The sequence below is a fragment of the Melanotaenia boesemani genome, chromosome 21, assembly GCF_017639745.1.
Source record: "Melanotaenia boesemani isolate fMelBoe1 chromosome 21, fMelBoe1.pri, whole genome shotgun sequence".
Taxonomy (NCBI): Eukaryota; Metazoa; Chordata; class Actinopteri; order Atheriniformes; family Melanotaeniidae; genus Melanotaenia; species Melanotaenia boesemani.
The window spans coordinates 11,099,479-11,242,029 of NC_055702.1; the positions used below are offsets into that span (position 1 = coordinate 11,099,479).

At 37.7% G+C, this 142,551-nt stretch overlaps 11 protein-coding genes across 13 annotated transcripts; 3 read left to right on the forward strand and 8 right to left on the reverse strand.

The window, feature by feature from the left end:
• Nucleotides 1–4,358: 4,358 nt before the first annotated feature.
• LOC121632592 (G-protein coupled receptor 26-like) lies at nt 4,359–14,219 on the reverse strand. Its single transcript, XM_041974212.1, has 3 exons — nt 13,437–14,219; nt 12,577–12,690; nt 4,359–5,779 (listed from the first exon to the last, which is right to left on the reverse strand). The coding sequence occupies exons 1-3, from the start codon at nt 14,102–14,104 to the stop codon at nt 5,551–5,553; spliced, it is 1,011 nt and encodes a 336-aa protein (XP_041830146.1). The 5' UTR covers nt 14,105–14,219; the 3' UTR covers nt 4,359–5,550.
• Nucleotides 14,220–30,796: 16,577 nt separating this feature from the next.
• si:zfos-911d5.4 lies at nt 30,797–47,418 on the forward strand. The gene is made up of 7 exons (XM_041974125.1): nt 30,797–31,077; nt 31,301–31,422; nt 32,558–32,658; nt 32,917–33,065; nt 33,907–34,135; nt 34,375–34,589; nt 46,059–47,418. Exons 2-7 carry the CDS (start codon nt 31,313–31,315, stop codon nt 46,224–46,226), a joined length of 972 nt encoding a protein of 323 aa, XP_041830059.1. The 5' UTR covers nt 30,797–31,077; nt 31,301–31,312; the 3' UTR covers nt 46,227–47,418.
• Nucleotides 47,419–59,301: 11,883 nt separating this feature from the next.
• Nucleotides 59,302–63,279, reverse strand: bub3 (BUB3 mitotic checkpoint protein). 2 transcript variants are annotated; one of them, XM_041974962.1, is made up of 8 exons: nt 63,100–63,278; nt 62,144–62,338; nt 61,984–62,053; nt 61,730–61,881; nt 61,153–61,311; nt 60,820–60,997; nt 60,474–60,690; nt 59,302–59,642 (listed from the first exon to the last, which is right to left on the reverse strand). In XM_041974962.1, exons 2-8 carry the CDS (start codon nt 62,336–62,338, stop codon nt 59,633–59,635), a joined length of 981 nt encoding a protein of 326 aa, XP_041830896.1. In that variant the 5' UTR covers nt 63,100–63,278; the 3' UTR covers nt 59,302–59,632. The 2 variants fall into 2 exon arrangements, with proteins under 2 accessions (XP_041830896.1, XP_041830897.1); XM_041974963.1 differs by lacking the exon at nt 59,302–59,642 and having other exon boundaries at nt 60,470–60,690; nt 63,100–63,279.
• Nucleotides 63,280–65,139: 1,860 nt separating this feature from the next.
• Nucleotides 65,140–66,400, reverse strand: LOC121632693 (homeobox protein HMX3-B). The gene is made up of 2 exons (XM_041974368.1): nt 66,070–66,400; nt 65,140–65,783 (listed from the first exon to the last, which is right to left on the reverse strand). The coding sequence occupies exons 1-2, from the start codon at nt 66,332–66,334 to the stop codon at nt 65,206–65,208; spliced, it is 843 nt and encodes a 280-aa protein (XP_041830302.1). The 5' UTR covers nt 66,335–66,400; the 3' UTR covers nt 65,140–65,205.
• A 2,379-nt stretch (nt 66,401–68,779) lies between these two features.
• On the reverse strand, nt 68,780–73,505 carry acadsb (acyl-CoA dehydrogenase short/branched chain). Its single transcript, XM_041973248.1, has 11 exons — nt 73,335–73,505; nt 72,864–73,026; nt 72,676–72,776; nt 72,383–72,589; nt 71,171–71,341; nt 70,865–70,990; nt 70,692–70,784; nt 70,505–70,594; nt 70,274–70,411; nt 69,893–69,992; nt 68,780–69,404 (listed from the first exon to the last, which is right to left on the reverse strand). Exons 1-11 carry the CDS (start codon nt 73,365–73,367, stop codon nt 69,328–69,330), a joined length of 1,299 nt encoding a protein of 432 aa, XP_041829182.1. The 5' UTR covers nt 73,368–73,505; the 3' UTR covers nt 68,780–69,327.
• Nucleotides 73,506–73,640: 135 nt separating this feature from the next.
• On the forward strand, nt 73,641–77,265 carry LOC121632077 (zinc finger protein Pegasus-like). Its single transcript, XM_041973249.1, has 3 exons — nt 73,641–74,115; nt 74,200–74,385; nt 74,595–77,265. Exons 1-3 carry the CDS (start codon nt 73,980–73,982, stop codon nt 75,518–75,520), a joined length of 1,248 nt encoding a protein of 415 aa, XP_041829183.1. The 5' UTR covers nt 73,641–73,979; the 3' UTR covers nt 75,521–77,265.
• LOC121632075 (poly(ADP-ribose) glycohydrolase) lies at nt 73,864–108,041 on the forward strand. 2 transcript variants are annotated; one of them, XM_041973246.1, is made up of 17 exons: nt 87,928–88,434; nt 88,546–88,628; nt 88,708–89,435; nt 89,885–90,007; nt 90,602–90,688; nt 91,042–91,116; nt 94,543–94,635; nt 95,378–95,532; nt 97,432–97,511; nt 97,621–97,681; nt 97,769–97,844; nt 98,979–99,126; nt 101,672–101,750; nt 102,092–102,200; nt 105,540–105,645; nt 106,768–106,896; nt 107,130–108,041. In XM_041973246.1, the coding sequence occupies exons 1-17, from the start codon at nt 88,325–88,327 to the stop codon at nt 107,288–107,290; spliced, it is 2,403 nt and encodes an 800-aa protein (XP_041829180.1). In that variant the 5' UTR covers nt 87,928–88,324; the 3' UTR covers nt 107,291–108,041. The 2 variants fall into 2 exon arrangements, with proteins under 2 accessions (XP_041829181.1, XP_041829180.1); XM_041973247.1 differs by lacking the exons at nt 87,928–88,434; nt 88,546–88,628 and adding an exon at nt 73,864–73,868 and having other exon boundaries at nt 88,756–89,435.
• On the reverse strand, nt 77,310–79,240 carry LOC121632078 (L-seryl-tRNA(Sec) kinase). Its single transcript, XM_041973250.1, has 6 exons — nt 78,935–79,240; nt 78,394–78,640; nt 78,116–78,317; nt 77,936–78,011; nt 77,740–77,833; nt 77,310–77,664 (listed from the first exon to the last, which is right to left on the reverse strand). The coding sequence occupies exons 1-6, from the start codon at nt 79,151–79,153 to the stop codon at nt 77,441–77,443; spliced, it is 1,062 nt and encodes a 353-aa protein (XP_041829184.1). The 5' UTR covers nt 79,154–79,240; the 3' UTR covers nt 77,310–77,440.
• Nucleotides 79,993–87,559, reverse strand: zgc:174164 (uncharacterized protein LOC570656 homolog). Its single transcript, XM_041973245.1, has 22 exons — nt 87,392–87,559; nt 87,088–87,194; nt 86,937–87,013; nt 86,760–86,838; nt 86,608–86,684; nt 86,152–86,344; nt 85,974–86,036; nt 85,208–85,279; nt 84,880–85,049; nt 84,698–84,785; nt 83,909–84,039; nt 83,530–83,701; nt 83,176–83,265; nt 82,870–83,065; nt 82,558–82,669; nt 81,855–82,035; nt 81,644–81,730; nt 81,444–81,549; nt 81,082–81,211; nt 80,881–80,965; nt 80,631–80,665; nt 79,993–80,482 (listed from the first exon to the last, which is right to left on the reverse strand). The coding sequence occupies exons 1-22, from the start codon at nt 87,459–87,461 to the stop codon at nt 80,359–80,361; spliced, it is 2,445 nt and encodes an 814-aa protein (XP_041829179.1). The 5' UTR covers nt 87,462–87,559; the 3' UTR covers nt 79,993–80,358.
• Nucleotides 108,042–126,398: 18,357 nt separating the features above from the next.
• LOC121633073 (choline O-acetyltransferase-like) lies at nt 126,399–138,496 on the reverse strand. Its single transcript, XM_041974949.1, has 15 exons — nt 138,409–138,496; nt 137,739–137,857; nt 135,458–135,649; nt 134,831–134,949; nt 133,386–133,439; nt 133,093–133,273; nt 131,818–131,995; nt 131,550–131,719; nt 131,376–131,476; nt 131,154–131,282; nt 130,905–131,027; nt 130,659–130,800; nt 130,354–130,416; nt 129,193–129,330; nt 126,399–128,478 (listed from the first exon to the last, which is right to left on the reverse strand). Exons 2-15 carry the CDS (start codon nt 137,781–137,783, stop codon nt 128,212–128,214), a joined length of 1,902 nt encoding a protein of 633 aa, XP_041830883.1. The 5' UTR covers nt 137,784–137,857; nt 138,409–138,496; the 3' UTR covers nt 126,399–128,211.
• Nucleotides 138,497–139,379: 883 nt separating this feature from the next.
• Nucleotides 139,380–142,091, reverse strand: LOC121632554 (probable vesicular acetylcholine transporter-B). The gene has a single exon (XM_041974151.1). It carries the CDS (start codon nt 141,527–141,529, stop codon nt 139,961–139,963), a length of 1,569 nt encoding a protein of 522 aa, XP_041830085.1. The 5' UTR covers nt 141,530–142,091; the 3' UTR covers nt 139,380–139,960.
• Nucleotides 142,092–142,551: the final 460 nt, after the last annotated feature.

Consider the following 142,551-nt stretch of genomic DNA (forward strand, 5'->3'; position numbering starts at 1 on the left):
TTGGGAGAGTGGGTGATGGAGGGGTGGTGTGTGTGTGTGTGGGAGGATGGGGTACGTGAAGGTGGATGTTTGGTGTAGGAGAGGGAGGACGGTGTATGTGTAGGAGAATGATGTATGTGTGGGAGGATGGGTAGTGGAAGGATGGTGTGTGTGTGTGTGTGTGGGAGGTGTGAAGGTGGAGGATGGTGTATGTGTGGGAGGATGAGTGGTGGAGGGATGATGTGTGTGTGGGAGGATGGGGTAGGTGTGGGAGAGTGTATGGTGGAAGGATGGTGAGTGTGTGGGAGGATGGATGGTGGAAGGATGGTGTGTGTGTGGAAGGATGGATGGTGGAAGGATGGTGTGTGTGTGTGGGAGGACGGAGTATGTGAGGGTTGGATGGTGTATGTGTGGGAGGATGAATGGAGGAGTGGAAGGAGAGTGTGTGTGTTTGTGTGTGTTGGTCTGGGGGGGGGGGCAGGACTGGTTCTCGGGGTGTGCGGCTGGGCGCTGGGGTGTGGGGCTGGCCTCTGGCGGTGGCCGTCTGGGCGGGCCGGGTCCCCACGGGTGGCGTGCTGGCCCTTGGCCTGTGGGGGTGGGGGGTGTCCCTGCGCTCCTGGACCCGGGCCCTCTGCCCCGTCTGTCCCGGGCGGCCGGTGCCCGGGGGGGTCGGGGACTGCTGGCCTCGGCCTGCCGGGGCCGGTGCCCCGTGTCCGCGGGGCGGCTCCTGCTGGGGTCTCCTGCTGCTGCCTTCCTGGGCGGGCGAGTGGTCGTCTCTGTGGACCGGTCGGGATCTGTAGCCTACGGGGGGGCTGGTGGCCTGGGTCTCGGGACCGCTGGCCTGACTCTGGCCTCTGTTCAAGTGAGGTGGCATCTGCATGATCACTCTGCATGGTCACTCCTCCCTGAACGTCTCCACACAGTCTTTGCGTCGCCGTGTGGCCGAGTTCTCCAGCATATCCACACAGGTTTCTCTGCGCGTGTTCTTGAATACAGCAGTTTCACTATCTATTATCATATTTTTTTTCTTTTTTTTTATTACTTCTGTTCTTATTATTATTATTATTACTCTTACTCTTATTATTATTACTACTACTATTATTATTATTACTATTATTGTGATTATTATTATTGTTACTATTATCAACTAGTTGTGTAATGACCTACTGGTCAGGATGATCTTAGCTATATATGTTGCAAGTAGTATGGATTACATGGTTTTCTGTATAATGTTTTAAGTCCCCACCCGCACTCCCCACACCCTTTCTGTCCCTCTCTCTCCCCTCCCTCTTCTCTCTACTTTCTTTTCTATCTCTCTCTCTCTCTGTCCCCTCCGGTCGAGTCCAGCATTAAGAGTCTGATTTAATAAAGTTTTTCATGTCATCAAGAGGGACTTTATACATGTAGTATAAATCCCTGCTTGATAGAGTAAAATTGCCCAGCACCAGACAGCAGCCAGACAATCATTCTGTTTGCAACGATGCTGGACAAGACAGGTTAAAAAAAAAAAAAAAAAAGAAAAAAAAAAAAGAATAACAACAACAACAATGCATAAGAATATTCAGGTAATTTGAATAAATAGGCAGAAAATAGATTTTATGTCTCTGATTGGATAAAACTTTGCTTTGTAATTCATATTTTTATGATGTTATAAAAAATATAAACACATTAACACTAGAGAGTTTTATAAATATGTAATGGTGACAGAAACTTTGTACAGAGGTGTTTACAATTCACTACAAAACTACATTGTTTTTTAGAATATAGGGAAGTCAGCGTGTGTGGCTGCTTCCTCCTGAAAGTTTATGCTTTTGAAAGCAAACATCAATAAGAATTGTGGACTCTTTCACAACCAGACTAGTTAAATACACCATTTAGTTTAATCATTCTGGTCAAAATTTAAACAGTCATCTTCATTTTCACCAACATAACAACAATAGTCACCACTGAAATCAAGATTGCTCTTAACATACACAAACATGACTTCCCTGTAATCACATTACCCTCACCAGTTTATCTTCACCATCTTTACCAGTAGCTTCAAGTCAAGTTTAATAAATTAGTAAGTACATAACAAAACTCTTGACACAGTCAAGGCAATTATTAACAAACATAATGAGGTATCTCACACTCACCTCACTTGTTACCTATGTGTAACACTTAAAACCTAATTCGTATTTGAAGCAGCACATAATGTAGAACTCAAACACATAGAATGTTGTCATAAATTACAAGTACATATATCAAAAGAGTCAAAAATACTTAGTCATGTCAATCTTTCATCATATATAACATCATATTTAGCTTGTTTCTCATCGGTGACAACAGTCATCATGTATGTGAAAAACGTCATGTGCATCATTGGGAACTTGCCATGGAACTCAATAGTACACAGAAATACAGCGGCAGATATAATGAACAGCAGTTAATAAGGCAATGAATGATTCTACCTACACAGTATTATTCCTATTACTGGTATGCAGTTATGAATGAATAATTTAAGGCATCAGTTGTTTTAGAGTGTCATAAATTATTTTTTTAATTACATTAACAGATTTCAACTTACTTATTTTATGTATTTAGAAATTTAATGAATCTAGAGGAATCACTTTGGCACTGTTCCTTCTATTGATTTAATATATTATATTTAGTCAATAAAAATGCCACAAATTCCAGTATGTCCACTGATAACCTCACATTAACTAATTAACTTCAGAAATATATTATTCTGTTTTCTCTACAAAGGTGTGAAACACCTCTATGCACAGCATGTCAATTCTAAAGCAAGTGCAGCCCAGTCAAACCCTCTTGTAAAGCTGCCTGTCTTCTGAAACAGAAAAAAAAAAAAAAAACAAACGAACAAAAAAAGAAAAAAAAAACTGAACGGGTTGATCAAGAGGGCTCTTGGACTTATTAAATTGCTAATAAGCTACAACAGGCTACTGCAGAAGCAAAGGGAAATAGATGGACAGAATTAACAGTGTATTTACCATGAAAGTAAAAAAAATTTAAAAAAGAAAAGAAAATTACCATACTCATATTATCAAAGACACACAAGGTGGCCTAAAATCCTGGTTAAAAACACTGTAAAGGCCTTTTTTTAATGTAATAGTTAAACTTCACAACAAACAGTGGGTAAAGATTTTAGTTATACATTTCTTGTAATGTAAACAGCTCTGAAAGCAAATAATTAATATTTAATAATTAATAATTTTGTCTTAAAATAGAGATGATTAGAAAGAAAGAAAGAAAGAAAGAAAGAAAGAAAGAAAGAAAGAAAGAAAGAAAGAAAGAAAGAAAGAAAGAAAGAAATTTGCCAGTTCTTGGTTGAAACACCTTGCAATGAAAGTAATTTTATCAAAATAAATAATAATAATAAAAATAATAATATTAATAAGAAAAAACAACCAAAAAGGATGCAAACAAATATAAAAATACCAAAATTAAAAACTCCAGCTTGTCAAACTTTTGTCTTTTGTAATCCCAAATCCAATAACTTTTTATTTTTCATGAAAGGTTATAGTTTAACTAAATAACTTAAAAATAGATAACAATCAAGAAATATTTTTAAATTATCGGATAATGCAAATAATCTGTTAAACTGTAATTATTGAATCACGACATGGCTTCAGTTTGTTTGAGGAATGTCACTGATGGTAATCTGTTAATCTGTCTATTTGTTTGCTAGCAAGCAAGATTATGCAAAACCTTTCCAGCAAATATCAGAAACCATTATAGAAAGATGACGAATTAGATTTGGTTGAAGTTAATAAATGATTGTAAAGCTCTAAACTTTTTTTTCTATTAAATTTACTAAATAAGATATTGGCCTTCATGGGGTAATCATAAAGTATCATTTTAGTTGTTGATTTCCTTAGAATGAAGCTGCTTCCACTACAATATAAATGATGTAAAATGAAAAAATTATCTTAAGGTTTTCTTCTCTGTGTTCCCTTTGTGATGATCCATCGTCGGGGAAGGTCTTAAAGTTACGCGTTTGTTCAGAGGTCATACAAAAACTTTTAAATATCTAGCATGTGTTTAGCTGTTTGTTAAGTACATTTTAGCATAAAAACTGTGAACATGCTATTTTGCTTAATTTGATGCAGGTAATTAAATGCATACAATGTGGCTAAAAACAGTCAATATTGATCAGTCACATGGCAAAGCATCAAATAAAACAAAAATAAATGTAATTTGCTTTTTGCTCTAAAGCACAGATAACAGAATTTAAATAAAACTTCAGACCTTTAATGTGGTTTTTAGAGTTTGAACAGAAATGAAAAGGGATTTGAACCTTTCACTGTGCTTTTTAGAGTCCTCAAGTCTAAATGTTGTGATTGGCTGGTGTTCACATACCCTTTGTTTCAAGGTTGCTTTTAAAGAACATGCTAAACACAGCAAAATAACACCACCACAATCTTCTAGTAGGTCTTCAGACATATTTAAGTGGGATTAACCAGGAAGTTTTATTTAGGAGTATGCTGCTTGCCTTAAATGAAAGAAAAAACAGGAAGAGGCAGAAACCCATGTATTCAAAGATCAAGTTGTTTTTATGTAACTCCCCTGCAAAACCAACTTCAATCAAGCAATAGTAAGGAAATATTTGTAATATAGCAGGGTGTCTATATAAATTGTTGCAGCCTGTAAATAACAGCTAGTTATTTTGCAAACCTGCTAACTTCTGAAGAATGTGATGATTAAGGGTTGTGTTTTGAGGGCACAAGAAACCCAACTGATCTAGTGCAGCTATAACTTCGGCTATAAGAATAATCTTACTCTTATATTAGCTTTTTAAAATTTATCAGCATTCTAACAATGACTGACACATAAAGCGAAAAATCTTGGTGTGGACTAAAAGAAATGCATAACTGTGCCATTTCCCTCTGGATAAAACAATACAATGTACAAAAAGAATAAAATTATAAGATGAAATTGCTTAATTCTGAGTGTTTTAACCTATTTATCTGGAAAAATCTGTGCCAGGTTCTATATGTTTTCTCTAAAAACAGAACTGAGGAAATTGGTCGTGTAACATGTCAAGTTTTGGTTTGGTTAGTTTTCAGTGCTACATAAAGAAATAATGTGTCCATTACTCACTTGCAAACACTTTGCACATATTCCCACTATATTAAAAGATTAGGCAATTATATATCAAAACAAAATACAGCAAAAATCAATATATATGAAACTATACAGACTGAAATCTACCATAGCTAAAATAATGAGGCTATGAGTCAGCCATTCTTCCTATGTGAGCACATCCGTCTCTTCAGGTAGATGTGAAATCTGCTGTTTATTGTCCTCACAGCAAGTTCACTGCACTGATCTGCTGCTCTGGGCACTCAGTATAGAGACATGGTGGTACTGCTGTGCAGAGATTTGCCCTTGTCTAAAGTGACTTATGTTTTTTTGCCCATTTTTGACATGTCAGACTAAATATAAGCAGACGTGAACAAGCACAACCAATATTTGTCCTCTTTTTCATCAACAATAAATCAGGTTCATGTTTCCCAGGCAGCTGCCAGGTCGAACCCCCAGGCTGTATCCCATCAGTCCGCTTCCCCTCTGTCACTCTGCTGTCGGTATGCTGTTGCCCTGATACTCAGGCCCACGCCCTGATGCATTCAAGGAGCTACGCTTCAGCAGCCTGTTGATGATGTCTGTGCATGTCTTCTTGTACTGGTGTCGCAGCAGGGAGTACACAAAGGGGTCGCAAGCTGCCTTGCTATAAGCTAAGCACTTGGAGACAATTCCCCAGTGAGGGTTAATAGGCACTGCTGGAAATAACTCCACGATCCTGTGGGCGAGCATAAAGAGAGGGTGGTGTGAGAGTGAGAGGTGAAAAGGCAAGTCAACATGCTGGAAGTAATATACAAGCCCTGAGCTTACCATGCAGTAACAGAAATACATTTCCAAGAGACTATTGCACATACAATCTCACAGAGTGATTCTTTACTCATGCAAATTTTTTAACTGTGTGAAGAATTTTCCCCTTAAATACATTTTTAAATGTTTTCAGTTCCTCACATGACTCCACTTTGGAAAAAAAATATCCTTTATTTGCCTGAAAGGAGACACAAATTATCTTAAGTCAATTTTCTCAAATTTCTCCATATTGCTAATCCTTACAGATGAGTAAATAATAATTATAATAATATTAATAATAATATTAACTTAGATAATTTACTGAACAGTAAAAAATTGAGCCTGAGTTATTGAGAGCTGTGAAAAGTTAAGCAATATTTAATATTTTCATGGACAGTAAGCATGTATTTATGCGGAAAAATTTTGTAAATCTTAATAACTTGGTTAATCTTGACCAAAAAAAGGGAGAAAGATTTATTCATTTATTTATTTTAACCAAAGAACATCTCTATTTAAATGATGTGTCTGAAATCTTATATTTTAAATATAAAATTGACATTTTCTTTTTGGTGTCATCTTTATGGGCCCAGTTTCTGACAGATTTGATTATTGAATTTGGACCCTTCCTCCTGTCGAATGATGCATAATTTATTTAAAAAATACTCGAATAGTTCTGATATTTGGAATTTACCCAATATTTTTGGACTAAGTTGATTAGTTAAAATAATTTTAATAACTTAAATTAAATTACAGGCTCACAAATGTCACTTCAGTTTATGTTTTTTTACACTGTTATTTACCAGGGATCATCAAAGGTGTGTAAAAATCACTGATCCTCTGTTGAACTCTGTATGGTTACTCTGTACACAACTTTGTCAGCACATTAGCACTGACCTTATGAACCAGTTGATTTTACTGACGTTTGCTCCCCTTACTTGAGTGAAACGGTGAACAGGAGGTTAACTCAGCTGCCACATCTCACAGCAGGGATTCTACTTTACACACCATGACCCTGACATCATGTGAGCATCAGGCAGTGGAGGAGCTTTCAGCACAATATATTCAGATTTTAATTATTACACTGCCATGTGCAGAATGAAAGCATGTGCAGCCTTGTTGTTGCCATTCATTTCTGGCAGTTTACTGATAGCACAGCAATTTGTCTTGTTGTCTGAGCAGATGAAAAGCTCAATGTCAAAGCCTCCCACAATTTAATATGTATGCCAACCTCGTTTCAAAACCTCAGAGTCTTTCCATTCTCATGTTAGTCAGCACACTCCACCACCATCAAAACATTTGGGGACTAAACTTTTGGAACACCAGTTTTTTTTCAACCCTTCGTTTGGAGTCCAAAGACTTATAAAGTTAATGTCAAAGTGCACTAAAGCTGTTCTGGATGCAAATTATGACTAAAGATTTTTTATACTGGGCTTCCCTTTCATTTATCGCTCATCAAGAACTTCTGACCTGCAAGGGTAAATTCTTTTAATGGTCAGAGACTAAATTATTGTCCATTTCATCCTTGAAATGGAAATTTGTCTTTGGCTCTGGAATATCTATTCAATACACACATAATGACTTAAACATGGATAAAAAGATCAATAAAAATCAGGGAAAACATTAAATAAATAAACAAAAACAGAGAAGCAACACATCCCACTGAGTTAAGAAACATACATAAAACCTACATAAAGTATAAGTGCCAAAAGACACATGCATGTCTGTGCATTGCGGCAGATCCTGTAAAAAAACCTAAAAAAGTTCATTATTCAGGACGGCCACTGCTGATGGAATAAAGGCCATTTTGTAGCCCTTTTTCTTGGCCAGTGGAACCACCAGTCTGCATCCTGATGGCAGCAGATGAAATGCAGAATGTGGAGGATGGGTGGGGTCTTGATAAATCTGGACAGCTTTTGTGGTTAGTGTTTGTTGATGTAGCTCTTGTTTATGTCCAGTGATCTTACTGGCCTGATTAATGATTCACATCAGTTTCTTCTTTTGTTTAACTGAAAGGTTTCCAAACCAGGAGATAAAATAACATGTTAAAACACTCTCAATTAATGATTTGTAAACCACGGTCAGAGTGCAATGGCTGCTGTTAAAGCTCCTCAGCTTCCTGAGAAGAGTAAGGTGCTGTCTCTATTTTTTGTGGAGATAGCTGACATTTTCCTGGAAGGACAACTGATCATCTATTATTGTTCTAAGATATTTGAAATAACTAACTTGCTCCACATTCTGGCCCTTCATGCTGACTGGCATCAAGGTGAGCATGGACCCTGTACCCCCCTTCTCTTCTACTGCCTCTCAAACACACCTTCTTGGTAAGCAACATTCAGGTCTAAGAAGCTGATGTCAAACCATGAGGCCAACATGCAAATGAACTGGCAATAGAAGATGCTGTTGGTACCCTGCAGACAGGCCACTAAATACATATACATATACATATATATATATATACATATATATACACATATATATATATATATATATATATATATATATATCACACATACAGACATGGACAAAATCATCGGTACCCTTCGGTTAAAGAAAGAAAAACTTACAATGGTCACAGAAATAACTTGAATCTGACAAAAGTAGTAAATAAAAATTATATGAAATTTAACCGACGCAAGTTAGACATTGCTTTTCAACCATGCTTCAACAGAATTATTTTAAAAACATAAACTCATGAATCAGGCCTGGACAAATGGTACCATTAACTTAATATTTTGTTGTACAACCTTTTGAGGCAATCACTGCAATCAAACGATTCCTGTACCTCTCAATGAGACTTCTGCACCTCTCAGCAGGTATTTTGGCCCACTCCTCATAAGCAAACTGCTCCAGTTGTCTGAGGTTTGAAAGGTGCTTTTTCCAGACCGCATGTTTCAGCTCCTTCCAAAGATGCTCAATAGGATTTTGGTCAGGGCTCATATAAAGCCACTTTAGAATAGTCCAATGTTTTCCTCTTAGCCATTCTTGGGTGTTTTTAGCTGTGTTTTGGGTCATTGTCCTGTTGCAAGACCCATGACCTGCACCTGAGACCAAGCACTGACACTGGCCAGCACATTTCTCTCTAGAATCCCTTGATAGTCTTGAGATTTCATTGTACCTGCACAGATTCAAGACACTCTGTGCCAGATGCAGCAAAGCAGCCCCACAACATAACTGAGCCTCCTCCATGTTTCACAGTAAGGACGGTGTTCTTTTCTTCATATGCTTCATTTTTCCGTCTGTAAACATAGAGCTGATGGGCCTTGGCAAAAAGTTCCATTTTTGTCTCATTTGTCCATCAGACATTCTCCTAGAAGCTTTGTGGCTTGTCAACATGTAGTTTGGCAAATTCCAATCTGGCTTTTTTATGATTTGTTTTCAACAATGGTGTCCTCCTTGGTCGTCTCCCATTAAGTCCACTTTGGCTCAAACAACGACGGATGGTGCGATCTGACACTGATGTTCCTAGAGCTTTAATCCCTTTAGAAGTTTTTCTGGGCTCTTTTGTTACCGTTTGTATTATCTGTCTCTTTGATTTGTCATCAATTTTCCTCCTGCGGCTAAGTCCAGGGAGGTTGGCTACAGTTCCATGGATGTGAATAATATGTGCAACTGTAGTCAGAGGAACATCAAGCTGCTAGGAGATGGTCTTATAGCCTTTACCTTTAACATACTTGTCTATAATGTTCTTTCTAATCTCCTGAGACAACTCATTCCTTTGCTTCCTCTGGTCCATATCACGAAACACCACAGTGACTACCTGTAGCCCTGTATATAGGCCCACAGACTGATTACAAGACTGTAGACACCTGTGATGCTAATTAGTGGACACACCTTGGATAAACATGTCCCTTTGGTCACATTATTTTCAGTCTTTTCTAGGGGTACCATCATTTTTGTCCACATTTGTATATATATATATATATATATATATATATATATATATATATATATAGATAGATAGATAGATAGATAGATAGATAGATAGATAGATAGATAGATAGATAGATAGATAGATAGATAGATACGTCAAACTCAAAAATCAAAAAATGAGAAATTTGCACAAAACATTTAATTTTATTTCAGTAATTCAACTAATAAAGGTAAACTCATACAGTATATTATATGAGCTCATTACATGCATAGTGAGATATTTCAAGCATTTATTTGTTATAACTTTGATGATTATGGCTTACTGCTTATGAAAACCCAAAAGTCTAAATCTTAGAAAATTAGAATCATGTGAAAAGGTTTAATGTTGTAGCCTCTAAGTGCCATACTCTAACCAGCTAATTAATCTAGAACACCAGCAAAGGACTCCTGGGCATTTAAATGGTCTCTCAGTCTGTTTCAGTAGAATTCACAATCATGGGGACGGTTGCTGACCTGACAGTTGTGCAGAAAACCATCATTGACACCCTCCACAAGGAGGAAAAGCCTCAAAAGGTAATTGCAGAAGAAGTTGGATGCTCTCAAAGTGCTGCATCAAAGCACATCAATAAAAAGTTGAGTGGAAGGGAAAAGTGTGGAAGAAAAAGGTGGAACAACCAGCAGGGATGATCACAGCCTGGAGAGGATCGTCAGGAAAAGGTCATTCAAAAATGTGGGGAAGCTTCACAAGGAGCGGACTGAGTCTGGAGTTAGTGTTTCCTGGACATGGACTTCAAATGTCGTATTCCTCTTGTCAAGATGCTTCTGAACAAAACATGTCAGAAGCGTCTTACCTGGACTAAAGAAAAAATGAGTTGGTCTGTTGAGCAGTGGTCCAAAGTGCTCTTTTCTGATGAGGGCAATTTTTGCATCTCATTTGGAAATCAAGGCCCCAGAGTCTGGAGGAAGAATGGAGAGGAAACAATCCTAGACACCTAAAGTGCAGCGTGAAGTTTCCACAGTCTGTGTTGATTTGGGAGCCATGTCATCTGCTGGTGTTGGTCCACTGGGCTTTATTAAGTCCAGAGTCAACGCAGCCGTCTACCAGGAGATTTTAGAGCATGTCACGCTTCCTTCAGCAGAAAAGCTTTTTGGTGATGCGGACTTTACTTTCCAGCAGGACTTGACACCTGCCCACACTGCCAAAAGAACCAAAACCTGGTTTTAATGACTAGTGTGTTTGATTGGCTAGCAAACTCTCCTGACCTGACCCCCATAGAAAATCTATGGGGCATTGGCAAGAGAAAGATGAGACACATGAGACTGAGCAATGCAGAAGAGTTGAAGGCTGCTATTGAAGCATCCTGGTCTTTCATTACACCCCAGCAGGGCCACAGGCTGATAACATCTGCGTTCATATGCATGACTATACTCTGCAGATGAACATTTCTGTATTCAAAGCCCCTTTTCATTGATTTCATGTAATATTCAAATTTTCTGAGATTTAGATTTTTGGGTTTTCATGAGCAGTAAGCCATAATCTTACTCTGATACTCTGAGTATCTGAGTATCAAAATAAGTAATATTATGAGTAACCTCTGATAAATTATTATCAGAGTATCAAACTCTGATAATAATTTATCAGAGTTTCTTCATCAATTTTGGCTATTTTACTTCATTCATCACATCAGGTCATTTTATGACAAAAATTTTCACCATGGAGACGGTTGGTGAGATGATGATATATGAATTCTGAATAATGATCTAGAACATGTTAGAAATTATTTAGAAAAACATATAAAAGTACATGCTGCATTTACTGACCATTGGACATCCGACGTTTACCCAGGGGAAGGCCAGTAAACACTAAATATGTGTATGCATTGGCTCTTTCTGTCAATACAATACAATAAAAATGAGCAAATTTCAGGCACAGTCTCGAATGGTGATTAATCATGATATCATGATATATATATACATATATATATATATATATATATATATATATATATATATATATATATATATATATCTTGTGTATAGGAATGTGTTTTTTCAGGTGATTCTCTTTACTTTTGCACTGTGGGCTGGAAAGAAATGTCTTTTCCAGTTCTTGTGTATGTACTCACATCCTACAGAATTTGACAATAAATAGCTTGAATATTTTGACGATACACTTTACTGATGTTATAATCTACACTCAATACCCGTGAGTATCTGACAGTTTAAAAGTAATTGATTTATTAGATTATTCTTTTCTGGCAAACACAATAAAAACAGCAACAACAGCAACATCTCATTAAAAATGGTATCCATTAAAGTCGATGATCTCCAGAACAGAAACTATTTAAAAAAATATTTTCTCATTGAAAGTGGAAGACAAGAAGTTGGATTTAAAATATTTCATTGCAATGAGTGTGGACTCATGCACTTTATTATTCTTCATTTTTATTTTTCTCATGTTCTTTATGTGACTTCTCACATGTTAACATAGACATCCATTATATCTCACTTACTGCAGACCTCTTTTGACATCCACTCTTTGAGCAGGGACTGATGCAGGTGAATTTTAGCAAACTGTGATGCACCCAGCGAACTTGAGGAGAAAAGTGCTAATGCAGCAGCAGCAACAGCAGAGCAGAGGCATATTACTTATCACAAGGTCAGCCAATCTCATTCCAACTCTGGCTAGTTGAGAGGAAGCAGACAAGAAGTGGAAGTGGAAGGGGGTGGAGGAGTGGGGGGTTTGGATCAGCGGGTGTGCCAGCTTGAACAGTCTGGGGGTCACCAAAGAGCTGGGCATGCCACAGTGTGTGTGCCATGTGATTTCCCTTCTCCTACCCTGTCTCTCCCAACACTCACCTTGTGATCACATAAGGAGCAAAGCAGAGCATGAAGGTGCCGATGAAGGTACTGATCTTCCTTGTTGCTCTCTGTCTTCGTCGCTTTTGCTCTTCCAGGCAACGCTGGCGAACACTGAAAGAAATAACAGTTTAATCCATTATAATAAGTGGGGCACATAATTAAAAAGTAGTGCGCATTTCTATTGTCAGGAGCTTAAATGTCATATATGAGGAGTCTGCTGGGGCAGAGTTAAAGGAAATCAAGTGTTTTTGTTTGTTTTGTTTTCTAATGACTGTTATATAATAGACTGTGATGGTCCCAGCTTTAAGAATTTAAAGAGCAATATCATTTACTGATGATGTCGTGGGAACCTGAATGCAACATAACTGTGATGCTATGATGGCATATTGTTTGATGTAATAATTTATTAAGTGGAGATCATCAGTGTGATGATTACAGACAGAATTAAGAATACCTGTAAAAGCCATGTAACAGGGCTTGTTCTTACTAATCTTAACAGACACAGACTAACACACACACACACACACATACAAAGACTATAAACTCAATTTTCCCATAGCCTACCACAAAAAGTAATTCAGAGACTCCTGACATTTATTTGGATTTAATTTTACCTACTTTCTGAATGCTGATTATAAAATTATAATGTCTCAGCATTACTTGATCAGTTTTTCCTGACACAAACAGAGGTCATTTCAGGTTTTAGAGCTGATTTGAGCAGTTTGTTCTTTTATCACGTTCTTCGCGCTAAATGATGTTCTCAAAATTGTTCAAAATGTAAATCTCCATAGCAAAGTCGAAAGACACACATGCACACAAACAGAAAAACACACACACATTAACTTTAATAAGCTCACCTGGGGTGTATATCCACTAGCAGCACCAACGTTTGCATTGTAATAACGTCGATCCTCTTACAATGAAACCTTGCCACTTTAAGAACTTTGAGGTATGTGAAACATAATACTATAAAAGACAAAAGAAAGGTGAAAGAGTGAAAAAAGACGGTAAAGATAACGAACTGGGTCCAACTGCTCGCCCTGGAGTTGGATAGAGTGCAGGACGCGTACAGCCGGTGGTATCCAACCCAAGAAAGGCAGGTGGCTACCGTGGAAAAGGACATGGAGTGCACCCACGTGTACCCAAGCACAAAGGCTGCGTCTTTGTGGCGCATTTTGGAGTGGTATCTCAGGGGGAACACTACCGCGATCCACCTGTCGATGCTCAGAGCGGCCATGCTCAGCATCGAGTTGGTGGACAGGAAGGTCTCGAGGAAACCCACGATCTGGCAGAATCCGTCTCCCCCCGGCTGAGCCTTACTGACAAGTCCCACTAAAGTCAGCGGCATGTTGGACACCGTCAGCAACAAGTTGCAAAAGGTGAGATTGAGGTTGAAGAGACCGGGGACCTGCTTGCGGATCTCCGGATTGTACAAAAAGCAGATCAGCACCAGGACGTTGGACAGCAACGACACTATAATGATCACAACCACCAACACAGAAAGAATTACATCCGCAGTGTCCATCCTGTGGGCTTACTTCTCCCCACTTTTTGTGCGCATATCCAGTCTTGTTTTGCAGCTACAAAACTGCATTGGTCAGCCACAACCGTGTCCGTGCATCCCTAATTCTCTCCACCGGTGGAGATTCTCTTTTCCCACCACTACATTTTCTCTGTGCAGCAACGATTATCAGGATTCATTCATTATGTGGATTCATAAGGACGAGGTTCCCCTTTCTCCTCTAAACTACAGCAAATGAGCTCTCTCGCCAAAAGCTGCTCTGTTCTGGCACTGCGTCTTGCAGAGGGGTTTTGTCGTCCTGTGATGCGCTCTCGAGGCATAACCCCTCCGCGCAGTGTGTGGGCTACTCTTGTCTGTGTTATATATTAAACACTATACAAATATCTCATTTTTCTTGATAATGAGATTTTATAAGACAAAAGAAACTTGTATTTATTATCATATCAATCTAAACTGCCCTTATACGCAGCAGGAAAGGACACATGTTTTGCATGTCATTTGTTTCATGTGGGATACGCAGAAGTTCGTGCACACAGAATGTTACCATCATTTTTTTTCCGTTTCTTATTCATGCATCCTTATAGTACAGTATCTTGTCAAAGCTGCATGGGACTAAAGAACACAGACAGGAAGAAGAAACTGTCACAAACAGCCTGTTAAAAGTGATGTATCCATGATGTTACAAATCATTATAATGCAGAAAAATTCCAAACAAAGAAAAACTTTTCAAGTTAATTTATTTGCTCATTTTAACAAACCAATAGGCAGAAGAAATTCAAGTTTTGGTAGTTGATTCTGGTCTAATGTAATTAAACCACCAGTCCAAATTTATATCCCCTCTTCATTCTTTGTCTGCCTCATCAGATTGATAGGGAGTAGCATCTTCCGCTCCCCTGTAAGCTGGATAACGCCCCCACACTCTGCTGCCCCTATGGACTTTAGTGTTGAGACTTTTCCCTCTGAACCATGGGACTCATCAGTGTGCATGAGCCACCGAAGGTACTGGAGCAGGGTGAGGTGGTGGTTGTGGCTGTGATGAGAGGACAGGGGCAGTATAGTATGTGGGAGGAAGGAGTTCTTGTTGCTGCAACACATACACATCAAATTTGCTGTTGACATATGAAACCATGCAGGCCACTATGTCCTTGCCCTTTTCTGCTGGGCAGCAAAATATGAACAGAAACAGGAAAAAAACAACAAGGTGAGATTTCCCTTGAAAATGAGGCCCATTAAAATATTTTATGTAATACTGTATGTGCAGTATGCAAGTTGGTGTTTGCTTTTGATGCAAAGCGAAGGCAGCTGCAGGGCAAGAACAAACAACCCTGCTAGCTTTATGTTCATGTTAAGCTGAAATGCTATTCCATCTTGACCCAGAGTGAGGCTTTAGCTTTAGATTCATCTCCAGTATTATATGTTTAACATGTATTGGGGAAATCAGCCTTTGGGAAAAAGCACACTCAAGCACTGCCATGCACACTCCTATCACTTCAGAGGCCTTATCAGCACAGAGCCACCAGTTGATCTCAGGCACCTGTACTGCTTCCCGTCTTTAATTATTCTTTTCATGATTAAATGCCAGCTCCACAGACAATAATATCTCTGAACAAAGTCTCTCCAGCCTGGAGGATATTGAATGGTGGATAATGCTATGTGCACAGGTGAAAGAATAGTACTTGTGATGGATAGATTGCTGTTCTTGACTTTAAAAAATGACAGATTTCTGCATGCATCAGTCAGAACAAAGCCACACAAACACTCCCATTATGCAGCTGGCAAGATTAAACAGATGTGCATGGAAACAAGTCTTTAATAAATATGGATGTTGTTTTTTTCCAAATACAAAATGTCATCTTTCATCCCACCTGAAAAAGCTTTATTGGAGGAGAGCATTATGTCTACGCAGACTCATGTAAATCAGGCCTGTGAGGCCTGATTTGAGGAGGATACATGGGCTTTGACCTCTCATGGTTTCAGGTTATAACACCTTGAATGAATGTTGCACAATTTTTGTTAATAGGGTAAAACAATACCAAGAAGACAGAATATGATATGTCAAGGAATATGTTTTTTTTTTTTTTTTGTTTTTTTCAAAACAAAACAAAGTAGTATTAGTATTAAAGTAGTTATTAGTAGTAATTTAAAACCACTGTTGATGTCTTTAAGGTTAAGTCATTTTTCTAAAGGTTAATTGTTTATTCTTTAAAGGTCAGAAAATACAGAAAAAATACCCATTGGAATTTTCTAAAACCCTTTTTTATGTATTCAAAATACATTTTTATCAGCAGGATTCAATTTAAGCAGTTTGATCTCCCTTCATCAAAGCCTCTAAGAAATATATACAAATTTTGTTATTGCAGTGCCCCACAAACTCGGGAAGATGTTTTCAATCAACACACTAAGTGTGGTGTCAATACACCAAACATTCACTGAGATATGAGCTCACCTCAAATGGTTTCACTAATGATTATAAAAGGCTGTAACCGGCTTTAATTTTTATCTGGAATCCATCTTACAGCTTTTGTAAAGCTTCATTTGAAGATCATCTATGGCAAATTATGAAGAAGACAGGAAAACTCATGCTGTTGTGAGGATTTTTTGCACCATTTCAAATGGTTGGGTTGATTTGTCGAGCTGGCATGTGTCACCTTTAGAGCCTCCCATAATATTGCAGTACAGAATACAGGAATTAAGCTTAAGATATGGACTTAATGCAATTTTAATTGTTTCAGTACCCCTGGTGGTCACATTTAATTTCTTCCCGGGGTCTGTGCTCTGACTAACAGTGAATTTCTTTCTGTCTCTATATGGTGGATTGTGTAAAGAGAGTTCAAAAGTTCAGCAGGTGTGTGTGAAAGGTTTCCTAATGCAGAGGAGCTGGTCTAAATCAGTTCCGTGGTCAGGACGTATTTCTCAACCCTCACGTCCCTCGGCTTTTTGGGCAGATGGAACAGTCCAGCTCTTTCTCTGCTTTCCTTGAACAGTTCGTCCTTGGATGCAGATGTTTTACTTTTTCAGTTTGGCATAATTCACAGTCTGCATGAATACACATTCTATCTCAGTCCCCTAATGAGCTTCTACAGATAAATAAGATATACTTGTACAATAAAATATACTTGTATAATAATAAAGTGATTATTCCATTAGCATACCATCATTAGTTAAAACGCAGAATAATTAAAATTTGCCTCCACATCTGTACAAGCTATAGTCTAGCTGAGCTGAAATAAAGCAGTTTCCTCATAATGTTTCTGTAGATTATGGGTCTCAAACTTGCAGCCCGTGGGCCAGTTGAGACCTGTGGTATGATATTTTGTGGTGCCCTACTTGATATTGAAGTTTAGTGTTGGTGCGGACCGTGCATTTTTCAAAGCTTTGTAGTCACACACCATGGTGACATAGAGCACAAACAAGCTCTTTACATCTGGTGGACAGGGAATGAAACATAAAAAAACAGAGTCTGTGATGCTAAAACCAAGGAGGATGAACACTTCTGGCCTTATATGAAGCATGTTTGGAGGACATAGTGGTTTTGGGTGGATTCTGTTTACCACTGTGACAAGGCACCCACATGACCAAAATCTCATTGAGATAGGTCCAGCTTCAGATTTTAAATTATTATTAATAAATTTGTTTCTGGACACCCAATGATAAAAATTCTAAATGTAAGGCTTGAACATTGTCAGAATCTCCATAAATAAGGGAGCTAAAGTGGTTTTGTGTAGTTTTAGGCCCCAATATATTAATGATGTGAGGGGAAAAGCTTGCAAAAAGACAATTGCCCCTCCACCTGAGCTTTCCAGGATGTTCATGTGTGTCTTTTTGGGAGCACATGTCTGTATGAAAAGCTCTTCCCCACCATGAACTTTAATAAGTCAAGATACAGGTCCAAATTTATTGATGAGCATTTTCAAACCATGCTGAGGGTCTTAACTGCTTCCTCCCCCAAGCCAAATGTGGCTCACTTGTGTAAGCTGTGTAAGAAGTAATTAAGTAAACCTGAAAGGTTTATATTACTTTGCTGTTCATTAATGGTCGGGAGGGGAAGAAGGGGCTTGCCTACCCATAACCCTGCCTCAGGCACCAAAGTGACTAGGTCCAGCTCTGACCGTGCTTCAGATAAGATATTGAGTCTGCAGATCTTTGAAGATAATTTCTCCTGTCAGGAAATTTAACAAGTGCAGGACTTGACTGTGAGAGATGGTAGGAAGACAAAAAGCCTGCAGCAATTCTCCTTTATGCTGTGACAGTGTGGATTTGAATTTGCTGCCAGTTCCAATTCCACACTTGACTTCTCTCTGATTGGCAGACTGACCTAAAATTTAAACCTATATGTATGTATGTTTTAGCTTCTATATTCTCCTGACTTTTGAATATGGTCTTGTCACTTATATTTTCAACTTAACTCACTGTGCAAGATTCATTTGTAATAAAAGAAAATATTAAATTTACTTCAGATACATTTGTTCCAAATATGAAAACTAGAAAACTCAAACTTGAGACTGTCATATGCCTCATAGGAGAGTATACAAACAGTACTGTACGTGCAGACTAGTCACACAGCAGTCTTACAGCTCATAAAGGTCTCACAAGCAAAGACAGAAGGGACACTTGCACAAGAAGCTTTATACAAACAGAGTGAAATGTCAACCTGCAAGTGCAGAGAAGGGAAGGTGTTGACACTGCTAGCAATAATGCTGAGAGGCCAGCTTCCTCTTACTTCCAACTTAGTCATCAATACTGCAATCATACTGAGCAAAGCTTATTCAGCTTCTATGAGCGTCAGTTAGCACCTATATTAAAGCTAATAGGACCAGTGTAGTTACCCAAAACAACAGTGGATCATTTTCTGAACACTTTTCTTCTTCATTGACATCATATTGTGGAAAAATTCATTTTTATATTTTGGTTTATAATGTCAAGACCAACAAATTATATAATTTTTAACAAGTATATAAACATATCCATTAATGACAACTAGTGTAAGCACTCAGAAGAGCTCTTAATAAACTTCTTTGTCACATCTCCTTCTACCTGTTCACCATCAGACAGGCCTGTAATTAGTGGATGTTTGAGTCAATGTGAGATCAGGGCAGCTTCTAGCTTAATGAGGCTGTTAGAAATCATTTGAAGATGAAAGGCTAGAAATACCTTGTTCAGCTGTCTCTTTGTCTGTGATTACATCCTGTGATCAACCCCATCTGCTTGTTTGAACAATGTGTGGTTGCTTTATGACAATAGCACTGTGCTTTGAAGATCAAAACTATTATCACTGCTATAATGCAGTTTCCTAGTCACTGACACAAATACTGCATGTTATCTCGTACACACAGCAATCTGTTCCCTCATGCTACCACAGTTTTATGTCCACACAGGAGAGCTGTGTTTCAATAATTGTTCCTCTTTTATCCTCATTTTTGATCAGCTTGTTTTAAATGTCCAATATTCTTCCTGCCATTTCCCAACATTTGAAGTTACTCCACAACATAGCATATTTATCAGCATGATTAAAAATCATGTAGGGTTAAAGTTAAGATGAGATCTAGCACATAAAAAGCTAAATAAGCCTAGGAATTACTTACCAAATTATTTGGCACCTTTTTTCACTGCGACGTCATGCTGCTGAAATAAATATCCCTTTTTTTTCCTTAGCCTTTAGCTCTATCAGATTTATTATGTTCTTTGTAAAGCTAGCCACACTACCATTCACTTGTTCTGAAACAGGCTAGTTGTTAAAAAAAATCCAAATCAGTATGAATGTAGGTTTTATTTATTTTCTAATAATTCCCCTCAGTTTTATTTACATTTGACACACAGTATGATATTAAAATCAACCTTTAATTTAACTCATTTAAATGTGTTTGATTTAAAGAGAGAAGATGTTAAAAATATGGACAGTTTCCATGAATGTCCCTTGACTGTTGATGGTGCTAGAAATGGTGACACAAGGGCTTTAACTGTAAGCTTCAACCTAAGGGCCCCTGTCTAAACAAAATGTCATTACAGTACATCTAGTTGATGCTTTTTCAGTCTGGGTGAAATTAATAGAACAACTTTGCTGCCATGGCTAATAACATTAGTTAAAAGAAATGTAACATTTTTATGCTGTATACATATAAATTATCCAGTGAAAGGATCATTTAAAAATCACTTAAATGTCTGTTCTTTCTTTTAAGTGCAGAATTTAAGAGGTGTGTTCAGTGGCAGGTTTGAAAAAATGATGGGGTGGCTATGCAGCACCAAAGACCAGGAAAAGGGAAACACATAAATAAAGGTCTAAATTCTGGGAAATAATAAACAGATTATTACAACTAAACTGTTAATATAATGTAAAAAAGTAAATCAAAATATATCTAACTGCAATTAATTGATCTGTTTCCTCCTCTACTTGCTTACTGGAACAAGCACAGTAGTCTGACCTAGTGAAGCTTTAACTAAATCGATCGATGTTGATTTCTATAGCTCAACATGTGCATGTGAACCTACTGACGCTGTCAATCAGTTACCTGACAATACCTGACAACACTTTTCTTCTAATACTTCTAATTTGTTGATTTATTGTATCCATTCTCCCATTTAAGCAAAGGCCCTGATAAAAGTAATAAAAGTAACTTTTACTACACCACTTATATACAATACATAGTCCTAAATTAAACTGAATATTCAGATCTTCCTGAGTCATATAATAAATACATGAAAATGTACTGTTGATACATCATGAGCCACAAGTACCTAAAATTAGCTCCAGCTCAAACATTTTGCTGCTTCTGCAAGTGCTTCAGATATCTAAATAAAAATGTAATCACATAAAACGTAAATGTTAAATAAAGCCATTCTGCTTAGAGGCTTTTGTCCTTGTCCTCCATCTGGATGCCGGGGTTGAGCAGTCCACCGTCCAAAAACAATCTGAGGCTCGTCTTTTCGCATTAGCTATGGCACTGTAAAAAAAAAAAAAAAAAAAAAAAACAGCTCCAGGCCTGAGCTTGCCAGCAGGAATTTATAATCATCACTGTATTGACTTCATGTTTATTTCAATTATGGATACAGGAGCATGTTGACTGTCTGTGTTCAAAGTTACTAATAAGCAACTGTTACAGGCTCAAAAGCAAAGGATTTTATCATAGCAAGGTGCTTTATTCTATGTGCTGATAAATAGCTTTTTACCACTTTACTAATATATAGACTATAAAACTTTGAGCTGTAATTATTACTATTTGCTGGACAATTTACAGCATTTACTGTCCAGATTTTAGAGAATTTTGTCAGATTTACAGCAACTGTAAAACTGTTGAAACTCACAGTAAAGGGCTGCTTTTCTTACTAATGTTGATAAAGGAAAAAGTGCATGTGAATTTAATTCCAGTGGGATTTTAGCCACATCACATAACAGAGGGCACATTCAGGCTTGTCAGTCCAGCTCATTTAATGACTGTTATGTTTCTGTCTTTCATCTCTTTATTTCACAGATGAGTTCACAGTGACACTCTTAGCTGTTCTTTAAAGCTCTCACTCCATCAAATAGCAAAAGCAAACTCAGTTTGCAATGTATTGATCTTGTTAGTAGTAATTTCCAAGGAAATATCAATGTTGTGAAGCTGTAGAGTAAAATTTAAAGGTAAAAATAACCCACTTTTTCTACAGGCCTGTCATGACAAAACCTGCTCAAGACAATCAGTGTCAAGCACCAAATACAGAACAAAAAATGACTTGAAAGCAGTTTTCCACCAAAAAATGAAAGATTGAGTTATTGAACATTCACCTTTCTTTGACCCTAATAATATCTGGATCTATATGTCATCCAATTTTACCTGATTTCAGTCTGATTCTCTCATTTTATGTAATTTTCTCAGAAAAGTTTGTATTTCCATTAGTTCAGACTTTGGCAACCTATGGGAGCTGTTAACAACCATCCATCCATCCATCCATCCATCCATTCATCCATCCATCCATCATCTATACTAGGGGTCTGCAACATGCAGCTCTTCAACCCTTCTCTACTTGCTCTAGAGGAAAATAGAGTGTAAATCTGCATGTACAGATTTCTTTATGTTCATTGCCAGTGATGCTGGCTTGCCTGTATGCTTTGTGCTGAGAAATTAGCCAACAACAACAAAAAAAATCTAACTATGAAAAAGATTTCAAGAACAGACACACAAGCTTTAAAGAAGTGCTGAAAAAGATTCAGCTCTAGCAGACTCAAGTGTTTGTGATGAACTGAGCAATGCTGACAATATTGAGCAAACTGGTAGTAAAAATTGTAATAACTCTTTTATTAAGGCACATTGTAGACCCCTGGTCTACACCCAATTATTCTAAAGCATGGTCGCAAAGGGGCTGGAGTTTGCCCCAGTGGCTACTAGGCGAGAGACAGGGTACACCCTGGCTGGACTGGTCACCAGTCCATCAGAGGGCAGCCCTCAACTTGTTCTGTCCAAATAAATATTTTAAAAATACACAACAAAAGATAAGACAAGAGTCAAGAAATTTGGCTTCCGTCAACTCTGAGTTCAGAGATTGTTCTTTTCAGCTTTCTTAAAAAGTAATCACAAATGAGTTCCTTGTTGTGGAACAAAAACATTTTCAGACAGAAATAAAAACAAGAAAAATAATCTCTCTAATTACTTGCAAGTACGGTTCAACAGTGAATTACAAGCAGTCTGCATAGTGTGATGTAAATGATGTAATTTATAATCACATTGTTCTACTTTGTCACTTATTTGAGAAGTTCATCATTCATAATAGATGTTGCTGATAATGTGACAGAAACAACTGTTCAAAGGTTGACTACATTCAACAAAGATTACAGAAAGGCAGTCAAGACAGATGGAACACGTCTACAGTAATACAGTGTACATATTAAAAACTTGTTCTGTGTTTTTTGTCTTTAAAATTCCCATGAATTTGACAGCAGATTGCTATTTGCGTCCATAAATTTACATGTTTCCTGTAAAAACAGAAGCTCCTGCTGTCCCCCCAGGCACAAACCTCCTACACTGCATCTGCTCTGCTGGTGTTTGTTTGAATTCACAGTCATAGGCAAGGGATGTCAGAATTTAGGAGAGTATTTCACTGGACACTGTATTAGCATACACCCCCGAATGCAAGATGAGTAATCTAGAATACTATTAACAGTTCCTACATAATTAATGCTACTTACTTTCTTTCTTCAGGAGACATACAAATGTACATGTAGGGGGATACATTAAAATACAAGAGCATTTAGTGGAATAAATAGACAAAAACGAGACCACCTGTCTTGCTTCTCTGAGATTTGAAAAGAAAAAGAAGGAGAATAAAAAGAAGAAGTCACCTGCATCCTTGGATAGCTTTGTGGATATCTTCATGCCACCTGCCAGGATAATAAAGCCCAGTTTTTTTGTTTTCTTTTAACAAGAGCTGATGATCTGAGCTTATAAATCTGCAGCATGTCTGGGTCTTATAACAATCCTACCTTTTCAGTCCCTGCTTTGTGTTAAAAAGTCCATTTTCTCATTCACTGATCTAATTTACTCAACAGATTAATTTGCCAACCTAATTTGATTTCACAGTAATTTAATAAATCCCCCCCAAAATTTCATCAGGGTTTCATTCACCTCTGAGAAAAACCTTTAATTAGAAATGCTAATGCATAATTATTCTTTTATTTCCAGCTTAACGTAGCTAGTCCAAACAAAATACAACAAGAGGTCGAGATGATGACAGCCGATTTCAGCTTCAGAAAATTAATTTCTTATCAGCATGATTACATGAATACAAGGGTGTAATTTGTTTTTTTCTTGTTTGCATCAAGGCACCCTTTCTAGCTTGCATGAGACTGAATTAACCTCTGGTGTTTTCTCTCAAGCATGCAGCTCTCAAATGCTGATGTAACTATTTGTGACAATGTGCAGATGGAAACCTGATCTGATCCCTGAAGGATAAGCTCTGTTAAGTCTCTGAAGGAATGCAAGGAAGCCTTTTAACATTACATAAACATATACTTTGGATGTGCTACCTATCAGTGTAAATCCATATTATTTATAGAAACCTCCTTTGCAATCAGTGATTTCTGTACACCAGACAGAAAAACAAAAGATGTTTGTCTGTTTAGGTAGGCGGCTTAGATCAGAGATTCTTATGGAAGTTCGTTGTCTTGATGATACAAGCTCAGTCCTAAAACGTGTACTCCTGCCATCTAGTGAAGCATTGCATCATTACACAAAAACTTAATCAGTGGTTCCTCCTTGTGGCAAAGCAAGGTCAGTGCTGTTTTTTAGCCATTGCTATTTTCCTGCTTTGCAGTATGATTGGCATATGTAAAATTAATGTCCTGCTTGTCATTCATGTATAAATTATTGGGCGTATTTTAAAAATAAGCAAGAGGTAACCTCAAGGTATTAGCCAAAGGCTGTTTAACAATCTGACAAAAACTTGCACACAAGCAAAAATACCAGTTTTGTTATAGTACTCATACTTTGTGCAAAAAGTGGTTCATAGTGGAGCAATGTTCCTTACTTTATGCATAAAAAAATGGAAATTAAATCCAAGCATGTTGGATCCTGTGAGGTCAGAGTTAAGAGCCCAAGACAAAACTCCATTTAATTTCTGCAGCACTTTCAAAGCGTCGTCCTGCTTTTGCAGCTGTGATAAAGCCACTTCTCTCCTTGTTGAGATTAATAGCGGGTACCCACAGAGGCCACTAATGTTGAAAAGCCACTGGCCCACCTCTTCCCCAGTGCTACCCTGGGAGCTACAACCTCCGTAATGGCTCCATTCTCTAAATTAATGGTGCTCACCAGGAACATGAAAAAAAAGTGATTTTAATTATAGGCCGCCCAAGAGAGGAGAAGTGAAAGAGAGCAGCAGGGAAGTCTTATGTCTTCAGGGGCAGCACAGTAGAGCTAATTCAGGTTTATGGATGCTACTTCAGATCAGTTGTTTTACTTGTGAATGGACAACTGAGATGTCAATTTGAGTTTTTTTTTTTTTTTTACCATTAATCAGCTTAGTTTTCTCTTTTGTTGTCATAATTTGGACTTTGGAGTTCTGTATCTCCCCCTCAGGGTCACCATATTTTATTCAGTTGACATGTTGGTTAAGGATTTGTCAGTTCAAGATTTGTTCTTTTGTTTGTTCATTCCATGACTTCACAGTGCGACTTTTGAATAAAAACTATTATTTTGTTTTTCTTTATAATAATCTTGCTCTTGTGACACTCAAAGCCTTGTAGCCATTTGTCAGGCTATACTGATTTTGCTGCTGTAGGCTCCACACCCAGCTCAGGCGTTTCATGGCCCGTTCTGAAACAGTATCCGAGCAGAGGCAGACAGTGAGAGTCAGCACCAACAATAGAAGTCCAAGATCAACTGTCAGTATCCAGCAGAGGATTTTCTAAACTTTGAAACTCTGGAAATGTAAGCTGAGGTCAACACTGAACAGACCATCATTCAGGTGATGTTTTAAAAAGCAAAGAGGTCTGACTGCAGAGATACTTTGACTTATTAAACTGTATGTTCTGTAAGTTCAGATCATTTGGTGATGGGACAACTTAAACAATGACTCTATATGTGGTGGTGACAAGATTTTTCCACTAAAGCAGATGTAATGATTTAAAAGTACACTTTCTACTGCATCATTTGGACAGTTTTGTGTCTTCATTGAGGGTGAGAGGAAACAGTCAGACCACTGAGGTCCCCTTACACCTGAAACCTGAGAAGCACCTCTTAAAAAGAATCACTTGCAATCAGAAAGCCTCCATTTAATTACAACACACAGGAAATTACTGAGTGAATAGGTCAGGTGCTGATAAGAGGCTGAGCCCCAGGGATGATGGTTCCTGAAACCTGAGGAGCCCCAATCTCAAAGCTGAATTATCACAAAAGGCCAAGTCTGGAAGCCTGACAATCTGATTGTACTGTCATCCAGATTCATAATTAATATATTTACCGAATTAATCACTGAAAAGAGCCCTGGACTCCTGAACAGTGGGCAGATTCATTTGCCCCTGGCTCGGCTTACCGTTAATAACAGTGCTGTCAGTGAAATGGGTCCTGAGAGAGCCGATGCTCCAGACTTCATGACAGATAAATTGCTCATCTGTGTAGAGATGATATGAGGAATTTAGGGAGTAAAAGAAAGAAAAATGTCATTGTTTGGTGACAACCACAATTGTTGCCTTGTTTCAGATTATGAGCACCAAGTTGGAGGAACATGAAAGAGGCATTTACTAGAGGGGAGAGAGATGAAAATACCTGTTGTTATAGATCTGATTTAACAAATCACTCATCAAAGGAGTTCTGTCTGTAGCTCCCACATGTTCAAGAAAAGAATAATGTCCACAAAATAAGAATAACTAAATAGAAATACAGCAGTTTAGTGCACAGTCGTTTTCAGCCCATAAAACTGAGGGGTAAGACGGAATAGCTTCAAAATCCATTAAATAAATTTTTTGATGATTAGAAAAATGCTTAGGAATGTCTTTACCTGAGTCTCTGTGTTCACACAGTCATATAACTTGATGTAAGTAAAAAAGTCTATTATGATTAAAATTTCTCAAATTCCAAATAACTGGACTACCTAAAAAATAAACAATAAACTTACTGATTATCCAGGAAACTTCTCTTCAGTCACACACTTAAATCTACACAGCATTTTGTGTTATTTAGAGGGTATGTTTACAAATTATTCAATTTTATGTTGGTCTCCCTAAAAAAATAGAAATAATTATCAAATCTGGCACAAAGTAAGAAGCACTAACAATCATTAACAAGAGCTGTATGGAGAAAATGCAATGCTTTCTAACAGGACAGGCAAAGTTTAAGATACTGCAGTTAAGAATTTTATCCCATGTTTGAGGCCTGGAGAAGCAAGTGTAAGCAGTTTCTCTTCAGTCCTCCTGTTTACTCTATAATAATGTTGTTTTAACATGTTGTCCTCAGTCGCACTTAGATAGTTGATATTTATATTGTCCATCTGCAGCTAGTTGAGGTGCTTTTCCACAGCGAGAGTCTGACTGGTACAGCCCTGCAGGTTTAATAATCCCTCTCCTCAGTGCAAAGGACTGCACCAGGCAGGCTGCACAGGCTTTTCAGCAGGGTCTGCCTGCATCAATCAAATTACATAGAGGGCTCTTTTTGTAATTGCCAGCTATTACAATATGTAGCATGAGGGGTTCACCGCTATTTTCAAGCTTGATGAAATGACAACGAGGTCTCTTCTCACATCCTGTGATAATTGAACAATTAAACTTTAGCATTGTAATGACCTCTTCATATGGGATGACTAATTAGAAATGCAGACTAGTCCCAAAAATGGCTCTCAGGATTGATTCAAAAACTGTTTTCCAGAATGTAATGCTTCATTTTTATGTATTTATTTAGCACAAAAGTTTATTGTTCCAGAAAAATTAAAAATTGTCTTTTTGTGAATGTGTTGGGATGTAGTAACTTAGCAAAAAACAAAACAACAACAAGAACATAAACACCTTTAGAGGGGTTATTGGACCTCATCCTTACACAGTTGTTCTACAGCGATCTTTTTTGTTCCTGTATTTTTTGGGTGAAAGTGTCCTAATTATACAGGTGATTAAAACCCACGAGTATTTTCAGACCATTTACCTCAGGTCATTCAGCTGAAACCCTCATTTAACATCATTATTAGACAGGTTTTAAATCATTGCGTTTGATTGGAGCAGTTTAGCTCTTTATACTCTTCACAGCAAAATGCTAATTCTCACGAAAATGGATTTACACGAATCGCCAGAGAGCATATGGAGAATCTCTCATATTAATAATTCAGAAGAAGCGAGCAAAAATTAGTGAGCAGATCATCAGCTATATCATGTAACCATTACTTCTCCTAATGAGGTATTTTATTTGAAAAATTAAAAATGGAAATTTTCATCAGCATAAAAAGCTCTTTTTTTAATAGTTCCATCTACTTATACACAACTTGTATAAGTGATTAGAACAAAATTCATTGTCCATATTGTCTTTTTTTTTCCTTTACAGGCTGTGAATCCCCCAAACAGTAAGCTTCCAACTATGAACTCTGATGTCTAATTACACTTAAGGGGGAACCCAACAACGCTCCTCACACACTCTGGAGCTCTTCAGGTGCATTAGGTGAAAATGACATTAACTCAGACAATGGACACAAGGCTTCAGGGGCTACTTGAAGGATGATGTGGATGTGAAGAGGGTCCATTTTTTAGCTCATTTAAAGCTGGAAGATAAAGCATGTGTTTCCTCAGCAACATGCATAGTATATACATTTAAATGTTTATTTCTCAGAAAAATACTTTGGTATTTTGGTAAGACAAATACAAAAAAAGAGACATTAAATGTAAAAAGGAAGAGCTTGTGCAAGACCAAGAGTCTTCTTGTGGCAATGTTTGACACCATAAGCTCATCCTTTGAACAGTCAGAGACGAAACAGATAAATCTGATATTAACTCCATCCGAAACAACCAAACTGAGCACAGAGCACATCTAATATATAAATATGGCTGCTCTCACACAAAAGTCATTTGCAAGTTCCAATACAAGATGATTATGTGTGTTGATACATCAAAGCAGGAGATGGAAATGATTGGAAACGTATCACGAGGTGGTGATTGTGGACAATATTAAACAGTACAAAGCAGCTTTTGTTCTTGAATTCCTGCAGCAGTTCAGCCAGTATTGCCTCTGCTTTAATTTAATATCTATTTATTTTACCCCATTGTATGGGTTTTATTGAGGTTGCGCCTGCTTTATCGCCTTAATCTAAACCAGAAGTGAAGGTCAGGACAGGCAGAGTGGCTCTGTTTATTGGCTTTCATTGCGCCCATATGAGCTGATTTGGCTATCTTCTTTTGATATTAAGCTCTTTCATTGCATTTTTGTGCTGTGTGGATATTGTTTATCACCACATTGAGATATTCAGTGTGTATTTACAGCTGAATTAAATATTCTTCATCATTTTTGTAATATCCTCTTTGTAGGCTCGTGCAGGATGTGAGAACCCTGTTAGATGTGCCAGCAGTCAATACTGACTATGAGTTCAGATAAAAAAAAATGCATTTCATCTCTTTCCTCCTACATGCTCAGGCAAGTACAACATGAACATTAAAACAAAGTGTGCATTCAGTGGCCAACTACAAGTTAAATATGAATAGGAGTTTTTATGCTAAATGTCCATGTTAAGCAGTCAAGAAACCTTGATCACATCTTGGAATCAAGTGATTATTAAACTGAGAGGTTATAAATACACTCCACAATCACAGATTTTTTAAATGGGTCCATCCTTGTGTCCAAAGGTTTTCATTGGGGTTAAGGTCAGGACTTGTTTATTTACAACACTCCACCTTTTCCTTTCCAACAATTTCCTTTTCAACCTTAAAGATCCAAGAGCTTTGACTGTGTACACCTATGCTACACCTTTAATACAACAATAATCTTTTCATTTTATCATTCGTTAGATATATTCAGTGTTAGAAGGAGCAATGTACACCCGTAACATAACAGAACCATCATGTGTTTCGATAAATCTCACAATCTTTTCCTAATTGATTTAACCTCGTTGTCTAGAAACATGCAAAAATACTCGTCTATAAACAATATCTATATACAAGCAAAATTAACTTGAAATCAGGGCCATATAGTGGTGTGGTGGTTAGTAGGTTAGTACAGCAGCCTTACAGCAAGAAGGTCACTGGTTCAAAGTTTAACTGCTGAGGTGGCCTTTCTGTGTGGAGTTTGCATGTTCTATCTGTATAATTGTGGGGTCTCTCTGGTCCTCTGCTCCTCCCACTGTCCAAAGACATGCATGTTAGAATAATTGGTCAATCTAAATTCTCCCCTGAGAGTGAGTGGTTGTTTGTCTCTATGTGTTGGCCCCATGATGGACTGGCTACCTGTCCAGGGTGTACCCTGCCCCTCTCTTGCTAATTGTTGGGATAAGGCTCCAGCTACCCTGAGACCCTGAATTGGAATAAGTGGCACAGAGAATGAATGATTTAAAATCAGATAAATAAGATAAAAAATAGCAGAGATGGGCAGGTCAACCTAGGGTGCACCTCACCCCAAATCACTCATTCCACACACACAGTACCACCTAAACTAAGAAGCACAGAAATTCAAAGCACACTTTTGGAATTAAAAAAACAAACAAACACAAAAACAAACAAACAAAACAGGATTTTAAAGGCTGATAGCTATTTGATGGACAAAAGTAGTATTTTATTACCTCTGTAAATCAACTATATAAACATTTTAAAAGTTTTAAAAGACACTTGTAACCTGAAGATTAGAATATACTTCATACTGACTCATACTTTGAATCTGTGTCAAAAGATTGACAAAGTTAGACTTTAAAGCTAATTTTAGCCTTCAAATTGGCTGTCTAGAGGTAGTCTGACAACTGATATTCATCCTCATTTTTCTGAACCTTTGCATACATTAAACAATGTTTACATCTTCATCGGGTTACGTTTTTTGTAGTCATTGTTTAACTGAAGAAGGCCACGCGTAAACAACAAAATCTCCACAAAACCTAAACGTCTGAGACTCATTTTCACGTGTCATAAAAGTGCAAACAGGCGGTGAAGAACCTGTGTGGGCTAAATCTCTATTACTACTCAGTGTGGCTGAATGTGGAACTCCGCCTCCACCAAACTGTCAGATAGCTTTGATTTTTTTTATTTTTTTTTTTATCCCAATTATTACGTAGAAATAAAATTAATTGCTCTCTAAATGCACCACTGCTGACGACTTTAGACATCACGGTTCCACGAGTGGAAATATGACGCTGCAGATGGTGCACGTGGTCTCTTGTTTACTTCTTCCAGGAAGGTTGGAAATGCAGCTGGAGAGGAGAAGGGGGACGCTGAAATTGTGAAACAGTTTTCCTAGATAGAGTTACTCAGCATTTGGAAGAAGACTCGTAGACCGACATGAACGCCGGGAAAATGTGGAACTGAAATTTTCCTTCTTCTAAAGCTCCGCGAGACCCGAACAGTATGTACCAGAATGTTTATTTACATTTTTTTTATATATATAAAGAGCTCGTGCAAGTCCAGCGCACCGTCCTGTTCTTGCTCTTTGTTCTCATGATACTTCAAGTTGAAATTTTAGTATCGTCAACAAGGCTGTTAACCTTTCATGTTGCAGTGAGCTTTTATAAGACAACAGCGTTGGCGTGGTCAAAATAGTCATTTACTTTTCATTTTTCTCTTTCCAGACAAACACTACAATGCTTCAACTTGGAAACCTGTTCACCCACTTTCATCTCATCTCTAAAACTTCAGAAGGAACACAAAGGCAGCAGCAGCCAACATTACCTGACTTTTTACAGCATGCCATGTAAGAGTAAAGCTCAGCCAAACAGCTATACGCTGCTTGTGACTGCAGGGATTTGACAGAAAAAAAAACAGTGTACATTTTCAGACATAAAATGTTATTTGTAATTTTTTTTTTTTTTTTAGAAAAATGGAGGAGGGAGGAGCAGATTGATCTTTGCATCTCTTGATGCTGTAGTATGAATGTAGCAATAATCTCTTGGCATATTAAAATGACTGCCTTCGAGTAGTATTAAATTGGCTCCTGTGACAGAATATTTATTATCCACTTTAATGTTTAAAAAACAAACAGTGACACATGGAACTTTTTACAGCATTTATCTTAAATCTGGTTCTGCCATCATAAAGCTGACTCTACTATTTCACTCCTTATTAGATTCATTTGAGCATGTGAAATGTTTTGATTTTAAAAAGCTAAAAGAAAACAAAAGAAAATGCTCTCATTGCAAAAGTATTACTTTTATTATATTAAAAGCACAGTAACTTCTTGACTAAAAGATAATAACAGCTTTCATCACAATCCTAGAAAAAGTTAGAAAGTAGCTCCAGCTGATGAAAAACTGCAGCTGATTCACTCCAACATAGTTTCATGTTATAGTTGGACATAATCGCTAGCTGTAACACATTACTCTAAACCAGGGGCTGCATCATGCGTATCAGAACTGCATTAAATTAAAAGAACCAAAAAATAGTTTCTAAATTTAAAGTGAAAAGACTTATTTGCTCGGATAAACTGGTTTAAGAATTAACACCTTACTCTTTACTCTCCTTGCTCACCAATTTAGCATCTTGGATCTCTTTGTTTGAACTTATTCTTGTTGACATTGCTTGACAATCTGCTGCACATAACATGTCCATCACTACACAGAATAAATAGATTAACATGGTGGAGCATTTAGCAGCCAAAGAAACGGATGTTTTCCTTGATTGGTGGAGGCTAAAACAGGCTAAAAATAGAGTGAATACTGCGTTTAGCTAAAAGACATTTGAGTTTAATAAACTGGCAACATATCATATACCATTAGGTTTACAGCTTGTGCTTCTGCAGTGTAAAAAAGTCATCTTAATGTTTACATTTTAAAAAACAAATGATATATTCTTTGGTTTATGTTTAACTCTTATTTGCACTTCTGCTGTAGGAGATTCACTGGGCTGAAGAAGGAGGATGTTTACTGCAGTCTTCGTGTTCCTGACCAGTTTCAGAAAGCCAGAGATGACATCAACATTGTTATCCTCACAGGTTTGAATACACGATCAAATTACATTTAATTATAATGTAGATTTTGGGATGTGAGGGGCTATCTTGTTTTTTTTAATTAGCCCTTTTCTATCATCTTGGCTAACTTTCTATCATGTTTAATTTTCTCCTTTTATTTTACTGGTAAAATCAATCTCATTTTGACTCTCCAAATGACCAATGCAAGTACCAATAATATAACTCTAGTTTTAGAAGTGTGTGTACACTTACACTTATGTTTATGCTTTAATTTTTCTTAAGGTCAAGGGATTTTCTGCGTAGATGTAAAACCCTGGAGGGGAACAGTATCTGCTCACAACCAAAACTGGCATGTGCAAGTAAAAGAAGAGGACCAAAACTTTACCAACACCTGCATTGAGCAAATTCAAGATCCCCTCAAAGCTATCATGGTAAAAAAAAATGACTCAATTAGTTGACAATGCAAAAAAAAAAAAAAAAAAAAAAATGTCAAACTGTCTGGCACACTTAAGCCCAAGGTCCAACCAATTGTCCAACTCACTGTTTTCATACAAACTGCAGCAGGGTTAAGAGACTCTGAGTCACCAAAATAATTTATATGTAAATTTCAAACACTACAGCAGGGCTTCCTAAACTTCACAAGTGGGCACTCTGATCATTTTATTTATGGACCGAGGGGATGGGGGTGAAAGCAGACAGGTGCCTAAACACAGCTGTCACCTTATGTGCCTCAGTCTGTTAGAGGAGTCATTCATTTCCATTTCTATGGGTGCTCATTTGGACTGAAGCGCAACAGAAGAGTGTGATGGTAAACACAAGCTGCACTATTGAAATAGTTCTGCTTAAAAAGAACCTATTAACTTCATTAACCTACACAAAGCAGCACAGCTCAAATCTTAATGCTAATTTGAGGTTATATAATTTTTTAATTGGTTTTGTATGCCTTTGAGAATTATGCAACAGGCATATTGAGACATTACACTCCAATGCTTGTTTTTATGAGTAGGAAACAGTAGGTAATTGGTTGGTTTATTAATAAACTTCTGCTGCACTGCTTTTAAAGTAAAGTATTTTTGTGTTTTTATTTTCATAAGTTAGCAGCATGAAAAAGTGTGACAATCTAAACAAAACCAATTGTAGTATAAAGCCATCACTACTTCTTATTTTTAAAGTTAAAGACACCAAAGATTTTTACAAATACACTATGTGAATGGAAAAATGAATAAACATGACCATTAACTGACTATGATGTGCTGTATCTTTCTCCTCCAGACCAAAACAGCCAACTTATGTAGCCATTTAAAGAGGAGTGGAGTGTCTGTGCGGCACAGTCTCTTCTTCCCCAGGATCATCTTCCTATCCCCAGACTGCAAGCTGGATGAAGAGCTGATGAAGAGGACGGAGCTGATCTCCCACAGCCAAATAGATGACTTCCTTAGATCTTTTAAGGAAGGCTATATGACCTGGATATCAGATGCTTTGACTCCCTCCTGGATCTCAGGTTGGTCCTTAAAATATTTACATTATTTAATTTTGATTAATGTTATACTACACAAATCTTGTTTTTGAATTGTTTGAGCTGAATTTTTTGTTATGACTTATGATGCCTTCTGCACATCAGGAAAAGGAAATTTAAATGTTTTTTGAGCAAGTAATTAATTATTGTGTTGGACAAAATGACATGAAACTGGTTTCTGATGGGGGAAACTACCAGTTTAGCCTGAATTTTCCATTCTACAGGTCATCTGTCGTACAGGCAGATGGAGTCAGTGCGGGAGGTCCTGAAGAGGGTGGGAACATGGGATCTGGTGCGGCTGCACTGTGGTGAGCAGCTGAAAGGAGACTATCAGGGCTGCCAGTATATTGCGCTCAACCGCCAGGAGACGGACAGGCTTGAGTTTTCCAAAGTAAAAACTACTGATTCACTGTGGGCTCTGCTGGGACACGCTCCTCAGGTCAGTCCACTTAACTGTCTCTGGTTCACCTGAATGGACTCAAAAACTGGGCGCTGAATGTAGCGTCAAAGGCTCTGAGTGAAAATGTGGGGTATAAACCAAGTATTAACCAGTAGGTGGCAGTAGTACCTTATAACTGTCTCACTCAATTTTCATGAACATGCCACCAATGCCATGGTTATTTAAAGTAATTTAGGATACATCTTTTATTTCTGAATTTTGTATAAATATCACATTATGTGGCTACAATATTTGGGCTGTTTAGAGTAATTCAAAGAAAGCAAATTTGTATTTTTAGCTCTCTGCAATGAGAAAAATAATAAACAAGCATTGCCCAATTAAATTCCTGGTTCAGTATTTATAGATACAGTTGTCATGATTAATTTTCTGAGAAATACCTATTTAATAATAAAGATAGAGCTGAATAAGGCATTTTTAAAATCCATTTGGCTGCCTTCACTCTTGTGTTCACTGTTAATTTCTATTAACGCTTCAAGTGTCACTTACTACCTCAATGCTTCTGTTTCTTTTATTGAGATAATTAATTCTGGCAGCCTGCAAGCCGTTCATTACGACAGCTCTCTTGTTTTAATTAAAAAACAATACAGTTACACACTCCAAATAAGGATCATTTCAGTATTGTCACATTCTCATATTATTTTGTTTAGCATTTTTAAATCTCATTGCAGGATAATACATTATGTACAACTGAATTAATTCATTTTTAGAGGAAAAAAAAGTTATTTTTTAAAATGTTTTCACTTTTTAAAATTTTTCACTTAACGTCATTCGAAAAATTATTAATATTATTTTATTTTTGCTTGCTATTGGTTCATCAGCCCTACTTGTCAGTTAATTTGCTGAATGAAGTAAATGTTACCACTTCAAGACTAAGGAGTATGACCTCGGCTCGGCATCCATTACCGATTCACACCCACCCTCAGTACCCAAACACTCAGCCTGGGCTTCCCGTACAAGCCCACTCAGGCTTCAGTTTGCACCCCCCACCCCCCAAACACCCAGACTGTATGCACTCTCCCCTCTCGCCTCCAGCTGCTGTGTATTTGATACATGACCCAGCAGTCATTAGACAGTCTCCAGCGAGCTTTTTTCTAGCCCAAGGGGACACACACACACAGCAACAGCAAAATATATTATTTTCAAAGAAATATTTGTAAATGGAGGTACTGTGAGTAGCGCTCTCTTAAAAAGAGAGGATGTGGTAAACAAGCTGCTAATGTGTTTGTTTTTACAAAACCAAGTGTTAGAGTCTAGTAATTCAATCTTAATGCTACAGAAAAAGTAGATTTAATTTCTCCATATATTTGGTCAATAAACTGAAACTTTTTGTCTCAGTGCCCATGTCACCTATTCTGTCTGTAAAAAAAAAAGGCACTTTGCTCATGTGCAGCAGCTGCAAGGGAAAGCTGGGGGGTGGCACAGAAACCTAATAGCTCCCCCAGGCATATTTTCAGGGCTTAGAAATAATGCATACTTTTGATTTGTTACTTGTAAACACACAGGCTAAAAGATGTGTGATACGACCTATGGTTCCACTATGGCATCTGTTTGCTTGTAAGAGGTGGCATCGGATGCATTTACGAAGCCACCGTTTATGAAGGCACTAGGTGTGTTTTTTTTGTGAGCTAAGGCAATTACTCTGTAGCGAATGGGATGTCTGCATGCCCCAAAGTGGAGAGTGATTGAGTAGAGTGGATGTAATTTATTAATTATGGTCTATATTCTTAGACCACGGTTCTGGCTTCATTCAATTTGTATGGATTGAGGGGTAATTACAGTCTGTGTGTGTGTGTGTGTGTGTGTGTGTGTGTGTGTGTGTGTGTGTTAAGGAGACAGAAAAAGAGCTGAAGGTCTATTTGTGTCATGATTTAAAGTGCAGGTTACTTATGTTGTTCATCTTGATGTCGTCTCCTACTTTGATATTTGATTGTGTCATGTAGCTTAGTGCCAGTTCAAATAATCTTGTTTTTTTAGGAGAAGTCCCTGAATATCAAAAAGCTCCTATTTACATAGCTGAGATTAATTAAGTTCCTTCAATTGTAACTTGACTATACAGCCTTCTCAGCTCATTGATGGAAGTAAATCCACCAGGTAAAAAGCTAGAAAGTCACAACAGCATCTAATCTAATCCAAGCTAACGGTGAAATGTACAAAATAGCCGATCTGGGTTGCCGTAGCTACACCTCGTCTCCCTGACAGACTACAGATTCCTTACAATTGTAGCTTGTTAATTTACTCCACCCTGACATTCCTCTCTGTTTGGCCATCTCCCAGGCTGCACGTGTCGTTGGGCTGTAATGGACAGCCTGGTGCGTGTTGAGCTTTGCACAGAAAAGGCAGAGAGGAGAGGGGAGACATCAACTGCTTTGTGGTGATAATGAATGGAGGCACACAAAAGGCCAGGGGCAGGCTATTTACAAAGCCTGCAAATTCTGCTGCCTTAATAGATCCTATCTGCAGGCACTGTGACTTTTTGGTCCCTTTTTATGTAAGGAAAAAAAGCAGAAGTAAGTAATTTAGAGTAATTTGTACTTATAGATCATTTCTTATAATCATTAGCAAATACTTCTTTTTCTGTGTATCTTGTTACAAAAAGTAAAAAAAAAACATCTGAATGAATATCTTCAAACCCAAGTGCCTTCCCAAAACAAAAGAGATACAAAGGAGACTAAAGATGTTGCACTGAATGTGCATTTTGATTGGAAATTTTAGTTTGTTGCTCGCACAAACTTCACTGATCCTAGGAATTACTGAGTGCAAATTAAATCTGAGAGGATCATTTCTACAGTAAAGTTTTACAGAAAAAGTTTTCCAATGGATTCCATTAAAAAAAGATAGTTGCATTTTACAACATAAATGAAAACTGTGAAGTAACTAAGTAACAGGATGTTCAAATTTCTGTAATTGCCGGATTGCTCTTGAAACACAACTGGAATTGGGAATAATTTGCAGCAGAGTGTGTGTAGGAAGCTGCAGAGGAGAACTAACCATGCAATTACACAAGAGAAGAGTGCTGCAGTCTCACAAGTGTCTGTAATGAACTAGTTAAGACATCAGCACTCATACAGTGGAAGGCAATGATGCATGTGATTAAACTTAGTAAAATAATTCTTTTCCTCTGGAGCACTGACGCTCAGTGAAGAGTCCCATGGAGAGATTCTGCATCTGTCAATCTGAAGATGATTCAATGTGTTTCCTCAAAATTCATATGCCACCATCACAACCAGTCATTTTCTAGGGTCCTTCAAGCACTCCTCTGTTAATTTAGTTAAACATCAGATTCTAGGGTTCATGTTTTACACATAGCTACTTAACACAGGTGGACTTTGAGTAAATTTGAATACATATTTAAAATAAAGCTTCAAGATATTAATATTCATTGGAAAGTCATTTCACTGAATGCAGAAAGAACACAGTTTTCAAGGAGATAAAACTATATATGAATAGTGTTTATTCAGAAAGCAAGAAAATGGAAAATGCATTAGTAGTGTTTGGGGATATTGTTCATATTGGTGTGATATCCCTTTAAAATATCTATTGAACGAGCAAGAGAATGAAAAGACATGTTTAAACAATAATAAAAGAAACTAAAAAGTTTTACAATGTGTTACTTTTCATTCCTCTTGCTTTGAATAGCCGATTTTGTCCATTAAAAAAAATATTATTATTATTTTACGTGAAACATACATTTTTCTTCTTTAATTAAAAATATATATTTTTTAGAATTATCAAATATAAAGTATTTAATTACTTTATTTTGGCCTTTGGGAAACGATTAAGTATGTACCATTTCTTTAACATTTACAGACAAAACAACCAAAAAGAGATAATAGTCCCTAGGCTTATCTATAATAAAAATAATAGCAGTCGCAGACCTGCTGATATGATCACATAACAGCCATAGAAAGCCATTGAAAAAAAACAAAAAAAAAACAAGTGCAATGGCATTGTTGCAGAGCTCAAGGCTGTATCATATTTATTAAGATCGATAGACTTCATTCAGGATTTTCTCATTGAATGATTGTCTATCATCATCACATTTGACATTAAACACTGGTTTTAGTTTTGGATTACAACTTTTGCTTAATCAGTGACTAATATGTTAATTTTATCTCTGTGAGTTTAGTTATTTGTTTTGTGGATGCAAGATATTGCAGAGACGCCCACAGAACAGGCTGTAAAATATGATCAATAGGGATTCATGAATAATGAAGAGGACAGAGTGGAGCAGAGGCACTTAATTACAGCTTCAAAAGCCATTCTTGTTAATTGAGGAGAATTAAGAGTGTGAAGTGGACTGTGCACCGAAATTAGATTTTTTTTTTTTTTTTTTTTTTTTAGTTTGCCTTACTTTTTGTGTTATAGCAGAATCCTGACAGCTGGGAAATGCCACCTGAGGTTATTGGAGCATTTCTGTATTTGAAGTGTATATGCACGGTTTATCTTATGTGCTGCCTTTTTCCTCTGACCACCTGTGAGCATCTTCTTTTAATGTCAAGGCCAATGTGCTATATATCCAGACGATGTGTAGCCGCTGTGTGCAGCAGATACAGTATATAATTGACAGCATTGCCATCTGTTACATTTATGTGAAATTAAGGATAAACTAGTTAACAGACACTTTGGCCCATTGTCTGTTGTTTTGATAATCACCCTTAATAACAGACGGCATCAATATGGTCTTTAAACCTGATTTGGGAGTTAATGGAGTCAGATGGGGGCAGTCAGTGTATGCTCTGGGGGTAATGTTGTTAGAGATGTTCGTAAAGAGAAAATTAAATCAGTCATAGATTGTGCCCTCTCAAGTCAGCCAGACAACCAGACCCATTCAGGAAAAAAAGAGGGGGATTCATATTTTAATCTCTCACAGAAAATGCACTTATGTGGATGGAAATAAAGTCAGAGCTGGCTGACTGGATGTAAATGGTTATTGCCGAGAGTCTAATGGCTTCCTGTTAGCTGAGGCTGGCTGTTTGGAAGCAGCTATTTATTTTTCAGTTCATGGCTTTAGACAAACACAGTTATTGACGTAGAAACTCAAAGTTTAGGCATCTTAATGGACAGCCCACATATGCAGGAAGCAAGTTATGATGTCTGAGTGTTTTATACAAGAAGTATTTGCATGGATACTTCTAATATGTTATTTACTGGACTTCTAAAGCCCTAAAATAATTAGTCAGTTTGTTGAATAGCTAAATGTTTTAGCCTTACCTGCTTATAAATCTCTTAGAGAAAATTACTAACAATCACTGGTTCCGGATTTTCTCTGACTCATTAGTTCACAGACATAAAGTTGTAACAACAAATTACATAAAATACATAGATATTGCATATTTGGGCACATAATGTTGCTGAACATATATACACTGCCTGGCCCAAAAACAAGTTGCCAACTGGATTTAACTAAGCAAATAGGGACAAGCCTCCTGTTGGATAATTACTGCATTGGTGACAAGTTATTTAACCTCAACTGGTGAGTAGCTTCTCATTTCTTAAACAACCATGTGGAAAGACACATCCTGTGATCGTGGAAAAGATGTAAGTCTGAGAAAGGTCAAAGCTTTGACATGCATCAAGCAGAGAAAACATCTAAGAAGACTGCAGGAAGTACTAAAACTGGGATAAGAACAGTCCCAACACATTATTAAAAACTGGAAGCATAATGGGTAACCATTGTCTTCCAGGAAGAAATATGGTCAGAAAAACCTCTTGAATGATGGTAACTGGTCATTTCTTAAATGTTTAGTGAAATCAGATGGTAAACACTGCTATGTTAAATGTTTCTATATGACATGAAACTCAAGGTATTGGGACTGAACAGTTGTGTGTCCTTAAGAAAACCACTAATCAATGAGGCTAACTAGAGAGAAGGGTTTCAACTTGTTAGGAAGCATAAAGATTTGATTCTGAAACAATCCAAGAAGGTTATTCTATTAATAGATTTATTATTCCTTGACGGCACGGCCATATTCCAAGATGACAATGTCAGGATTCATGGGGCTCATACTGTGGTTCAAGGAGCATGAGACATCATTTTCACTCGTGGATTGGCCACCACAGAGTCCAGACCTGAACCGCATTGAGAATCTTTGGGATGTCCTGGAGAAGGCTTTGTTGAGTAGTCGGACTCTCCCTTCATCTTGGTGAAAAATTAATGCAACACTGGATGGAAATAAATTTTGTGACATTGCAGAAGTATAGCAAAACAATGCCATTGTGAATGTGTTTCTTAATTATAGTATGTGACTTTTATTTTTATTTTGGCCAGTCAGTTACTTAGAAGTAGAGCAGCAACTCCAATCTTACACAATGGGCAATAAATCTCAAAGAATACTATAGCTTTATAAAATATACTTCATACTTTATACTTTACTTAATGCTTTCTTGTAAACTTGCAAATTTTACCCATTTCTTTTTTCTTTTCTTTATTGTCCCTATAACCTGACCAGTTAATGTAACACAGGTTCCCATTTTCTCAGCAAGCAGTTGTCCACATACCCCAGACTCAATCTGAGAAATTATGGGAATTTAAGTCATGAATCTGCTGAAAGTAATTATAGAACCATATCGCTCCACTTCCACCAGTAATCTAAAATAAATACTTAAAGTCCCAATGAAGTCAAATCAGCACAGCTTAATCTACAGCTGTGTCTTACTACTGCTACTACTTACTACTACACAACCAACACAGCTAACAATTTTCACTGTAGATATATTTTAATGTTTACTCATCGAGCTGAAAGCTAGATAAAAATAACTAAATTAGACAGAATTATCATATGTTAGTACAATTGGATTTAACCCAGTGCACATTTAAATAATGGACTGAAGATTTGAAAACTCAGATTCAATTCAGAAAATTAAACATTTTCAGGTGAATTAAATTATCGATACACACCTGTCTGTACAAAGTGATTTAGTATATTTATACAATCAGCCAAACCAAGCTGAGATTTTACAAACTGCTTCACAAATCCTTTTTCTATTTCCACGATATTTTGGCTCTACAATAAAGAGCTTTGGTGCAGCAGAGGTGTGTTGCTCGGTGTTCCTCCCCATCTGTGTCTGGTAAGACAGGGCGTACAACAAAGAGCCCGTCGTCTGAAGCTGGTGTGGCGTTACGCTCACTCAGAGTTCACCTGAAACACAGCACCGATGGCTCCAGGTAACAGGCAGTGCTCACTGATTCCCCACTGGGATTCTTTGACTTTATCAGAGGAAAAATCTGAACTTTGTGAATGGCAATACATGCAGGTGGTGACACATCCCTACCCAATTACACAGTTCCTCTCATTAATCACATTTGTCAGACTTGTCAGGCCCTTATTGCTAATAATTACTTTTAAACACACACAGGTAAGCCTACAATGTGTTAGTGATAAATTCATGATGTTTGCTAAGTACGAAATTTCTTAAACTGTCATTACACCAAACTGGCTCTGAATCTGTGCCATAAACATCCCAACAGGAGATCAGTATCAGCGATTTGAAAGGAGATGTTTCTTTTTGGATGAAAAAGGAGCCGTCGTCTTGTGTTTAGGAGGGTAAAAGGTGAAGAGTGAACCAGAGGCAGTTTTTTTTTTTTTTTTTTTTTTTTTTTTTTACCATTTGCAGACAGTAAATAAGAAGAGGGAGTTTGTCTTGTTGAAACGTGAGGAGTGATGTCATTCACATGACTCCAGCGACACTGAAAGTGAGAGGCAGATCATGGTAGACACTGTTAGGTAAACTCTCAGCCCTTTGTGCAACACCCAGCCTTAGCCCCAAGGGTCTTGTCCTCGACATGAAGTGTTACAAACGCACACAGTCGCACAGACACTTGGGCCTGTTTGTGCTTGATGTAGCAATGATTTTAATGCACTTGTTGAAAGTTCACAAGGCAAAGTGAGATATTGTCTTAGTAGCAATTGATCTGTTCATCCTGGTTTGTTGAAGATGGTGCAGCTGTGACAAATTGCATTTCCTCTTATGGGAAATAAATCTGTCTGGAAATCTTATGATTGATTGTTAACTCTGTTAACTCTGTTTTGTTTCTTTAGTTTATATATTTATACTGTTTGAGTATTTTATTCTTTACAGCTATATTTTGATTTTGTGTCAATCTTTGGCTGTTTGTTTCTATGACACTTCCAGAGTCAAGAGTCCTGGTTAAATCAAGATAAAAGAAGTAATATGAAAAGTAATGGATTGAGATTGCTCTTTAAGTAGGTACAGTATCTTAACTTTCAAGCAGTTGCCTCAAGTAGCTGAGAGGACAAGATGCATTGACAGTTCCTATATGCCATTTTTGCTGAGCAACACTTGGCTATTAGGCAATCTAGACACTACACATAAATCCTCTTTTTTAAGTTTATGACAAACATGACTCCATTTTTATCTCCTTTATTTAAGATAATCAAACAAATTTAGTGTTTTAATTATTTAATTTTTTTAATTATATGCTTGATAATTAATAACTGATGGCAAAGATAGCGGGAACATAAACTTCCTCAGACTCAATTAGTATAATTTAGGTGTTCAGATCTTCAAATGCATGACTTCAGCATATAATGGTTTTTCCTCTTTCTGTTGAGCACTGTCTGTGCCTCTGCAGTAACACAAGGATGGAATTACTAAACTTCAGTCCCATTAAATTAGTTAATTGCTGATTGCAGGTGATGATGTCTGCCTGCAATTTGTTAGAATAATTCTTCTCTGATGTTTTTGTCTTGGTTTATATGCTTCTGAGCCACCAGCTGTCATGAAGCTATCTTTCCATGCTTTCTAAATTAATAGACACTCGCTGACTCTGAAGTGTCTGATGCTATTGTAAAACAAGCCATGTGGCATTCAGCCAAGGCTGCAATATAAGACACAATTGTTTAGTTTTTTTCATCTTCCTACCCCTTTTAATGCACAGTAATAAGTAAGTAAATGGTGGAAAGATGTGTGTCTGAAATCTCAGTGGCTTTTGTTGTAGATAATTAGGTTAGCAGCAAGAGCGTGCAGGTGCTGAGGGTGTACTGTGTGCTCATGGTGTGTTATCGACTTGCTCATATTCGTAGGCTGTCAGGGGTGTCGCACTTCCCATCAGCCCCAAAGCTCAGCAACCTCTTCACTATTAAAATGATCACTTTCAATAGCAGACAAAGGAAAGAGGGAACATATCTAGTGCAGGGTATTTTCCCCACCTCTAATGCTTATCTGCCTTTTGATGTTGGCGTAATAAAAGGCCTATTGGGCTTCCACAATGACCTGCAAAATGGACAAGGGCCAATATACTGGGCTTTGACTGCCGCTAGCATTAACTAAAAGGCCCAGACATTATGGAGAGCTGGGGATGAAAGTACATGAAAAAAATAATAATTGAAAAATTGCCTAATGCTAAAGTGAAAGAAAATGGAACTGTGAAAAGGCACTGTAATATTCTGTTATCCCCTGTAAATGCAGCCAAACAAGAGATGCAGCGTGGCATTCTTTTTGAAATGGATGTGGTTCAATTACCTGCATGTCTAAATCTAGTTAAGGCTTCCATTGTCGGGTTTAAAATGTAACAGGCAGTTTTGATGTAGTGTTAAAGCGTATTATGCCCTACAACCTACATAAAATCACCAGGGATATGACTCCATTCAAGATGTAGAAGAGAATTAAAGCTCATGCTGAGAACAAGGTTAATTTATTATTTATTCTGTTACAGATTTGTGTTTGAATCACTGTTCTGGCACAGATACTCAATATTACAGCAAGCTGATGGAAAAGGCTCGTTTTTAAATAATTCTTAAGGAGTTTTAATCTTTCATGATTTTTTTTTTCCTACCTTTTAACACATTTGACCAAATTGAAAACTTTTGCCTTATTTATTTATACTGAAAACTATTATGCATATTGATTAATGTCATAGACATTTTAAGAGCCAGAAAATCAACATTTATACAACAATGGGTTTTTCAGCCGTTAGCCAGAAAAAAAAAAAAAGGTAAAGATGTGATTCAGCTTCAAGACATTTGGACTACATACCACACTCAGACTATGTGCACTATCGTGTGAAGGTCCTCCTGGCACCCTATAGACAGCTCTGACATGTTGGAGCATGTACACAGAACCTCTGATGGTATCCTGTGATGTTGGCATCAGGATCCTTTGGGTTCTGAGGATATGAGCCTGTGTGAATCAGGCTTGTCACACCGCATCTTGCAGTTGTTGCATTAGTTTGGGATCTGGCAAATTTTGATGGTCGGTTCAACGGTGCCAAAGTGTGTAGTAGGTGTAAAGGTGATATCTGCATTCCAGGACCCAAGGTTTTCTAGAAGAACAATTCAGTTCATTCATTCTTTATGCTATGATTGTTGATGAAATATTATTTATTTATTTATTTTCTTTTTGTATATAGTTTTCTATTTCATTCGTTCAAAATAAATTCATTCATTTATTGTAAGGAGATGATCAAGTCACTTCACTTGTCAGGGATTTAAGTGTCGTGGCCGATTAGGACTAAGTTAAGGATGTAAATCTTTAAAAATTGCACATTGATTTGACTCTAAATCTAAATTTTATTCAAAACTATTCAAAATTCAGTACAAAAAGCTCTGATTTTAAATTTATGTCCACTGTGTGTTAAAAAAAAAAGAAAAAAAAAAGCTTGAAAACAGTGTGTGTATGTACAACTAGATTTTTTATTTTTTTTTAGAAGGTTATCAAGTTTTAATTATATCGTTATATTGACAAAAAAGAAATACACAAAGGTGTGACATACTTTGGGTCAGTTTACTGAATTATAATGTAAAGGTCCTGACACACCAAACCAGAGGCGCATTGTGTCACTTCATGTCTCCAGCTTCTGCTCATAAATCGGCACTTAAACACACCATATAGACAACATCTACACCAGCTATGACTTCTGATCTGTGCCTAAGCAAGACAATTTACTTTTCAGTGTAGAAAGAAGCCGAAAAACTGCTGTCATTAAAAACATCAACCAAGTCATTTTTGCATAAAGTCAGGCCATTAACAGTTTATAATATCCAACAGATTTTTAGAACAAAAATATTTCTAGTTCTAAAGTGTATTCACTCTGTTTCACAACTTATAAACTTGCATTTAATCTAATTCTTACACATCATGTAGATTGCTTTGTGCATTTGTCAATTTACATCACCAGTCAAGGCAGATGGCTGCCCTTCCTGAGTCTGGTTGTACTTGAAGGCTTCTTCCTGTTACAAAAGTTTCCCTCTTCACTGTCTTCCTTTGGCTCATGCATGTTCAAGACAGGAAACTGAATCAAAGAGAAGATTAGATGCAATCTGTTGGTTTATTTATATAGGCAGTGTTTTATGAATTGGCCTTATATGAACATGTTATAATAAATCATACAGTGGGCTATAATGAATTTCATCTAATTGAATAAAGTTTCTCTTTTCAAAGTAAATTTAGTGAATACTAACTTTTTTTTATTTTTGCTCTACTTTGCAGGTTACAGTTAAAATGTATAAGCGTGGCACTCACAGATGGCTGGGCAAGTCACTGAATGCCACCACCACCATCCCCTCAAACACTTTTGTGATCTTCAGGATCAGCGGTGAGGAAGCAGATGCCAAAATCACTGCAAACACCATTCACAGCATCACACTCAGCAAATAACAAGAGGGTGTGTCTTGGAAGAGGACAGACATCACAACATGGCACTTAAGGGAAAGGAAGCCTTCTGAATAAGTAATGCGCAAATGGAAAAGAATCTTATATTATTATTATTATTTCTGGGCGTTTTTAATGCGGTGTTGACGTTTTTCTGTGTTGTACTAATAGTAGAAATTCAAATTGTGTCTGCTAAGAAGAAAAAAAGGCCCATATGCCAGTTTTCCCAATTCTCTGGTCCTCAGTGGCAACAGTATGATAATGAAGATGGTTTCAGACAATTAGCCTGATTAACTTTCTCTTGTTTTGAATTTCTAGGGCTGGCCCACACTAGCCATTAATTAATCATTATGCATCTGACTGTGTCACACCAGTTCAGGCTACAAGTGTTTAATGTGTTAATTATGGCAGTTAAAAATGGGTTGCTGCTGGCATGACAAGGACCAAGCATGTTACTCCTTTAATGGATTTAATGGGAAGTTATTTGCAGTCTGTTTAGAGAGTGTAACTGTAAGGTGATTTATTAATATGCTCCACTGCTCAGAGATAACATATTCAAGAGTGCACAGGCAGAGCCACCAGCACCATTCATAACAATGTCTGATCCACTTTCCATCAGTTACCAGGCTTACACAGCTGCGCTAACAGCTAGCAATTGTATTTACAGGGCCTGTTAGTGAGCAAAATTAGTTAATTCTATCAAGATATCAGTGCCTTTAGCTAATAAAATTAAATGAGCCCTCTCTGTTGATGGTATCTTTTTGCGTAGCATCTCTATCTGAAACATCATTACACTATACTCAAGCCGTTTAGATCAGTGGTGGTCTTACAAGCAGCACTGTCCTTTTGGCATTGGTTCATGAATATTTTTAAAACCTGTTATTTTGGGAACTAAAGCATCACTCAGGGACTGTTGTCTCCATAGCACTGGACAAATTATATTGATAGTATCAAATTGATAAAAAACATAATTGAAATTACTACAAAACTTACGACTTATTAGCGTATGCAAGTTTTGGTTTAATTTCATGAACCATTATTTGAATGTTTAACTCCTTTTTTTTCTTTCTTTCAAACTTAAAGCACTTTCAAGTCGAAAGCCAACATCAGAGGCATGATTGTTAATTATACTTTTGAGTTGTTAGGTTTATTAGCATGGCCGTGTTTGTTTTTTAATGTGTTTTCATGTTTGTATTCTAGTGATGAAATAAAAAATGTGATTGTTTATACTGTTTGGATTGATGTGAAATCCTCCACGTTTCTTTTTTCCTGCATATCCTAACACACAGCGACACATTCATAGAAGGTCAATATAGCAAACATAATTTTATTTTTGGATAATTGCATGGAAAAAAGTGTTTTCTTTGACTTTACAATGAAAAATTTCCACCCAAAGACTCTTTAGCTTCCATCCCCACCCTGAAGACTGAACAGTGGGGGCGGCTCTGTGTCAGGCCCTGTTGGGGGCTGTGGGGGGTCTGCGGATGGGTTCGCCTTGTGGTGGTGGGGCGGGGCCACTGGTAGTGTCTGGGTTGGTGGGCTTCGGCCCTGGGCCAGGTGGCCGGGCTATCCTGGGGTGCCCTGGCTGCGGGTTCAGGGCCCTGGTGCCTGGGGGTGGCCCCCCTCTCTTGTGGTGGAGGGTTCGGTTGGTGCAGGGGTCTGGGCCTGCCCGGATGTGCTGCCATGGGGTGAGTTGGTGCATGCCCTGGTGTCTGGTTGCTGCCTCGGAGCCCTGGGTATGGCTCGGGGGCAGGAGGGGTGTAGGGGAGTGGGGATCGGCGGATTGCAGAGGGAGGTGCTGGGGTGTGTTAAGGGGATGAGACTAGGAGGTCTGTGTGTGTGTGTGTGTGTGTGCGTGTGTGAGTGGGAGTGTACAAGGATATAAGTGTATATGTGGGGTGGGGAAGGATCACATGCACCTGTGGGGGGAAAAAAAGAAAGACTGAGCCTCATGGATCTAACTAAAGAATTGGTTTAATCCTTTGTCCTGCTTTATCAGTCCCTTACCGAAGGTGTTTTCATCACTTATTCATGGGTCTTCATCAAAATAATGTCATGTTGACATTAAGGGACTCACCTACTGCAGGCTATTCCATGAGACTTCATTCAAAAACTTGGGTTCAATATGCTGTATGATTTGACTTTGTCTTCTGTCTTGTGAAGCTTTGACAAATCAGTTTTGCTACTTTTACCTGAATCTCAGCGGACACTTACTCCATATATTACAAAATGTTTTCTCAATGTTATGGAGGAACTTTGACCCACTCTGCTTTACAATGTTGCTTTAGTTTGTTGAGGTTTGTGAACATGTGTTTATGTACACTTCTCTTAAGGTACCATCACATAATTTCATCAGAGGTCTGAACTTTCACTGGATCATGGTGTGTTTTTTTTCTCTCTGTTTTCATTTTCATCCATTCTGTTGTCTTCTGCTGGTGTGCTTAGGATTATTGTCCTGTTGCATGACGCAGTGCCACCTAAGCTAGAATGCTTTGGTATACAGAGGAATCCATGATCGACAGCAAGGTGCTGAAGTCCTGCAGCTGCAAAACGAAGCCCATTATAGTTCTTGACTATTAGTATGAGCTGTTTGTGCTCCAGATTGAACTACACTTGCTTCTCTATCTTTTACCTTTCCACTTTAGTATTGTACTAACAAAGCCCTCAAATCTTCAGGCCAGCCAACTGGCAAAACATATTCTTTTAGAGGTGACCACATTTGCGGATGATCAGTTAATCAACTGCATTTATTTATTTATTTTTATTTTTTTGCTGTTTTTTTAAACACCTGCACATCTTTTAGTCTTTGTGAAATACATAATGACATGGTGTAATATGCCATGTGTTGTTGTCCATCTGGGGTTGTATTTCCCTAATTTTAAGGCCTTGTAATGACTAGATGATTTTGTTCTAGCACAAACCATAAGAACTTAAAGAGGGCCGCTTTCTTTTCCATGTGACTGTATGTTTGTAAACAGCTTTGTATATAGATACAACTGTACATAGTACTTGACTACTTCCCAAGAGTTATTGATTTCTTCTCATATCTGAGCAGACCTGTAAAGGATTTGTATTAGTGAGCCTCATATATAGTCATTTGTCACCAGTGGGCCACAAGGTTGCTTCAAAGCCTTATTAAGAAGATGGAGAGCATCCATCAACAGCTCACTGTGTTCTTTGAAAGCATGCAGCATGTCTCCAGCATGGTAAAAGACTGGAGATTAAGGATGGATGACTGGACACAGGGACAAAGAAAACCCTGTTGAGCAGCATGGTGGTGACTGGGAGGGGAAGCTGAGCGGAAATGGACATGGAGATCAGACCAGAACACAGTGTGACAAGGTAACAAGGTAAACTGATCCAGGCAGCAATTCCTCTGGAAACTGAATCAATGAGGGTTCTGTTAAAATGAAAATCCTCTTGGATATTGAATTTAAATGAATCCATGGTAGAATAGAATCAGCCATAAATAACACTTGTAGTGCGTGCATATATACGATGTAACCCCTGTTCATCTGTAAGGTTCATGTTTTGTTGGTGAGCAATAAACCTGGGAAACAAAGTGAGAAAGGCTGAAATCTGTAGAGCATGTGTTAAACTCTGACCTCTGACTGTTCAGCACTGTCCACAGAGTTGCAAGGTCAGGTGACCTTTTTGGCTCTTTCTTTGTACTGGATTTGGATATTTTAGAGCAGCTTTTACCCTGAAGGACAGATCTCTTTCAGATGACAATTTCTGGACCAGCTGCTTAGCTTCTCCACAACAACATTGTTTACATGCTAATGCAGGACATAACAGTTTCCGGTCCAAAATCTTTCCTGCACTTCCTTTCTACTATTTGAACACAGATTTCAGCACTGCACAAACTCAACAGTTTGACCCCATCACCCTCCATCTTGTGTGAGTTTGGTACTTGAGCTCGGCTAACTCAAAGGTTCTGACCAGGCCAATGTCAATGCCCTCTTTTTAACATTAATATTTTCCGAGATGCAAACCTATTTCATCTGTTGAGTACTCCAGAAATTGCATTGCACTGAGAGTCTAATCCCATGGTAAAAAGCTATATTTACTTAAAGAGCGGGAACAGGGACTCTTACAGAGCATGAGCATAAACCGAACCTCAAAATGTTCCTAACTACCTGTGATTTTACATTCAGCAGTTAATTCTAAACCTTATTTTGTATATTATCTACTTGCAAAAATGCTTTTCTAAATAGAAGCCCAAATTTTGAAAACACACATTTTATGGCTTTAATCTGGGATTTTGCACGTGCATCCCACTGACTGCATTTGAACAGGTTTTTAAAACATTCACCAGAGATTTTCACCTTCAAAAAATAACAAATTATTGACCTGTGATCTGAGTTAAAAGCCGAAATGCTGACTTAGCTCAGGTTTAATATTTTCTAAGGAAAAGTGCCCATTCAAACAAAGAAACAAACAAAACCAAAAGCAAGTAAGTAATTTAATTTATATAAAGGGTAAAGTTCTACATATTAATATCACACTGTATAAATATTCTATTACAAATAAGATAAATTTTGCAGCATCGCTTAACTAAATATTAGAATAGAAATGTACTTTAAGAATCTAAAGTAAAAATACTCTTTCCAGACGAAATATGTGACATTGGCATATTATTAGTACTTTGTTACTTTAGATTTATTACCAAGTCATTAACTAATATTTTAATACTAATATAAGCAGCATTTTGTTTTTGTAGGTAGTTTAAGTGAAACTAATTGAACGTATACAAAATTTTAATGAGCTCCACTTCAAATTCCATCATAAGCTAAATAAAAGATTTTTTTTATTTTGTTTAATTTTTCCTACTATCCAGGTTTTTTCAAAATATTTGTGCATAATCTTTATAAATTACTTCATAACTGAAGCAATCACATAGACATAGTATTGTTTCCCTTTAAATGCGGAGAATACACAGAAAGTGTAAAAAAAAAAAGATCATTGAGTAAAAGTCAAACAGGTACTTCAGTAAATTTTTTTTTTTTTTACCCTGTATCTCATGGAGACAAAGTCTCATTTACAAGAGAGACCTGTTTTATATCTGAGTAACTGTACTTAGTTAAATTCCACTACAAACAGCTCCTAGCAAGAGTCAAGACAGCAGGACTTCTGCCTCCTCTTCCAGTGCAAAAGTATGTTTTATTACTGAACATCACTTTTTGTCCAATCATCCACCTGACTGTTTCTCTTGAGCCTGCTGTTAATTTTTTTTCTTCTGTGATGATTTATGTTTGGCTTTTGTGGGTGTAAATCCAACTTTCTTGATTCAGTTTGGTCTATAAGCATTTATATATATATATATAATATATATTATATAAATGCTTATAGGCATATTCTTTTGAGCTTCCTTAGATGACCCATAAATGTTTCCCTTTTACAACCTAGCTATTTTGTTTGTATTTGCTCCTAATTTTAGACATTTTTTGCCACACCCTAAGATAAATTACCTTCTTGAAGAAGTTTTCCAATCCTTTCTACATGTTTGAACTCACAGTTCTTTAGCTGGGGATATGTTTTCCTGCCAATCAGCTAGGTTTTTTTTTATTGCAAATTCCATGAAGATTCCATTTTTTTCCCCTCACAGTTGAGTGATTTTTCTATTATTGATCTAAAAAACATTAACAAATAAAATAGCAAGCAATTTGCAATGACTTAAAAAAAAAACAACAACAACAACGACAACTTTATAGACATGTTTTATAAATGGCTGCAGGGTAGATGATTGGCAACCAGGGTGTACCTCGCCTAATGGCGGCTAGCATACACTCCAGCCCCTGCACACTGAAGTAGATTAGAAAATGTATGAATATGTGTAATAAATGTTTTGTAAAGCCAGAATGTTCAGATATTAAATAAATTGTTTCATGCCATATCTGTGTTCTATTAGCTTTTTTTTTTAAATAAAAAAGCAGAATGAACATCCTCCAAGTGTGGCAATTCCTTCATTTTTGCCAGGGTTATATGATGTAACTTAGCCTTTTCTTTTTTTATTTCATACTACAGAATTACAACACTTCTGTTCACCTTTTAGATAATAAGAGTCCCTAATCAGGCAGTCAGGACTCCTGATGGGTTGAAAAATGTTTTGTGAATTTAGAACAAAATTCTATTAGTCATAATAAAAGAAAAAAAAAAACGTAAACAATTCCAAAGAAAAATCACCTATAAATTAAACTGCTCATGTTACACAACCATGTTTAAACAGGATACAAGCTGAAACATTTGAGAGCTACTACCAAACAAGATTATAAATTTGTAAAAGCTAAGGGACATGAAATATGAAGTAATATTGAATACATATGCAGTAGATGAATTGTAAAAGCAAATAGTAGTTAAGCAGTTATATTTAACCCATTAAGACCTGTTAAAACATATGAGTACAGCAGTTCCATTTTCAGAGGACGCCTCAGCTCTTAATGGGTTAATACAGAACTCATATGTGAGAGGGTTAAGAGAGCTCATAAGAATAATGGACCAATGAAACACAGTCAAAAATCTCTGAATGCATTTTACAACAGGATAAAGTGTAATCGTGGCAAAAATACAACTACATGCTACATTCTGCAGGCTTTTATACAACCACTAGAATGTGATGATGAAAGGAGACAAGCCATCTCTTTTATGCCCACCGACCTCTGTTCTGTAACCACTACAGTACTGAACAGCAGTGAAGCTCTCAGTGTGAAAGCAGCAGGATTTAGAAGAGTTTAAATGTTTTCCCACCTTTGCAAATATTCAAAATTAAGTGTCATCAAGACTCAATTAAATGTTCTATTAGATTTTCATACATTTCAGTTTGAAAAAAAAAGCTACTATTGTGCATCCAATAAATAAATAAATGGGCACATGAGTAACTACAGGCTGCAGAAATTAGCCAGGTTGTGAAACAACCCTCAAAGGCACTGCATTTGTAAAAACCTGCAGAACAACAAAAGACATACAGGAGTGAATGAAATGAAGCTTTCTTGCCAATTACTGTTGCGAATGTGGCCACGGTGAGGCTGTCTGTGCTTCACACAAGCAGTCTTTTCTCCTCTCATCCCTGGCTATTGAGAGGGATACATTAGCCGGGCGGGATGGATGTATAGTGGATAGGGAGCAGAGCAGAGAGTTCGCAGTCATACAGCTCACTTCACGCCTGGTGTTTCAGACCTCTCTCATGATTTCACTTACCATGCTCACACACGGTGTCATTTTTTTTTACCACACAATGTGCTGTTTCATTTTTTGAAGAAACACAAAAATCCATAAGAGAAAACTATCACTTTTATCTATCAAATATAAATCAAATATAAATTTATGTGTGGTTTCTTATTGTGCAGATTTACATCTACTTTTTAGACTGTCTATTCGAGTTATGGGGCCTAGTTTTATAGCCACTACTCATTTTCAGATCTGTTCTCTTATTACAGTAATTTTAAATGACAACTAAACCAATCTGCAAATGCTTGCTGCATTGCATCATTCATGTCACCTTCATGCTTTTCAACCACCTCAGTGAAAGCTCAGGTCTTAATTTTATTTACAATCCCAGCAGAGTCTGCAGGGTTGCAGTCATGTGCACGTAAATACCAGGTTAATGCTGCAAATAACAACATCCATCATGCTGTTTTATTAGCACTGTCCTCTGACCTGTTCCACATAATGTTGTGAAATGTGTCAGGTGCCAGATTATTGGGAAGCATGATGATCAATATATAACTAAGAGAGTGCTACATGTGAGGCTGCTGGCAGAGCTGCAGAATAAAGCTCCATCCAGCATTCTGCTGCCTGTCACAAAACTGAAAAACAAATGGACTTGCCCAAGGCAAGAACCGTCAATAATAATATAATGTGTGGACAATGATGAATTAGTACCAGACTTCTCAGTGCCTTGGCACAGTTCATACAGAAACATTATTACACGAGTGAATTGATCTCTGCATCCACATTACTTTCCCTAATCTGTATCTGAGTCAATGGGCACAACACTTTTTCACTTTACTGAATTCAGAATAGTTAATAATGCCCAATAATCAAAAGCTGTTTATGAAAGTAGCTCCTTTTTGTGTCATTGATTTGCTCCATAATGCACCACAATCACTGATCACCCAGACAGAATGCACTTAGGAAATGACAAATGTATTTTATATTCAATAACATAGACTTTTCATTGCTTAGTCACAGATTGAAGTTCAAACACATGGTAAAAAAAAAAAAAAGTGCATTTCCAAATCTATAACAAGGGCAATGAAAACCATTATAAAATTAGTTGTTGCTGCTTTATCCAAAAAATAGTGGCAATTTTTTCCTATAACCTACCTATTTAGGACTTTGAGGGTAAATGCATTATCAGAGGGTTGTATTGTTATATGCCTACTTACCTTTTGTTTGAATATACTTCAATCATTCACCACAGCCTTTGAATATACTTTTTGGGTTTTAATTATAAGTAATTCACTAGTCCACTTTTCAGTCTACATTCTAAAGCTCTCAGACAATATAGTCAACTATATAAACCATGGATTCATCTTATACTAAGCAATATTACTCAACACATAGAAAGTCAATAGCAGAAAACAGCTCTAAGCTGCTTTGTTCTAGCAGTTGTGTTACTTAAAACTCATGAGATCCTTGTGGCCCACAACTCTTACCACAATAGCTTTGGTGTTAATGTTCCTCTGTGCTGACTACCTTCATAAGATCATAGTGTCTTGACCTAAAACCTAGAGGTCACAGAGCAAATTACAAAAAGACAACAATGACTTTGTTTTGTTGTGGTGCAGAAATGTGAGAAATACACAAACAGCAAATAAAGACTGACAGTGAGACGGAAGTGGGCTATATTGATCTGTTCATGTAGCTGTGCCATCCACTGTGTCTTGTAACTACATCACCTTTGGCATTAGTACATTGAATGCACAAGTTTATCCATCTTCTCTTTTTTTTTCTAGAGTGCAACAATGTGACACCAACACTTAATTGGATGATAATGACTGACTTGAACTGTTATTCTTCAGAGGATTTTGCAAATAACATCTATTAAGGCAAGTTGAAATAGATACAAGCAGTCAGTTAAATCGTGCCTGCAGTGATTCAGAGGCGCTGGGGAAACCTGAGCCTCAAAGATGAGGTGCATTAGTTCTGCTAAGCTAACCGTGAATGCTAATTGCAGGAAGGACAAACTGTAACCCGTGCCCTGTGGCCATGAACCCATTAAACAGCACAGGTTGTTTCATAGGCACACAGAGCGTACAAAGAGGCCAGCCTCAAAAGGCCTGCAATCTGATTTCAGTTTAAATAGGGATAACAACACATTATTTTTAAAGTCTCCCCTGGGATGTGCATTCCCTTTATTTTTGGACACTTTGAAAAACTGCCTGTCACTCTGAAGCTGACCACAAAGTCATTATTACAATGCAACAGGTTCTATGTTTCACTTGAAATATGCTGTGTGATATGCTGAAGTTTCTAAAGGAAATGGATCGGTTATGTCTAAAAGCTTGTAGTTTCATCCCTTGAGGAAATTGACAACCCAGGCTTGATACAATACAAGCCCAATACATGGGAAAGGTGTCCATCAACAATAGACATCATCCATTTCACTGGCAAAATCTAAAACATTTAATTAAAACATAACCTTAATATCTAGTTTACATCTAGATTAGTTAGTCTGGAGGAAGGCATTATATCTAAACCAGATTTAATGGTAATAAATCTAAAGTTTTGGAGACTTCTGTTAAACCACAAATGTGAAATGTATAGTGTGATTAGCTCAAATGCCAAAGAACAATCAAAGTTAAAGCATTTATCCTCTGGGAGCCATAAATGTCCTAACAAAATTGAATCAAAAGCTGCATGAGAAAAACACTGAACAGTCAACAAACCAAAGACCTCCATTTTTAGATTTTATTTTGCTCAGCCTTTGCAGTGGGCTCGATGTTGTGAGACCTCCTAGCTAAGTAACACACTAAAAAGTACAGATTTCCCTCTAACACCATTACATTTCCTCGATTCCAGATAATGATTATCATGCAGACATTGTCAACAATGTCATTTTACACTTAAAGCACATACTTTCACTCATTCAAAGTACAAAATTAAAAGAGTAATTTCCTGGTCCAAATCCATTGTCATTTATGTTTTATACAAGTGCCCTAATAGCATGGAAAATATGGATAAGGCCACTCGGCTACTTAAGACTCATATTCCAGAACAATAAGAAATAATATATCAAGTCATGCAGAGGAATATTTTGTTTGTAAAAACAAATACATTTCTCTTTTCAGATGAATAGTAACTGAGGCTATTAACCATCTACATGGAGGGGTTGGTTTAAATTCATTACACCTAAAACATAAATGATTTTTTTATAAACACACTATACTTTGGCTTAAAAAATGTTGAATGTAGATTTTGACATTGGGCTTTTTAAAGAGTTTGAAATACAATATTCTTTTCTTAGATTGTATTGATAATCCATATTATGTATTTATTGTATACATACTGTAGGTTACAGCCTATTTTTTGGTTTGCCTTTTTAATGAATGCTGTTTAACTTACTTACTACTGTGGTTTTCTATTTTAAAATGTCCTTTGTCTGAGAATAAATCTGCAAATTGTTTATTACCTTCATTCATCCAAATAATCAAAAGTTGTTTTGAGTATTTTTAGATCATATTTCTACATGTTTATCCAAATTAAGCATAATGCACATTCTTTTATTTACAGAATACAGTAAAGGATTAAATGAATCTGGCTTGATGATTCTACAGGCCTGACTTGAAACACTCACTCCCAACATTTCTTTTATAGAATAATTCATTTCCATCACTGTGACCCTCTTCTCATGCCCAGAGATTTTTTATTTACTATAGTCCAGCTCCTGGGTTAGCACCCCCTTCCCTGCCTGTTTGACGGATCTGGACAGAGATGGATGGCTGCAAGCGTGACACCTAGCAGTGGGTTACATGGCCTTGAGCTTTATCGTCTAATTATGCTCTAATGTAACTACAAGGCTCTTGAGAAGATGTTGTCTTGCCCACCAAAGCTCTTTAAAAGCCTCCCTGGGGCAGGGGCAGCTTGGAGTGAGGTGCTGTGGCAGGCCACAGCCATGTCCAAGTGAAAGGGTCAGGTTTCTGTTCCCCTGTTTGGATGTACTGGAAAGAGCATTTAGTGAGGACAAGACCAAGATCTTCACTTCAGCCCAGTTTGGGGGCTGTTATGTATAAATTGAAGATGTTCAACTTCGTGCAACCACCTTCCCTGAAAGGAGAATATGAGGTTTTGAATATGAGGGGCAAAACATATGACTAATATATTTAGATCAAATTAATGAATTGTACAAGAAATCTTTAGCAGTTTATGAATTTATGTGTAAAACAAAGACAGCCATTGTAGTTGGGATGCCTTCATAGTGTGGAAAACTGTTACTCCTATTCTTTCAAAAATTAAGAAAAAAATAGTTTCTTTATACTTTATGAGATCGTAAATACACATTGTTAAAGGGAGAAGAAGCTACTTTACAGCATTGTGTTAATTTTAACACGTAGTAATGAAATACGGACAAACCAGTGCTGTCAATATTTTCCTGACACATCATGTGATTTCCTCATTTCTCTGCAGCACATAAAAAAACAGTATCATCAGCTTCATAAATTGAAAAGTGGTCTTGAGAGATAAGGTGTCTGGTTGAAGGTCATCCATGCTCTCTTGAGTGAACATAAGAGCCTTTTGTGGTTGGGTTAAATGCACCTGACAGGCTGTTGCAGCACAATCACCCATTTTAATTGTCATGTAATGGTTTCATGTTGAGCCAAAGTGTCTGCAACACTTCAATGGTTGGAAACCAGAGCTCAGTCACACAACCACAGATGTGGTTATCTGGGTGTTAGCTACAGGAGCAAAAAGCCCTGGAGAAAACCCTTTGGAAACAGGGTTGGAGAAAGATGCTAATACTTGCAACATAGTTATCAGCAGCAATTATTTTAATGAACTCATACTTAAAAGTGCTGAATAATAGGGGACAACAGTTGTAGCTCTTTGCAAACTGAATAGAAAATACTAATAACTCTAATGCACCTGTCAAAGTACCTGCTAAATGACCTTTTCCTGTGAAACTGTTCTACAACCAGTTTATTGCAAAGAACTAAAAGTTCAAAAAGTTCTTAAGAGTCAAAGATGGCCGGAAACAACATAATTCGCTCATGCCCCAACAATAAACCCCTAGTCATCTTCTGTCTGCCTCATTGGTAGTAATTATGTCCTAAAATGAATGTATTTTATATTAAGCTGCTGTCAGAATACGTCAAAGCCAGACTCATTATCAACAATCATGGGAATTAGGTATATAATTTCACTCAGCCAAACTAATCATTTCCAGGATGCTGCAGACGCAGATAGAGCCATTAGAAGAAGAAAAAAAAGGGGCCCCTAAATAGAATAACCAACATATATGTTCTGTGCTGCTTTAGCTAAAGGACTTCAAAAGCTGCTTTGGCTGTCATTGAAAATCTGAATAAAAAAAATTTTAAAAAAAAGGAAAAATCTTATTTCTTTGACCTGTGTTCATTGCTCCTATTCATACAAAACCAAACACTGGCTTTCACTGCAAAGGCTAAGGCTGCATGCTACTAATGTAACAAATTGCATAACTGATTTAAATAATTCTTTAAAAAACACTTTAAGCCTTGATGAGCAAGTCTGAATACTCACTATTACAGCTATATTAATATAGAGATATAAAAATGACCCTCAAGAGTTGTGCTTCAGTGTGAACTTTATATTTACCCTTGTCTGCAAACAGGTTATCTATTTTACTAGTTTTCTACTAGCTTCCCCAGTGAAATAGCAGTACGTAGTTTAGACCACAGAGCTCTGATGTCAATCAGCACAGGTCACTGTCTGGGGGCAAGTGGAGCCCTCAGCAAGGCCAGTGGCTCATCACTTTCCCTCAACACATCATCAAGAGAACAACCTTTTCAGCTCAAGACACATTCCTAGCATTTCTCGTGTTGCTGTTCTTGCAGGTTGTACATGTGACAAATGATAAAAGGATAAAAAGACTTCATATTACTGGTCAAAGTTTAAGGAAAGATTTTTAATGTCCTTGAGTGTCAAACTGAGCCATCTGACAGTAATAAGACTAATCAAATGACAGGTAAAGTGTCATGACTCCAAAAAGACTGAGCCACGGGGTATTCTAATCAGTTTTGCTCAAGAAAGTACAAGACAGTACAATGAAATATTTAACAGGAGTCAGAAAGGAAAACAATATATATAATGTACAAGTAAAAACTAAGTAATGAAACAGAATGAAATGGAAAGAAGATGGAAAATGTACACAGGATGCCAGCAGATAATCCTGACGTGACGGTGCGTCATGCGTAGAAAACCATCCCACCGAGCATTTAGGTAGACCTGTAACCATGAAAGTAGAGTCAATCAATTTCAGAAATCCCTGCATAAATACAGTACAAGTGGCATCTAATTTTGAGGCTACTGCTTTTCTTGCTAATGAAGCATTAGTGTGAACTGGCTGATCAATCTTTTTGTAGGTTAGTTCTAATCCTTTTTGAATGGAAGCTGATTGCTATTGAAGTGAAATGAAAAATACTAAAGACTGACTATATGACCCCCACCAGAGCTAATTTTCCATTTCTGTTTTCACTCAGTTGTATGGAGAGTTAGGTGAAACTCACATTAATGTTCTATTTCCACAATTTAACCACAATAGAAATGACAAAGTCACAGAGTTGACTGATAATCGATGTGGAAATGTCATCATTATTTACAACTTTTTGTTTAGGAAGCCCAAAAGGTAAGCACCTGTGTAAATTTTACATTTATTTTTGGGTCAAAGCTTCCAATGCTAAGGCATGTGATTGCTCTAAAGCCCTTGTACTTTTTTAATTAAGCATTGTAAAGCTGAGGATGATGGTAATTCAAGTACAAGCAGATGCAGAAAAATAGAATTGGCTTTAGGTGCATTGAATTTTACAGCAGGTTTCTGATTGTACGGTACTGAATGTATATTTACAAAAGCCAAAGAGAAACCAGAGAGCATTTTCAAGGTCTCATCTGTCTATCTTTCAGCTGTCGGATATTGAAAAGTGGGATTGTGAAAGATACAGATCAGCATATGCTGCAGCTGGACGTGCTCTTTGCTCACAGGAATGCTCACAGATTTCAGTGGGCATTAAAGTGCTTTACTGTGCAGTGCCGATCACAAAAGAGGAGAAAACGACTCACTTGGGCTTTGTCTCGGCATCGGTGACTTGGCGGATGAATATGGCATCCTCCGGGTGGCTGATGTCTCCTTTCTCATTCATGTAGGAGGAAGCGATAGCAAGCATGGTGCCGTCATTACTGAAAGCCAGCGATGCAATGCTGGTTGGGTACCGGTGGAACTGGCACAGGCGCTTTTTGTTGAACGGATCCCAGATGTTCACAAATCCATCCGAGCCACCTGGCAAAAGGAAAAGCTCATGATTAACCTCAAATGTTAGTTTTAGAAAATTGCTTTAGTGCAAATATAAACTACATTTATAAAGAAACAAAAGTTTACTTTTCTCTTGTAGAAAAAAGTCGGCTGTACCTGTGGCAAAGGTGTTGTGAACACTGTGAAAGGAGATGGCATTAACAGGGTAGACTTGCTCAATTCCATCCTCCTTCAGCCTATGGCACTTGAAGGCATATTTCTTTTTCTGAACCTCCTGGCTTGGGTCCAAGTACTCCACAGCTACACGACCCTCAATTGAACTCAAGACGTAGCCCTAAAGCCACAACACAAGGTTAATATGGGGAACATAGGAGATTAATGTCAAATTCCTCACATTACAAATTTGTATCTGTAACACAAATCTATTAGGATTAAAATATCTCTGAAGCTTTAATGCAGTCAGTGTCTTATATTTGATTCTCAGTTTACCTGTTTGTTAGGGAAGGCTCTAATGCAGCGAGTCTGATACTTTAGACTGGACTCTCTTCTTTGCTGTACGTATCCCATGTTTCTCAAATCCCACACTAGGACTCGTCTCCCTGCTGTGCCAACAATTAGCCTATCTCCAGCCACAGAGAGGGTGTACACCTTTTGTAAAAGACAGAGGATATATGTAGGTAGTAAATTAATAGAATTGAAGTATTACAAATTGCATAGACAACTTGCTGCATATGAGATGGCATGTTTTATTCAGTATATACATATTTTTTCCACATAGGCTCATATTCTTCTTTATTTTATCATTAAAACCTCAAATAGATAAATCAAGTCAAAAATTGTAATGTTACCTAAACATAATCTTTAAAAAAATTCTGACATGATACCTGGAACAAAAGCATAGAGCACAACTAAAAAGTTGTAGAATTATGTTTTCATTTATTCTTGCCCATTTACAGCAAATCATTGCATATTTTAACACAAGCTTTTCTAACTTGACTGAATTGTTTTGGATTATTTAAAAAATAACTTTCTAACTAGCAATATTTAAGTATTGCAGTTTTGATACCTTTTCAGGCTGTGTAAAGGTGCCAGCATTGCAGGGTGTCCGTGGATCCCACAGTCGAACTGATCTGTCCCAACTACCTGTTACCATGACATTAACCTCTGGGCAGTACTCCACACAACGAATGGGTGCATCATGTGTTCCGACTATTGTATCTATTGAAAGAGAATAAAACATTATACATTAAACTGATATTTGATAAATATTTATTGTAGATTAAAATGTCAACACATCATCTGAGGAGGTTCAAGACATACCTTGGTCTGTGTTCAAATCATGAGTTTTTAATTGTGCATCTAAACCTCCACTCCAAGAATGTGTTGGATCCTACAAATAAAATGAAAAATCATTTCTGCACCTGACTTAAACTATGCCATGGCAAACCGGTATGTAAACAAGCAATCTATGATGACCCACATAAAAAGCGCAGTCAAGAACTGGAGCTGTATGCTGATACTTCATCCGCATGGTGTTGCCTCCAACATCAAAGAGACGAACCGTACAGTCCCAAGAAGAAACCAAAAGGAACTGGGCTGTGCTAGGGCTGAATTTGACAGCCGAGATGCCATCCTCTGGTCCCTGATTCAGCTTGTATTCGTTTGAGCCTGTCATCTGTAAAAGGAGAAAATAATCTTTACATATGATTTTCAGATTTAGTAAGCCTCCCAAGTAGAAACATCACAGATAATAATTAACCAGGTCTCAATTGTTCAAGCTGACTGCAGTCATTTTACAAAATTGCCTGCATACATTGATCAGTGTAAAATCAGCTGGGTCAAACATGTAATGTAGTGGTTCCCAAATTGTGGTCCCCAAGAGCACAGAGGGGGTCCCCGAGGCTTTGACTGTTCAGAGCCAGTATGATTTAAATTAAGGCCATATCCACACAAAGAGTTGAGATGTATTATCTTTATGTATTATTATTTAAGTTTATTATCATTTCTGTATTTTATTCACATGGAACCAGTGGTTTGGGAGCCGAAAAACACTAACTTTGCACCATTTAATTAACAAGACATATCTGAGAAATCCCAGAGTGCAGATTTTTATAAGCAAAAAATAAAAGTAAGGCTTTATGTTGAAAATTGCCTTGACCTTAATGCATCGTTTACGGCGAAAAGTGGCTAATGAAAGCATAAAACCAAGCATGGATACGTATTGGATTTGCTGCAAGGGCTGGTTGAGCAGTTAATTCGTTTTTATACATTTGCAATCATATAACCTCTCATTTCACACAGACTACAAAACTTGTTCGTTATATTTGTAATTTACACCAAGCCCACTTGTAGTTCAACCAATACATGCTAACGCTAGCATGGAACGCTTTGGGTAGCAGCTAAAAGCCTTGAAAATAACCATTTAATTGTACTTACCGCTTCAATTTGGTGTCGTTAAGTTGCGACTCAACGTTTTAACTCACTGGATAATTTATTTTTATTCGCTTTAAATTATAAAACATACGACGTGGAAAATGCTAGTAGGCATCGGGGGTGCGTGTAGCTAGCCACATAGCATGTAGCACTGTGAGAGGAGCCGATTGTAGAGTAGATGCTGATTGGCGGAAACAAAAATTCATATTCGCGCCTGCGATTTCATTGGTTAATTTTAACCTAACGTAAAGTTCCGTTGTCTCAACACAGATCACGTGATAGAGGTCCGTTTGCTCATTATTTCTTTCTCGCATGCGCTCTAATATGGGAAGGTAAGTGAATTTCTCTAATGTCAGATGCGTTGATTGATAGTGAAAAATCTCATGTAATGTAAATAAACAAAGTATGTATAGTGAAAATAGTTATAACAAATGGTATAACCAAAATAGTGTTTTATGAGAAGATTTGATATGCGCAAAAGTTTTGCGTCGGATTAATAGAGTCTATCCGGAATGTTCATTAAAGGCCTCATTAAAGCGTTAAAAGTCCGTGACAGGTGTGTGTAAAACCTATTTGAATCTACTTCCAGGACACGAACGAAATAGGTAAAAAAAAAAATCAGCCCTCTCAAACCTAGATATTAATATGGTTAAACTACAACAATTAAGCATTTAGCAATTCCCCTTTGGTAATGAAGTAGTTTTTATTTAGACTAATTTATTTTTCTTTCAATTCATTCCTTTGAATTAGTCTTGCAATTGTGTGTTTTTATGTCAGATCTTATTAGATCTTTTTTTCATTATGGCCAACTATTTTCTACACAATTTTCATTATAACTTAGTTTAAAAAAATACACCATGAAAACAAAAAATAAAATTAAGACCCAGATGTTGATTAATAATCAAACAATAAGTTAATCAAGGGCTGCACGGTGGTGTGGTGCTTAGCATATTCTCCCCGCGTGGGTTCTCTCTTCCGGCTTCCTCCCACCGTCCGAAGACATGCATGTTAGGTTAATTGATGACTCAAAATTCTCCCTAGGAGTGAGTGTGGGTGGGAACGGTTGTTTGTCCCCTATGTGTTGGCCCTGCGTTGGACTGGTGAACTGTCCAGGGTGTACCTGTTAATGCTGGGATAGGCTCCAGCTTACCCGCGACCCTTAATGGACTTAGCGGTATAGAGAACGAATGAATGAATAAGTTAATCAAATATAGAAATGTATATAGACATAAGTAATCGAACTTAAAATTATGTTAGTAATCGGTTATTTCTGTTCAAAGGCTAGGGTAAAATTATTAACCCCGTTTGAATTTTCAGAATGACTATTGAGTCCGTACTGATAACAAGCTACAATTATACAACACAGAGATTACTGTGAGATTACTAAACTAAAGCAATCCTGGATTAGACGACTCCATCAAAGAAAAATCTGAAGTTTATCTTTTGGAAAGAATATTTACTGTGTAAGACTATATATATATATATATGTACAGAATTTCAATACAAATACCAGAAGAAAACATACACAGAAAAAGATGCTATTTTTTGGCTGTATAATGGCTTTAACAATTACCTGTATTACCTTCAGCTTTGCTTTAACGATCAAATGATTGTCGTCACCATTTTAAAATAAGAAATGTCTTTTTAACTGAGCTATAGTTGAAAAAGGCTGGTAGCCTAATGTGAAGCCAATAGTATTGCACAAATCTGAAAATATCAAAATATTAAATTCCACATTTCCAGGTATACAAACACTGACACAAATCTGTACATATATTTTGCCAGCCGTGTTTGAAACAAGTTCTTTTTGCCATGTGAATACATAAAAATATATGTACTTTTTTAAATTCATCGTTATAATGGCAATAATGAACAACTTTTTTGTTGTCCCTCTGCAATACTTCTTACATCAAAAGGGACTTGGTCTTGCAGGAACACTTCAACAGAATAAAACAAAGTTTAGCTTAATAATAATAATAATAATAATAATAATAATAATAATAACAATAACACCTAACATTTTTTCCATTGAATCTACAAAATATACAAAATTTGATTCTGCGTTGCTCTCATTTAAAAACATATGTACATTACATAACATCACAGTTCTCACACTGGCCTCAGGAGTGGGACTGGGTGGGAATAGTACATGTGGTGGGGAAAAGCCAGTAGTGACTGGCTGCTCTGCGTGTTTGTGGCGGGGCCCCCGCTCGTTTCTGAGGCCCCGCTCTCGTGGTAAAGTATTGGGACTCGCACAATCCTCTGAGCTGCCGCATGGCTCATATTGGCCGCCTCCAGCTCCGCAGCCAGCTGCCTTTTCCACTTATTCCTCCGGTTCTGGAACCAGATTTTCACCTGCGTCTCGGTCAGGTGCAGCGATGCAGCTAGGCCTGCCCTCTCCGAGCTGCTCAGGTAACGCTTGATGTCGAAAGTGGACTCCAGCTGGAAGACCTGACTCCTGGAGAACACCGTGCGCGTCTTTTTCTTCCGACAGGGCTTCTTGTCGGAGTCTAGTTCGTCGGTCTTTCTCCTCCAGTCGTCCTCTTGGTCTGGTTCTTTCTTTGGCTCTTCCGCGTCACTTTCATCTAGAGCGATGTCGTCGTCGGCGCTTTCCTCTTTGGCATCTTGGTCGCCTTTTTGAAGATCCGGGGAGCGCCTGTCCGGTGCTGGTGATGCTTTCTCAGATCCTGCAAGATAAAAATAATAATTTTAATACACTGAGCAATGAAACAAACTATTTGTGTTTTTAATCAGTTTAAATTGTCTTTAATTCAGTCGAAATATAACCAATTTTATTTATATCTTTTTTTTAAATAATAAATACTTTTAAAGAGACAGAAGTAGTAGCTACTGGTGGTGTCTCTTACTAACATGAAATAACTTAATGCTGTAAGGCCTCTCCCACTTTTATTTATTTAAGTTAAATAAGTACATTTCCTAAACACTAAATGTGAAGTGGTGACGACAATTTACCTCCAGTCTTAAAATGCGCTCCAATCGTATACGGGTACCACCAGGAATAGTGCGCTGATAGTCCGATTCTCTGTGCGGGCAACTCAAATCGAGGCAAAGACAAGTCACCAAGCCGAGAAAAGAAGCTGCTTTCGAAAACTCCTTTTATCGGGCCCATTGGGGGTTTTGGCTTCGTATGTTTCTCTTCTATATTCAGTAGGTTTTTTATGGAAAAGGGCGAGTCCTTCGCGGGGTGGCGAGTCTCTTGAGCATCAGAGTCTGCCATCGCCGTTCACTGTCCGATAAGGCTCACCATGAAAAAATGCTCTGAATGGAAAAAGATTAGCAAGTTCTATGGGGAAAAATAGAAAGAAAGAAAGTCAAAGCTGCACCCAAGCTCATGGAGTGAAAGCGCAGAGACCACTGCTGGATTGGAATGATGACATTGAAATGCCATCCGAGTTAAAACGCGCTCGGTCTCTGCTATTGGACAGGTACAATAGCAAATGAGATTTGAGATGAAGCCGCGAGGGGCTGTGACGAGAACAGACTCCAAAGGAAAAGGCCGCGCAAGCGTTTTGGCTCCGGGCTCAAAATAAGGCTTCCACTTATCATCCAATTAGATTAAAGAGGAAAATGTCTCAGGGTTTTTTTCTTTGGTGGTTGGTGTGCACGAGCCACAATCACCTGTCAGTAAATTGAATAAGTGGTCCAGAGATGATTACACAAACGCGGATCGAGTTTAGCCTGATGATGTAAATTACGCATTCATTTTGCCCACGAATGTGAAAAAGCAGAATGGGCTGATGAAAATAAGGCAAACAGATAAAGTATCATTAAAAACTAGGACAGTAAAAAAAAGAAAGCATCTAAAAATGTATTATTTTAATATATTTTTAAACGATCTCTCAGAATTCAATCTGTTATTCATCTGTTCTGTTCAGCAGCAAAGCAATATGCGTTGCGCATTTTACCTGGACCGGAGATTCTGACTTCACTGTAATTTTATTAGCCAGGAAGCGCTTCAGGCAAACAACAAACTCAATGTTTACCATCCTGATAAAACCTTTTCACATCAGCTCTGAAAAAAAAAGAAAAAAGAAAAAAACACTCCACAGGGCCAGAAGGTAATCTAATGCATGAGGATGACAACACAGTCTTTTTTCTGTCAAACATAACAGTAACAGTTCATGAAGCAGATGTAATGAGACATCAAGTGTAATTAGGTAAGATGGCAAATTAAAAAGACTAAAAATGAGGATTTATTGGTTTTCTGATACTCATTTAGAATTAAACAACCTCTATTTTGTTTGATTTAATTTACTGAGAAAAACCTAAAGAATTTTGAGCCTCAATAGTTTCATACATTTGAAGAAAAACAGATTTCTTTATCACACTTTTAAAAGCATAAGGATAGGGGATAAGAACATATAAAATACATGATCTGCATTCAACATCCATCATTTAAACCAGACTTCAAGCAGATGCAGAGAACTAATCAAACAAATTGAATTTGCTCAACCTACAAGTACACATTCTGTCCTTTTAGCTTGTGGAGTACTCTTCAGCTCTAAAGGACAACACTGTGTTTTGTGAAAAGCTACTTGAATCCTTGCATAATTAGAGGTCTCATAGCCGTGTTAAAGATGGGGGTGGAGAAAGAGGCTAGCTGAGCAGTTCTGCAAAGGCAAAGTGAAAAGCATGATAGTGTTTTCAGTCAGAACATGTTCATCAAACAGAAAACTGAAAGTGGATCAGAGAGGGGGGGAAACAAAAGTACACTCAATCACTGATGCTAACCCAGGCCTGAATCACCCTTTTCAATTTTGTTGTGTGATTTTGGAAATATGGAACTGATCGTATCAATGGCATGTTGTTTTTTTAAGTTTAATTTTCAACCTGCTATTTGCTTAAATGTAGTAAAACACAAACATAATCTTTAGATCAATCATATCACTGATTTCAGTTACTAAGTCATGCTTTACATTTAGCCTTCAACCACATATACTTCTGTCACAGGATGTTCATCCCAGAGAAATTCTTATTGATTTAAAAAAAAAAAAAAAAAAAAAAGATACTGAAATTTTCAAGCTTAATTAGTTTATTTCAAATGTGGAGAAAATTATATTGCAAATAATTGCAATATGTGAAGTTATTGCATATTGACATTATCAGCAGTGAATTTTATTCATTATTCAAATTAATTATATTCACAAACTGCTAAGCAGTTTGGACACTGGGGGTTGTGGGACGGGGCAGTCATCCATTAACTTCAAGCATGCATATATTTAATATCAACCCTGCCAATCTCTGACTGCATTTTGTCCCCTTTCCATCTCTGTTAATCAATATCCATCATTGTTTAACAGCTGCCTTTTTCTTAAACAGATATCTTGAAAGAAGTATCTTATTTTTCAGGGTTCATAGCGAATAGCTTGGTCTGTATACTGTGATAGCTTGTATTTTAAACAATAGAGCTCATTTTACACAGCACACACAGGCTGTGGATATTTAATTAGCTGCAACTACAAAATTATCAATGAGTGAATTATACAAGGGAGGCTCTTTTCATCTGAAGCACCAGCATAATTAAATTGATATAAAATATCATTAGGGGTGACAGGCTGTTAAATGAAATAATTGACTGCCCTTTCAGTGAAGTGCTGCTGTCACTCAGTAAAATGCTGCCATCTAGTGAGATAACTCGGTATTAACTTGCAGAAACAGCAAAGATGATTCATCAACATTTAATACTATTGACAGGTCATTCTCTACAGAGAATTTGCACATGTAATACTACTGACAGAACATTCTTTACAGATTTCTTGTCATGATGTGAAATCAATCACTGTACAGTATATGTAGAGAAGTGGGTGAACTGTTAGAATCCAGCTGTATTACCCCATGGGAAGAAATCACACTTTTAAAAGACCTCACAAACAGCAGATCCTCTGAAGGCACTGAAGCATCCCAATGATATCCAAATCAAAGTCTTTCAAACATTCAGACTTATATTGTTACATATGGGAGAGTTATTCTTAATTGATTGCAATAGCTTGAGAAGAGCAAAAAAAGTGACACAACTACCAAAGTCTTGTCTTATCGGAAGAGTAGTGTACAAGTTAACAAATGGACAGCTTAAACCAGAGCAACATGAACTCAAAAACAGGGGAAATATAGTAACTTCAGTAACAATGGTGACGGGAAGCTATACAACACCGCTATCCTACTCATCCGAGGAAAAAAGAAGGAGTGTAACATAGCAAAGTGTAGGTGGTTTCAGTAGTCATATTCCTTATCAATTAACTTGGCCATAGTGGATAGCTGGACATTCGTTGTGCCCTCATAAATGGTACCTGCACAAGGAGACAAAAACAAAAAACATTAGACTGAATGAAGAGAAAAAAAAGAAAAGAAAAAAAAAGGTCCATTGTGGCATTCTATATCTGCTTTCACTTTTTCAAAGACAAGGAGGCTTATTGTGCAGCTCAACCTGCTGGTGCTCCAGCTGCAGAACTGGGGAGGCAAAAAGGTGGTGATGACAGCACAAGTGATATTTTGCCCTGACAGCTTCCTTGGCCGTGTGTTGGTACAATAGCACTCTGAGGAGTCAGGCAGGAAAATTCCTGTAGAGTCCGATTACAGCCGTTGCTATCAGGCCGTCTCCCCACCCCACCCCACTCTGCTCCAATCACAATCTGCTACACCTGACCTTCCCGCAGCAGTTGTGTCCTCAACACAGTGCAACTTCAATAACTGTTACGTACACTGCCTTTTACGACTTAAAGACTAAAAAAAAAGGTTCATGTTTTGTGGAGTGGTGCAAAGTCGCAAGCAGGCTCACCGATTTTGCAGTCCCTGTAGTATTTCTCTACGGGGTAGTCTTTGGTAAAGCCTACTCCTCCCATCCATTCAATGCATTTTGATGTTGTTAAGGTTGCAACCTGGAAAGCAACAAAACAGAAAATATAAAACTGATGTTATCTTTTTTTTTTTCTTTTCCAGAGATTCCGGGCAAAGATAACAGAACCACACGAGGGAAATCATATAAATCACAACACTGAAGGATTATGAAGAGTAGACTTGAGAAAGCAGAAGAAATCAAAAGCAACTTAAATTGGATGTTTGACATCACAAAAAAAAGTTTGCAAGCACTCTTTAAATAGTGAAAAGTGCTAAAAAGTTAAAAAAAAATATATTCTTGTCAATAAATGAAGACGATCACCTCGGCAGAGTAGTATTTAGCCATGCAGGCCTCCTTAATGAAAGGTCTTCCAGCTTCCTTCAGACGGCCGGCGTTGTACGTCAGCAGCCGTGCAGCTTCAATCTGCGTAGCCACATGGGCTATCTGGTGCTGCATGCCCTAGAATAAAATAAAGATGGATAACAGAAGAACTACTTGATAAATATCATCAGCAACATGTTGTGAAGAACGGGGTCTGATGAAGATTGAAACCTGGAAGTCGAAGATTCGTTTTCCAAACTGCACCCTCTGTCTAGTGTAAGGAATTGTGTGGTCAAAGCAGCCCTGGGCCAGTCCAACCATCTGAAACACACAGACACCAGGTTAGCACATTAGCATTCCTGGTTAGATTTTAATATTTTAATTAAAAGTAATCAAATAAAAAAGTACTGCTGAATACCTGTGCTGCAATTCCAATCCTGCCCCCATTCAACATTCCAATGGCGTACTTGTACCCATGACCGATCTCTCCCAAAATGTTCTTCTCTGGTACCTGGAATGTAGACCATGAGGTAGGTAAAAATCCCATATGTCCTGGGGTGAAGTTTTGTCATGTGAAAAGTTTGTGTGCACCTTGACGTTGTCAAAGTTGAGCGGGCAGGTGGAGGACGCACGCAGGCCAAGCTTGTTCTCCTTCTTGCAGATCTCCAGCCCCTCAGTTTCCCGGTCCACAATGAAGCAGGTAATGCCTTTGTATCCCTATCAATTATGAATAAAAATGTCTTTAATTTAGGACATCACAGAGGTACACATTTAAACCTAAAATGCATCACACACAAGAGGGTGGATATTATTTTTAAAAATTGCCTTCATAAATATAAAGTTATCATCCAAACTCCAAAGTCAGAAGTTGGAACTCCAAAGACGTGCGTTACTCACAGCAGAAGGCTCCACATTGGCCATCACCAGGAAAACACCTGCATGCTCCGCATTACTGATCCACATTTTGGATCCGTTGATTACATAATAGTCCTTTTGTTTTTCAGCACGCGTCTTCAGAGCAAAAGCGTCGCTGCCAGATTCAGCTTCGGAGAGGCAGAAGCTTCCAATCTGTCAAAACCGGGTCACAAGCAGGAAGGTATTATAGCACATATGGAGCAATATGCTAAACCAGTCCAAATGTCTGTTAGCATTTTATCTTCATCTTTATGTGCAATAAGTAAAACACCTGAAAGAAGTTAGGATACTGTGAGACATGTTTAAAAAATGGATTAAATAGCTTGTAAATAATATAAACCCTACATTTACTTTATGACTGTTGCCTGATAAATCAATGGCTTTTACATACATACAACCTCATTCTAATTTAAATGAAAAAAGTGGGTTCGGGATCATGTTTATTACACTAAAAGCAGAACATTTAATCTCTAAAATGGTTTGTGATATTTAAGGATCAGCTTTAGGATTTGCAGAAATCGCTCAGATTTTTAAAAACTTTAAAGCAAAGCCTTAGGTTGTGATGGGTTAACACCAAGACTCTTATTGTGGAGTCATGCCTCTGTAATAGGTGCTTTACCGATTTAGTCTGATTTTAGCTTGCTGAAATTTAGAAGCTCATCCCTGGAAGGGAGATTATCTGATCAGCAGGGTGATGCTCCAAATGCTGTATCAGAGGGTCAGAAGCAATGGTGCCTTTCCAAATCTGCAAGTTAGTGACGCTTTGAATGAGGATAAGTCTAGGATTTAAAATAAAAAAAAAAAAGTTTTGTTTTTTTTCACTTTACTCCAGTCTATCCTTAATGAGCTTTGGTTCTTAGAGTGTCTAAATAGTTACATTTTCTTTTAGTGTTTATCTTTTAGTGTTTATGGATACAGCAACTATTTTAAATGACTGTTTTTAAGAAGTATTCCTGATCTACCAATTTCCAGTACATGTTTGCATTTGTGTTAAATTCAGGCTATTTAATAATCTTACTTTTAAATTTATTTAGTAAAATTAGGCTAGGTTTACTTTATCTTTGTGCTAGTTTAATTCAAATATGGGGGGTTAAATTATTATCATTTCTGCAACATTTAATTCAGGGTTACAACTATTTAGAAATGGGGTTATATATACTGGACTGATCAATATTAGAATGCATATTAACTCACCATGTCAGTGGACAGTCGGCTGAGGTACTTTTCTTTCTGATCTGGTGTACCAAGTTCGGCAAACAATGTATTAATGAGTGTGTTTTGGATGTCACAGAGCACAGCCACAGAGGGATCCACTTTCGCCAGCTCTTCAATGACCAGAATTGAAGAGAAGAATGTGGAGCCAGTGCCACCATATTCTGGGTCAATCTCGATTCCCATTAGCTGATAAAATTTTTTAAAATAAAATAAAACAGAAAATCTTTGTGTTGGAAATACAAAGTTCATTTACGGTTAAATAAAATACATACTCCCTGGTCAAAGAGGGATTGGATCACTTCTTCATCCATAGTATTATTTTCATCCATCTTTGACACTAATGGGGCGATGCGCTCTTGGGCATATTTCTTCACTGTCAAAATCAAAACAGATGTTTAGGGTTGTAGGACATTCTGTCTCCAGCTGTGTCTAGCAACATTTAACCAGTTTTCTTGCTCACCTGCATCCCTCATCATGCTCTCTTCCTCTGAATATGTCTGAAGGGGAGGAAAGGACACCGTCCCACCCGCCTGGTCGGATGCTACAGCTGGGGAAGATCTGGTGGAACTGCTCCTCAATCCAGACTGGCACACTCCCCATGGTCGAGAGATTTGTCTGAGGGACTAAATAAACAGATTAGATAGAAATATTTACCTGCGCGTTTGGATAAACAAAGAGTTTTATTTCGGAATGGCTGTTATGTTGAACATTGTACATCAATACGTTGTAAGCAGAGAGCCTGTTGTGCGGTGGAACAAGGTAGTGAGCTAGTAGCCAACGTTAGCATCTGCTAGGTAAAAACTTCACACTGGCTAGCGACAGCAAGGTTAAGTATATTAAAGATAAAGGACACTTCAAGTGTAAAGTTTATTTAAATCTGTGCAAAAAACAGTGAAATTTCAACATCAAAGACCATAATTTGCAGACTCACCTTTGAGAAAATTCTGACCAACGGGGCAGCCATGGTTTGTTATGAAATGTTATGTGACCACCATAGGGCCGATGTTCCCTTCATGAACCTCTAGCAAGCGTAAGACATTCAGAAAATACGGGGTTATCGAGAAAATTTTTATATTCTTTCATATAAATTGCACAAACGAAATTAAGTACTGCGAGAGCTTGAAAACAGTACTCATCAAGTTTGGTTAAATCGTATGCGTTCTTGACTTCTGTGTATTTGTGGAATTAACTCTCTACTTTACGACAGTAAGCAAAGGTTACTGTTGCGTTTGGGTAAACTCTGACGCGTGAAAACAGAAACACGGAAGATGTCAGTCAGACGTTCACAAGGTAACGATTGTGTTTAGTAAGGTACAGTAGCCCTGGGGCCTCATTTACACTCTCTATATTTGACATCATTGTTGGTTAAACGCTAAACGTAAGATGGGATGAGGGTGTTATAAATGATGGCGCAATAAAAACAAGTAGCGTTAGCTTAGCTGCTAATAATTTGTAAGCAAAATAGGTTTTTTAATCAGCTGCGGTCTGCTAACGCTAGCTATAGTGTGTTACCAGCTGTGTGATACGGCTCGCCATCACTGCTGGATGTTTTGAGGCCCTACTTTGAAGAAGGAAAATGGAAGAGATAAAAGCCGAACCTGTGGATTTTGTGAAGGAATTTCAAGAATACCTGACCCAGCAAACCCAGCATGTCAACATGATCTCAGGCTCTGTTTGTGGCGAAAAAGAGACAGCGGAGCAGTTTCAAGCCGGTGGGAAAAGAAACAATACTTAACAAAGGCATGTATCAGATAATATATGATAAGGTTATGATGTTATGTTGTGTGTATTACTAGTCCCAAGATGTGAGCAAAATGGTCTGGACCCCCCGTCTGTGGAGGTGAGCCTGTCAGTGGAGGATGGATCAGATGGACAGATGGATGGCTTGGAGAGGACTTGCGATGGAAAATATAAATGCAGCTACTGCAGCTATGCCAACAAGGGCATGGCTCGTTTAATAGAGCACATCCGCATCCATACAGGTCAGTATTCCCTTTGCATCCGAAACACTGCAGGTAATTCAAACACAAAATTGAAAGAGCTGTTTTTTTTGTTTTTTTTTATTTAGTCTATATCGGCCACACTTTAAATTAAGCACTACATGTATTACATTGTACTCACTTCCTTACCCTGGTTTACCTTTTACAGTAAAGTATGCTTGTTAAAATCTGTATTTTCTATCCTCACCTAGGAGAAAAGCCTCACCGCTGCCAGCTGTGCCCTTTTGCTTCTGCATATGAGCGCCATTTGGAAGCCCACATGCGCTCTCACACAGGAGAGAAACCATATAAGTGTGACCTCTGTGCATTCCGATGCAGTGACCGCAGCAATCTGTCGCATCACCGTCGTCGCCGCCACAAGCTTCTACCCACGAGGGTGGTCCGCCCTCCTTTCTCTAATAAAAGAATGTTGAGCACTTTGCAAAAAAGGGCAGGCTCGTTGGGATTCAGCCGGCGACTCCTCATCAATTTCAGCCCTCCATCCATGGTGATGCCAAAACCTGATTATCTGAATGACTTGTCCCATAAGATCCACCATCTGAATAACAGTGAGTATAAAAACCCTCCCAAGGTGGATGAGAACGAAAACCACAACAGGAGTACTAATGGTTTGGTATATAAAACCCCCCTGGACCAGCTGTCTACACTTGCTGGCCAGTTGGCCAGTCTTCATCCTGAGTCTCAGACTCCTGCTTCTCTTGACAAAGAGTCCTTAAAGGATGAGAAACCAATCCTCATACAGCATGTCTCCAGTGAACAGGTTGCAGTGTGTTCAAATGGAGTGCAGACATCACCCCCTAAAGAATCTCCCACCTCAGACCAGGAGAGTTGCAGCCCTGTTCCTGGCTTTGGTTTGGAGAGCAACATGAATAATCTTACCAGGAGTGTTAGCAATAGCCAACCAAGCACACCAACACCTGCTCCTACTATACTGGACCAACAGCACCTTTACAAATGCCAGCATTGTGATATTCACTTTTCTGATAATATACTCTATACTATTCACATGGGCTGCCATGGATATGAACATCCATTCCAGTGCAACATCTGTGGACATATGTGCTTAGACAAATACGATTTTGCGTGCCATTTTGCCCGTGGCCAGCATAAAAAGTAATTTGTAGCCTTATGCTTTTGTTACTCAGACTTTTCTGTATGAGATTTTTGTTCAGTTTTCACATTACAGAGGACTGAATTGGATTTCTTAGAAAATATACCATAATTAGATTCTGAGGAGAAAGCGATTTCTGGCCAAGCCTGAGGATGTTGAGTAGTATCATCATGATTATCAACAGCCCCCTAATTAAAAGTTACAGTTGTCTTGGTTGCCAGTTGTTATTTCAGTGCACTTTTGCACCTAAAGAAATGTTCATTTTAGAATCTAGACCAATTGACAAGCAAGCTGAAGCTAGCTTAGAAATGTACCTGCCATTTTATATCACTGAAGAGTGGTTACTGAAACTTCGAAGGGAGCGGTCAATAGGATTTAGTAACATATACTAACAAAGTCACAGAATTCAACCACATCATTTTGTTTGCACCTTTCTTTTCCAACCTTGTGGCCACAACTACAGTAATGGCTAAAAATACCAGAAAACAAAAATCAAGAAAATCCTTTTCCAGAGTTGATAATTGGTCTGTCATTTCCTCGCTAGGGCTATGGTAATGCAACACGGCAGACTTGGTTGGAAAGTTCATCATGTCTGTAGATACAAACAGCTCATTCTAAGATAATGGAGAACACAGTAATTATACAGTTTTACACTTCTGGAAATGTTATGGAAATTCAGTAGCATTTCTCAACCTTAAATCATACAAAGTGGAACTAATTAACTTTGTCATTTAAATGAGCTATTCCAACACAATAAACTCAGTAACAAGTCAGCAGAACCCACTTGTTCTAGTGTTTTCATATATTAACAGTATAGAGCAACATTTAATGTTTCTATTATTTTGACACTCTGCCTATACTGTTCATTGCCTTTTATATTCATATTGGATGTACAAAATCTCTTATTTTCAGCAACAAACCATCACTTAATACATCTCTGAGTCAGTGTTAGATAAAGCCTTCTGACCTCTCACCTCTATGCTAAGGCAATGTTTTGTGTTTGGCATGTAGCTGGGATTTCTTTTCCTTATTATTAAATGATTTGTACTGCCTTATCATTTTAGAGTAAATAATGAAAGTTTTACTCCCATTTCTACAGGCAGCAACATGTGAGTTGTTTCATATTAATGACCAGAAGAGTATTTAACACTCAACATTTTTAGCTTAACCAGCTTCACTTCATATAGTTTATAAACTGCCATAATGACCACTGTAGGTGCATGCTGGCTTGTTAGTCTAAAGATACACCAAAGTTTTAATTTTTGTTCATTTAATGGACATATATAGATACGCAGACTAGAAACCAGCAAGACTTGTTCTGATATCTGTTTATACTGCCAAGTTTTAGCTCTATTTAGACACTTTTTCCTTCCTCAAGTGTTACTAACTTATAGGTTTAAAAATCTTTTAACCAATTTTTATAAATTGTCACAAGTAGTTTTGTGGTACTCTATATACCTCCCAGTTAGTAGTACAGAATCAAATTTTTTTAATTGGTATTAATTTTATTGTAGCCACTTACTGTTTGTAGCTGATAAGGAGATGCTTTAAAGATCTGGTGTAACCCTCACATTGTTAAATGTGATGTAATGTTATGGATTTGTGTAAACTTGGTATAGTAAGTTGGTTATTTTGTTTGTACATGATTTTGTCATTATGGACAGAAAATGGAAAATTCCAATGTTTCATATTTGCAGAAAACATGTAGATCTTTGAGATGAATTTTGATATTAATGTGTGTTTTCCAAAAAGTTTTTCATAACTAAATAAATTTATGAAATTACACAAATTTCTAAAACTTGAGTTTTTATTCAAGGTCACATGGTCCACTACCTGAAGAGCAAATGTCCAGTAAAGATAAAGTTATTTACATTTAGATATATAGAGAGAATCACACATTCACATTTTCAAGTAGTTCTTTTTAAATTAAAGTAATTTATGCTCCTCTATGAATCCCAATAGTATTTCTTTCTTCTTGTCATTAAAAACCTCCACTGCTCTTTTCACCACATGCTCCACATCGACGTCCTCTCCTTGAATGAAAGGTGCTTCCTGAAGGAACTGTGTCCGCAGGTTTTGGAGAAATGTTCCTTTAGAATCATTCAGCTGAGCAGCCAAAGACTTCATGTGTTTAGGGGGGAGTTGGTTTTCTAAAATTTGAGCAGACCATTATCATCAGCATTATGCATTAAGTGAAATCATTATAGATAAAGCTAACAACCAACCTCTGGCTGTCTTCATGGCATGAGATATCAGGCGTCGACAGGCCTGGTCAGCCTGGTGGACCACACTGGTTGCACATTTCAGACGATCAGCTTCCTGCAACATTTATAAAACTAAATCACATAAATAGTTTACTTCAGTAGCTGCATGTTAAAATTCCATGACCATGTGTCACAGAACTGAGCAACAGTGACACACCTTTTGTTCAGTGTTGTCTTGAGCTAGGCTCAGTGGGTTACTCAGAGCAGAAGAGATCAACTCCATCACTCTCTGGCTGAGGATAATCCACACAGGAAGAGAAACAGACAAAAAAAAATACTGATTTATGCACCCAAACTTCACTAATTAATGTTAATAAATGTTCCTCAACTTTCTTACATATCACATTTGGAAATATTGTCAGTAGATTTGAGACAGATGCTCTGCATCTCCCATGAGTTCTTCTGTGGATTAGGAGACTCCAAACGCTTTACCATCTCCAATATCACCTCACTGGGAATGGGTTGTGGCCTGCTTTGGTTTCGGCTGATGCAGGACTCCAGATCACACTCAAGATATACCTGGCAAAAACCCAGTGAATCTGCAAAGACATTTAATGACTTTCATTACCTATTTTAACACAAATAATAACATATGATGAAGACAAGTATTCTTACACTTTCTTGAAAGTTGGAATACTTCATATCTCATGCTGGAATAGTAGAAGTTGTCATCCAGCAGGAAGAGAAGTGGTGCCTCCACAGACTTCAAACCTTCTGGCTGTAGCAGAGCTCGAGTGCATCGTTCCCATGCTGCTCTGTTGATCAGCAAGCTGCTTGGAAACTCTGCTAACATTTCAGGCCTTTCCAAAAACCCTTCAATGCACTGCAACACAGCGTGTCTGTGGGCCTTCCATTCGGTGTGCTACAAAAGAAAATTAGTTTTTGAAAACATCAGCACACCAATGGACTTTTGAGGAGAATTTAAATATATACTGAAAAAAGTATATATATATATATATATATATATATATATATATATATATATATATATATATATATATGTGTGTGTGTATTTATTTATTTATTAAGGGCAATGTTCACTACAATCACACTCCGGTGTACTATTAAATAAGTGCAGATCTTATGATCTTTTAGTGACTAACCACATCTGACCAATTTAATTCCAAGTACAAATTCATTGAAATCTACTATTCACCCTGTCTTGCAATTTGACACCATCCTCCAATACTCTAGATCGAAAGGCATCCTCAGGAATCAGGTCGTCATAAGGCACCACAGTTGCTCTCCATCCATGCTCTGTGACAGAAGTGAGGATCCTGCAGGCCAAAGTGGACTTTCCAGCAGCAGGCAGCCCACAGAGGACGCACAAACACACCGGAGGTCTGCCGACTCTCTCGGACTCACGTACTGCCATGAACTACCAGACAGTCGCTTTAAAATTTGGATTCTACATAGTTTTTAACTGTGCTTTCACAGCTGCGGTAGTCATTGTGCAACTTCCGTGTTACATTCAAGACGTTAGCGTATTATGTATTTCCGTTGAAAATCCTTTCAAAATAAAACTCCAAAAGGGAGACGTCAGTCAAACAAATAGACCTTAATTACATAGTTTAGGCTTTGATGACTGTTCAAATAGAGACGGTAGTATAAGAACAGTCATTAAATGCATTGTTCAATTGACCACAGATTAACTCAACAGAAGTAAATCTGTTTAAAATAAAACCCCAAAAGTATTATTTTTTCTTTCACTGACAAAAAAGACGTCATATATTGTACTAATTTTTTTTTGTCAATATTCTAAAGTGGTCTGAGTAGAAATAAAATGAAATGCATTTATTTAAAAACGCATACATCTCTGTATAGATCTGGAAATGTCTTTAAGAAAATATCAGCTTAGAAAAAAGCAATTCATGAAATTAAAAACCACAAGCGCTGGATTATGAATGCCCATACACATGAATGGTGGCAAATGCCCATTATTCTTCTGAAAGAGAGCAGTGGTATACCTGCAAATATCTGGGCTGCAACTTTGACTGAGCCGTTCAAAGAACAGTTGATTTTTCATAAGACCCATAGGATTATGTAAACAACTCATTGAAACAGAACAAATGCACTTTAAGAAGTATTTTTTCTTTTCACTATGTATGTGTCTAGCTGTAGCCTACACAATATTCCTCTTCTGACATTATAAACTGAAGTCGAGAGAAAAATGTAAAGACAATAAAACTTGTACACAACAAAACTACTACGATAACAATAAGTACACTTTTATTACATATTTTTCATAACAATGTAACAATAAAAGTTGAAATTAATAAGTTTAAAATTCTTTGGGAAAAAAATATAGCATAAAATACAAAATTTTAATCCCTTTTTTAATAGTTCATATGCATAATTGCCAAGTCATTAGCAAGGACCAAATAAAATGTACACATACTCATAAATAAAACTTGACAAGCCAGTTCTACCACCAAATACTTCAGTACACCTTGAGGTGCTGGCACGTAACAGAGGGTGTTTAGTAACTTCATCAGTTTGTTTTTTTCAAATACACAGCTGTGTTGTAGTAAATTTCATACATTCACAATATAGTTAAGAAAATGCTGTATAAAAAGAAACTCAAGCTGGTATCTCTTTCCCAGGGATTGGCCTGGGCACTCCTGGGCCCTGCACAGGAGCAGGTGGAAGTGAAGGAGCAATATTTGTTTCTAAATTCCAATAGTCTAGTTCTCCATATCTGAAACTGAGAGGATGTATAAATTCAGTTAAAAGCTGTTACATAGGTTTGGTTGTACAGTGAAAAGGTTTGTCTATGTGAGAGGGAAAGATTGATTTAGTGAGATAGATGAATGAATGAAATGAATGAATGAGTGAATGAATGAAGTTCATACCCAGATATTGGAGCTGCGGTAGCTGATGGATCAGGCTAGATTATGAGGGGAAAACATAAAAACAAAAAACCAACACAGAACAATCAGGCACATGATAAAGATATACTGTAAAGTACACACACACTAAATTTTTCTGATTTACATTTTTCCTTTCTGGTGACTGAGAAAAAAAAACCCCCCAAAAAACATGACTTCACAGATCAAAAGATGCCCTCAACTTCCTTTACCCCTGCAATAAATACATATTTACCTTATGAGGTGGAGGTTGTGCTGTGGCACCAGTTTGAACATTGGTGCTGGCAGCATTTGTATTTACATTTCTGGCATTACGTGATCTGACAAGATAGGCGAAAAGATAACATGAGGACAAGACCATTTTTTTTCCATCAGCATATCAAAGCAACTTTTAAATTAAATATCAAAAATATTTTAGAAGTTATCAAATGTTTACTTAGGGCCTCGTTTTAGGCAGATGTCCAAGGAATCCCTCTTAAAGATGTAGAGGAGCACCAGAATGAGAAGGCCAAGAAGAGGAACCACCAAAAGGAAGAAGATCAACAGGCCATTCCTAAGGGAGTAATCTGAGGCATCGAGGGTTTGACATTAATAATTTATATATATTGTTGACTCGAGGTAATATGAAGCCCTGATGCAGTTACCTTAAGCCACACTACATTGTTTTTGATAACCATGTATCTTAAAAAAACAAAACTATTTAATTTCTAACTGTCAGGCTCTCATAATAAACAAATAAGCATACAGCCTTAGATGAGCAGCAGAGTTTGATGGCATAAACTGACAGTTTAAACTTACCTATCTCAGCCGGACCACTGTCAATACTGCCACCTCTTCCTGATTTGTCACAGTAGGGTGGAGCCCAACCATTTTCACAGTGGCAGTGGCCTTGATTATTACATACCTGAAAGAAGCATAGCAAAATTGTGCTTACTGGTACTTTTCATAAAGTAAACAACATTTCAGGAAGTAAAAACAATTTCACCATCTTTATTTACCCCTCGACCATTGCAGGTAGTTGTGGCATGACAGTCCAAGTTGGGCAGCAGAGCAGAAGCATTCACACACTGAAAGTCCAAACAGGTCTAAAGGAGATGACATAACTTTTAGATGACAAATGAGTCACCCATTCCATTTTCATTTCTCTGTACATCTCCCTGTGGCATAAACACTCCTTAAAATAGTTTCTATCTGAAATAATAGACTTACCTTTCCTTTATCACAAGGGCTGCCAGGATTAACGTAAGCAGGATCGAGGACATCTGTGCCCAGGTTGAAGTCTGCATTAACACAAGTAGACCCTTCAACTACCTGGATACTGACGTGGGCACCAGGAGGGGGATTATTCACGTCCACGTTAGTGCACTGCACCTTTCCACACATTGCATTTCTGAAACAGTCAGTTTCCAGTTATTCTGAGTTAGCTGATGGAAATGAAGTTCTAATCTAAAAGCTGCATCAACTCATTGATTTTAAACATTAAAAAGTTTTCTCTAGACCCCCAATGAAATTAAAATAAGAAAAACTTATCACAGCGGCATACTGCAATGTTTTAGTAGGTTTATAAGGAAATAATCAGGGAATTAATCAGTAATTAATGAATAATACTCATCAGTGAATCTTAAAGTAATTACTTTTTACAGTTGTCCTAGTCCAGTTTTACAGACGGGGAAAAACCTTCATGTTTAATCATCCTCAACAAGTGGATTCACTGTTGATGTCGCTTGCAGTGAAGTTTTAAATATTTAAATATTCATGAAAATTCATATTCGTGTCAATGAACTTCTATCCTAAATCCTACCATAAAAGGTACCATGATTATTTATGCACATTCTTCCAATGAATTACACACTTTATGAATTTATATCTGAGCTAAACTGTGACATCCATGAGCAAAAACCAGAGCACATACGCCACAGTGCACTTGATGTAGTCGCCGCCGCTGGTGATTCCACAGTTTCCAAACAAGTTTCCTTTCGTATTTGCATTTTGAAAACAAATATCTGCTGCCTTTACTGCAGAATCTGTCCAAGAGAAAAATGATACGCAATATAGAATATTAAAGAACAAAGAAATAAAACATCTTGATAGGTGTTTACTTCATCTTCGTAGATCTTTAGTAGATATATTGTAGAGGTATTCTGAGGTCTATTATTCATAGAGCAATACTTATTAGTTTCACCTTAAGTTCACAAATCTTTTTATCATGTATGAATGAACATACCTCGTGCAAATAGATGTCGGCACTGGAAATCATATGTCTGGCAGTGGCCTTCATAGCAGTATGCAGTATTGTTTTGACAGGGCAGTCCATCCATTATGTAGAAGTCACTGGGACAAAATTCAGTTTTGCCATTACAATATTCAGGAAGATCACAAGAGCCAACAGATGGTCTGCATGGTGTTCCAGCAACACTGATCTAAAACGAAAGACATCAAACATCATGTCCATTACAGAATATTTTCCATTGTACAATGTACTGCCTTGATTCAGTGCAGGCATGTAGCTGAAGTTCTACACATTGCATACTTGACACTTGTCACAGCAGTATCCCTGAGCACAAGAGGACCCACGGGTAAATTTACAGGTAGCAGCATCACAGCATTCATTCTTGCATTCCTGTATAACAAAAAGAGGAAACATGGTTATAACCACACTTAAAAAAAAAAAAAAAAAAACTTAATTCAACTCTACCTGCATACGCTAACTGAAAACTCCATGAAACATAACAATTTAACTTTTAAACTTTTAATTTGTGGTGAAGTTCATCCTGACTAATAAAGGTTGCAATTCTTGAAGCTCATTTGGAAGTTTAAATCGACTTTTTTTGTTATGTTTGACTCAAGTGTATGGCATGCATGAGTCTATCGGACAGTACTCCACCTCTGGTGTGCCGCAGTCACACTGCTCTCCTTCGTCCACGCGGCCGTTCCCACATTCAGCAGTACCAATCACATCTGATGAAGATGGCGGATTTCGCAGACACACACCTCCTCCACGGGTTATCAGGTTCTCGAAGTCTTGTGCACTGCACTGGCTGAACATGGTAGAACCCCTACAGAATAATGACTTATAAACGGTTAATGGACATTATCATTTTGGTGGTTCTGGCTGATGGAATAAGTGGAGAGTTTTCTAAAAACTGATACTAATTCCCCTGTTATTCCACAATCATGCATCCATACAAATAAATAAAGTCTATATATATATATAAAAAAAAAGAATTAAAGCAGAAATCCATCATTTGTGGAGAATATTTTACCCAGCACTTGATGACATGATGCAACTTTTTCCATCACAGCTGCAACGGTTATCGTCATGAGTCATACCCAGGTTATGGCCCATCTCATGGGCCACCACAGTGGAGATATAAGCCAAACTGTTGTCGCTGTACTGCAAAAACACAGTCAATACTTTAAATTTTAATACCCAAATATTATATCTTGACTTTGATTTCTTGTATTACATGTAATATTATGCAAAAAAAAAAATTTGAGTTAAAAATAAAATCTTATTACATGTTAAGTCGGAACAGAAGAGACAAGGAACTAATAAATCTTTCAAACACGCTTCGGTTGGGCATAGAGTATCTATAAAGTTTCATAAAATTACATAGAACATACTTTACTGATGGTATAAGGAGTTTAACAACTTCAGTTACATTATTTAATGGATTTTTCTGAGCATGAGTTTTGTAATTTGCAGCAATTTAGGAACATAAATTAATTTGTTTTTAATCCATATTCCAGGCATGCATGTCATCCCTTAGGAAACACAATAATTCATGTAGTAAATAATGAACCATTTTTTTTCTCTTCATTTTATAATTTCTTTTTGTGACTGGAATTTCCTGCTGGGGATGAATAAAGTCTTGTCATGGAGCCTTACAAGAAGGTTTTCCAGTCTAACATGATTGACTAGTGTTACCAGAACCTCTGGCAATGAGCTACACTTATTGAACCGCCCATAAATTATGCAAACAGTTTCCATGTAAAGGCTCCTACTCCCAAAGCAGCGTGGTGTTAAGAGGTTAAAACAGAGTTGAACTAACCACGTTGATTCCTCCAGAAGACGCTACTGAGCAGACTGTACCCACGAAGGCCATGCCTAGTACACTTCCATATGCCTGGGGCCGACCACTGGCAAACAAGTCACAAAATTGTTTTTACTTTTCAGACTCTTTAAGGCTTGTATCAAGCAACTTCAGGAAGACAAACAATCTACATTACTTACACAATGAGCTGACCAATGTCATGTCTGATTTTTGGTAAGAGAGTCGTCTTCCTCCACTTAACAAAACTCTCCAACACCTCTCCTGCACTGCCGTCCACACTGAAAGGATTACTATCCTTAAAAATCTCCAGACCAACCAGCACAACACGGATATTTAGCTTCTTGTAATACTAGAACAGAAGAGAAAATGATGAAGCATAGTACAGCAAAGGTATACTCAAGTGTATTTTGGTTGCATTACAGATTATTATAATGGATATCACAGCTTGGATGTAACAATACAATTAGAATAAAGCATTTTTTCTTTTGCAAAAAACACATCTCTCACCCCATCCAATAGATTAGCCATTTCCACCATCTCGTCTCGTACTGCAGTATCATTTTTTTTCTTGAAATTATACTGTTGACAAGAGTGTTTTATTATTTTTTTTATTTATATATATATTCTACAATATATAATTTACTGTAAGATTCATAATCTGATCTTTTTGTACAAAGACAGTTGTTTTTTAAATAAACATTTCAAACTTCATTGAACTCTTTTTCATGGCAAACCTGGCCAAGATTGCAGCCTAATAATAACACAATATGAAGGACCATTTAACTTAAAACATTTCATTGAATAAAACAGATTCCAACTGCCTCTACTTGTACAACTTGCATGCATCACCTAGTTTCTTATGAACAGAGATAAGCTGGAGGTTTATCTACAATCCTTTAGACTTTACAAGGACAATGTCAAGCCAACTAAACTAAAAGGAACTAAACTAAACTAAACTAAAAAGACTGCATTCATGATAAAACACAGAGAAGCAAATCACACAAGCTCTTTAAACTGGAAGAACCTGCCGGCATGTGCATTTATCATTGTATAACACCCAGTCACAGACCACTTCAACATGTCTAGTCATTTATAACAGAACAAAAACAGACTTATTTTCAAGATAAATGAAAACATTTTACTTTGAGATTCTTTAGTGGATCAATTGAATCAGGCTGAAAGATTAAATTGTTGAAATATAGTCTAAAGAAGCAAACCAATGCAAAGGAAATCAATGATGTTGACACATGAAAATTCAAAAACAAATACCCACCCTGAGATTGTCGACAACCAGTACCAATTCCACATAGCTGGTTTGAGGTAAATTGCGTTTCCTCTGTTAAAACAACAAATTTGAAAAAAAAAAGAGAAAGCAGTCAGAATAGCATCCACTGTCTATATGAAACCCTGTTTAGCTGCATAAGTTAAATGAACACATTAAGCATCTTTACCCTCAGCAGAGCAGTCAGTGACTGGCCTGGCTCAAAGTTTTCATGGCGTGGCATTGATGCATCTGCACCAATGACCCCGCAGGTCACCGGCTCTGACTGAATGTCCTTCAGGAGGTACAGAAGGTGCTCATTAGTGGTGGACTGTGGTACAGGCTCAAGTCCAAATGTCTCATTTTCAAGGAAGATCACACCTCTGTAGAAAAGCAGTGCACAGCAGATTCACCGATTTAAAATGCTTTTATTCTATGCCATTGTACAACTTGCTGAGCAATAGAGGGGGATTTTGTAATGTATGGCTAATAAGAAGCTCTGAACTTAACACCCATCTTCTTAAAACCTCTTAAAACCTTAATTAAAAACTAAAGCCCTGATTTAGTACTTCTATTTATTACCTGAAGGAGGAATTACAGTCCATCACTACTCCATACAAGTGATTTAAACAAGAGAATTTCAAACCTGAGGCCAGAGCATGTGCTAAGCGCCACCACTGAATGCTCATATCCATCTACCTCTCCATGGTAATAGCAATTCACCTGAGAGCAGGAGGGCAAAAATATGTTTAAGGTTGGATTTTTAATATTCATCCAATTCAGCAATTTTTAGCTTACATGTGGTCGTGGATGTGATGAGTTGTATTTTCCAGTGACATCGCGGGAATACTGAACAAAATTTGGATGCAAGAAGTTTCTGTAAATAAGTGGAAAAACAAATTATATCTCTAAGAGCATGCAAGACTTTATAATACATTTTATAATGCTGTCAGTGCCACACAGCTGTGTGAGTACCTGTTCTTTTTAAGATGCAGGAAGTGGCTTCTGTTGTTAATGTTCAGTGCATATGATAATGTCTCATCGCCATAGTTCTAAATGTGGTAAAAAAAAGAGATAATAAATAAATAAAATAATGAAATCAATTAATACAATCTCAAGTACCAACCTCTTTTGACTGTTGCTGTCTATTGATGCCCCTTGTCCACCTGTGAATCACCTGGGGTTTTACAATGGAGTACTTGGGCAGCTTTGATGTAAACTCAATAAAATTATCTGTGGAAAAATGTGAACACAAATAGACTATAAATGCTGAGAAGTTATGTTTTAGTTAAATAATGCCACCACCTCCCAAGAAAAGCGCACACAAACACTCAAAACTCTACAAAACCAAACGCAAATCATCATTAGCGTAGTCAAAAAGTTCCTTTACGGCTCCATCGACAATTAAAACCATGTAACCGAAACCTCACCTTTGTTTTCAGTCCCAGAAATACAGGAGAGCGCAAATACCGTGAATAATAAGTATTTTCTGATCATCATTCTCGTTAAAATGTCTTGATCATATGAGCCTTACGGAATGTCGGCTACGAAGCTTTTCTGCTTCTTTCTGCTGGTCAGGTGAGTGATGGGAGTGGCTCAGGTGTGCTACCTTTGGAAAAGCGCACAATGAAATGGTGTAATGAAATACACTAATAGGTTTTGGACATTCTATGACTCTTGTTTTTGGAACTGAAATATATAAATTCTGTTTTTATCACCAGTGTTTCCAGAAAAGCTGTTTTTATTCTCCATCTGTTCATGTTCAATAAACGGCTAAGTGGCTTGTTCAGTGACATCACGGGACAAAATTTGGATGCAAGAAGTCACTGTAAAAAAAGTGGAAAACAAACTATATCTAAGCAACTTTACGAAAAGATAAGGTGTATGGTCTTAAATCGTATATTTACAAAAAGGCATTACTGGCGTACCGTTGGATTGGAAGTATCGCGTTATTTTATTAACAATGACGTCACATGCACGGAAGCGTCTCTGTTTTGCCGTCAATCACCGGTGAACTTTAGCATCGCCGCAGTACCGGTGGAAAATCGGTTCATTTCAACAACAACAAAAGGCTAACAAATGCTGCTGTAGTGGTCTTTTAATCCTTTTCTGAATTAAAGCTGCCACTGTATGCCTTATCGGCTTGAATACCTTACACTGTTTCAACTTATGGTTCGCATTAGAACGTTTTTACCTCCCGTTGTAGTATAAAGCTAGTTAGCATTTGAGCTAACTAATAAGCGATGGGCGAATGAGTTGTGGGAATCTCTAAGCCTGTATTTCGGCATTATCCATAATCAGGGTCTTGCTACTTTGACTCGTAATAATGTCTTCAAATAAGAGTTTGACTTAAATAGCCATGTATGGCTTCATGCTATTTTGTAAGATTTGCTTTCCTGGTGAAACCATTGCCAGTGAATCACGGCTGGATAAAATCAAAGAACACTATATTAGTGTCTGCTCAAACTGTTTTGTGAGTGCACAATGATTGTTTTAACATCAATCTATTGTTCTTTTAATGTTCAATGTGCATGTCTGTTCTGTATCATTTGGACAAATCTCCTGATATTTGGTTCTTTTGCAGAATGACTGCATTGACAGAGTTTCAACCATCAACAAAGAGAAAAAGGGTTGAAACCAATATTCCAACGTTATCGTCTCATAAAGGTAAATTGGTATGATAATTATATTCTTGTAAATTGTATGAAAATAAATTTGTAAAGCATTTTTGCTTTTTGTCTTGCAGGCCAATCTTTATGTAGTTGCAACATTGTTAAGGAAAGTGTTGATCAAGAAACAAAGATGGATATACGGCCAAAGGCTGGAGCAAGTGGTTTGCTCCGTGTTAAAATGAAAGCTACCCGCCAAAGAACTGGCCCAAAGCAGCAACACAACTTAAGAAATTGTCTTAGTCTTGACAGATGGTTGGTTAAGCCCTCAAAAGGCCCAAGCAAAGCTCAGTGCCAAGGCCAAGATGATGTAGAAATGACTGATGACAGTGGATTTCAAAGCACCTCAGCTGAGTCTTTGGATTGCAGAAATGCTGAAAAATCTTATGTCTCTGAAACAGATGAAGAAACCCAATCCTTAACACCACAAAGCTTGGATCAACCCTGTCCTGTTTCACCAGCTTCCAAGGATTTTGAAGGGAGTGGGCTTATACAGGCACTCTCTCACGTTGAAGATGGATTACAAACGCAAGAAACTGAGACATGTTCAGACAGTTCAAAGAGTTCTGCAAAGCAGATAATTAAAATAACAGACTTCTTTTCAGGGACATCATCACAGAATTCACCTGTGATGAGGGATAAGCCTGACAAGTCTATAGAAGAACAAGATGCAGACAAGGAAAGACCATGTGCTGATGTGAAATGGTTGGGGACGCCAATCGGTGAACTAAACAGAATGCCAGAGTGTGGTAGGGCTCTTCCACCAATGAAGGATATACCAGGCCAGCACACTGTGATGATAAGGGTTTGAGCAGTTATTTATTTCTTTTAACTTCTCTTTTTTTCTTTTAAATTATAGCTTAGTTGTTTAAAAAATTCTTCCAATCATGATTTTATAGTTTTTTAAATTAATTTTCAACAACAATATTAAGTATGGCTTATCAAATCATAATTTCGATAATCTTATAAATGGTTTCTTTGTTTATTGGGTTTATTTAATTGTTTAATTTGAGTGAAGACTTAAATTGTAATTCACTAAACTAATTCTACAGATAAATAATATTTAAACATTTTAATGTTAACATAATGACCCATCATATATATTTTTTTGTCATTTGTGAATCCAGAAAATTTAGCTTAAGAATCAACATTCTGACTGTGGTGCTGAGTTTCTGTCTGATGTCTAAATGTTTTACTATTTGCACATGAGAACTGCTTGTGCTAATGCAGTTTTTTTTGGCCTTGTATTAACAGACAGACCTTCTACAGAATGGTAAAAATCCTGTCCCATACCCAACTAAGTTGAAGGACAGCTGGGATGATGTCCATGTCAAGATGCCCTGCTCAAGTAATAACTTGTTTCCTGTGAAAGATGAGGTAAGATGTTAAATTAAAAGTTTAAAAGATCTGGCATTTTAAGTACAAAAACATTAGAGGCATGAACTGTGTTATTAACATACATTGATGACTTGTTTAAAGAGGTCCCTAATCACATTTAATTCATGAAATTGCATGCCAGATTTTCAGTATTTGCTTTGCAACTGTCGCATTGTAGGTTGCATCTGACTGAAGGCGCATGGTGTCCATTGCTGCTTGTCTCCTACTTAGACATGGATTCTTGTTTGAATGAAAATCTCTTCCTTGTTTTAACAAAGCAATTAGTCTATAAAATTATCAAAGAACACAAGGTTTTTTTTTTCCTTTTTGAAAATGTCTTTATTTTAACATGGCACTGCAGTTAGAACTGAGCGACATGTTGCAACCAAACACTGTCTTCTACAAAGAAAATTTAAAAAAGACAGCCGCAAATAGCGCTTATTTATTCAGTCTTGCAGCAGCTACACCATATATATATTTTTTCTTCTAAAGCAGTTGCGCAATATGGGAACAACTTTTTATTGTTCTACATTTCATATTTAAGTTTACCTGAACATGCTCTGCAGAGACCTAACACACTATTTTCTTCCACAGGAAACACAAGAACTGCAGAATAAGAGCCGATGGGAGCTGATCAAAGAAACTTTAAACAAGAAGTTAACAAGTGCGCTTGAGATGAAGGCAAGTGATTTCATGTCTTTATCCTCACAAAGTCTAATGTTTCCCCTTCAGAAATACAGTAGAAGATGTATAAAAGTACTCTGTCTTGATCTATGATTTTGTCTGACAGAATGTTTCCCTTCCACAATTTTTCTGGTTAATAAATTCTCAGATAAAAGTATAATTGTCAGACTGTAGCTGCTGTTACCAGACTTTGTCACAAGATGGCAGCATGCATCCAGAAACCTGAAAGGCACTGGGCATCAGTATTAGTTCAAATTTTTTTTGTTTTAAACACATTTATAGATTAGTTGTGAAATAAAATGTTTCATGTTGATATTGCTTTACACTTTTATTTATTTGTTTTATTACAGGAAGCAGTGTTGACATATAATGCTTCACATGCCAAGAAATGGGACTTCAGAGCATTTCATTTGTATTGTACTAAGGTAAGTTATATTTGTCATTTTAACTGATTACTTTATTGAATCCCAATGATCCCACATGTAAAGTTTCTTGTTAAAAATATACACATACATGACTGAGTTGATATTAGAATGTAGGTGTGTAAGTACAGATGAGCATAAAATGATGAAGATGGCAATAGATTAACTGTAGACTGAAGAAACACTTAGTATCTGGTTATGACACTTAATAACCAAACAAAAGATGTTATGAAATATTGCTTGTGGTTTTTATCAGTTTTGTCTTCAAAATGATAGTATAGTTAGGTTTCATAAGTTCACAGCACCAACAAAGAATCTTCACAGCTATGCTGCTATTTTCTTGTTTTCTCTGTTTTAACACATAGTCGAGCACTCAGTGTGTTTGTGTTGACATGAACATTGGTTCAGAGTGAAAACAGTCACTAAATGTAAAGAATGGTCCAACTCCATGCAACATTGATATCAAGAAAGGTTTGAAGAGTTCAAGTGCTGGGAAAGTTAATTAATTTATTGTGATCAATAAAAACCAAAAATAACATAATAATCTCCACCACAGAGGTTGTGTTACTAGTGCAATTGGTTTTTCAGGAATAAAGACAGAAAAATATTACGTTGCTTATCATTACTATTTATATTAACAACTTCAATTGAAAAACTACCAGGAAAATGACATTATATTTCACGGAGTTGAAGTTCAGTTTTTCACTTTTGCAAAGATTAATACTGACATGGTTGGTTTTTTTTAAATCCTTTCTTTCATTTAAATGTTCACAGCCTTTGTGGAGAAACTCAGTCTCAGACTGCTCTTGTTGTACAATTGTTTGCTTAAGTTGTGACTTAATCTCGGATAACAATATAGTGTAATTCTATAGGGACCACCTAGATTTCCATGCTATTATAGATGCATGACAAAGTGGTTAAATACATATTTTGAAAGGGCTTGGTTTGGATTGGTATCCTTAAAATATATGTTGATTTTGCAATATTACATGAATAAAATAGTTATCTTTCTATAGACAACTATTTAAGTTTTTATTATATTTTACTGTTCTTTAAACCTAAGGGCAAAATAAGCTTAAGGTAAATCATAGGGCCCAGTGCATTCTTGGTTCATTTGTTAGAGCTCAGATTCGTCAGCGTCTTCACCAGTTTGGTTGCCATCCATCATCTCTTAATGTGCTTTACGTCATCCTGTGTAGACATTCGGGCAGGACCGAGTGTCTGAACCATTAAAGGAGCAGGAATATTCCATTTTGAGAAATAGCTGTGTTGTGAAATGAGTGATACAAACAATTACTTAGCCTGTAAACTGGACATGTAATAGGCTTCATTTTCCTTATGGTAAGAAAGCAGTCACGTATCCCTCTCTACATGGTGTTATAAAAACTGATGGGTAGCATGTTTAAAAATACTCACATAAAAAAGTGCAGGCACAGCTTTTGTCAAGAATGTCAGTATGTCATGTGTTTGCCATTTTACAGAAGAATAGTAATTGATTTCACAATGCTTGGAAATGTTGCAGCCTTTAAAAGGTAAAGTGGGAGTTTAGAAATAATTTAATCTTTAAATAAAAGGTCACATTTACTTGTCAGAAATTCAAATAGCTGACATTATATCATGGGAAATGCCTTAATCCAGTATTATAGTGTTAAATTATCTCACATGTCATAAATGAGGTTATAAGGGAATTCTATTAGGCAGCACCTACACACGGTTAGAGGCTTTAGCCACAGGGTAAGTGTTGTTGTTGGAGATGGTTTGGGAATCTGAGAATATTACTGGAAAGGTTTAAAAAAAATCATAACTGCAATATATGAAATATAAAAATAGAGTAAGATTGGCAAGGGTTTATTAAACTGTTTTATTGATTAAAGAAAAGCTGGGATATTAAAATAACTTAATTATTCTTTGAGCGTTGCAACACACATTGTATTTTACTAAAATCTGTAAAAAGAAAAATTAAATGTCATCTTGAATTGTTGCAGGTTAAATGTCTCTGGTAGTGTTATGCTCTTTGTTATTACAGGGGATGTTTATTTCTTTTGTCCCTTATAGAAAATGAAAAAAATATAAATGGTAGATATCTACTTTCTTGTGTTCTAAGTTAAATGAAAAAAGGTGAATAGTGCAAATAGTCCCATTTTTCACTGTGCTACTTCTCTCCAGCTCCTGTAGCAGAACGGTTTTGAATGTCAGAGAGGAGTAAACATGAATGGCATGGAGTGACAGGCCAGGCACCTTAATTGAATATTCATTTAAGCACATATTCCTTATGAATAACCAAATAGCTGTTGATGGACAGCATCAGTTTGTTCATTTTTCTTTAGGCTGCACAGACAGTCCTGTTTTTACAGTTATGAGCACAAAAGTGTTTTATTTGACCATGGTCACACGTTCACTGACTTACTCAAGCGGACTGTTATCTTGCTCAGACTCATGGGAATTTGAAAGAAATGTTAGATCTTGTTTTAAACCTGTATAGGAGCTTTATTCTTTATTCCAATTCCCATTTGCTGAAAGACGGCAGCTGCTCATCATGGGGACCACTGTTCTGATTTCTTTCTGCTCACATTTTCACACCTTGTTTTATTGCTTTTTGAGACCAGTGTGATGTACAGACCCATCCCAAGTCATACAGACAGTTAGCTCAGCTGATTTGATGCACTTCCCTCTGCTGATTTAAAGAGCTTGCCTTATACTACCTCAGCTATATATGCTGTTCCTCCTTGTCAACTGGTTTAATTTATTACGCCTATAGAAGCAGTTTATGATGTCAGCCAGGTCATTACTTATGATAGTGTTTAGACAGGCTTCCTTTGCCACAATATAAATGTCCTGGGCTAAATCACCAGTCGAGGCTCTGTGTCCTGAGCATCCACTGTCCTTTTTATTTCAAGCACTTGGCTATTTGCATCTCTTCCAGAAAGGCTGTTTAACCAGTTGGCATGGTTGTGCAACCTTGATGAAATTGCTCTGTGATTGATCATTCTGACATTTTGTAGCTACTATGAGGGTAAATGTGACTTGTATATAATGGCTTTTGACTGTAACAGTGCTGTCATGGATGGTGGGTTTGTTATTTGGTTTTTGTGTTATTATTAATTAACAATTCAGCTGAATATATATCTGGATAATAGAAAGCCCTATTGTGTCATTTTTATAGGTCATCGGTCTTCATCGCCTATTTTATGTTGTCATACACAATTTTTTTTTTAGATTCAGTAAGCTTTAAATTATCTGTACTGCTAATATTTCAGCAGTATTTTGCTTTGTAAGATTATACATTGTACATTGTTTGAACATATTGGATCAAAAGTGGTAAATTTTATATTTCTGTCTTAAACTAATCAGTCCAGAAGGCAAATAATTCCACAGCTGAGTTTTGGGGTAAAACAAAAAAACATTAACAGATCTCTTGCTCTCTCCAAGGTTTTGGAGTCTGATGCTGCTGAACATCTGTTTGACTCCCTGCTGCCAGACATGGTGCAATTAGCACTGAGAGCATCTGAGCTTTGCACCAAGGTAACCCTAATAAGCAACCACCTGACACAAACTGGTCTGTGTGGTGAATCATTGCAGCAGGATGATCCCAAAGGTTTCGACATGACAAATAATTCTGATAATAGTGCTGAGGTCAAGGCTCGCAGCTGTTGATGGTCATTTGTCCAAGTTTCTGGTTGTTTGGCATGTAGATGGTGGATATCAGTGTGTGTTTGCAGCCAGTAAAAATGCTCATTAAAAAGGTTTCCATGTATCAATCTGTCAAGGCAGCTAGTCATAAAACTTTGATTTTACATTTATTTTTAATTTTATTCCTAGTTTTATTTATTTAACACTCAGTGTGGCCTCCATATGTACAAACATATCCAAAGAAGTTGTGATAGGACATTACTCAATGTCAGACAGTGTGTTTAGTTGTAATCAAAGGGTTTTATTCTGTCCCTCTACAAATAAACTAGAAAAGCAGTTTTCACGCAAAAACTTTAAAATTAATTTGGTCTACGACTCACCTAGCTTGTGTTTTTTGTCCTGTACTTTAATTTAAATGTTACAAACCTTTTTTTTTTTTTTTTTTTTTTTATAAACTTATAATCTATATTATGATTATATGCACAAGCTTGAATTGAGCTGTAATATAATTACAATGGCTGATTAAAGTCGCACCGAGTGCTTCCACATTTTTCTGTGCAGGATGCCTCTGTTTGTTTGGTAGATTGATAAAGCAGCTTGAGCCTTTTTAATTGTACTCATGTTTTTCCTTTAGCCAATACCCCTCCTGAAAAGAGGCATGAACCACTCCATTACCTTGTCTCAGGAGCAGGTGGCATGTCTGCTTGCCAACGCCTTTTTCTGCACCTTCCCTCGACGCACCTCCAGAAAGACAGAGTACATTAACTACCCAGACATCAACTTTTTCAGGTAATGTGTGTGGATGTGATATTTCTGACTCATCATGCATAAAGTTAAATATTCTGGTTGTAAATGATGCTGCAATGGCAACAAGCTCATCTTCATGAGGGGGCACTACTGTAAAATGCTTGATTTCAATCGATTATGCTTACCTATGGCTGAATAATAAAGGATACAACATTATAGTCTGTCAGGGTTTAGTTTTCAGTTCGTCAGAATCAGATGTTTCAGTTGATTTGTAAAGTCATCATGTTATTTATCAAATAACTTACTACTCAGTGATATGATTCGTATTCAGCACAGATGCATAATTGCCCTTGAAAAATTACAAATTATGCACAAAATTAAACATAAAAACATTTTAATTTTTTAAATAGTTGTGATTTGACTCCTGCCTTTTTCTGAACACAATTTCTCTGTGTTTTATTGTAGTAATTGGTAGTTTTCTCTAGATTTATAAATATCCTTCTAATATTTTAGTAGAGGAATTGCATTTGACAAACCATTTGTTAGTTTCTTCATCCATTCAAATGGATTATCGGACAGGATGGTGCATTGTAATAATCTGTGTGGCGATCTCTGCTCAGTCATGTCCCTTGTATCTATTGGCATCACTCTGTAATTACCTAAATGGAAAAGTATATTAGGTTAACATTGACTGAGATGGCTGCTTTTGATATTAGATAAAACCACTGCTTGTTTTGCAAAAGACTTTCAATGAATTCAGTCACAATAAAATTGAATTCACATTAACGTTTTGTGATGATTTAAAAGGAAGCAGGTATTATCTTTTTCTCTTTCTGCCTTCCCTTACAATTCGCTAAGTCACCAATTTGTCACTAACCAGATATTAAGTCCTTGGGATTATTTTTATTCTCCTTTTTTTACCACCAGCATTGGCTCTCTAATTCTAGTTTTCCATACTGAATTTAACCACTTATGTTCCTGCTTTTTTAGTTAATGATACTGAAACCCACATGTTTTACCAGGTGTAGTTACCCATACTTTTTTTTCATTAACATTTTAGTATACAGTTATATCATAGCTTGGTAATTGTGTATTAATTCTTATTCCCCAAAGACCATATTGCATTTTGTCACGCCTGCTCTCACTAGAGGCCAACTTATGTCAAAGACATTTTCCCTGAGGGCTACAAGGGGCATGATTGGTTCTAGGGGGCCACTCTGACAAAAAAGAGAAATGAACACTCGAGTTGGCTTCAATGAATGAGTTTCTCAGCCCTAAAGGGCTCTCACTGCACCAAGCTTTTGTCATCATTTCATTTCCTTCTCATGAAATTTCTCCCTTTTTATTGTGGCATGTCAGGCAGGCCATTGGGTTCTTTAGAGAGAGATGGTGGGCTTAATGTTTAAAGTGCATTCAGACCTATCCAGTGTACCTCACTCCCAACAGCTGTATATATGAGCATGTGTGTTACACCCGTTTACCTCCTGAGGACACTGTTGCTTAAAAGGGACACGGGGCTTCTTAATGTATCACCAAACAGGGATTCCTGTTTCCCTCTCTCTTCCTTTTGTGTGTGAGTGCTGTGAAATGGCAGGAGTGTCGCCCTGTGATGGCCAGCCTGGGGCAACTTCGTTGTCGTAACGGCGAAGAAGCTCCTACATAATCTGAAAAGGAAGCTGAGGGAGATGTACTAATTCATGTCAAAAGTTAAAGCATGACTAAACTCACGTGGCTAAAATGGAGGTCATGTGTCTCTACAACTCTAGTTATGTACTGGGGAGAAATTTTTGCTGGTCGTGGCTTTTGTTTGTTGAGTTGGTGGTGGGCTGGGATGTCATGTTAAACCTACTTGTTTTAAAAATAAGCTCATGAAGGGAACATAATTTGTCATATTGTATATCAAGAATGGATAACTGAAACCCATCACTTCTTTGCCCTCAGGTTGTTTGAAGGCTCCTCTTCAATGAAGATTGAAAAGCTGAAAACCCTGATGTGCTATTTTCAAAGTGTCACTGAGCAAAGTAGGTGGTAGGATTTCACAGTAATGTAATAGTGCCATAATATTCTGTAAAAAACAAACACAAAAAAACATAGAAGAGTTAGTTTGGCTTTAATCTGTTTGTCTTACAGTGCCAACTGGACTTGTAACATTCACCCGAAAAAGGCTGGATAAACAACCCAGTTGGATGAGGTGTAGTATTTTTATTATCATACTAAAAGAATGAGTGTGTATTAAATCTACCTGGCTGTTGGGAGGAAAACAATATTTGTGTTTCAGTTCTCAGACTCTGCTCACAAAGCTACACATTACATGCGAAGGGACCATTGAGGATGATGGTTATGGAATGCTTCAGGTAAGACAAAGAAGGCTTCTGGGATGCTAATTTTAGAGAGACAGCTTGGTTGTGTAATTTTTAGGGGCTAGAATTTGTAGAAACTTTTAGATTTTTGCTTAAAGGAGGTGTACGTGTACCAGACTGTCTGTCCCCTCTGTTCTAGTCAGTCACTGTGCCACCTCTTTTTGGAGTCTTCCACCCAGAATGCTTACTTCTGCTGAAAAGGCCTTTGAGGGAGCTTGTGAGACGTCAAAGGGAGTGTGCGCTGGGACTGGGGTCGAGGCCTCTGGGCCTCCTCTGCTCTCTGTGTTGGGCTTGCTTCCTGTGCACTGTCAGAATGGCCCGCTCTGGCTTTCACCTTTTGTTTGCCTCCACTTGCCACAAACTGACAGTTGATGTGCACACATGACCAGCTCCAGGGCACGCTGTAGCTCCGATTGATGGATGCTCTGCTGGGGTGGGGGTGGGGGTGACAGCTTGTCAGAGTAGACTTTAGAGGCTGGCTTGTTGTCCCAGCGTTGAGTGACCAGTTTGGGGAGATTTGCTCTCAGAATGCTCACCCTTTTGTAGCATCTCTTTGAGGTTGTGGTAGGGTTGGACTAAGCTGACTACAGGCCAATGAGCAACAACTGTCAGTACTGAAAATTCAAGATTTTGTGTTCCACTCTGCTGCTGTCACATTAAAATGATCAGTCGTCTGTCTGAGCTGAAACATGTTTTTTTTCCTTATAAACCATAAATAGATTAAAGTTAAAATGAAAATCAGTTTAGCAGTGTGCCATGCGTTTAGAAAGATGTTTTCTTTGGACTGTAGAAATTTTCTCCTTTCCTTTGATATTTGCTACTGGCAGTTGCACACTTAAGTGCTGCCCCCAGAGAGAGCTCAGAGCTCATTTTTGGCATGGTGGACAGATCTGTCTGAGTAATGCCAGCACCTCAGGCCACCATCCAAACCATCAGCTTGTCATAGATTCTGTCACAAATGAAGTAAAAAGGGCAGACAGGTGTATTCCTCTTGTCCAGGCTTTGATGGTCTGAACAAAATGTTACTTTTTCTTTTTTCTTTCTTTTTACGGGTATGTCACTGAAAATCCTCTAAAGGCATGGATAATAATTATTCCTTTCTCATCAAACGTCTGTCTCATTTTGAAGGTGGATTTTGCCAACAAGTTTGTGGGAGGAGGGGTCACCAGTTCTGGCCTCGTTCAAGAGGAAATCCGTTTCCTAGTTAACCCCGAGCTAATTGTTTCTCGTCTCTTCACTGAAGTATTGGATCATAATGAATGTCTCATTATAACAGGTCAGTGAAAACAAACTTTCACCCCATGTTAAATAATTATTTCATGACAGGATACTGATCAATAATTCACAGTGTCGTCATTTGCTCCAGATCAAATCCATAATGCCCTAGGTTAACTCCTCTTAAACTTGTGCTATCATTTTAGTGCCTCTATAGTCAATCAATGGCATGGGGTACACTTTAAACAGCTTCAATTTACCCCATTCTAACTCAGCAAAATGCTAAAGGATCCCTTTTGCAATGTTTTCTCTATCTGTCCTTGTCACATGTTTACTTTTGATTGGCTGTAAATGGTAGAGTTTGCTGATGGAGACCAAGTTACCCTGATTGCTCTGTTGGGTCTTTCTGTTGAGTAATTCTCACTGACTATACTTCACAATTGAATGTTTACAGCAGACACAGCTGTGAGAGCCCAGTGTAGACCCAGTAATAACAGCTAGACTGAAGGGGTCCCTGCAGGGGGCTGATGGCACCTCTGTTTTTCCACCTTTTTTTTCCCCCCTGTCTTGTCTGAACTTTTGTGGCTGTTTGATTGGATTTGATGAAAAGGTTAGACAGCCAGTGTAATACAGTAATAGCTAGTCAAAACAAAACAAACAAATCCAGTTTTCATCCTGCAAAAATTAGTCATATCAATGTGTGAATTTTACAGATGTGGTGTTAGAAAATGATCACTTATCATGGGTGACCCAGGAAGTCTCATAAAGGTTTATGTCATGTTTTTTTAACTCATTGTGTTGGTTTTTGGGGGTTTTTAAATTTTCAACTCTCACCTCTTTGGTCTGCATGGTTCAGGCAGTGGTCTTCCAATAGACAGTAATTCTTCTATATAATTGGTTTATTTTATGCTTTACACACAAACCTTCAAAAATGTATATCCTCCCATTATACATATTAAAAAAATGCAAACATTACAAGAAAAATGGATAAAAGCAGTAAGATTACAGATGTTATCTTTCAAAAGCCAGTCATACTGCAGCTTCCCGTTTTGGCAGAGTCACCTTCAGACTTTGTGTCGGCCATCTCTCCCATGCCTCCACTTAGACCACTTAACTTTATTACTTGGGCTTAGAATTAATTATAGCTGGAAGACCTGCCCAAGACCTGCTTCACTAATGGACTTTTCCATTCCATCATCTTTATTAAACCCGCCCTGTATCCCTTGTACCCTGTTGTAAAAGTCCAAGCCATAGCTGCATTGTGGCAATGTGGTAAATCATATTCCTCTGTGAGAGGTCTTGGCATACAGTATGGATTCTAATGGACCTTACCTCTCGGCTGAAATTTGTGAAAGTGGCCAACATAATTGAATTTTCCTTGATTGCTAGATATCTGGCTGCCATTGTGGAGGTCAGAAGTATAAATAGTATCAAGAAGAAGTCACATGATTCCCTGATGGCAGTACTGACCAAAAAAATATGCATGATGTAAGCAGGACAGCATGGCACGAGGAGTTTATATTCTTCACTGGGTTTGTTGGACAACAGGGTCCAGTAAATCAGTGGTAACCTTGTACTATGACTACTGTTTTCTATTTGGAGCCATTCTTCTCTTTATTCTTATGGTATTATTTCTCTAATCCATATATTAGAGGAATGTATTTTAGTGTTTTATTATTTTTTATTGTTTTCTGTTGCTCAGTTACACACCTTAACGATATGAAATACATAATATACACACTTCATTAGACCTGCTTTGCCTTGAAGAAGCAACGACATATGTTTTTGACCTTTCAGTATCTCGTCCACCACAAACGTGAGACTCTTTTATTTCATGTATTTACACATGAATGCTGCAACCTTCAGGACATTGTGAGTTATACCTGCAGATTTTTATTGTTTATTTAGAAATGATTCTAACAACCAGACAGGTCTTTCCTCAACCAGGATTTGGGTTGCATATAAATCAAAGCATAATTCATTGTGTTCCTGAAACACGTTCCTTTCAAATGCAAAAATGGTAGATGCTAGAGTTTGCTGTTTTTGGAAAACCAATAAATGTCAGGTTTTCACAGGCAACCGCCTCTTTTTATCTCTAATACTTATTCTGACATAGGAGTGTTGGACAATCGCAACATAAAACCACATTTTAACACATTTTGACACATAAATGATTAACTCGGATTTCAAAGAGTTAATGGGACTTGTGGTTCTCAGCAGTAATTTTTCTCTTGTCAGGAGGCAGCTGCTAGTATTTCACTCGATCCCAGCAGACAGATAGCTGCTGGCGAAACCCGCTGACGAGAGTTTCTTAATACATTTTTCTTTTGTTTGTATTATTTAAATTCATGTTTCTGTTATTTTTTGTTATTAAAGATATAGTTTGGATAAATAATTCTGAAGTATTTTCCATCTCCTAAGTCTACGTTATTTACTAATACAGTTTGGTGATGTCCTTGCTTGTTTATGTTGACCCTTCAGTGCCAACAAGTGCCACTCAGTTGTGCATCTTAAATATTCTGTTTTGATTACGTTTAACAGCTATTATAATTTCCTCACTGCTGCTTGCTTGACAGTTAAGTTTAATTGATTTTATTGTCTGTTAGGCACTCAGCAGTACAGTAAATACACCGGATATTCTCATTCCTACAAGTGGGGAGGCAGCTACCAGGACACAACTCCAAGGTATTTATTGCATCTTCAAGCTTTGTAGCTTGAAGTCACTTATTTCTCCTGTAGGACTCCACAACCTCCCACTCAGTGCATTCATAAACTGAAAACATAATGTGATCTGCCCAATTTTAGATAAATGTAATAAACATTAATGACAAGCATGCTGTCTGCTGGACGTTAGCATGTTTGCATGTCATTTTAAACATACTTGTTGATATTTCCATTCAGTGCTAATGATTTCAGTACAAATAGTATTTTAATAATTTTGCCTGGCTATAGTTGTGGGGATGGAAACTGCAGCTTGACCTCCATATTTGGCTAAAAGCATTTTTTTCTATTAATTTTCTTTTCAGTGATGGCTGGCAGAGACGATGCACTGAGATTGTGGCCATTGATGCGCTACAGTTCAGGAACTTTCTTGAACAGTTTCACCCAGAAAGAATCAACCGAGAACTTAACAAGGTTATTTATTTATTACTTTCACTACTAATTTGCCTACTGGTAGTCTTTATTAATTTTTGTCCTTTTGTCTCTCTCCTACCTTCCTGTAATTGATATTAGTTTAAATGAAAATAAGAAAGAACAAAAACAAACATCGTCATATGACTAACATAAAGTGAATGTCCAGGGCTCCAGAATGCGACCAAATGGTCACATTTTGCGACTAAAATGTGAGACAGTGCGAGTGAATTTTTCATCTACTCGGGCAACGGTGACCAATACATTTGCTGGTCTTTTTCTTGTAGTAGTTATATTTTAATTTATTTTTTCTCTAACAAATGTCTGCTCCCCTCTTCAGCCCAGTAGTTCACAGTAATGCGCAATTAGCTGCTGGTTTGCCGACTCAAACTAACTTTAATACGAGAAAAGGAGATGAACACAAACGAACAAGACGAGAGCCAATGTGCGCTCACACGCACGTTGGCGCTGTGATTGGCTAATGTGTGACAAGAGATGGGTCTTGGGGGAATTTATTATTCCTCAGTGTTGCCAACTTAGCGACTTTGTTGCTATATTTAGCAAGTTTTTAGACCCCTCTAGCGAATTTAAAAAAAAAAAAAGCGACTAACGACATATGTAGCAACTTTTTCTGGTATTATTGGAGACTTTTGGAGACTGATGAGAATTAACGTAGTTTACTCTTCCCATTGAGGAGCGGATGCTGTGCAGACTCCTCTTACACGAAGCTAGGTCTTGCAGCAGCAGCTGTATTCAGAGCAGACGACGTTCACCTCTTGTTTCATGACCAGGCTGAAAATGACATTTTCTAAGCTGCTGCTGGAGGATCCTGCGCTGTGTTACCATCAGAGAAATGTCTAATAATGAAGAGTGTAGACAAAAATATTTAAAAAGTTAAAAGTGTTGTGAAATGTTAAAGAATCCTAATTAAAAAAAAAACAAACAGAAAAACAAAATACTCCTAAAAACTGAACTAAAAATAAAGAAAATATTGTCTGCATTATTATTTTATTTATTATGTATTTTATTTCATTTATTTAATTTTTTGCTGTTCTAAACATTTTTAGGTTTATTATTTGTTTTTTTTATCAATTTTTGCCTTTCCCACGACATCCCTCTTTATGGCAGCATTCATTACAACTATACTACTAGGCTGATTATGCTAATTAGCAACTTTAGGACGGCCAATAGCTACTTTTCATACTGAGGAGTTGGGAACAGTGGCTGGACAGGAGTATCAGTCCCTGAAGCTGTTTATTGCCAGGAACTACATGGACCAGTCATACCAGGCCCTATGGGGGATGATGGTGACAAAGTTGCCGTTATGCCTTGACTAAAAAGTGAAAATCAAATCAAATCTGATCTGATTTGATTTGATATGACAAGTTCTACGTCTACTTGTTTTGTAATAGTGCAGCCAGTAAGATGTTTTTTTATGTTACATCAACTGCTGCACAAAAAATGTGAATTGGGAACAATGTAATTTCTGAATTTATTGTTCAAGTATTTATCACTAATACAGTGAAAATGAGAGGAAATGTGAATATTTGCTATGCAAGGCGGTTTCAGTATGCACCCCTAAATTTTCTGCTTGCGCTCCTAAAAATTTAAGTTGGGGGCCACTGTGCTTCTCGTAAAAAAAGTTAGTCTGATCCCTGATTTTCATAGATGTTATGTTTTCTTCTTCAACATTATTGACTCCTTAGCCATTTAACGCAGGAGAAATGTCCTTTAACAACTGTAATTACACTTTCTGTAGTTTGCACAGATTTAACAGGCTAAATGTCAACCTGTTTAGTTGTTAGCGGAAATCTTGCAAATGTTGCATGATAGTTTTGATCCATGGCTATTTTTACAAGGGTAAATATATGAATTATGGTTTTGTGTTTTATGCGTGTAATAGGCATTGATTCTGCAAAGAATAAACATTATCATAATCATTCTACTGTTCATTAAGCTTAGAATAGATTTTAATGAGCATAATTGACTGTGGGACAATTTATCACAGTTACTACATTTGCATAATATGTTTTATGTTTTTTAAAAACTGAAGTCATACAATACGTATGATCTTCTTGGAGAAATAATGGTCATTTGTAATGGGAGAAAAAGATCAAGACATTAATGTTGACAGGTCTGCTGTCAAATAGCATCGAGGACTTTGACAGTTCTGACAAGAGTGTGAAGAATGCACCAACATGGAGATCAATCCCCCTTTCGAATATTGTTCAGTGAAGTGTCATATCTGCCCTTTCACAAGAGGAATTTATGACTGGTCAGGGCAGAGGATGGGCCCTTACAATTCATTTTCACAATGCATTTTATTTCCAATGTGCAAATGAATGTCCAGAGACCTTTCGGATCTTTCATTTTACCAGCTTTTAACATAATTTCTAACATGATTTACAACCTAGCCAGTATGTTAAGTCTAATGCTGTGGCTTAGGAACAGGGGTTTTGTCCAGTTATTGACTCTTAAAACTTTCATTCCAGCTAATTGAGTGAGGAGGCGTAAAATGGCACAGAGTTAAATGTACATGCAGCCCAGACAACCTGCTCTTATACTGTATGTTAACACACGTACCCAGCACAGGACTAATGGGGAAACACAACTGTTGTCTTCATCCATGCATTTAATTTAAATTTGATGGGTTGGTTAAGGCTTACAGAATTAGCAAATTTAGTCAGCAGTTAGTTTTCCTATCTGTCATTGTACTGAAAAAAATATAATTGTCTTTTTTGTTTTTATATCACTAATATAGTATAAGTCTGTAGGTAATTTAAGGATTCACACAAACCCTTACAAAGAATAATAAAAAGTTATTGAAACAGTGGACATTAAATATGAAAAACAAAATGGCCTGATTGTCTTTAAAGTTCTTCAAACAAAACTTGTACATGGCAAATATGTTGTTTCCTAAGCTGAAGACAGAGGAACGTCATGATGAGATCATTAAGACTGTAATCGCAATATCAGTCAGTCAACGCAGTCTACTCCTGGAAGCTGTTATATATTATTTTTCTATGTGACATAACAATTTTTAAAAATATTTGTAATTAAACAATAAACTGTGAAAAGACTAATTAAATTATGATCTTTGTTTTTTTTCATTAACTGGTCAGTTTTGTAATTTTGGTCTGTTTTGCTTCCCTTATCTGTCTTCTAAATTCAAATCCCTCTTAATTCACATCACAAATGTTGCTTGTAATCATTTGATTTATCAGCTTCAGATCAATCTTTGGCCATTTACTGTACAGTGACTAGTAATTATTTTCCACTAAACATAAGGAATAGTTTTTTTTGGCCTTCTCATAAGCTGTCTTTGCGTTTCTCTTCATTTAGGCTTATTGTGGCTTCGCTCGCCCTGAGGAGGAAAGTCAGAACCTTGCAGCAGTGGCAACGGGAAACTGGGGCTGTGGAGTTTTTGGAGGTGACACGCGTCTCAAAGGTACGCACTGATGTGACACTGACGTCAGCAGATACTGAGCAGAAATGACTTGTCATCCTCGTGCACTTGGCAGTTTAATCAGACTCTTTTCCTCGACATTACAGAGTAGATTTCACAGCTCCAGCAGGTTAGTGCAGTATAAGCATCCATTTGTCTTTTGGGAATGCATTCATTTACTTAAGGTGTATTTGTTGCCTTCCTCCTATTGATCAAATGACAAAGTTAATATGTGGCATTAATAGTGAAATTGATCGCCAGCTTTAGTCCATCAATCTGTTACAGCTCTCTGTGCCTTATAACAATGAGCACGAAGTTCAGAAGATTTTTTTTCCAACCCCAAGGAATGACTACTCATTTTCTATGACATGGATACCTTCTTTTTTATGTACTCTACATACATCAGTGTGTATTTATTAAGTAGCCATGGCAAGATGCATGCTTCAAATGGGCACCATCACCTAATGTCTGCTTAATGACGTCTCTAGGGAAGAACTTCATAATTCAGATGCTGTCCTCTGCCTGGCTTTCCTCCTGTGTTCCCTCACAGCCCCACTTCTTTCCCCCCCCCCCCCCCCCCCCCTTCGTTTGATTTACAGATCATTTTTGAAGAATACAGATGAAATTGAGCAGCAGACAAACCTCTAAAAATGTCAAAGTTTTTAGCTTAGTCATCTTTTAAAAATGTTTATTTAGTCTTTTCTCATTACGTTGGCAGTGTCCCAACTTTAATTAGTCAGCAGACGTATTTCCAGTCTCTTAAAATATTCACAGCTCTCTGGGGCCAGTCCCGACTTTCCTTTGTAACTAATCCAGAGTTCTCAGTGGGGGTAAGACCTATTCCCCTGATTATTTACCTTTTACTGTACAGGCTACAGAGGCTGAAGTGGCTCAGTTACAAAAGAAAAATCAGCCATGAGACCGCTTTTCAAACCTTTGTGAATTTAATGTTTCGATGTATTTTTGTACAAATAATGATATTGTAAAAAAAAAATATTGAAAAGCTGACATTTATTTTCATTTGTATCCTTTTACATTTCTGTGAATTTCAAAATTTGATAAAAATCATCACATGGAAATCCAAGGTTAGCTGTAGTACACTGCAACAGACTTCTTTTATTCCAGCCCTGCTCCAGATGCTGGCAGCTGCCGAGGCGGGCCGAGATGTAGCTTATTTCACCTTTGGTGACAGCCAGCTCATGACAGATGTCCACAACATGCACACTTTCCTCACTCAGAGGAACATCAGTGTTGGTAAGGCCAACAGATATCCTGCCATCCAGCTTCTTGATTTTATTAAACTGTTTATTTGTTTCCTTTTGGACTTTTTAAACTTGCATCAAAGGATGTTATAATCTTATGATTTTAATAATAATTACATGATTTCATTAAACAGTTATGTTACTATATTACTGATCCTGAAAACTGCATTTTCCTTGCTGGTATCTGTCTACTGTTAAGACAAGTCTCGTTGTATCCAATCACAGGAGAGGTGTATGATCTTCTGGGGCAGTACTACAGCTCAGTGTGCAAGAGCTGTCTCAGTCGGCGCCCTGACGTCAGCCTCTACTCGTTCATCTACCAACAGGTCGGCCCTTCCTTGGCGCCTGACGACTCCAACAGAAGCTCAGCCACAGTCTGCCGTTAACGTCATCTGGCTGATGAGTCACTGTGCCTTATTATAAGAAAATGAAACAATTGATTAACTGAAGTATTCTCGGCTTTCCTTTGGATTTATTTTCCGATTTATTGTTTTATTAAATCTAGCTGTGGCTAAGCCGAAAAGTAATGTTGACCGCTGACTAGAGAAAATGAATAACAAGCATGCAGATCCAGCTGAACAGCTCTGTGGAAGGTGCTTAGTTATGACCCGGGCTGGAGCTGAGTTCATTTTACCGCAGCTGGTAATATGGCAATAGATTGTGCTCCAATGTGATGCAATTGTGTTTTTAATGGTGAGGCAAAGGTTGCCATCCATCTTCTCAGTTTGTCATGCTGCTTGTTTTTACACCACACACATCCAACCTAATTGAGTTGGCTGTCAGAAGTGAAGTTAAAGGAAAAGAATAACAAGTGTTTGGAAAGCTTGAAGTGGTCTCAGGACAGCTTTTGATTTAAAGAGCAGTCAGACTAAAATAATTTGTTGTGCAATAAATTTGTAAGAACCATGAGTTGCGACTGCATTTTGAATTATTTTTTGTGGTTTCTTTCCAGAATGTGATTGCACTTGCTTGATTAATTTGGTTTTGTATTTTAACACCGATGCAATGTAAAATGATGTTTTGAAGGTTTTCTCATGTTAATAATTATTTGATTATCTCTCTGAAAAAACTTTGCCTTTTCAATCTAAATAAAACAAATTTTACGTAAAGTTCTACACTTAAAAACTGTGTATATCTTATTGAGCAGCACCATTTAAATTGAGCTATAAATGTCACCAGTACATCCCTGACCAATCAGGATGAGGACTTTGTCACTTGAATGTTACAGACAAAATGAGTTTCTCCACTGCATTTCTCCAGCTATTTCTTCAGCCATTAATAAGGTCATACCTTCTATATGATGAGTAAATGACACCTCATTAAATAAAGAGTTGATCAGGACATATCTAATTAGATGTGAGAGGTCAGAAGAGTGTTTCTGATTTGATTCTTCTGTCTCTAGGACTGAACAGTTTCTTCTACATCAGGAAGAAGCTGGCTAATTGAAGTCTGAGACTTCCCCCCCTTTATTTTAAATTTAAATGTACAACATTTATATGAAGTATTCTGAATGTTTACACCATCATTTGGAAAAATAATTAAACCAGGTTTCTGCCTCATGTGGTAACTAATTGATCCCTTCCCATTTCAGTCAAATATTTTCAGTTTTTTCTCTTCTGTTATTTATTAGCCTATATTCCCGATGGGCTCTTATGAGCCACTACAAATAAAAAAATAAGAAAATTTTAGCTGAATGTTCAAATAGTTTTGTTCCCTGCACTGAATGGACTCCTGGGAGCCTGTAAGTAAATGAATGAGGTGTAGGTGTTTGAGCTCGGTGCTGTCTGCCATCATGGAATCAGAACCTCATGTAGGGGGTCTCTCTTTTTAGCTTGCTGAGTTCAAAATAAGCCTTTGGTGGCATCTCTCCCATGGGGATCAACCATAGACACAGGGGCGTCCTACTGAAATGATCCCTCTACAGTGAGCGCCATGTGTGTTTTTGACCTTTCAGCTGCAATCTGCCATAAAGTCATGAACATGCAGTGTCTATGACTTTTATTTATTTATTTTTTTTCTCAAACGTATTTACTGTGGTGTAGTTTTTTTTGCTGCATTAAGCTCTGGCAATGCTGGGTTCTTTAAGAGTTTTAAGTGCTACAGCCATGGAAAATACATATATTGTACAGTATAATATGTAGATAATATTGCGAGGTTACAGTAGCTAAAGTGGATGATGAAAAGAAAGCCACTGACAGGCAACCAAAAGGGTTCATTTTGTAATATAAAAGTCAAAATATATCTATAACTCTGATCTTGTCATTTTACAAATACAGAACATATCTTTAGCTATGGGTTGAAGCTTTTTTTTACTGGTGGTTTCCCAGTTTTATCCTCTGCTTCTTTGATTTGTGAAGAGCCACTTTGATTGGTCAAAGTGGCCAGCCCTTGTCCCATGTTTATTCCATGTGTGCTGTAGATTAGTTATTCAGTTATTAAAGGAGGCCAGCAAAGTGCAGTCTGTTATACTAATTTTGTGGGTTCATAATTTTATTTTTAGGGTGTCATGAAATATGTTAATTTGTTTTAAAATTCTAGGATATTTCTTGTTTTGGCTACTAGTCAGGCTTGATAAAATCTTTAGTGGCAGTATGTGTAATTACATAAACAATATCATTACTTGCCCATAATGGACGCCTCCAGGTACACATCTCTCATTTTCCATGCTCTTTTCAAGCCTGCTCATGTATTAAGAACAACAAAAGAGAAAAGACTTGACTGACCAGACATTAAGCAACAAAGTCATCAGGTAAAGGAATAATGAAAGCCAGAAATTTTGTTTGTTTTACACGCGTTTATTTTTTAAAAACATGCAACCTAGTTGCATACCATTTCATAACTGACCGATCGTTGGATAAAGGCAGTCACAGCAGCCTCTTCCTGTTAGTCCTACTTATCTCTATTGCAGTAATATCCCCTATTTAGCATGTGTGGTCTTATCTCTAAGTATCATAAAACAGTGGTACCACTGAGCCAGGGCAGGAATGTTTGTAATCAGCCACCTCCTTTGGCGAAAGTTTGCTTCTTTTAATCTCATGGTCTAGTTTTACATTAGAAAAAAGAACAACCTATGAGCAGCGTTCTCTGCTTTTGTGTTCTGTTTGGGACGTGTTACTCTGCAGACCTCTGTGCAAAAAAAGCATCATTTACAATGAATCATAGAAAACCACAAAGCACATTTGATCTCTTTAAACAACTCATCATTTCATTCTTTTTGAAGCTGGAAAAGGATCTACTTCTGCCTTGTTTCCATCCAAAAAGGTCAGCTTTGATAATGTGGGGTGCTTTATTATAAATTAAATCTACTTAAATTAATCATGAGGTACTTACTTCATGTTTCCTTATCATTTGTGATCACTAGAGGAAACTCGCTGTAGTGTTTATTGGAATGATACTCTTGGCCACAGATTAGAGGTATTATCAGTTGAATATTGATATGTTTACTGAAATCCTGGAAGCTGGGGCTTAGATCAGTTTGCTCTGAAGACATAAGAAAAAAATAAGACCTGTTGTCACAACCCCTCCTGTGCTTGTTTAATGCTAATTATTCAAACTTTTTTCTTTCCTTTAAAATAATGTATGGAAAATGCTGAATGTTGCAAATAGACCTGAGGCATTGTGGTTCTTGTGTGAGGCATCTAATTAGCAAATGATTCTAATCTTAGAACATTAATTATGTCCCATTATTATTCAACGCTCCTGATACTTGCCAAGTTTGTCTTATATAATGTAAAATACAGTACATTTGGTGAATTTACAGTTTATTTAGGACCTCGTCTTTTTCACAACAACCTGAACCCTCTTAAGCAAGATTTCTTCTAATTTTTCAAAATGATCTTCAGGACGTTCGCTGTCTTTTGTTCTGTTCTCTATTGAGATGATCCCACACTTCTTCAGTAATGTTGAGGTCCAGGCTCTGCGGAGGATTAGATCTGATGCCAGCTCTTGTATCATTTGGTATATCTCAGCCTCCTAATTTCTCTTCCTTAAGTTTCTTGGCAGCCACCCTTCATTAGGGGTCATTTCTGAAAAGGCTTCATTGAACAGTAGATGGATCAACTGATGGTCCAGATCTCTTAGGTCCTATTTTTTTTTTTTTTTCTTTCTTATTTCATAAGAATTTCACTTTCAGATACTGTTCAGATATATTTATAAGGTCTGAGTGCTTCTTTTGTCCTCTGCTTGTCATACTGTCATGGCAGTATACTGTATGCCAAATTGTTGATGGGATTCCCGATGTTGGTAACAAAAATGGTATTTTATATCTTTCAAACTGTGTTGTATTTAACATTTTTCATTAACAAACTGTCACAAAGTGCCTCAAAATACAAATTAAGATATTTTTTGTTAAGTTGCCTGTTGTGTGTAGACATGCTTTATCCCTTAAATTTTGTGTCTGATTAATTCATAATAAGTGTTAAATGGCTTTGCAAGAAAACAAGCAAACAGAAACAATGGAGAGTTACGAGGACTGGACTGAAAATGGAAGGAATAACAACCAATGGGCAAAGGAAAACTTGGAAATACCTTCAGAAAGGCCAGGAAATTATTGCTCAAGATTGATTTAAAAATAAAGAATGTCTGTTTCACTGAAAGCAAAACATAAAGAAATGAGAGGTGGCTCAGGACTTCTGCACTGTACCATTAATATCAATGAAGTCACCTGTTTAGAATTTAATTTTAGACCTCAAAGAAATCACTCCAAGGTGATTAGATCCCTTGTCTTTTGCCATTAATCTGTGGACTGACGTTTTCAGAGGGATTTATTAAGATATGCTTCTTGGCAAAAGCCTCAGCACAGATGCATCTTGTTACAGCCTCTATCTCACTAGAGCAAGACTCAACTGAATGAAGTAGAATCTATCATAATTTGCAGTGACACAAACCTCAAAATACAATTGTACAGCTAGGGTTAAATAGTTGTAGTGTTCAAGCTATGTCACACACTCCTTTATGTTTTCTCCCAACCACCATGCTTGTCAGAGAACCATAATAGTCTTTTCCAGACAGGATGTTTGCCTTGTCAGACTCTTTAAATTTAGAAATTACTCTTCTATTTAATCAAATTAGTATTGTCACGATTCGCACACATGGACTGCTCTGTCTGTGTTTGAACTCAGCATGACCTAAATGTTTCCCTACTTCCTCTGTGTCCTGTGTCGTGTCTCAGCAGTAGCGTAGCCACAGCAGTTTGGCGGTAATTGTGTCTCTCCTCCAGCTCTACACATGCTGAGATAGTTCCTCTTCCAAAGGCAGTTCCTTAACTGCCCCAGAAACCTGCTTGCATCGTCTTTTAGTTGGGCTGAATAGCCTGCGGTCAGAAATAGTCTCTTAAAGATGGGCTGCTCTAGAGGAGGTGGAGGCAATGTATAATTCCATGACAACAGCAATTATTTATTAGTGGCAGCATTCTGTGGCCATTTTCCTTTGAATGTTTCCACTGAAATTGATCCAAAAGAAAAATCCATTTCATGTGAAAGCTGTAGCTTTTAACTAAACTGACTGCTCGCTCTGTAAGGTCAAGGATTGAGTGAGTGAAGTTATTTTGCTCCTAGTGTTATTAGATTGCCAATTTATCATTGGAGTGTCATGTGATTGATACTGACTCAGCTTGAATGAAAAATGAAGCAAGGCCATCTTTGCCCACAAAAATAGCCTGATTATCGAGCCAGGCTGTGTGGAAGAAGCTCTGTGGGAGAAGAAGAAAAAGAAGCCGCACTGGTGTGGAAATATGGTTTGCCCATGTTAACAGTTTAGATAAACTCATCTCCTACAATGAACAATTACACTGATTGGGACGTTTGGTAGGTCTATGAATATATAAATGCTGTTACATAAGTAATGCCAAAGGAGGTCTGGCATTGTCCTGCCACAGACCTCCTGGGAAAGCATAACCTTGATGGTGGCATACAGCAGTGGTTCCCAACCTAATTTCCTTGAAGACCCCCTTCATGTAAATACTAAAAAGCCTTGGACCTCCTGCCAAATCCCGTGCTGAAACCATGGTTGATTTTATGCTATTATTAGCGAGATTCTCATGATGAAAATTGTATTGAGTTCTGTCCTTCAATGAAGCCAAATTTAATAACATATAGCTTTATTTTTTTACTTCACATACCTCTGTCAACACTATACCATTTGGTTCTGTCTTCCCCTTCCCATCTAGACGATTTTTCTCTTTCTCAAGCTCTCTAGCACAAAAGGTGGCCACACACACACCTGTAACAGTTGGACCATTTGGTTCCTGAACCCTCCCATCTGAACCATTATTTGTCTTTCTTAAGCTCTCTAGGATAAAAAGGTTGCACCGTCTCCTGTTAGGGAGAGCCTCGTTCTGATGCCCTCTGTGACTTATGCAGCATAAGTTTAATAAACTCAAGTGTGATCTTCTCACCGAGATTCTTGGTAAAATGATTTCCACCACAAACTGTACTTTTAGCCTCTTCCATACCATTGGCAGCAGAGGAGCTCCACAGCATGACAGAACTGCTGTAATGTTGCAGTAGGTGAGGAATACTTCTCTTCATGGGCTAAGTCTCTTGTGTACAAGCATATGCACAGCCTTCTCAAAGAACTAATAACTAGTTTATTCCTATATTATGCTTAATAAAGTAGTTGAATTTCCATTCATTTCTGCAGATATTCTAAATCCTCTGCTTATACTTCAGGAATGTCAATAGTTCTGACCATAACAACAACATTTAAGTAAATCCCAACAATCATGATCAGTCTCACTTAAAGCTGCATGACACCAAATTCATCCAATTCACTAACACTCTCCCAACAGATGGTGTAGTTTCACTAGCTTCCGATAAGGCCTACAGGGAGACAGTTTTAATTCTGTCATAACCAATACGACCAAGTGCCAAAAAAAAAAAAAAAACACAGAACATTAAACATTTAGTTTGCCGTCTATGAACTTGTCTAGGTGTATTTGGAATATAAATGAGAGGAAAACCACAGCATTGCGGACTTGTGTGTAAAATAATTCACTGTAGCGGGCACACAGGCAAATAATGCAAATCATCAGTGGAATTCAGTTTGCATAGACTTGATTTACATTAAAACAAATTATTAGACAACACAGAAGAATGCATCACTGTTTCTGAAAAATCATGCAAGGTCACATTCTGGTTAAATTTGCTACTTGACAACATATTTTTCCACTGTAGCCCATCTGCTTAAAAGTGCAATGTGTTGTACATTACCTTGGTGCCTTGGTTGTAACAAATAATTATTTTAGTTACTGTTGGATTTCTGTCATCTCAAAACCAGTCTGCTCATTCTCCTCTGACATCAACAAGGCATTAGTTGTTTCATTCAGACAACCACTGCTAAAAATCCCTGCAGATCAGCAGTTTATTAAATAATCAGTCCGGCCCCATGCCACCAACAACCATACCATGTTCACTTAAATCCCCTGATGCTCAGTTTGAGTATCAGAATGGAGCAAGTTGTCGTGACCATGTCTGCATGACTGAACACTTTGTACTGCTGCCATGTGATTGGCTGACTGGCTTTTAATATAAACAAGCAATTGATCTGGTTTACCTTAAAAGGTGGCTGGCAAGTGTCGATATAAGAAAACAACATTCTGTCAACCTAACAACTTTATCACTAAGTAGCACTGAAAAGATGTCAACCAGGTATTTTGTTGCTTTGAGGGGCTTTTTGTGTAAATGCCATCATCAGAAAAATATCCAAGCATCTTTAAGAATTTTTTCTTTTGGCCCTGTTGCAAGCAGATTTACTGTGTCTACCAACACAGCATAGAGGGGATACCAGAAGACAGGCCAGTATACCAGCAGATGTGGAGGAGGCCATAGGAGGACAACAACCCAACAGCAGGATCCCTATCTGCTCCTTTTTACAAGAAGGAACATGAGAAGCACTGTTAGAGTGCTACCAAATGACCTCCAGCAGGCCACTAATGTGCATGTGTCTACTTAAAGCAGGAGAAATATGTTTGTCAAGTATCAAATTTAACAAGAATGTGCATTTGCATGTATATGTATGATTTGCATTTTGTCAGCTGATGCAGCATAAGTTCAGCTAAATAAAGTTTTTTTTCTTTTTTTTTTTTTTTTTTTTTGCTGGATGACATAGTTTTGAATTAACTTAAGCTTGTATCCTATCTCCACTAGATGAATGGCCTCCTTCAAATTAATGAAAGGTCTGCCTTTCCTGCAGAACTACTATCTGTCTCAGTCCAGGAAAGTCCGAACTGATTAACTTAGTGAGAATATACACATAAGTTAAAACTTTTAAGTTTCACAAACCTTTGTGATTCCTTTTGTTTGTCTGTCTGAATTTTGGACCACTACATAAAAAACACCCAACACTGCTGTGCGAGTCACCTCAAAAGTCTTATTCTGGATACCCAACCTTGAGGTTATTGACAGAACATTAAGCTGGGTCATCGAAAGTCGGTTAAAGGTGGGTTAAAGGGTTAAAACAAAGAACAAAATTTTAAACTTCAGCCCAAATAACACTGTGGCCATGTTTATACCATTTGCATCTGTACAGCCAAAATTATTCACAAAAAACAATCTCAAAACATCAAACAATGCACAAGGAAGCTAGGAGGGTTAAAGCTGCTTGTCACCAAATTCATTTGCATAAGATTTCCTGTTTAGAGCCTAGCCACTTCACTAACACTCTCCCAACAGATGATGTAGTTTTACTAGCATCCAATAAGACCCACTGGGAGACACAGTTTTAATTCTGCAATGATTAAACCAATAAACCAATACGACCAAGTTCCAAAAAAATACAAAGATTAAACATTTAGTTTAGCTTCTATGAACTTGTCTAGCTATACTTGGGATATAAATGAGGGGAAAACAGCACAGCATGCAGACTCATGGAATAAATAAATAGTTCACTGTAGCGGGCACACAGGCAAATAATGCAAATCCCCAGTGAAATTCAGTTTGCATAGACTTGATTTACATTAAAACAAATTATTAGACAACATAGAAGAATGCATCAGTTTCTGAAAAATCATGGAAGTTCACAATCTGGTTAAATTTGCTACTTGACAACATATTTCTACAAGGCTGTCTGAGAACGTTTTTGACCCTCCTCCCCAACTGATAGCAGTCTCATTCGGGTTCAGAAGCTCCTAAAATGTACTGACACCAAATTTCCTATCATTTCATTGATAGTCATCTGCAAGAATGTGCAAATGGCTTTTGACTATTTACCCTGTTAAAAAAAAATAAAGGGAACACATTATTATTAAAATGTGAATCAAAGTCAGGCCCACTTCTGGGATATCAATCTGTCCAGTTAGGGAATAACACTGATTGTATAGCAATTTCACCTGCTGTTGTACAAATGGAACAGAGAACAACAACCTCTATAAAGGAATGGTCCTGCAGGTGGTGGCCACAAATCGTTTCCGTTTTCATCCTTTCTGGCTAAGTTGTGTCCTCACCACTAGAGGTAACATGAGGCAGTGTCTTCAACTCACAGAAGTTGCTCAGGTAGTGCAGCTCATCCAGGATGGCACATCAATGTGCATTGTGGTAAGGTTTGTTGTGTCTACCAGCACAGTGTTGAGAGCACATAGGAGATACCAGGAGACAGGACGGTATACCAGGAGACGTGGAAGGGGATGTAGGAAGACAACAACCCAACAGCAAGACTGTTATCTGCTCCTTTGTGTAAGGAAGAACTTGAGAAGCACTGTCAGAGTTTTACAAATTGACCTCAAACAGGCCACTAATGCCTAACTAACTGTCAGAAACAGACTCCATGAGGGTGGTAAGAGGGCCCAACGCCCACATAGGGAAGCCCAATTGGCATTTGTCAGAGAACACCAGGATCTGCAGACTGGCCATTGGCACCCTGTGCTCTTCGCGGATGAGAGCAGGTTCACGTTGAGCACATGTGACAGATGTGAGAGAGTCTGGAGATGCTGTGGAGAATGTTCTGCTGCCTGCAACATCCTCCAGAATTACTGGTTTTTCAGTGGGTCAGTGATGGTCTGGGGCAGCGTATCCTTAGACAGCCACACAGACTTCCCTATGCTAGTTAGAGGTACTCTGACTGCCATTAGGTACCGGGATGAAATCCTTTAACCCACTGTCAGACCATATGATGCTGCAGTGGGACCTGGTTCCTTCCAATGCATGACAATGCGCCACCTCATGTGGCTGGAGCACGTCAGCAATTCCTGCATGATGAAGGTATTGATGCTATAGACTGGTCTGCTCGTTCACCACACCTGAACTAAATCAAGCATCTCTGGGACATCATGTCTTGTTCCATCCACGTCATACACAGTCTGTCCAGGGGTTGACTGATGTCTAGGTCCAGGTCTGGGAGGAGATCCCTCAGTAGAACATCACTGTCTCGTCAGGGGTGTACTTAGATGTTGTAAGGAGTGCATAGAGGCACGTGGAAGCCACACACACTATTGAACCTTATTGTGAATTATCATGAGGAATTTCCACAGAAGTTGCATCAGCCTGTGATCTGATCTTTCCACTTTTATATTGAGTATGATTCTAAGTCCAGACCTCCTAGGGATAATTGTTTTGATTTCCACTGATCATTCTTATGTTATTTTTTTCTCAACACATTCCACTATGTAATAAATAAATACTTTCAGCTGGAATATTTCATTTATTAAGATCTAAGTGTTGTTAAAGTGTTCCTTTTATTGTTTTGAAAAGTGTAGTATACAGCATTTAGAAAAAGTTTCCTTCAAAAACAAATTCTACCAGTCGGTGCTGTGTCTCAGTCTACTTGATGCAGGAGAAATATGTTGTCCAGTAGCATATGTGCACTTGCATGTATATGATTTGCATTTTGTCAGCAGATGCTGGATGAAGTTGAACTAGATAAAAGTTGGGGTTTTTTTTCTGGCTGACATAGTTTTGAATAGGCTTGCATCCTTTCTCAACCAGATAAATGGCTTCCTTCAAATAAATGAAAGGTCTGCCTTTCATTCATTTATTATCAGAACTGCTGTCTGTCTCCACGAAAGTCCAAACTGATTACCTTAGTGAAAATATAAATATAAGTTAAAAATTTTAAGTTTCACTAACCTTTGTGATTCTTTTTGTTTGTCTGTCTGAATTTTGGACCACTACATGAAAAACACAGCTCTGCTGCGTGAGTCACCTCAGAGGTCTAATTCTGGATACCCTCCCATGAGATTATTGACAGAACATTAAGCTGGGTCATTGAAAGTTGGTGCTGGCAGTGACCAGTGTTCTTACTGTGTGAGGAGCAAGTTGTGACAAGACTTGGCATTGAGATCAATGGAGGAAGCCCACCTGGAGATGGATAAGGGGAGAACATTACCACTAATAAGCATCTGCCATGCTGCAGAGAGAGTCTGAGTCCTACCTGCTGGCTGCTATTGACTGGTGCAAAGACCTAAAAACTTCCTCCCTGATCATTGCTTTACCAGAATATGAGATAAATATGGGGTCACTGAGGGTGTTTATGACTGAACAAAAGCAAGAGCAGAGTTCATGAATTTAAAACCCTTCAACACATTGGATAAAGCATCATGCAACAAAAAGTTAATGTCTCCAATGGACAAAACCCATGAGCATGTCAGCTTAGTTATCATTATTCATCATGTACTGTATGAATATCCTAAGCTGAACGTGTGCAAATGAATTTAAAAACTCAGCAGCTACAAGATCACAAATTGATTCCCCTCAGCAGCTAATTAGTAACACTAAAATGGTGACTATTGGCAGTTTCAGAAACCTGAGCAATGATAATGGCATCTTTGAAAATGAAAATGAGCTTGACATTTCCCCTCCAAAGTGGATGGGGGAAATAAATGTCCCTTTGTCTACTGTTTCAGATACTGACATTTAAGAAGAAACTCAGAGAAAGACAAACACAGCCATCCTTACAATCTTTCAATTAAAGCCGAGTCTATATTTTAGCTGTCTGTTTTCACTCACAAAAGGATTATAATAATGACCATTCTGGCATTTATGAGGATACTGTTCCCAGGACGGGAGCTACGTTTACACACCATCTTGGAGCCTAATTGGGTGAGAAGTGAGGGCCCATTAAATAATGTGCCACAATACATTATATGCCAAGAGCAGAAATGAGCTGCTTCCACAGTACCATTCTCATTTAAAAGAAATGAAACAAACCCACTGATTCTGCTTTGACAGGATCCCTCACAGTGAAATTCAAACCCTGAGTGTTTAATCTTCATACATATACACTGACTATCTGTTAATGAGGTTATGAGTCAAAATGAGACAGAAAGTAAGAAAATTTGTTTCAATCAGATAAGACAAATTTTTAAGATGCTGCATATTTTCATTGAGACATTATAATAATATAATAAGCATCACAATGATTCATAATGACTGTAGTTACGGTCAGTGCAGTAAAATGGCTAACTCTAAGCTCTTCAGCAACTGTCGGCTTCCTCTTTGGCTATTGTTATAAGTTATAATGAGGTTTTGTTGCATGAGAAGGGGACCTATATTCATCTGAAGGTAATTTACTCCCTGTTCAGCCCAGGTACTTGTCTTCTCATTGCTTCTAAACTATAATCCATCCACAAGCTGCATGATAGCCACACTACTGTAAACGTAGAACCTAAACAGTGTTGGCAACATATGATTCATTTTGAGATTGGAGGATCAATAACCAATTTGAAGATGACCTGGTGGGAAGGATCCAGATTGTGAAGCAGTGCTTCAATGTGCGGCGTAAATCTCAGCTGGTGGATGTGTGTCTGGGCCTGCCACAGCTCCTGCTCTGGGGAATGATTTATGCCTTGGCCCTGCGACAGGTCCAGCAGTGGTTGAGCTTTCATCAAACAGCCGTGGCTAATTTGAGTGGCCTCAGCGAAAGAGGTTTCTCAATGAATAGTGGGATGGAAAGCGAAAGAGTCAGGGTGTTACAGTTAGAAAAAGTGCAGAAAGTCATGATTGGTGTGTAGGAAAGGAAAAAACCTCAGGAGATCATTAGCTTTATCATCCTAAACATTATTGTGTGCATGTAATGCCTCTGCTTTGTTGAAAAACTTTTGCTTCAAACTTATTATAAAAGATTAACAAAAAGAAAATAATATAGGAAGTCATTGGCTGGAGTGAGTATGATTTTGCAAGGCTGTGCCAGGCCAACTTCTTAAGACCGGAGTCTATCATCCATGAAAGCCCTGCAAAGAGACAAACGCTTAAATGCTCTCCTCACATCGGAGTAACAACCGTTCATCTGCATGCATGGCTTCCCTATTCAGCATGAGAGCTGGTTGCATAAGAACCATGTATGAATGGATCCAAGGTGACAGGATGGAAAAAAAAGTTGGATAGAAAGAACTCATTAGGAGAGCTGCACCCTCCATGCAAACCCATCTCAGTAATGCAAAGAAATTTGTGAACTGGCCATGAGTTCTGAAGGATCTCTCATAACACTTGACAAGTGAAAACCGCCACCAGGCAGCTAATGGCTTTACTGTCAAGAGGGCAAATAAAAAGGCATGAGTTTGCATGCATGCAGGCTTTGTGGCTCTGGTCATGTGAGACGCAGTTTGCAAAATGCAATTCTCTCACTCCCCGAGTTCCTGAGCAGATTTGCTCTGCTGCCAGGCCAGATGTGAGATGGAAGGATGTTAGCGTTGGGGAAAGGGTGGGGGCGTAAGGTGCGCTTCATTACATACTCAGCTCCCAGGTGGCCATTTGTCCCAGTAACGTTGTCCCAGCAGAGTAGAGCACTGTTGGGTGGAGAGGAGATGAACACAGGCCCACATGAGCAGTAGCAGCATTCCCACAGCTGCCAGTGGCTCCATCACTCTCAAGACTCCAGTAACTAAAACCACACACCATGGAGCAGCGCTCGCTTCTTGACTCCTGCCAATTACTGTGACCCATTAAGAAGAACAAATGCTGCTTCAGCAGATGGGAACGCGGAGGTGCTTTCATTTGCTTACTTGAGGATGGAAGAGGGCTGATGTGGATGTGGATGGCTTTTCCTGTTGGACTTCTTTAAAAATCTTTTTATTTTATGTCGCAATAGCAATTATGTTCTGAGTATAGCTTAAAGGCAGATTAAAGGACTTCAGGTGGTATTAGACATTATAAACAACTTAAATTTTTTTCTTCAAATAAAGTCAAAATAAACTGTTGAAGATGCTAAACATAACTGAAGATATGCTTAATACTGTATAAGAAATGCAGACATACATGATTATTAAAAGTGTTATAATTTATTACAGAAACTGCAAATGAATATGCAAAATGTAAGACAATTAAACAGCACTTTCAGTCTTTATATATCAACTTTTACCCCCTTTATCCTCTCTTAAATAATTATGCTACTGCCTAAATCTGCCTGTGCATCCTTCCTCTACTAGTGAAGTAAAAGACAGAATAGGAACACAAAAAGCACGATGGGGAGATACACAGACTGTGATCAACAAACACATTAGTGTGTAATTCACAGCGGAGTTCTCTGCGACATAAAGTTAACCCTACCAATAAGAAGTATTATGAGAAATCAGATAAAAGGCATTAGGAAGTTTATGGGCCACACCACACAGCTGTGACTTAATTTGATATTTCCTCTTTCATAAATTTGCATTTTTTTCACTTTTGTTCATACATTCCTGAGCTCATTTGTGTTTATCTACTTCCGGGGTTTTATGAAGGTGGATGAAAAAGGCAGAGAGTTAGAGCTGTAAAATTATGGTTCAGTATTTAAAGAGCAGCTGGGGATGGCAATATGTGGTGACAGAGAGAACCCTTCTGCTGGGTCTCTGTCACAGGGAAAGGTGCTAACCCTAAATCTTTCTCTTATTGCTATGAGCACCACAACAACATCTCACTCTGAAGACCGAACTTTGTTTTTTATGGTTGCTTGGGTAATTGAACAACAGGAGAGGAAAAAGATCCAATCCACTTATCCATAAAAGAAGTGCATCTAAACCAAATGACTGGTGAATTAATACAGGGATTCTCTCTTTACTACTTCTCTGTTGCCTTTAATTCTTTGTAATTTGTCAGGAAGATATATTTGTGAACCTACAGTGTTTGGCACAGAAGTGATGGTATTACCTAGGCTACATGTGTCCTGGTGTAAATAAGCCTGTCAGTTTAGTCTCTAGTTCATATGTAATAGAGGACAGGGCTGAGGGACGATGGCTGGGACGCTTTATGGCCTCTCCAGTCACACTTGTCAACGAAACTAGCGCTACAAGACAGCACAGATACCCACGACAAATAGGCTTTGTTTGTGTAGTTTACAATTACCCAACACAGAGACAAACTATAAAGCATTTTCACTCTCTAAACTGAGAGGGTAAAGCTTACAGCATGAAACAAAACAACAGTAAAGTCTGAGCTTTTTAAACTAACTAAGATGTTCATTGGTAGCTGAAAAAAGAATTTTATCTAAAATGTATCTTGATAAATAAGGAGGTAGAAAGACAAACTGCCTACCTGTAGTTAACATTTTTTCCCACTTGGACTGCTTTAATACATTGCCTTAATTTTAAGTTGAGACCTTAATCATAAGTAATAAGTTATGCAGAGCACAAGGATAAAATTATGCAGTATATGCACTTGTGTTTTTAATCCCCCTGAGTTGTGATAGCTGCAATGATGTTTGCATGTTACATTTATGTTTTGATTAAAATCTCCTCGAGAAACTGTTGGGCTTTCACAGATAAAAGCCAATAAATAAAGCCCAGTAGGGATTCATGTTTTAACTAGTAAATCCACGACTCCCTGTGGCTTTGTAGAACCTTTTATATAACATTAATTACAGAGTTACTGAAGAAAAAAAAAACAATTGATACATTTGCTATCTTCATTATTTGTGAGTAATAATCCATTGTGCTGCTTTGGTCTACCATCCAAGAAAAAACTGACTGGTTTTTGGTGCTGCCACCCCAACAGTGACAGCTACATAACAAGCCCAGTGCACAGTAGTGCCCAGAGGTTCACTGTGCTACTGCTGCTCTGAAAAGCCCTGAAAGCACATGTAGACAGCTTCCTCCTCTCTATGGACATTTACACAAACATACTGCCATTCTGCAACATGCGACAGGCCCATGACTCAAGTCACTCAGCTGTGCTATTCCCTATACCCCTCTGTCAAAAATCCTTTACATACATGAACAGAACGACATACCAAACCCTCTGAGCCAGTGTTTTTCTCTTTGGAAGATTAACTGTACATTGCTGGGATGTTGGGGCTTTAGTGAAATAATAATAGTTATAGCAATAAATCACAAAACAAAAGCAATAAATTTACACTTGATTTAAATCTGGATCAAGTTTGGACTAATTACTTCATCATCAGTTTCTGCATAACATTCAACAAAGTGAAACTTCTTTCTGTATTTCCCCACTCAACAACTGCTGCCATGTGTTGGAATCTAATCATTTCCTGAAAATGATCAAGGCCAAATGCCAGTAAAATGTCTCCTTTGAAACATCTGAGAAACATCTGTCTCAGTCAGAAACATCTGTCTGGTGAGGTAACACTCCCAAAGCTCCATAAGTTCAACATATATGCATCACACTTGAGTGTGAGGCTCTTTGCAAAGAATGCTACCATTTAAAATATTTTAAGGCAAATATAAAATGTGTTTTATGCTAGCTAATAAGCTTCCTGTCCCATTTTGAAATCCTTGCCAGGGAGCTGAATACAGTTTTCTCTTTTTGAAATTGTGATTGGTGCTGTGCAGACACAGAACAGATGGTGTTATCGACCTCATGGGGGAGAGGAGCAACAAGTGTGCAATTAAAGGCCTGAAGAGATGCATAAACTCATATGGATAGACTGGAAAATAAACCAGTTCAGCTATAAAGCACAAAATTAATAATACCTACCTGGTGTAATTGGAGGGTCAAATCTGAAAATTCTTCTGCTTGGGTGAAGTGAAATCAGTAATCCGAGATATGAGTTAATTAAATTTCTGTAAGTATTCTTGGTCAGCATCATGTGGATAGTCTTTAAATTAACAGCTTTTGCAGAAACACTTTAACTGCCAATCCAGCAGTTTTCTTTAATAAAGACGCTGAGGTTGTAAAATCTATAAAGTATAAAGTTTTAAAGTTAAACTTGGACTTCAAGTACAGAAAACATGTGCAACTTAGAAAGTATTTAAGATGCTATGCCAAAGTCTGAGCCAGAACATTGTCATCTTCGGCTACCATGGGTGTAATGGTTGCAACTGTCAAATTCTTACACTGTGGTGAGTTTGCTAACATAAAAAAGCTTGGATATCCACTGAGGACAGAAATGGCCAAAGTATGCTTTCTGTGGAAGTAATAAACAGCTTTTCAACATCCTACTACATAGACACTTCATTATTACAATACATAATGTGCATTAGTGACCACTCTTCATACTTCACACTGCAACATATTTTTGTTAATACTCTTTGGCTCTATGTAGCACTTATTTGTAATAATAATAATAATAATGGATTAGATTTATATAGCTCTTTTCAAGGCACAAAAAGCGCTTTACATTGAATCCATTATTCATTCACTCCTCACTCATACCTGGTGATGGTAAGCTACTTGTGTAGCCACAGCTGCCCTGAGGCAGACTGTTGGAAACATGGCTGCCAATCTGCGCCTACGGCCTCTTCACCCATCACCAAACATTCAGCCACATTCGTTCACCAGCGATGCCAACACTGGAGGCGAGGAGGGTTAAGTGTCTTGCCCAAGGACACAAAGACAGATGACTGGGGGAGTGGGAATCGAACCGCCAACCTTCAGGTCATTGGACGACACACTCTGTCACCTGAACCACTGCCGTCCCTTTATCTTATTTTTTTTAACCTTATTCTAAGACACCAACTCCAAAAGAGTTGGGATGTAGGGTAAAATGGAAATAAAAACAGAATGCAATGATTTTCAAATCTCATAAAACATTTTATCCTTTTTAATGGAAAATATTATCTCATTTTAATTTAATGGCAGCAACACAAAAGAAGTTGAAATAGGGGTATTAAAAGGCTGGAAAAGTAATTGGCACAAGTCAAAAACAACCGGTTACTTAGCAGCATGTCAGTAACGCGACTGAGTATAAAAGGAGCATTTCCAAGAGTGCGAGTCTCTCTGAAGTAAGGATACACCAAGGTTCACCAGAGGTTCACCAGAGGTTTATCCAGTTCTACAACAACTGTTTAAAAATTGTTTAAATATTTCAGAAAAAATGTTCTTCTCTGTAAAATTGTGAAGACTTTGAAGATCCCATGATAAACAGTGTATAACATCCTCAAATGATTCAGAGAATAAAGAGAAATCTTTGTGCTCATGAAACAAAGTCGAAGGTCAAAATTAAATCTTTATATTTGGCACTGTATTTAAAACAGGTGTGATTTTCTCATGGAAATCACTGCATGGGTCCAGGAACACTTTCAGAAATGACTACCTGAGAACAAAGTTCACTGTGCAAACCACAAACGCAGCTTAGAGCTCTATCATACAAAAGAAAGACGGAATAAACCGATATAACATATGTAAACATGATCCAGAACTTCTGCCACCCTCTCTGGACCAAAACTTATTTAAAATGATCAGAGGCACATTGGAGTTTTTTCTTTGGTCACATGAATCAAAATTTGAATCTTTTTGAAAACCATGGACAGCATGTCATGCTGACTACAGAAGAGAGGGACCATTCGGATTCTTATTAGCATAAGTGCCTATGGCATAGGTAGCTTACACATTTGCACCATCAATGCTGAAAAGTAAATAGTCCTCCTGCATCCTCCCTTATCCATGTACCCCACCCCCTCATCCATCAGTTCTTTCAGCCATCCACCCTTCCCTCCTTCATATATTTATCTGTCCTCATTTTACATTCACCCTTTCACCCTTCCCCACTTCTCTCCCTTCTTCATTCCTCCTTCATCTATCCTCCCCTACCCTCACCCATTTATCTCTCCACCAATCTTCCCCTTCCTCCTTTTCCCTCCCTAATCTATTTATTGATCCGTTCTTTCTTCCCTCATCCATTCTTCCATCATTCTCTTCATCCCCCATCCTTTTCCAATTTCATATAATGAGTTTGTTTCTTTTTTTTTCAGGTACTATCTGGGGTGGTCCTAAGTCCGCTTGAGTCACTGACACCCTGAGACAGGATCCCCACAACACGTCTCCTCCCAGTGCTGAAACATAAGACCCACAAGATGAACCAATTAGAACTTTCAAATCCATCAACAACTTCATCCATACATTTCATTAAATCACATTGTTAAGGTGTGGTCCTTGCAAGTAAACATATCCTTAGGATTTTCACAAGCAGTCCACATTACTCACCCCCCTCATATGCACACATACACTTACTGGGACAAATAAAGCAATCCAGTTAATGGCCAGGTTGAACTCAAGCTATAGTTGACTCAAATGCATATAATCATACAGTTTGTGGATGCATGCACAGCTGAGCGCAGCAGCTGTTAGAGATCAAGCTACAGTATGAGTTCAGTTTCAAATTTAAAACAAAAATACTAGCTCTGGAAGAAAAAAGTGGTATTGCATTCATTTTATTTATAGATTGCCTTTTCACATGTGTCATGTGACTATTTTTTATTACAGTTCATATTAGTGATTTCAGCTTACATCAGTAAAATAATACTTTAGCTTAAAATATGTATTTTCAAAATAAAAAAATACATGACTTTTCACTTCACTACAGTTAATTAAATTCTTCAATAAAACTATATTCTGTTTTTCAGTAGTATCACACATTATCATTTCACAGATATATTTTGAAATACTTAATCAGGCCCTTTCAATACAGTTAAGTGGCCTGATTATCAGTCATATTTTTTTCATTAAGCAAGAAATGAATTCTGGTACGGTTCACTTAATAGACAGCAAATACCAAGTAAAAACACATCAAATCAACACTAGAGATACAACACTGATTACATTTGACAAAGACGACAAACAGTTTGTAGTACTTTAAGGCATTTTGTATCTTCTTTACCAGGATTTTGCTGTCACACAATACTGTCACACTAAAATATAAAAATACAGCTATTATTTCAGAATAAACATGCACATGTGTCACTTTTAATCTTTATGTGATATAAATTTTGAAATTATCTATAGTTCACATTCACTTTGGCAGATAGATACACAACATGTGCCACACAGATTACAAACATCCTCACATTTTAACAACAAATAAACACTTATTTAGACTTATGAGCCATCACAGATTAAACAAGACCCACAATATACATTTGTATAGAGATTTTCAGCCACAGCACTCTTTGAATAAACATTTTGATCAAAACAACCACTGTTGCTGTTACTCATTGCCGTATCCCATATGTGTGAATATCAAAAATAGCAACTATAGATAAACTGACTTTAAATAAGCTCCATGCATTTAATGATCTGATGGGATTAATTGCACATAAACCCTCACTGCACTTGGTGTTGTGTTATTGCACATAGAGCACTAATGAATACCTTTTATTCTACCTCTAAATTTAAATAATGACTCTTTGTACATACACGTAAACAGAATATAATGCCTCAGTCACTTCTGGACTGCATCTCACTTATAAAGTAGCAATGTTCACAACAATATACAAGTACTACCTATTACTGTAATATATTATCCATCAAACAAGACAACTTTAAATGTGCCAGTGAAACCATTATACCACATGACTCACTTTTCTCTTTACACACATTATTTAAAACCAGTTGTCTATTTTAACAGTTATAGATATTCTAAAGTGCTTCAACAAACAGACTTCACATATGCACAACCTCTTTGGCAAACTCACACTTTACATAAAATACTAAATACAATTCAGCACATTTTATTGGATCTCACAGTGTTGACAAACTGGCACTAATGAGGTTGCTTAGTCACATTTACAAGGGGTCATGATTGCTATAAATTGCTGATATATGTCTTCCTTTAATGAATAACATGTAACTACTCTATGTATATGTTAGGATCACTCATTTGAATCATTCTCTCAGAGGAATTTATCCTCAGATCAGTGCTACAAAGAGGACATGGCTTCAGTTTCCTAAAGGCAGCAGACTAGTTAATGTCAGTCTACCAGGGTCAATGATGGACCCAAAATCATTCTGTTGTCCACACTGATCCAAAAGAACCCCAGTTTAATCTATTTTTTTTATTAATATATTATATATATACACAATATATATAGTTACACATGTATTTTAAGGCTTTGCATTTCACTGTCAAAGGAATACTATTGCACAAATAATACGTGAAGGCATCTCAACTACAGTCTAAATCTAAAAGTATTGAGTGTAAGAGGTGAGTGAGCATGCTCTCTCAGTATGGCTTACTTCCCCGATTTATGAGGCTGACCAGCTCTCTGGCTACTGTCAGCCAGTTTGGCTGCCGTAGTACCAGTTCTATTGCACAGGTCCCTGATTTCCAGCAGACCCTCATTCAGGGCTTTAACAAAAACGGCTGAGCTTGTTTCGGTGTTCTCCCAGAAACTCGACACACAGAAGATGATGTGGTCTGACTGTGGGTTGTAACAGGCACCGTAGCCGTTGGGCACCACTGGGCCGTAGCAGCAGAACATTTCCACTGTCGTAGGAACCTGCAGATAAAACCACATAACCTGTGTTACACCAGCTTAACAAATAAAATAGCTGTCTAGAATTTAAACAAACTAATCAATTTTATGTCAGATTTATCACACTGTTAAAGCAGCTGATGCTCGTTTTTTAACGCAAAATTTTTCAAGATGAAACAACAGCAATAATTTTACCAAGAAGTTATAGAATTACCAACAAGGGAAACTATCAGGTCCTGTGTGAATTTATAGTGTGTTATATATTCATATAGTTAAGTCCTCTTTATCACACTTTAATTGGTTGTGTGTATTTTTTTGACATTTCTTTTTCTGTTGCACTCTCACTTTTAAATTCTCACACTCTGACTCGCAGGCAAAATATTTACTGCAACAGTTTTGCTCTTGGTTTTCTTTACTTGCTACACCACTTAGAGCTAAATATAATCATGCTGTTAATAAATTACAAAGTAGTCTAAGTTCAATAATGAACACATCACTGTTGTATTTATATAAATAACAATAGCAGGCTTTCTTTCAGGTGGCAACAAATGCACTGGTGTCACGTTGTTGTTTCTACAAATGTTTGTTAGAAAAGTTTGAATATTAGTGTAGTTTTTCAAGAGGGCCTGGATGATATTTGTATATTGTGATTGATTGTTGGAAAAGCAGAACATTTATATAATATGATATTTTCGTTGTTAAAAATGTTGAGATGGATAAAATCTGAATTTGTGCTACCTGACTGGTGGAAAGGATGAAATGATTACTGGCCAGATATGTCTCATCACAGAAGATCTCTGGCTTCTCCATGTTGAGCTCCTTTGCAGTCTTCAGAAGCCCAAGGAGGTGATTGTCTATTGCCATTCCTGTAATAGCCTCAAAAAACAAACCTTTGCTTAGAAATGATGGATATTTTTATCAGTTAGAATTTCAAAATGCACAAAGAAATGGTTTATAAGCCCTGTAAGTGTCAGGGGCTGGACTGGAGTGAAGCAGTAAAGTTGCTGGCGTTTATTTATTTAAAAGGTATTATGCACATTAGTAAACATTTCAATATGAATTTAAAATTTAAATGTGCTAGAGTTAGCAAATGAGCTTATTTTTATCTGTAGTCTCTTGGCAGGTCAAGACACCAGCATACAGTACATACATTACAATAAGTAACAAATAAAAAACAAAAACAAAAAAACATTAAAATACTTGGTGATATAAAACCAGTATATTAAAGTATAGTAAAGATGTGATAAGCTTCTTATTCATGAGTGCAAGTTTGATTACTTTCAATCCATTTCTAAAGTTTAGTTTTAAAAATTGGATAGCTGGTGCTTTCTCTTAATTCACTGGGAAGACACGTCCAGTAGTCTGTGACCCTTACTGAGAAAATTGTTTGCCCAAATTTACTGCGCCTGTACTGTACAACAAAGTCTCCTTTGGTGGTTGCTGTAGTTGCCTTTTTATCCAACAATATGGCAGTAATGGTAACTAAGTGGCTTTTGATGTAGTGACATCAGCATCTGTTTATTAAGGGTCTCTTTTAATTTCAGGGGGATCCTGTTTGCTTGAAACCAACTTGTAAAACTGTAGAATATGTGGGAAAAGATCATAGCATGCATAAAGGGGTTTGCTGCATCTACTGTTAAATATGGTCTGATATGTCTAAAATTAGCCAAATTAAATGGCCGTTTCATTTTTTCTTTTTTTTTTTTTTTTTTGGAAGGACCCATTCTACTGTGAGGAAGCATCCTCCTTGTAGAACATTAGCTTAGTAAAGCCAATATGATTAAACATAGCTTAGCTTGTTGTAAGTGCTATGCTAAACTGGTTAAGCAGTCTGAAATTTACACTAGCAAATAATTATGTCACATCAACATATATTTTAAAAACTTTTAGAATACTTACTGCAACTGTGTAATTTGTTTGGGCATTAATTGCATCCCTTAGCCTTTTCATTTTCTCTGAATCCTGTTAAAGAAGTAAAAAATATATAAAGAAAAAGCCAACCCAAGGCATTTGTTCTGTCATAAACATAGATAGCAAAACAACTTCTTTTGTTCATAGATCCTTAAAATCTGCAGTGAGATCATCTGTTTAAATTGAGAAACTGTGTTTGGCATGCCAAGCTGGATTGCTGCACCTGTTTCATTTAGCAATGAGCTGCAAGGTGGGAGTTAGTAATTGAGGTGAAAGTGAGAAAAATGACTCACACTGAAAGTTGTTCTCTCATCAGTCATGGACTTCACAAAAGCCAGGGCCTCAGGAGTGGCTGAACGAATGTTATCAACCCGACCGTCTTGGAAACGGCGAATTGATGCACTCTCATACGTGGACACAAGCCTTCCCCTGCATCTGATGGACATAAATTGAAAGGATGTGCCAAAAGCATAACATTTCCATTTCATATATATTTGATTTCAATATACTGTTTATATTGTATAAAGAATTTAATTTACTTGTAAAATGCAAGTTGCAAGGCAACTTGTATAAATGCGTCTGGACTCATCTTCTGCTTTTTGATAAATTCTTTCCCATAAGTTTCAAATTTGAGTACATCCATGTCAAGATTATTCACCAGCCTGGAGAAAAAAACAACAACAAAAAAACCAAAAACAGTAGGCCTACAAATGTGAAACATGTCTCCATTGATATTTGTTATTATTTGGAAATATAGTTATGCATTTGTTTGCTTGTGTTGGTCTTGCCTTTGGAGTCTTTCTCCAGATGCTTTTAAGAGTCCTTGGATGTGGGGGTTGTATTTCCAGAGCAACCTTCTTGGAGGGGGAAGCTCTCTCACCTTTGCAGACTTAACTATCTTGGAGGGACTTCCTGTTCTGTTCACAACAACAAAGCTTTTGTTTTTTCCACGATGTGAACCTCAGCTGAATTTGACATGACAGTATTCTTAGTCTAATGTGCTGACTTACATATATTTCATCAAGTATTCAGAGCACTGCACCAGAACTATTCCCTCAAATGGCGAATGATCACATACCACCCCACATATCCCATCCATTCCTACAACAAACTGGGAGAAGGTGGAGTGACATAATTAAACTTAATATTGATCAAAGATCACAGTGTCTGGGATAAGATCCTACCTGCATTGACTTGTCATACCAGCGGTTTGCACCATTTTTCTCATGTCCTCCACCATGTAACATCATCAAAGCCCTATTGGTATCACTGGGCTGGAGACCACAGGGTTCATCCAAACACACCACACATACACAGCTCTCAATCAGGGCCAAAGAATCCCGGTTGATTTGTTCTGGATACAGGAAGTAGGTAGACAGATTACTCTTCTGAAAAGTGTTTATATTTTGTTAAAAACTTTAAAAGTGGGCAGGAGGGAAGCGGCTGAGAGACCTTTTGTTAATGCTTCTCTTGCTTGAGTCCATTCTGTTCTGCCATCTGATGTCAGGATCCCAAAAGGAGGGAGTCTCTCTTCAGCGTTTTCTGACATTGTCATGATCTTCTCCAGCTGGTGGAATATCTCCACCTCATTGAGCTGCTTGCTGTTTGCAACTATATCCAATACGAAAAACTAGTGAGAAAAATAGATTTCAGTGATTGCATGTTATAGACCTAATTATTTTATCACCTGCAAGATACATAACACAACTTTCGTAGGGGATAATGTCAAAACGTGTCCTTACTGTTGAGCCCATATTTTATTAAAACAGCTGTGGTGATAAGGAAATGAAGAATAATGATAATGACAAACAATGGCAAATTTGTACCAACAATACAACTCCTCCGCTCCCATCAGCCAAGATGAAACTCCAGGAAGCTCTCAGACAAAGTTGTAGATTTAATCAGTTGTAATCACATTAATTCATTTAATCTCCATAGGGATGGACCCTCATATGCAAGAGATTGATAGCTCCCAAATTGACAGGGTCATTTCCAGGTTAGGACTCTTGCAAATGTTGGTGGTAAGGAATTATTTGTGGGAATGATGAACATCAGTAACAGCTAATACACTTTTTGAATGAAATGAGAAATAAATCACTGAACTGAAGTAAGTCAGGTGCTAATCTTTAAACAAACTACCTCTCACAAAAAAAAAAACCCAGATTATATAAAGTTTATATTAATTCAGACCAGTTTTGTTTTGTTTTGTTACAGCCTTATTCCAAAATGGAATAAATTCACTTTTGTCCTTAAAATTCTACACACAATACAAAAACAAAATCTCAAGTTGGCACTTTGGAAAGTATCCAAAATTGTGAAAATTGTGTATGTGAAAATTTCAAATCTTAAAGTAACATGTACAGATACCTACAGGTTAAAGAAAATCAGTCAATACATTCTTACAGCTATCTAAATGCTGGACAAATGAGCTATCATGATTTAATGATATGGTTAATATTGCATCTTAAATTGTATATAACAGTAAACTTGAATAAGTGGGTATAGCCAAAGGGTGGATGGATGAAGATGAAGAAAGGGTTGATATATATATAATTCTTTTTTCATTCAATGCATTATTATGTAATATATTATGTAATATGTTGTTTCTTTTTAAGCCATGTTTGTTGTTTAGGTGATCAAGATTGAATGTAGAATTTAAATGCTCAAGACAGTCTTCATTTAGAAGTGTGATGGATTGTGAAAATTCTCAAAGCCCAGCGTCCTGACCTGGTTCTTGCATGCCACAATTATGTGTTCTGGTGCTGAGGAGACTGCATTCATGTGGACTTTCAGCATGTCTGTCTTTAACCCTGGGTAGCGGTAGGAGGTAAAGAGGCGGTAATACTGCTCCATGCACAGAGGAGTCCCAGCTAGCTGGCCTCGAGCGAAATCCACTGGCAGTGCGTGCCTGGGAGACATTATTATACACACCTGATTACTTCTGACTCCTTTTTAAGGTTTTTAAGTTAAATCAACAGTGGTTGCAGGGTGGCACATAATCAATTATAGACTGAACTCACGCATCAATGAGAGCCTTATACTCCAGCACTCCTTGGATGAGACGGGCAGCAAATCTTAAAAGTAAGAAGGATGAAATAAAACAATAAGAAAAAAAATGCTATGAGACACTGAACATACAAAACAGGCTGGCTGGTGGCCATAATTAGATATACTCCCATCCATCAAAAAAACTAACAGCAATCAAATTATGGTGAATTACTAGGCTACAGTGAGGAAGCTGTGTGTATTTATCTGTGTGGGAGAGAGCTAGTCTGTACATATGAGTGGGCAGTGTGGGCAAATAGGGAAAACACAGTGCCTTGTCAGGTCTTATGTTGTATGTCATTTGTCTTGGTGTTATTACCTTCAAAGCCAGATCAATACAAAGGAGGCAGCCGCAGCCCACCACACCCCTAAATGAGGTCTGACTAGCGGTCTCTGTGGAGAGTTTGGCCCTGTCACTCCCAATCTAATAAGTGGCCATGTCAGTAGATTACCAGCTGCTTGGGGTGCTCTGGAAATATTCAGTTAGCGTGGTTCAAGCTGACAATAGCTAATGTTGAGTTGCAGAGCTGGATGGATCGGTGTAATGTCTGGTACACCATGACTCATTTAATAATAGGCATGACTGTAATTCAGATCTTAATCTGAGCCTCTGTTTGCTGAGAAGAACATAAACCCTGTCAGCAGCTAAAGAGCTTAACATTCATATTATGTAGTTTGCTAATGTGGAATAGAATTTTTATTTATACAAAACTAAGAATGCACATCAATTTCACAGAACATTAAATCAACTTTCTAAAGCAGTTCAGTGTACACTGTAAACGTTATATGTGAACTGAACTGCAGATTTTTCTTCTATCACAGTTACACATTTTCCATTTTTCTCTTGATGCTGTAATTCATAATGCCTTAGAAAAAGGTTGCAACAGTTGGGTTTGTGGGTTTTAAAGGGCATGTGCCCACAGAATGTCAGCAGTGGAAAGTGGGTTTTAAGTAGAGCTGTAAAAGTGAACAAAAGGTAATAATTCAAGTACATTTTAAAGCTAAAAATCCAAAGTGCCATGCTTATCTAGGTCTTGAGCAAGAGAAATATTTTCCCTTACTTTCTGACAGCTTTTAGGACAAATAAAAAGCAACAGGTCTATTGATAATCAAAATATTTATTTCATTATTTGTATCCTGCTTTCTTTTGACTGGTTACATAAGAGTAATTGGCTTTTAACTAAATACAATCAACCCAAACCTGAACATTTAAATGTAACGTTTACATGTCTATATAATGTCCTGTGAATGGATTCAATCTTTTTATTTTCATCGTGAAGAGATTGAAAGAAGCTTCCATTTAGATTTCTCTTTTCTTTGATGACATGATTCTGTTGCGTTACGTAGTGCAGCTTTATCAGAAAGGAAAGAGTAAAATTTAAAGTCTACACATTAGTAAAACCAAATGACTGGCACATACCTGAGGGCATCTTTATAATTTGAGAATGCCTGCTTTGGGAACACCATGGCAGGGCTGGAGTTGACTGGTAAGGCCAACCTATTGTTCAGGTACATGTCCTCAAGCCAGTAGTCATAGACCTAAATGTTAAACAAGGGAAACATTATGAGAAATGTAGCTTTTTTAAACACTTTGGACTCAATTTTATTACTTTGAGAGTGAAGACCTGTGGGCAATGGAGCCAAAGAAACATTGCAGTGGATCATCTACCAGATGAAAAATAAGAGTGGGAGTGTGATAGACTGACCAATCACCCAGATGCAGGAAGAGAAACTGAGGCTTCATAAATCTTCATTATCAAGTGTTATATGTTCTTCTTTTCAACTCATATGAATGATTTTTTTTCTCTTTAACATAAAAATTTAGGCTATTTTCACTTTCAGTAAATATTGTGTAAAGAAAGTTTTTTTTTTTAGTTAGTTTTTCAAATTGACAACTAAGTAACTAAAAAGGGAAACATATATGATGACTCATTTGAACAAATAATACAAAACATCTTTATTGAATCAAGGAAAAAACTTTTCCCTAATGTAGAAGAATACAACAAGCAACATCCGTGTTGTTTATCTTTTAGATTTCAGAAATTACCCAGTTGGTTGTCTTGTCCCTCCGCTCCATCAGCTTCTTCTGTAGAACCTCTCCGACACCCCCAGGAGCCCCAAACTTCTCAACAATGGCCTTAGTCTTCCTAAACTGTTCTTCCTTCACCAGATGCTGGACGCACTTCAAGTAAGTTTCGAGGGTTTGCTTCAATGGAGGCACGGGTACCTTTGGCAACACCTTTTAAAGAAACAACTCAGAAGTACAGCAACTGTTCAACATTTGGATGCCTTTCCTCTTCTTCAGTGTTCATTAGCTAAAAGGGTAATTCATTCCCATGTATCCTTAATCCTTCTATCATTATAGCCTGACTTAATAATTTATCTAGGATGCTTCAAGGCCTGTTTGAAAATTAATTCCACCACCTCATGGGTATTGTTGGAAAATACAACTTGAGTATCTTTTCTGTCTAATGTTTGATGATTTGCATACTGACTGCTGTTTGAAAAGCCAAGATGTTAATATTAATAGGTTCAAGACTATTTTTAAAGTTATTGTGGCTATTAGTTTGTCCATCTTTTCAGATGGCTTTACATCACTGTTGAAGAAGAACAAAAATCCGATTAAATCCATCACCACTCAAATAACAGTAAACATTACACAGCAACACAGTTATTGTTATGATATAAGCTGGATGGCAGGATTAACCCTCCTGTCGTGTTCCGGTCATATCCGAACTTAAATATTGTGTTTTACGTCTGCTTGTCTCAAGGCCATAAGATATCTTCCACACTGTGCATTTAAATATATAAAAGTGATGATCACCACTTTCACTGAATTTAGAGTGTTTTAGTCAACCTTGTTATACCTGTGGTGTTCCCAGTCAGAGGAGAAAACATCCCCATACACACACACATGCACACACATGCACCACACGTTTCAAACTGAACAATGTCTTTTGTTGGTACACGCCTCTTTCCCTCACTTACGTGCCGATTCTCCCACGTGAACCACCATCCTGATGAAACAATGTATCATATCACAGACTATATATATATCACACAGACTAGACAGGTGTCTCTTATGTGAACCCATTTCTTTCCTGTGCTTTTGTGCCCACCCCTCACATGAACCCCACCTTACAAACTAGTGTATCATGTACAATGCATCATATCTTCACACAGACCCCCAAAATATAGCTCGATGTTCGTCTTGTATTTCTTTTACTCTACGCTCAATAAGTAAATGACTGAGCCACAGTTATCTGTCAGAGGCTCTGGATCAGATTTTAGAAGAAAATGAAGAGGACGCTGAAGTTAAACCAGAGGTAGAGGAGGATGTCTTTGAAACGGAAGACAACACTGATCTTGATCCAGACTTTGAGGAGACTAACCAGCCAACTGATGGAAAGGGACAGGAACCTGAGGAGACATTCCAGTCCAAGAGTAAAGCCTTGCGCTGGTCTTCATCGACCCAGGACAGAGGACGAAGGGCAAAAGTGGAAAACATAATAAAGATGTGTGGATGGCTTTGAGTCCAGTTTCCATCTCTTTTCACCAGAGTTCATTGAGGGAATTATACTGGGGACCACAAATCTGGAAAGGAAGTGTGTGTTTGGGGACACCTGGAGAGAATTGGACTTGTAGACCTGCACGCCTACATGGGTCTGTTGATTCCATCAGAAAAGAAAGTGCTGTGAGCTCATGTGCCCCTAGAGACAACGAAACAAGCTTGAGATGCTGCAAATGTTATGGCTATATTTGCAAGGCCCGCTTTGACATGAAGACACACACACACACACACACACACACACACACACACACACACACACACACACACACACACACACACACACACACACACACACACACACTTTTTTCCATTACATGTTCATTTTAGAATAAGTTTTCAGTATGTATTTGTATTTCCACTGCAGTTATTCATGTTACGTATTGTTTGGTGGTGATTAATGGTTTTATGTGTTAATTTAAAGCAGTAAAAACAGATCAGTCAAATTTGACGGGGAACGCTAAACTAAGGAGTAGGGCATGAACACCACAGGAGGGTTAAATGGTGCTGTCGAGAGGTTTTATGCTATGTTATTACTGCAGAAATAAATATGAAAATCAAGTTAAAAATGAAAGCGAAAGGCCTGCGGTCGAACTTTTACCCTTAGCTTTATGACAGGGAAATGAAGCTGTGGCGCTGTCCGTGGTACTGAAATACAACCTCGCAAACTTCACAACCACGAACTGGGACACCATGCAGTATCTGCAGACAGCAAATTAACAGATGTAACTACTTTATGACAACGTAACACATTTCATACTTGGCTGCTTTGGTCTCCTGCCGCCTCTTTCTTTAAGATCGGCATGCTTGCAGTCCAGTCCAGTCAATGGAAAATGACTAGGAAACCCTCTAAAGAGGGCTGGAGTTCAGCAGTTCCTCCTTTGAAGCATGGTAAGACATTTGAAAGAGGACAGGAAAGGGGAAAAAAGACTCAATAAATAAAATTAGGCCCATCGAGAAATGCGGCTACATATGCTGTCTGAAAGTGAGCCAGTACGCTTCCATTCATCACTTTAGAGTCTAATGCAATTTGCTGCCTGTCCTTGAATTCCAGCTGCGCCCCATACTCCCCACTGCAAGCATAAATGCGTCATAAAAACTCAATTTTATCATTTTGTTATTTATCTATTCCTAAACTAAACTGAAATGAAATTAAATATATGTTACTTTCTTTTATTTCTAATTTAAAAAGAGAAATTATTACACATGTAATGCCTATTTGCATTTTAGGTTGCAATTTATTACTGGGTGGAAATAGGAAAAAGTAGACCATAACATAGATTCTTTTTTTTTCTTCTTCTTCTTCTTTTTAAGATATCATCTTCGATTCGAAGAATTCAGAGTTGCTAACTTTTAAGATTAACATAAAAATCACTGTTACTGTTCTGCTCGTTTTACTTTTCTTGTCTTTAGAGAGAAATAATACTTACCTGATAGCCAGTTGCAGAGCTCAAGAGGTCAGAAAAGTGTGATGAAGTTGCTTCCCACGCCCACTCCATGAAAACCCATGTTGTTAAGTTAAAGCTCCGTGTGAGCGGTGGACTGCTCCCCTGTCCTCACGCCTCGCCATAAGGCTGCAACTTCACATTAAAGCGGGGCTTGGAAAAGATGCTGAAGGTGTTTGAGTTTACCTACCCCCTTGAGGCAAGAAACTCCTCCCATCGAAATTCATTCGCAGAACATGTTATCTGACAGCCTGCTTTGCCTCCCCACCACCCCCACCCTCCCACATCCGATAGTAATTTTGATATATAAAAAAGGTTGACAGACGCTTTTTTGGTGTGTCATTCAGAGGTCCTGTTAATGGCCTCGTGAGTCGATTGCGTCTTTTTTGGTTTAGCTTTCCGCAAACTGCCTCATCCTTGTTTCATACACCACGGGACGCACCTGTGTTGACAGTACATCTGTTTTTCTGACCCTTTCGAAAATGGCTACTTCATCGGAAATTTTTGTTTTCATAAAGTGGTTTGTTTTCTCTCCTGTTATCTGCTTGTGAGAGACGGTAATCTGTAAAAATCAAAATTCAGAATTTAACTTTTTTTCTGTTTTACTCACAATGAATCCTAACCCCTTATTTCCAGCCATGGTGTGTTGAAGCTTCTTGAAGCACAAATATCTTCATCTCAAAGAAATAACTTCCACTCAATTATTTATTCATTTTATTTTTATCCTAATTCGTTTGAAATGAAAGTGAAGTCCCCACTGTCACACATATCCAAACAGAGATTTATTAAAACGGCCATTGTTTAAATTAATACATATTTTGTTCATTTTAAGGAGTCTGATTTAATACGTCTTGACAAAATGTTCCGTACACACACACACACACACACACTGGCACGCGCGCGCGCACACACACAGTTTATAGTGGTCCACGTAAACAATTTACATTGTGCATATATCCACATATGTACAAATACATTTATCATGATACAATTATTTTCTAACAACGAAAATGATACCAACCAGGCCTACAAAATGAAATGAATTCAATATGACTAAAATTTTGACAAGCCAGAAAAGAATGAATGAAACAGGCCTTTGATGTGCACGTAAAAAAATGTTTTCTCTGAGACTAAAAAATATAGGCTATTTTGTGTAAGGAAGGAAAATGTGCTGCGTTATAGTTGGTCCCACAAAATTTTGTACGCACATTTAACTAGTTATATCTTTTAATATAATACTTAATAATACACACAAATTCAACAAATGCTGATAAATCTCTCACAAAACTCCGGTTAAACGTCCATAACAAACGCCACATAGATTTGTTCGACACAATGAAATCACAGTGAATATAAAAGAAAAATCAACTTTGGAAAACGGGTCACACAATCATGATTTTGGTGACTGGGTGTTTATATTGCACATCGGTACCTACATAAAAGTTTATATTACCAGATTAGAGTCTGCCTACCTAGTTCACAGACTAGAAAAATCCACAGGGGGAATGTTTTAGATGGCGGTCAGAGTGTAAACGGTCTAAGTGTACTCCGGACCGGACGATTCCTCTGACACGGACCGCTGTGCTTTAAAAGGGTCGAACCCATTTTCATCTACTGACAGACAATTACCTCCCGAATTATAGCCCTTCCTTTTAGCTATCCTCTCTTCCATTTTGATAGTGTCGTACAGCCCCTGTGGAGCTTCGTCTAACAGGTTATCTCTCTCTGAGTGAGACGGTTTCATTTGGCACACTTTGCGCAGCAACAGCAGGGCTGGTGCGTAAAGCACATTGACTAGACCCATCCCCAGATTAAGTTGCACAAAACCAAGAGTGTGCACTATTTGCCCGGCTACCACAGGTCCCATAGCGTATGCGACAGAATAAGAAATATCTGCAATAGCATAAACGCTTCCGTAAACAGAAACGTGACGCACGTCAACTAAAAACGCAAGTGTCGGCAACAGGGCAGTGTCTACCAGCGCGATGCCAAAACAAATGCCGCACAGCGGGGCGATAAGCTGCCCAAAAGTTTTGCATGCAGGAACTGTGCAGGAGCTCGCACCTATGATAACCATGCCTAAAGCTCCGTAGAACCACTGCAAATGTGGATTTTGTGCTGCTAGTTTGACTGTTATGTACACACCGAGGACATGAGGGAAAAAGGCTGGGAGCCATGTGAGTCCCATTTCCCACTGAGAGGAGTGCATGGTGGTCTCCATCCAGTTGGCTATGGTAGGCTCTAGAAAGGCAAGGGGGATGTTGGCCACTGTCAGCGCCCCAGCTACCACAGCTATGTAGGGATCAATCATGAGTCTGTACATGGGGGTGCCGACTGGCATGTTCTCTCTAGTCCTGTTGGAGAAAGGTTTGATCACGGTCAGTAGCAGAAAGCCGTCCGCCAGACAAATGCAGGCGAGCACAATAAATGGCACTCTTTTGCCCACAAACTCGTACAGGACGCCCCCGAAGGGAGGTGCTACCAGACTCCCGAAAGAGATGAACGCCAGAGCAATGCCAAGCGCCCTGCTCCTCTCTGCTTCCTCCGTGTATTTGTCGGCTATCATCGCGATCCCAGATGTGTCCGCAAAAGCAGACCCCAGACCCTGCAAACTTCTGGCCACAAAGAGGGTGATATAATTCTCCCCGAAAGCAAATATGCAGGTGGATACGAACATGACAGTGAGTCCAATTAAAAGAGGGATATCATATCCGACCCGGTCTATGAAAGTTCCCGACAGTGGGTTAACTAAGAGCTGTAGGATGGCTTTAGATGCAAAAAGTACTCCTATCTGGACATCTAAATTGTCCTTGTTGCTTTTGTCTTGGCTTGTGCTGTTGGCTGAGGAGTTGGGGTGCATCACTAGGTGGACGTGCTCTGACTGCTCACTCTCCAAATCAGCAAGATAGTCTGGAATAATTGGCACGATTACCATGTAGAGCATATTGTCCAGCAAGAGAGCCACGCAAACAATCACTAATATGATCCGTCTTTGCTGGTGGGGATCCCTCATCGCGGTGCCCAGCTGTTTGGTTCTTTGGCCCATCTCTGACAGTTTTACGGCGGCTGATTTAGCCAGCCCGGATGATCCTCCTTCTCCATCCATCGTGTGCTTTTCTTTTCTTTTCCCTTTTTTTAAAAAAAGTGATTTTGATTTTCTTTAAAATGGTATTTGTGCTTCTCCTGTCTTCTGCCGATGTTTCAACACCTCGAGTGACTCATTGGTGTTTTCTCTACATTGATGAAATGTTACCCGTCCTCACCTCGCCTGTGCGTAAAGGGAGAGGCGCAGAGGAACTTGGTTGCTTCATCGGTGAAGATGCCTTTCTTCAGCTTCCTTAACGTGTCCTCTGCTCAGCCTCATTCGATGCTGTTTCATGATCCGCCAAGACGTGACGTGGTGAAAGCGTATAATTTCTGCAATTCGCAGAGGTTTGTGCCACTATCCTTACATGGCAGAGTTGGTCTTTGGAAAGATTTTCGTTACTTATTGGTAACACTTACTCTAGGACGCTCAAACGCTCTCATCCTTGTGTTCCTCCCTTCTATCACCTGTGGCACTTTTCCGCTCTGCACCGAGACCACGAATGACTTCGTGGCCATTGGTGCACATTAACCCGCAGGTTCGGCGCTATTTTAGTCCTTTTTTGGTCTCTCCCTTTCATCCAGCGCTGTGACGCATCACCAGCTTGCCCCCAAGTGGATCCCCTCGCCACTTGCCTCCTTTATGCTAATCTCCAACCATGGCAGCGATCACTTCAACCAATAAGAGCCTCTGAAGACTACACGAGAGAAGACGGGGACAAAATATTTTCTCTTTGGTCCAGCATGGGTTTTAGACTAGTTAATAAAAGAAAAAAGAAGAAAAAAAGCATATTTATTTTGAGACTCATTTATTCATTTATGAAAATTGTACTCAACGGTGAGTTGAGAAACGTTTTCTGAAGGAAATGTGTCAGACATTAGCCAAAAATGCATATAGCAGATGCATAGCATGCACAATTACAATGTTAATCTATCAGCGTCTTGGTTTCTCTTCATGATATTACGCAACATTAGTGCCACAGTGATTGACAAAACATTCAAAGGCAAAATATTCAAGTCAATAAACCCATCAACAATGACAGG

What these genes read in the sequence shown, in the direction of transcription:
- LOC121632592 (XM_041974212.1), bottom strand. Translation starts at nt 14,104, where the DNA reads ATGGACACTGCGGATGTAATTCTTTCTGTGTTGGTGGTTGTGATCATT. An exon ending in CTAGTGGATATACACCCCAG is followed by an intron (nt 12,691 to 13,436) that starts GTGAGCTTATTA and finishes TATTTCTTTCAG; the next exon opens with TGTTCGCCAGCGTTGCCTGG. An exon ending in GCTCCTTATGTGATCACAAG is followed by an intron (nt 5,780 to 12,576) that starts GTGAGTGTTGGG and finishes GCTCGCCCACAG; the next exon opens with GATCGTGGAGTTATTTCCAG.
- si:zfos-911d5.4 (XM_041974125.1), top strand. Translation starts at nt 31,313, where the DNA reads ATGCTTCAACTTGGAAACCTGTTCACCCACTTTCATCTCATCTCTAAA. An exon ending in GACTTTTTACAGCATGCCAT is followed by an intron (nt 31,423 to 32,557) that starts GTAAGAGTAAAG and finishes CTTCTGCTGTAG; the next exon opens with GAGATTCACTGGGCTGAAGA. An exon ending in CAACATTGTTATCCTCACAG is followed by an intron (nt 32,659 to 32,916) that starts GTTTGAATACAC and finishes ATTTTTCTTAAG; the next exon opens with GTCAAGGGATTTTCTGCGTA.
- bub3 (XM_041974962.1), bottom strand. Translation starts at nt 62,338, where the DNA reads ATGACAGGCTCAAACGAATACAAGCTGAATCAGGGACCAGAGGATGGC. An exon ending in TTCTTGACTGCGCTTTTTAT is followed by an intron (nt 62,054 to 62,143) that starts GTGGGTCATCAT and finishes TTTTATTTGTAG; the next exon opens with GATCCAACACATTCTTGGAG. An exon ending in TGATTTGAACACAGACCAAG is followed by an intron (nt 61,882 to 61,983) that starts GTATGTCTTGAA and finishes CTCTTTCAATAG; the next exon opens with ATACAATAGTCGGAACACAT.
- LOC121632693 (XM_041974368.1), bottom strand. Translation starts at nt 66,334, where the DNA reads ATGGCAGACTCTGATGCTCAAGAGACTCGCCACCCCGCGAAGGACTCG. An exon ending in AGCGCATTTTAAGACTGGAG is followed by an intron (nt 65,784 to 66,069) that starts GTAAATTGTCGT and finishes TTTATCTTGCAG; the next exon opens with GATCTGAGAAAGCATCACCA.
- acadsb (XM_041973248.1), bottom strand. Translation starts at nt 73,367, where the DNA reads ATGGCTGCCCCGTTGGTCAGAATTTTCTCAAAG. An exon ending in GCCGACTGTCCACTGACATG is followed by an intron (nt 71,342 to 72,382) that starts GTGAGTTAATAT and finishes CGGTTTTGACAG; the next exon opens with ATTGGAAGCTTCTGCCTCTC. An exon ending in CTACAGGGACTGCAAAATCG is followed by an intron (nt 69,405 to 69,892) that starts GTGAGCCTGCTT and finishes CTCCTTGTGCAG; the next exon opens with GTACCATTTATGAGGGCACA.
- LOC121632077 (XM_041973249.1), top strand. Translation starts at nt 73,980, where the DNA reads ATGGAAGAGATAAAAGCCGAACCTGTGGATTTTGTGAAGGAATTTCAA. An exon ending in AGCGGAGCAGTTTCAAGCCG is followed by an intron (nt 74,116 to 74,199) that starts GTGGGAAAAGAA and finishes GTGTATTACTAG; the next exon opens with TCCCAAGATGTGAGCAAAAT. An exon ending in GCACATCCGCATCCATACAG is followed by an intron (nt 74,386 to 74,594) that starts GTCAGTATTCCC and finishes ATCCTCACCTAG; the next exon opens with GAGAAAAGCCTCACCGCTGC.
- LOC121632078 (XM_041973250.1), bottom strand. Translation starts at nt 79,153, where the DNA reads ATGGCAGTACGTGAGTCCGAGAGAGTCGGCAGACCTCCGGTGTGTTTG. An exon ending in GTGTCAAATTGCAAGACAGG is followed by an intron (nt 78,641 to 78,934) that starts GTGAATAGTAGA and finishes TTTCTTTTGTAG; the next exon opens with CACACCGAATGGAAGGCCCA. An exon ending in AATATTTCCAAATGTGATAT is followed by an intron (nt 78,012 to 78,115) that starts GTAAGAAAGTTG and finishes GATTATCCTCAG; the next exon opens with CCAGAGAGTGATGGAGTTGA.
- zgc:174164 (XM_041973245.1), bottom strand. Translation starts at nt 87,461, where the DNA reads ATGATGATCAGAAAATACTTATTATTCACGGTATTTGCGCTCTCCTGT. An exon ending in TGGTTGTCGACAATCTCAGG is followed by an intron (nt 85,280 to 85,973) that starts GTGGGTATTTGT and finishes TCTTGTCAACAG; the next exon opens with TATAATTTCAAGAAAAAAAA. An exon ending in ACCGCAGCTCCAATATCTGG is followed by an intron (nt 80,483 to 80,630) that starts GTATGAACTTCA and finishes ACATCCTCTCAG; the next exon opens with TTTCAGATATGGAGAACTAG.
- LOC121632075 (XM_041973246.1), top strand. Translation starts at nt 88,325, where the DNA reads ATGGCTTCATGCTATTTTGTAAGATTTGCTTTCCTGGTGAAACCATTG. An exon ending in TGTTTCCTGTGAAAGATGAG is followed by an intron (nt 90,008 to 90,601) that starts GTAAGATGTTAA and finishes TTTCTTCCACAG; the next exon opens with GAAACACAAGAACTGCAGAA. An exon ending in TACCAGGACACAACTCCAAG is followed by an intron (nt 101,751 to 102,091) that starts GTATTTATTGCA and finishes TTTTCTTTTCAG; the next exon opens with TGATGGCTGGCAGAGACGAT.
- LOC121633073 (XM_041974949.1), bottom strand. Translation starts at nt 137,783, where the DNA reads ATGCCGATCTTAAAGAAAGAGGCGGCAGGAGACCAAAGCAGCCAA. An exon ending in CAGGAGACCAAAGCAGCCAA is followed by an intron (nt 135,650 to 137,738) that starts GTATGAAATGTG and finishes TTTCTTTAAAAG; the next exon opens with GTGTTGCCAAAGGTACCCGT. An exon ending in TTGTGGCATGCAAGAACCAG is followed by an intron (nt 131,996 to 133,092) that starts GTCAGGACGCTG and finishes TTTTCTCACTAG; the next exon opens with TTTTTCGTATTGGATATAGT.
- LOC121632554 (XM_041974151.1), bottom strand. Translation starts at nt 141,529, where the DNA reads ATGGATGGAGAAGGAGGATCATCCGGGCTGGCTAAATCAGCCGCCGTA.